Source organism: Cibotium barometz, chromosome 32 (genome assembly GCF_041138505.1).
Source record: "Cibotium barometz isolate CiBa-2024 chromosome 32, ASM4113850v1, whole genome shotgun sequence".
Lineage (NCBI taxonomy): Eukaryota > Viridiplantae > Streptophyta > Polypodiopsida > Cyatheales > Cibotiaceae > Cibotium > Cibotium barometz.
In genome coordinates this window covers 12,946,988-13,091,166 of record NC_141077.1, presented here as the reverse complement: position 1 = coordinate 13,091,166, position 144,179 = coordinate 12,946,988, and the positions used below count along the sequence as shown (strand labels likewise).

Sequence of the window (144,179 nt, the reverse complement as noted above, 5' to 3'; positions counted from 1 at the left end):
CAACACCTCAATTCTTCTAGCCCTTTCCCCCCATAGAGCCTCATCCAGGATGCTCCACCCCACCCCTCGACTTCATCACCCAACCAAGGGGTAGTGCTACAAATGGTAGAGCTTATCCAACCACTGAAAGATGCACTCAAAGGTAAGCTCCAAATCTCACCAAAAGGGCCACTCAATACAAAATCCTCTTTAGGGGCGCTCACCAATAATCACATGTATGTTCTTACCTCTTTCTCACCAATAATCACATGTATGTTCTTACCTCTTTCTCAACTAAATCCTATGGACTTGCCCATACCTAACCCATGGGCACCCAACAGCTCAATTTGTCCAGCTCTTTCCCCCCATGGAGCCTCATCCACAACGCTCCAACCTGCCCCTTGACTTCAGCACCCAACCAAGGGGCAGGGCTACAAATGGGCACCCAACCAAGGGGCAGTGCCATTTGTAGCATTGCCCCAACCAAGGGGCAGTGCTACGAATGGCATAAAGCTTATCCAACCACTCAAAGATATACTCAAAGGTAAGATCCAAATATCACCAAATGGGCAACTAAATACAAAACCCTCTTTAGGGGTGCTGACCAATAAACACATGTATGTCCTCACCTATATGAGGATCCCCAAAAAAATCGTCTATAGGTGATTAGGGATATCTAGGTGATTAGGACCACTGTCACACCTTTTGCCCTCTTCATCAATGCACACCACCTGCAATTCTCACAAGGTTCTGTACTATGCACACAAGTAGCATCACGAGTCTCTAGTCATTAGGATGCGGGATCCAAGAACAAGCAAGTTGGAAACATGACAGTTGAGGAACTCAGTATTGCCATTTCGGAAAAGTTAAAAGTTAGGGATGGGAGGGAAGCATCATGAAATGCCCATCTCTACCCCTTGAGAGAAAGGCTAACTGATGGATCAGTTATTCCATGCTTCCAAAGAGGAGTCTAAGATCATAAGCTGCATGATTATCTGGTGTTAACCTGATCGATTACTCTAGATACGTGCTATAAGTTGGTGATTAAATATAAGGATAACATACTTGAGTTTTCACAATTGGAAGACGCCTAGACAGCTTCGGTGGTAGCAGCATCACGAGTCTCTAGTTATCTCAGGATGTGAGATCCAAGAATAAGCAAGTTGGAAACATGACAGTTGAGGAACTCAGTACTGCCATTTTGGAAAAGTTAAAAGTCAAGGATGGGAGGGAAGCATCATGAAATGCCCATCTCTACCCCCTGAGAGAACTGATTTGGTACTCAATCTGTAGACAAAATCATATGAGCACCAAATGCCCTCACCTAAGGCCAAGGTAGTTTCTTTATTGTGCTCGGTGTTAGAGACTAGGGAACCATGACACTGCCATGTGCAGATATCCAAGGATCCAACCTTTAGCAATTACCAGCACCCAGAGTGCCTCTAACCTTATTAGCACCACCAATGCAAACCAATGTGGCTGTTGGCCAACCAAATACGGCCTACTTACTAAGAGGGATGTTCAAAATGTAGGACATGTCACCATTGTCGTCGCCTGTTTTACCACCACAGGCCAAGGTTAACCAGGTGTTGATTGAGGAACCCTTAGAAGAGGGAGAAGTCATGCACAAAGTAGAAGTTAATAATGACTATTATGAGATCACACTGGAGTATCATGTCTTACAAAATAGCATGCCAGTACTAGTGTTTCAAACCACAGTACAATGGAAGGGAAAAGACATTAACTTGACTATGAGAAGGGGACCCATTACAATGTTTTCATTGTAATGGACCTCATCGAGAAGCAAAGTGTCCTCTAAAAAATGTGACTAATGCTCGCCAAACTTAGCCGATAGCAGCACAAACTAACACTATGCCAACTCTTTCAGTGTGGTGTTGATCATCTACTGCCCATATTGCGCTAATGGCTCTGCTTTTACTTCCAACCATGCCACCACCATCAGGACTATAAGTGTGTAGCCTGGAAATACCTGACACGCGCATAAGCGAAACAAGTGGACAAAAAGACGAACCCTGGAGGTATAACAATCTCTAAGACTGGGAGAAAGAGAAGAGTGAAAAAGGTGGGCAAGGGTGATACCATGGTCATAATTCAGGATGGATCCGAGGAAGTGTTGAAATATACAAGTGAATAGGGTGTGTGTGGAAACAAGCTCTTGGATAGAGGCTGTAAAAGAGGAGATGTAATTGTGAAAGAACCTGTGAAAAGGTGAGAAGAATCTACTGGGAGAGAATAATGGGTAGCATGAGGGAATTTAGGAGTGTGGAGTTATTCTGGGAGATAATCAGGGAAAAGAGAAGAGGTGGAGAGAATCAGGCAAGAGGTGGAGATATTCTGGGAGTGAATCATGGAGAAATCAATGGGATTTGATGCTTGATGTAAACTCTATAAATTGAGGCATAGCCCTAATGAGAATTTGCTGGTTTTTGAGTATCCATGCCTACATTAATCTATGTGCTAATTATTCACACTAATTACGTCTTAATCACTTGCTAATCACTTTGTTAATTATGTTGATTCTAGTGTTTGATCCACCATAGCTCATCATTTTGCTCAAATTTCAACATGGTATCAGAGCCATGCCTAGAATCAACCAGATTTATGAGCCCATTAGTGAATTAATTAGGATTAGTAGGTAATTAGCAAAAAAATCAATTTTTAGTGAGTTCTTCATCTTCCCCTTCACCCCCAGCCAGTTGGAGGGTCTCTAGCATCTTGCACACAAAAAATTAGGGCACAAGCTTTATACACAAGCTAGCTAACATCATTGGCTTCAAGCCCATCCAAAGGGAGCAGCAAACCGCCGACGGATGCAGCCAATTTTTGCTAATTAGCAGGCGTCGTTTTTCTGAAGGGAACTGCAGATCTTGAGCTCATCAGCTCAAATGTTTCTAATTCCTCTTAGCCCAAGGGGTAATCAAGCATGCTCTACAAGCTGGTGAAGACAGAAATCAATTTCATCAAGTCTACAGTGAGATCCGAGCTCTTCATCAAATCTGCAGGTGACTTTGGTAAAACAGAGATTAAGCTTTCATTATTTGGTCAAATCTTGTGTTTCTTGGCTTAATCCTCTACTAGACTCATTGCTATTGATGCCTTTGAAAGCATTTGAGCTCATTTGAAGTGGAAGGCACCAGATCTGGGCTCCCCGCATACTCTGTTTTTTGCACACAAACCAGAGCATTAATTTGCTAATCAATGATTAATCAGTGCTAATCACTGTACTTTGGTGCAATTGAGGGTTCAAATTAACCATTAGGTATCTAATACAGATCCCTAAAGCTTCAGATTGCAAATCGGAGTTGGTTTGATACTCCAACCATCCCGTACAAATTGGTTACTCTCAATTTAATGTAATTTCTGGTGATTTTATGCTGATAAAATTATTGTAATCATCTATTAAACACCAGATTGAGTTGTAAAAGGGTAGACACTGCCCTTGAATCTTGAATTTGGATCAAGAGGTAAGACCCCCTTCACATCACCATGAATTCAGCACAGGAAATAGCCAAATTTAATGGGGAACAGTTTTATACATGGCAAACAAAAACCATGTATTTGCTGATGAGGAAAAATCTGTGGGGATTAGTTGAAGGGAGAGATGAATGCCCAGAGAGAGGGGAAAATGAGTGGAAGAGTAGGAATGAAAAAGCATTGGGGCTTATTGCACTCAGTTTAAATGATGAGATCATTCATCATATCACAGGGATACAGTGGGCAAAAGATGCATGGGATGAACTCAATAAATTATTTGGTACACAAGCAAAAAATTCCAAGATAAATCTATTAATGCAATTCTACAAACTAGACATGAAGGAAAGTGAACCTTTAATCACACACTTGAACAAATATAAAAGCATTAAGCAACAGCTGGCAGCTATTGGCAAAAAGGTAGAAGATGATGAAGCATTAGCTGTACTTTTGAAAAGTGTGGACAAAGGAGATTATGAAAACATTGTAGCAACACTAAAGAATGTACCTGAACTGAAGATACACGAGATAGAAGCAGCTCTACTAGAGCAAGAGAGCAGAGGCAAAGAGAAGAAAGAGCTCGACTCAACAGCAGGAGAGGAAAAAGCATTCTTCACCCGAGGAGGATTCTCTCGAGGACGAGGACGAGGAAGAGGCAGAGTAGGAGGGAGGACCTTCACTTGCCACAAATGTGGAAAGCCAGGACACATGGCGAGAGACTGCTACAGCAAACCCAGTGAAGAAGGAACGACATCGGCAAACTTCATGGAGGCTCCAAGGGAAGTGGAGTCGGATCATCTTTTCTGAGAGAGAGAGAGAGAGAGAGAGAGAGAGGACCCACAACCCAATGTAACCTGCCCCAATAAAGTAAAACCACCTCTGAGCCACCGATGATGTAGGCCAAGTGGTAGATGTATGTGTGAACACTTTAGTCAAGGTCGCGGGCACTTATAGTAGCCTTGGACACATAGAGAGAGAGAGTGTCAAGGACTATGGAGTTTAGGGACTTGAGGCACTCGTCGCGGGCTATCAAGTAAGAGGGAAACTTGATACAGGGTCCAGGTGTGTTAGGATTATTCACTTGAGGGGAGGTGTTGAAATATACAAGTGAATAGGGTGTGTGTGGGAACAAGCTCTTGGATAGAGGCTGTAAAAGAGGAGATGTAATTGTGAAAGAACCTGTGAAAAGGTGAGAAGAATCTACTGGGAGAGAATAATGGGTAGCATGAGGGAATTTAGGAGTGTGGAGTTATTCTGGGAGATAATCAGGGAAAAGAGAAGAGGTGGAGAGAATCAGGCAAGAGGTGGAGATATTCTGGGAGTGAATCATGGAGAAATCAATGGGATTTGATGCTTGATGTAAACTCTATAAATTGAGGCATAGCCCTAATGAGAATTTGCTGGTTTTTGAGTATCCATGCCTACATTAATCTATGTGCTAATTATTCACTAATTACATCTTAATCACTTGCTAATCACTTTGTTAATTATGTTGATTCTAGTGTTTGATCCACCATAGCTCATCATTTTGCTCAAATTTCAACAGGAAGATACCATTGACATCAAATCCACCCAATCAAAGGAAGGAGATAACCAAGTGTCGAAACCGGATGAGCAGGCAAAATAGAGACCAGCAACCCCCAAGGGTGCTGGAGAATATCCAAATAATGAAAAGGAAATAAGAAGGCTTGAGGAAACTCAGACCCTTGTTGAGGAGTGTCAACGCAACCATGAATCCAAATTGAGGGCTAACAAGGCGAGGGATACAATGTACCCACGAAATGAGTTGTTAAAAGAAAGGAAGTTGGATGTGCCTACTCCAATTCCAGAGGGGTCCGAAGAAGGAACTCATGCATGTAGGGAGTTACTGGCATACATTGGAGGCTACTTAGTAGGTAGCACCCAACATACATTGCGAACTCCCTGTTGAAATATACAAGTGAAAAGGGTGTGTGTGGGAACAAGCTCTTGGATAGAGGCTGTAAAAGAGGAGATGTAATTGTGAAAGAACCTGTGAAAAGGTTAGAAGAATCTACTGGGAGAGAATAATGGGTAGCATGAGGGAATCTAGGAGTGTGGAGATATTCTGGGAGATATTCAGGGAAAAGAGAAGAGGTGGAAAGAATCAGGCAAGAGGTGGAGATATTCAGGGAGTGAATCATGGAGAAATCAAGGGGATTTGATGCTTGATGTAAACACTATAAATTGAGGCATAGCCCTAATGAGAATTTGCTGGTTTTTGAGTATCCATGCCTACATTAATCTATGTGCTAATTATTCACTAATTATGTCTTAATCACTTGCTAATCACTTTGTTAATTATGTTGATTCTAGTGTTTGATCCACCATAGCTCATCATTTAGCTCAAATTTCAACATGGTATCAGAGCCATGCCTAGAATCAACCAGATTTATGAGCCCATTAGTGAATTAATCAGGATTAGTAGGTAATTAGCAAAAAAAATCAGTTTTTAGTGAGTTTTTCATCTTCCCCTTCACCTCCAGCCAGTGGAGGGTCTCTAGCATCTAGCACACTCAAAATTAGGGCAAGCCCTTCTAGCACATAATAGCCAACCCTAAGCTCTTCAAGCCTATGCAAAAAACGCAGCAAACCGCTAGCGCGTTTGGGAGAATTCGTCATTTTTGCAGGCGCCGTTTTTCTGAAGCAAAATAGAGATTTCTTCAAGCACAGTTCAAATGTTTCTAATTCCTCTTAGCCCAAGGGGTAATCAAGCATGCTCTACAAGCTGGTGAAGACAGAAATCAATTTCATCAAGTCTACAGTGAGATCCGAGCTCTTCATCAAATCTGCAGGTGACTTTGGTAAAACAGAGATTAAGCTTTCATTATTTGGTCAAATCTTGTGTTTCTTGGCTTAATCCTCTACTAGACTCATTGCTATTGATGCCTTTGAAAGCATTTGAGCTCATTTGAAGTGGAAGGCACCAGATCTGGGCTCCCCGCATACTCTGTTTTTTGCACACAAACCAGAGCATTAATTTGCTAATCAGTGATTAATCAGTGCTAAACACTGTACTTTGGTACAATTGAGGGTTCAAATTAACCATTAGGTATCTGATACAGATCCCTAAAGCTTCAGATTGCAAATCGGAGTTGGTTTGATACTCCAACCATCCCGTACAAATTGGTTACTCTCAATTTAATGTAATTTCTGGTGATTTTATGCTGATAAAATTATTGTAATCATCTATTAAACACCAGATTGAGTTGTAAAAGGGTAGACACTGCCCTTGAATCTTGAATTTGGATCAAGAGGTAAGACCCCCTTCACATCACCATGAATTCAGCACAGGAAATAGCCAAATTTAATGGAGAACAGTTTTATACATGGCAAACAAAAACCATGTATTTGCTGATGAGGAAAAATCTGTGGGGATTAGTTGAAGGGAGAGATGAATGCCCAGAGAGAGGGGAAAATGAGTGGAAGAGTAGGAATGAAAAAGCATTGGGGCTTATTGCACTCAGTTTAAATGATGAGATCATTCATCATATCACAGGGATACAGTGGGCAAAAGATGCATGGGATGAACTCAATAAATTATTTGGTACACAAGCAAAAAATTCCAAGATAAATCTATTAATGCAATTCTACAAACTAGACATGAAGGAAAGTGAACCTTTAATCACACACTTGAACAAATATAAAAGCATTAAGCAACAGCTGGCAGCTATTGGCAAAAAGGTAGAAGATGATGAAGCATTAGCTGTACTTTTGAAAAGTGTGGACAAAGGAGATTATGAAAACATTGTAGCAACACTAAAGAATGTACCTGAACTGAAGATACACGAGATAGAAGCAGCTCTACTAGAGCAATGTTACCATATTATAGTAGTGATGTGTGTGAACACACTTAGGACCGCCGGGGCACTTTTTCCCTCACTAGGAGGTTTTTTCCCCCGTGCATTGTATATACGCCCATTATCTTCTAGGGCTTGTTATCTTTCATTTTTGGCACTCATAATACACTACTGTGTTGTGCTCAAGCTTCCTCATCTTCTTGAAGTTGTGTGTGCATTCCTGCAACCCTAATTCCAACAATTGGTATCAGAGCAGGCTTCCTCCTCCCGGGCAGCATCACCGGCACCTGCCGCTTCATCTCCTCCGATTGCAACGAGGTTTCACGAGCGTCTGCAGGTTAGTATATGCCGTGGGAAAGCCCGTAGGGCTCGGTCGTTTCAGAATTTTGATCTGAAGTCATTTCGCCCTCCGTTTTTGCATTCCAAGTACTGCGCAGGCAAAATCGTCCTACTGTGCAGATTTTCTGTCAAGATTAAAATCTGCAGGACAGGTGCCCATTCGTCTGTTTTGGGCTGTGCTACATAGCACAGGTCGATTTTATACAGGTTTACCTCTTACAAACAGCATTTACATCTAGTAGTACAGTCATTGGCCATGGCTGACAACAATGATGTATTCCGCATGTTGGCTGCTGAGGATAAGTTGGATGGCACCAACTATCCATTATGGGCATATATGATGCGACATGTATTGGTAGCAAAGGGGTTATGGAACATTGTGCAGGGTATTGATGCACGTCCTATTGTGGCTGGGAATGCTGCAAACACATCAGAAACAGGTACTGTTGATGATGGTGCAGGCACAAGTGCTGTAGCAGCTGTTCGAGAACCACCACTTTCAGCAGAGCAGATTCGTTGGGATGGTAGAGATGCGCAGGCTCATGCCTTGATTGCGCTGTCTGTCAAACGTACCATTATCCCACATATTCGCTCCTGCAGGACTTCTAAGGATGCTTGGGATGTACTTGCCACATTGTATCAGGCAAGAAATGAGGCTCGTGTTGCTTATCTCCGAAAACAGTTGGAGAATGAGCATATGAACGAAGGTGATTCTATGGATAGCTTTTTGACAAAGATCAAGGATTTCAAAGAGCAGCTCATTTCTGCAGATGAAATCCTGTCAGACAGTTCACTTGTGCAGACTGTTTTGAATGGTCTACCAGATTCTTATCAGGGTTTTGCTTCCACTCTTCGCTTGATGATGAAAGGCAATCCCAATGCCTTATCATTTGAGGAGTTAGTTTCTGTTTTGCTGCAAGAAGACCAGTCAAGGCAAAACAGGAATAGTATGCGTGTCGCAGATCAAGCTTTCGGTGCTAGTCAGAGAAGCGGGAAAGGTAAAGCTGGCTTTTCTTCTAGTAAGCAGAAATCTGCAAATGCTGCGCAACCAAAGAAGGAAGACAAAGATGAGAAGAAGGGTGACAAACAGAAGACATTTTGCAAGTACTGTAAGGGAAATGATCATGTCATCAAAGCGTGTCCTAAGCTGGCTGCGAAAGAGGCTAAGAAGAAAGAGGCTGGTATGGCTGTTGCAGATGCCTCTCCTTCTAACAATGAATCTGCTAATGTTGTGCTAGATACAGAATGGGCATTCAATGCGCAGTGCAGTTATGACCCATCTTTGCATGACACATGTATGTCTGCAGTAGATTCAGATGTATGGTACTTTGACAGTGGTGCCACTAAGCATATCACCTCGCAGCGCAGTTTATTCACTTTCCTTGAGTCTGCTCCCACAGGGAATACTGTCACTTGTGCCAATAACTCCTCTTATCCCGTTAAAGGAGTTGGACAGATTGTGCTGAATGTTGCAAATGGCAACACCTTTACACTTTTTGATGCATTGTATGTGCCAGGGATCAAAAAGAATCTGCTGTCAGTCTCCGCATTTGCCAAAACAGGTTTGGTTGTAAAATTTGTGGATGACAGATGTACTGTTCATGATCTCTCTTGTGGTGACATCATTGTAGCATCTGGTTCACTATGTCGAGGGCTGTATAAGCTCAATATGGATGGCAAATGTGTAGAGGATTCAGCATGTGCTATTATGGATACGCAGGCTATTTCAAATGCAAAACTGTGGCATGCACGTTTTGGTCATCTGAATTTTGCAAGTTTGCTGCGCCTGCAGAAATCTGAAATGGTGTCTTCTTTGCCTAAGCTTGAGGCACCTGTCAAGCATGTTTGTGAGGGCTGCATATTGGGTAAAATGCAGCGTGCTTCCTTTCCCAAAGATGGATCAGTGAGAGCTGAACGCAGATTGCAGCTTGTTCACAGTGATGTTTGTGGTCCCATGCAAACTCCATCATTTGGAAACTACCTTTACTTCGTGACTTTCATTGATGATTTTACCAGGCATGCATGGGTATATCCTTTGAAGGCAAAGTCCGAAGTGTTTTTGTGCTTCAAACAGTTTTTGGTTATGGCTGAAAATGTGTCAGAAAGTAAGATGGGCACCCTCCGTTCAGATCGAGGGGGGGAGTATATGTCTTCAGAATTTAATGCATTTCTGGCTGAGCGTGGGATAAAACACCAATGTACAGTGCCGTATACACCACAGCAAAATGGTGTGGCTGAGAGAAAAAACAGGTCTCTCATGGAAATGGCAAGATGTATGGTTAAGAGTCAAAGTCTACCACATGGTTTTTGGCTTGAGGCTGTCATGTGTGCCACTTATGTACTAAACAGGTGTCCCACCAAAGCATTACAGGTTGTCACTCCATATGAGGCTTGGCATGGCCGCAAGCCATCTGTTGGCCATTTACGTGTTTTTGGTTGCCTGGCATATGCATTAGTGCCTGTGCAACATCGCAGAAAATTGGATGACAAAGCTGTCAAATGTATTTTTGTTGGATATAGTGCTGAGAGCAAAGGCTATCGTTTGTATCATCCACAGACAAAGCGCATTTTGGTTAGCCGTGATGTTGTATTTGTGGAAGATGCAGTTCAGCCCTTGGTTTCATGTACTAAGGAGACAGATATCAGCTCACGTGATGTCTATGATACATTGTTGCCTCTTTTCAGTGGTGCACAGTCAAGTGCAATACCTCATGAGGCAGTTTTTCAGCCTATGCAGGTTTTAAATGATGGCACGGATCAGCCTATATCTGATGCAGATGTGCATGATGCACTTGAGGATGAGAGACAAGAGATTGAGGGCTCTAGGAATATGCCTAGATGGCTGGTGCAGACTTTGCGTGACAGCAAGTTGGATGCCCCTTTGTCTAGTCGCACTCGTTCTGGCTCTCATGGTGCCTCTTATGCGTCAGATTGTTATGCATTGGCTGTTTCTAGTATGTGCGATGAAAGTGAGCCTGTTTCATTTGATGAGGCACAAAGTTCAGAAAATTGGATGGCTGCTATGCAAGCAGAATACGATGCTATTATGAAGAATGGTACATGGTCTTTATGTGACTTGCCCCCTGGCAAGAAGGCCATTGGCACTAAGTGGGTATACAAATTGAAGCGTAAGCCTGATGGCACAGTGGATCGCCATAAGGCTAGGCTTGTTGCAAAAGGTTATGCTCAAGAGAAGGGCATTGATTTTGATGAGACTTTTGCTCCCACATGTCGTATGACCACTGTTCGTAGCATCTGTGCATTAGCAGCTCATAATGGTTGGAATGTACATCAGCTGGACATAAAGACTGCGTTCTTAAATGGAGATTTGCATGAGGAGGTGTATGTATCGCAGCCTCGTGGTTTTGTTCAAAGAGGGCAGGAAAACAAAGTGTGCAGGTTAAAAAAGGCTTTATATGGTTTAAAGCAAGCTCCACGAGCTTGGTATGAAAAAATACATGCATATTTGACTGCACATGGGTTTCAGAATAGTCCAACAGAAAGCACTTTGTATGTTAAACGTGTGGATGGTGTACATCTAATCATTGCTCTCTATGTCGATGACATGCTGCTCACAGGACCAAATGAGAGTCATATTGCTGATTTTAAGGCTGATTTGAATGCCTCTTTTGAGATGTCAGATTTGGGGCATTTGCATCATTATTTGGGGATACAATTTAAGCAGTGTGATGGAGGTATTGCTTTGTGTCAGACAAAGTATATTGAAACATTGTTGCGGAGATTTGGCCTTGAAGACTGCAAGCCTATTGCTACTCCAATGGAGACAGGTTTGAAGTTGAGTCTTCATGATGCTGGAGATCACTTTGATGTCACACTCTATCAGACAGCTGTTGGTTGCCTCATTTATGTATGCATTACGAGGCCAGACATTCAGTTTGCAGTCTCACAGGTGAGCAGATTTATGCATAGCCCAGGCATTAAGCATTGGCAGGCAGTGAAGCGTATCTTTCGCTATTTAAGTGGTACTCGGCATCTTGGGTTGTTTTATCCCAAGGGGGGATCATTGCCGCCAGATTTACATGCTTTTTCAGATTCTGACTGGGCTGGTTGTTATGACACACGCGTGTCCACGAGTGGTTTTTGCTTCATGCTTGGAAGCTCATGCATATCATGGTTGAGCAAGAAGCAGCCTACTGTGGCCACTTCTAGTTGTGAAGCTGAGTACAGGGCAGCTTTCACAGCTACGGTTGAGTGTGTGTGGCTCAGACGCCTTATGGCTGATTTGGGTGTTGGGCAGCCATCTGCCACCACCATCTTCACTGACAGTCAGAGCGCATTGGCAGTTGCGCGGAACCCAGTGTTCCATGCTCGTACGAAGCACATTGAGGTGCACTACCATTATGTCAGGGAGAGACTCTCTGCAGGAGAGATCAGTTTGGCTTATGTGCCAACACAGGATAACCTTGCAGACCTTTTCACAAAGGCTCTGCCTCGTGAGAAGTTCGAAGCTTTTCGCAAAGCTTTGGGCTTACTCCCTTTTGTGGATTCGTCCACATAGCTAGACACTTCCCTATACATGAGTGCTAGCTCTTGTTCACCGCATCACTCCAGGGGGGATTTGTTACCATATTATAGTAGTGATGTGTGTGAACACACTTAGGACCGCCGGGGCACTTTTTCCCTCACTAGGAGGTTTTTTCCCCCGTGCATTGTATATACGCCCATTATCTTCTAGGGCTTGTTATCTTTCATTTTTGGCACTCATAATACACTACTGTGTTGTGCTCAAGCTTCCTCATCTTCTTGAAGTTGTGTGTGCATTCCTGCAACCCTAATTCCAACAAGCAAGAGAGCAGAGGCAAAGAGAAGAAAGAGCTCGACTCAACAGCAGGAGAGGAAAAAGCATTCTTCACCCGAGGAGGATTCTCTCGAGGACGAGGACGAGGAAGAGGCAGAGTAGGAGGGAGGACCTTCACTTGCCACAAATGTGGAAAGCCAGGACACATGGCGAGAGACTGCTACAGCAAACCTAGTGAAGAAGGAACGACATCGGCAAACTTCATGAGGCTCCAAGGGAAGTGGAGTCGGATCATCTTTTCTGAGAGAGAGAGAGAGAGAGAGAGAGAGAGAGAGAGAGAGAGAGAGAGAGAGAGAACCCACAACCCAATGTAACCTGCCCCAATAAAGTAAAACCACCTCTGAGCCACCGATGATGTAGGCCAAGTGGTAGATGTATGTGTGAACACTTTAGTCAAGGTCGCGGGCACTTATAGTAGCCTTGGACACATAGAGAGAGAGAGTGTCAAGGACTATGGAGTTTAGGGACTTGAGGCACTGGTCGTAGGCTATCAAGTAAGAGGGAAACTTGATACAGGGTCCAGGTGTGTTAGGATTATTCACTTGAGGGGAGGTGTTGAAATATACAAGTGAAAAGGGTGTGTGTGGGAACAAGCTCTTGGATAGAGGCTGTAAAAGAGGAGATGTAATTGTGAAAGAACGTGTGAAAAGGTTAGAAGAATCTACTGGGAGAGAATAATGGGTGAAGCCAAAGCGAGAGGCAAGGAAAGCGAGGGTTCGGACAGAAGATGATGAGGACAATAAACTAGACCTACTCTCAGTGCCCGGACCATTTCAGAACCTACACCATTGATGAACGAAAGGTGGTGGTCCAATAATTGACGACCAAAAGAGTAAAGGAAAATGGCCAATGCAAATCTTATGATGGGCCAGCAAAGGAGGTAGACATTGCAGAGCTAGAGGAGGATCCCAAACCTGTCTACATTGCTAACGACTTAACGAGACGAGTTGAAGAAGAAAAACTCATTGCTCTCCTAAAAGAATTCAAGCATTGTTTTGCTTGGAAATACATAGAAATGAAGGGTGTACCACTTGAGGTGGTTCAACACACTATTCCCCATCATGGAAGGATCAAGACCATGCAGGCAAAAATCGTACCAGATGAATCCTAAATATGTAGCTATAGTAAAGAAAAAAATTGATAAGCTCATTGCTATGGATTTCATATATGAGATCGAGCACAGAGAATGGAAAGCTAAGAGTCTATGTTGATCTCAAAAGGTTAATGCAGCTGCCAAGAAGGACCATTAGCCCTTACCATATACATAGTATGTATTAGAACATGTAGTAGGGGAGGAAGCCTATAGAATCTTAGATGGGTTTTCAGGCTACAATCAGATGTCCATTGCACCAGAAGACTAACACAATACATCCTTCAACACAATATGGGGGACCTTTGCTTATAAGGTTATGCCTTTTGGCCTCACTAATGCCCCAGCAACTTTCCAACGATTGATGTGCATGGCCTTCAAGGACTACTTGTAAAAGTGGCTCAAGGTATTCATTAACGATATGTGTGCATACTCACGATGGACTAAACGCCTAGCTTGCTTAAGAAAGGTGTTTGAGAGATGTCAATTATATTGCATATCCTTAAACCCTTTGAAGTGCCAGTCAAACACGGTGTAATCTTAGGTCACATTATGTCTAAGACTGGTATTTCCAGTGATGAGAGCAAAGTGACGTTGATATTGGAATTACCTCCACCAACAAACTACAAGGGTGTGCAACGGTTTATGGGACATGTTGGGTATTATCTACAATTATCATATTCTATGCTGAAATTTTGAGGCCACTGTATAGACTACTCATCGTCTTTGAGTGGACCGAAGAATGCTAAGAATCATATGATAAGTAGAAGAAAGCACTGGCTACTAGTGCACCAATTTTGTGACCCAAACTGGGACCTCGTATTCCATGTACACATTGATGCATCAAATTTTACTATAGGATGTGTATTGGCACAATCTCGGGAATTCAAATTAGATTACCCAGTTTGCTTTGCTACTAGCAGACAACTCAATGATGTAGAAATAAACTCCACCACAACCGAGCGTGAAGGGTTGGCCATGGTTTATGCTGTTATGAAATATAGACACTTGTTGGCCAACAAGTTTGTATTCTTTATTGATCACCATGCCTTATTATATCTAGTGAATAAGCCATGCACCACACGATGGTTGCTTTTACTCCTGGAATTCGTCTTTACAGTTACAGTGAGAAAAGGAACATAACATGTTTTGGCATACCATATGTCCAGAATTCCAAACGAAGAACCTACATTGGCATTGATGATGACCTCCCACATGCATATCTCTTTAAAATTTATATGGTGCTTGATTGGAGCGAGAAAATATCAAAGTACCTAGCTCATGGTTTTCCACAAGATCGACCCTTGAACAAAGATAAGGTGCATCGATTTATTAAGCTAGCCGCACCATATCAAATGATTACGGGGGAACTATACAAGCTGGGCAAAGACGATATCCTTAGGAAATGTGTGCAAGAAGATAAATTCGTCTCACGATATTAGAAGAAGCACACTCAAGAATAGCGGAGGACATTTTGCTAGAGAAGTTACTGCTTGCAAAGTACTCCAAGCAAGGCTATGGTGGCCTATGTTATTCGAGGACGCCATAGAATTTGTGAAAAGATGTGAGGAATGTCAATGATTTGCTATTCTACACCAAAAGGACAAAATGCCACTTACCCCTGTAATTGTGAGACAACCCTTTGAGAAGTGGGGTATTGATTTTGTTGGACCCATTAGTCTAACAATGCATTCGTCCCAAGCTCGTTATGTGATCATGGCCACGGATTATTTCACCAAGTGGGTAGAGATGAGAGCCTTTAAAAAAGTTGATGCTTGAACTACAACCAAGTTCTTGTATGAATAGATCAGTTCCATATTTAGCTACCCACTAGAATTAGTTAGTGACCGGGGTTCACATTTCATCAATGAAGTGATTGAACATTTACTCATGGGATTACTTGTAATCCATCGAAAATCATCATCTTATTATCCACAAGCAAATGATCAAGCTGAGAGCACTAACAAGATTTTATGTGCTATTTTGACCAAGACCTTAGAAGTCAGTCACACGAATTGGAAACACAAGCTCATTGTAGCACTATGGGCCTATCGTACATCATATAAGGTGGCAATGGGATACATTCCCTTTCGTCTACTTATGGCAATGGGATACATTCCCTTTCGTCTAGCTTATGGCATTGATGCGGTAATGCCTATGGAATTCTTAGTTTCGAGATTACGTTTGCGGTACAAGAAAGGCTTACAGAAAATGTGTTAGTTGAGAGGCTAATTGACGAAGAAAAATGTGATGAAACTCGGCTAATTGCATCGCATGGGCTTATGGTCGATAAATCACGAAGAAAACATTGGTTTGACCATAACCTAAAACACAAAGAACTGGAAATGAGAGACCTTGTCCTCATGTATGGTGTTGGAAGCATTAAGAAAAAGAAATTGAAATACAGAGGGTTTGGAACTTTTAGAGTGTCTGAAATCACCCCTTAAGGGTCAGTTCAAATTGAAACCATCGATGGGGTAGAAATGGAGGGATACATCAACAAAAGTAAGCTCAACCCCAGGAAATGCTTGAACAAGAGCATATTCTAAAACACAAGAAAGAGCTAGCCAAGGAAAAAATTAAACAAGATCAAGAGGAAGCCAAAGCAAAACAAAGACTCCAAGGAGAACGCTTTATGTAAACATAGCTTCACTCCCCTTGCTTGAAGAGGATGACCTGGATATTGAGCCAGCACACCTTAGTGTAAATATCGCTACAAAGGGTAGTCACACAAAGAGAATTGCATTGATTGATACGAGATCAAGTCATAACTTGATTTCCTATGAAACATGGGTAGCTCTAAACAAACCCCACCTAGAAGCAACTAGTGCACAGGTTCGCATTGTGCATTTATCAATTACGCAAACAATGGGATTTTTGAATGTTAACATCTCCATCAAAGATAATTCCTTGGTTAGAAAGGTCTTTGTTATGCCTGCAGGAACCATGGAAGAGGAGATGATTCTTGGATGTTCCTGGATTTGCGCTAGAGCAAATGTCACATCCAATGGGAAAAACGGGCAGTACGACTCAATGATGGCAATGACACCATCACCATCCCATTATGGAGTCTCTTAAATAAGGGAAAGCAGGCAATTGCATGCGACATGCAGCCGCCCATGCCAAGAGGACCACAAAAAAGACTGCGAATGTATCTAATCAGACAACAGTGGGTTCCCAAATCCTAGCTTCAAGCCCAAGGTTACTATGATAGTGACAAAGCCTCTTGGGTATCAGAGAAACAACACAAAGCTAAATGCAATAACCAAAGGGATCAAACCAGGGAGAGGAAGCTGCAACCCAAGCACGCCCAAGCACCAATTGGCATTCAATAGAGTTGGGTAAGAAAAGACTTACTAACAGTGCAGGGCTACTATCAAGGAAATGTAGAAGCATGGGTACCAAAAACCAACACAAGATCCAATGTGACATTTACCTCCAAAGTTATAAAGGAGAGTCATAAGCACAAGTAGAATCAAGGCCTAGATAAATCAAGTGTCAAGGCAGCATGAAAATGGGTCTGGAAGAAGAAAATTGATCAACCAAGTAAACAAAGGAGTATGACACCTCTAATGTCACCCACCAAAGAGATCAAGCTGAGCCAATTTGTTGTGGACCAAGGTAATGCAAATGTGCACCCACATCTACATGAAACAAAACAAGTTCACTAGGATTTGGTAAATGTCCTCCTCTACTAGATGGAAGGAAAAATCACAAGTTCTCACTCACAACTACAACGGCTACAACAACACATACCTATTAGCTCCCAAGTACAAACTTGGTTCTTGTGGCAATAAAAGGAAGGAGGATGACAAAGAGTACCTTGGTTTAAACAAAAACTCCAAATGGGTATAAGGTAAAGGGTTATGCAATTCATGTCGTGAAACATGTTCATACGTCTCACGTGTACAATTCTACTCTTCTAAATGCATATCATGTGGGCTTGGAATGTTTGAGCATATAGGACTCCATAAGGTATCAACATTTACATGCATAAGGGAACACTGATATTTCACATTGTGAACCGCCTCATAATAGTTCACGCCAAGAAAAACGGTAAAAAAAACCTTTCGCAAACCGTTTACAGACATGTGGCATGCTCAATAAAGATGGCGGCCGGTGACGATGGCTAGAACATAAATACCACGTCTTTCCTCTTTCGTGCATTTTCATTATCAATTTTCAACACGGCTTAACCCTTCATGATTTAACCCTTCATGGATTAACCTTTCACGGTTTAAACCTTTCACGCTTTAAGCTCTCACACCTTAACCATAGTTTAACCTTTCACGTGTTAAGCTTTCACATCGTGAACTACACTATGCTGCTTCATGGCACAAACTAATTACCTTGCTAATTCACCACATCACTCCAGTGTTGTTATTGCTCACTTTACTAACTCTTCCCATTATACGTCACCGATTAACTCACCACTTACACACGAGCTCCTACCAACCAACGCTGAATTGATGCTCTATTGATAATGTTACAGATGGCATCTTCAGAAAACTCTGACATGGAGTTTGAAGAAAACCCAACCGTGACTCAAGCCAACACTACAGGGTCACCAACCACACAAAGAAGAAGTGAGCACCATGAGGTACCAAGCTGACATACCTTGGACTGTATACACAAGATTTAAAGGGGACAATGCTCCACGCAAACTTCCAAATGGATCAAGGAAATATCCTCTTCCAATACCACAGCCCCGAGTGCCTCGATATTCTAGAGGACATAGACGTGCAATATAAGTTGGAAAAGGTGGTGCTAGGCAAGATGGCAAAGGTAGTACTGCGCACGTTCAACAAATCACTCTGTGCAAAATTCCTCAAGACATATGACATGAATACAAAGAGGGGAACAATAACAAAGCCAGATGCGTCTACAGAACATGTACTCATCACACTGAGGGGACAATGCTTCAGGCAAACTTCCAAATGGATCAAGGAAAGATCCTCTTCCAATACCATAGCCCCAAGTGCCTCTAGATTCTAAAGGACACAGACGTGCAATATAAGCTGGAAAAGGTGGGCTAGGCAAGATGGCAAAGGTAGTACTACGCACATTCAACAAATCACTATGTGCAAAATTCCTCAAGACATATGACATGAATACAAAGAGGGGAACAATAACAAAGCTAGATGGATCTACAGAACATGTACTCATCATCGAGGGGATGATAAGAGAGGCACTGTAATTGCCCCCCCCATCCAGTCACATGTTCATCCCATAGATTAAATGCCAATAGTGGACATGCTCAAGAAGATTGCATATAATTCAAATGGGGCTGTTAATGGCTCACCCTAATCCTCCTTGAAACACATCCAATAAGAGATTACCTAGTGAACCACAAATGTCATGAGGATCTTTCCAATGGCTGAGCTTGTAACCCTTGAGGTCTCCAAGCTCTACAACCCTTTGAGAAAGCAATTTCGCCACGTCTCCCATGAGTGTTGTCACACTGCTGCATTGCACTACGTGTACTCGTCCCTCCTCTCAGTTCACATCACTCACACATACTCACTAGCATGCATTAGATAGAGAGATTAGCAAGAGGATTAGCAAGAGCAAGACTCTATTGCATAATGGGAGAGTATCCTTGTATTATGAGAGATATTCACTTATATACATGGCCATAAGTTGTTAACGCGATCACGAGGACACGATCGCTTGTAGATGGGTTTGATGTTGAGTGACATTCAATGGTCGTTGTTCCTCCATAAGGAATAACAAAGGCTAGTTAGTAAAAAAAAAGGTTAGGAGTTTATTGGGAATTCCTAACGGGGTGGGGGTGGGGTTTTTTAACGAATGATTGCATTTTTATATTTTAGTGAGCCCTTTTTTTTTCCTTTTTTTTTCTTTTTCTTGGCTCACTTTGTTTTTTGTTAATCATAAGCAAAGTTACATGTGATTTGTGTTAGCAAGGAAGCTAAGAGATGTTAATGATGGGAGAAAAGAGAAGGAAGGGTCCAGAGGAACGTAAACAAAATCATTAGAACGAGATTGTGATTCTCAATTCCTCATTTGATTCATTGAAGTGGCATTTATCATTTAAATATGCCTTCCGTGAAGTCCCTTTTTGAGGTAGGATTCTTGTCAAATGTTGTTGTGAGGAGGATCTGTTCCTGCATACTTCTTTCCATGTGCTATTTTTATTTTATGTATATGTAAGTGCTCTAATAAAGCAGATATACATGAAGTACAAGAATTGAGTCACATAGACTCTTATGGAGCTGCTGCTTGTGTTGATTTGGCCACTTGTTGGTGAGGCATGAAAGAATTATGTCGACTTGCGAGGCTAAGATTTCTTCACTAAAGATTTGAGACCCATGTATTGTGAAGACTTGTGTTTGGAGAGGTTTTCAATTTAAAGGAAAGTTCCAGGCAATGGGTTGTACCATTGACTAGGCTTTTGCCCACCATGGCCCCCCATCCAAAGATGTACCTGAAAGTTGTCGATGGTGAGGCTTTGGTGCAAATGTCCTCCAATGTATGAGTATGGATATGTACTCATGGAGCAGCTGCTATATTAACTTAGCCAAAGGAATAGTAAGCTATAAGCTTAACAAAATTGTATTGGCTATTGAAGATCGTTGGGAGGTGCTTCTGATATTCTACCTTTTTTAGGTAGGCCATATGTGTGACTCCCTGGTGTTTGTCTTTTTTTTTTAGGCTACCACCTTGCGATCAACAATTCTTGTGTCTATTCCCTATTTTAGAGAATAGGTGCTTATGTCTACCGCATAGCTTCTACACTTATGCTTCACATCCAGAGGGGTGAAAAGAGCATTGTGAGTTTGTCTTTGATGCACTCTCATAATTATCCATTTGCAAAACGTGAGAATTTATTCTTGAATTTGTGGTTTAATTGTTGTCGAGGCGGTAGGTACAACTTCTGGTTTGTGATCATTAGAGTTGATTGAACACACAAGCTCTTGTGTATTTATTGAGTGGCTTGCTTGGTGTTGCTTGGTTTCCATTCATGTCGAAATTTAGTTGAATATGTTGGGGTTAAAGTCGATGGTGAGGCTTTCTTCACTTTGTTCGATTTTGGTGGCAACTATATGAAGGTATTACCATCATAATACCTTTATTGTTGAATCACGTTCACAAGCACCCATGATGAACATAATAAATCGGTGGGCTGATGCCTTTGGTGCTGAGGTTTCTTTCTTTGTGCAGGCTTAGGAGACTTTTTAATGCACTTGGAAATCCAAGCTTTGGTATTACCTTAGTAGTACCGTCATGCTTGCAGTAATCTTTTTGGTACCCACACTTATTGACTTGTTGGAGTTCCTTGAGGAACTCGCATATGCATTTATGGACGGTGTTGTGGAATACTTTTAGTTTTCCTTGGCCTCTGAGTGCTACGTTGAGTAAGAGACTTTGATGATCGAGGCACCCAAATTGGAATGGTGCCTACGTAGTAGCCTTAGGCTACTACGTAGCTGCTTCTCCACCCACATTTTGATACCATTAAGATCGAGGCACCCAAATTGGATTGGTGCCTACGTAGTAGCCTTAGGCTAGAAGTAGCTACTTGTCCACCCACATTTTGATAACATTAAGATACCTTGATTTGTGTTATCTCGGTGGATTTTTCTCTTTTGTTGGAAGTGGAAGATTTTGGGCCCTCCTTCACATTGGTAGGCACTGAGGTTGTAGATTTGAGACTCATGGGTGCTCTTGACGATGAGGCTCGAGTCTCTTGCAGAGTGGTGGTTGCTAATGTGGAGGCTTTTGTGCATGCAGCCCCCTCTTTTGGTGAGGTTGGTTGATGAAGAGGAGTTTGCTTCGGGGCTTTTCCCTTGAGTTCCTTCTTTGAGATAGATGGTTTCTATTGGGGATCTTCTTTAGGAATAGCAGTTGATTGCATGGTTTTGTCATTAGACTTTGTTGGTGAGGATGGAGTGGAAGGGGTGGATGCTTTGCCCGAACTGGTTATTAATGCAAATGGTAGGTCATTGTGCTTCTGTGGAAGAGGCTTGTAACTTTTTACATTCAGCATCATAGAAATCCATTAGGGTTGGATCCTCTTTCGTGCAGTATGGTATTGTCAACTCTGTGTCATTGACCGTCTCATGATTGATGACCCTATCGCTAGCAAAGTACAATAGTGCTTGGGCCAGCAATAGTCCCTTTATGCCTCAAGATCAAATCTGCTTCCAACACATAATCAACCACAAAAACTTGCAAGTAAGGGGATTAGTTTCAATTGTGTATATGGAATTCTTTTAGGATGAGCCGTGAGTGTTGGTCTGCCTAACAAATCCCATAACTCAAGGGTCATGAGATTGTGCTCTCATGTTGGATAAAGTTATGCTTGAATTGTGGTGATTTTATTGGAAAGTTCCAATCCAACCATAATTCTTGGGATATTCTCAGTAAGATATGTTGAAAGTTCTAGCTTCTCCAAGGTCTCTTCCTCCCGTAAAGCATTTGCACAATGCTTTACAGGAGTGTACCAGGTGTCTATTTGCATGGATTCATCAAGTGAATACAAGTCACGTATCCATGCTCCACCAAGGATGACATCATACTCAAGGGGATCTGGGGTAACATGAAATCTAACCATACCATAATAAAATCTTCAAAAGGAACCATGGATGTTTTAGTCTTTATTTCAGCTTTTCAGATCCCGGTTTGGTTTCATATTCCCATTCACTCTCATCCTCTTTACACCCTCAAAAAGTAGCCTAAGTATGGTCGTTTTCGCGCTGTTTTGGGTGATTTTTAGTGATTTAAGGATCGTTTTTTCCCTCGATTTTCGGGTCAAATTTTGAGGCTGTTGGTCGTCGGAGGCCAAAACAATAGATTTTTTAATCCTCGGACCAATTTTAAAAATGTAGTCTTTCCGATGAACACTAGAGCGCCTTCAACAGATTCACGGTTTAGGAGACACGAGCCTCCAAACAGGGCTATTTTCCAGAGTCTCTCTCCTTTTTTGCCGATGGATCTCCTTTCACATCGTGAAACAGCAGGGCGCAATTCACGTCGTGAAACAGACTTCACGAAAAGAGTTAAATTTGATTATTATTATTTTTTGCGCGAGGACTATTTCATGTTGTGAGATACTTAAGGATTTCACGCCGTGAACCCTTAAGGCATGAAACGAACTTCACGGGTTTTATAAAATTTTTAAAAAATATATATGAGGCCTTAAGGCGTGAAACGTCGAATTTGTTTTTTTTTTGGGCCGCGTGAGACACATAAGGCATGAAACGTCGATTTTTTTTAATGGTCGTGTGAGGTCAGACCGTCGGGTTTCACATTAAATACTGAACAAATTTTTTTGATCCAAGCATGTGTTCCATCGGGACCGATCGAAAAGGGTGCTCCAATTAATTAGCATTTTCTCCGACGCATCAATGTTGTCGTTGTGCGGCTTAAGAAAGGGTTTACACCACAAACATAAATGCCTTCGCCCAAAGTTGGAGGTTTAGTGTATCTCTGGGGAGGGTAACCAACCCGATACTTGAATGGATTGGTGTTTCGACTCTGAATTCGATTGAGAAGCTACACGTGAAGGCAGAGATCCAAAAAGGACTAAAGTGGGGTGATTCAAATTTCTTCCTTTAGAAGTGAATCTCTTAGATTCTGTAGGGGCGGCGTTCCCTTCCTCAACACGTTCAATTGCATCTTTCTGTTCTTGGCTCATTGCATAACAATCGTATTCGGGACATCGGCGTGTCGTGGCAGCCAATACAGTATCCTCTCCTTGAGTAAAGGCGTAATCAAATCTGTTGGCCCACGCCACTATGACCGAGACAAAGAGCCGCGATAAAGAATATCTCCCATTAAAAATATAGATTTCTCGATTACTATTCTGAGATAATCTTTCAGATTCTTTCGGATATGATTCTCTCTCTCCTCCAGACCGTCGGGTTTACATTAAATACTGAACAAATTTTTTCGATCCAAGAGTGTGTTTCATCGGGACCGATCGGAAAGGGTGCTCCAATTAATTGGCATTTTCTCCGACGCATCAATGTTGTCATTGTGCGGCTTAAGAAAGGTGTGAGACACTTAAGGCGTGAAACATCAATTTTTTTTACCTCTAGGGAAATTCGAGTTTCCTTATTTGGGGGGGGGGATGTTTTTTTAATTTTAAATTGGGAGATATGGGCATTTTTCCAAAAAGTCAAGTGGGAATAAAAAAAGTCAACCCTTTTTATGACACACCCTTCATAACTGACCCCCAAAATGGACAATTGGGAGATATGGGCATTTTTCCAAAAAGTCAAGTGGGAATAAAAAAAGTCAACCCTTTTTATGACACACCCTTCATAACTGACCCCCAAAATGGACAATTTGATAACTCATTGGCATCTTCTCATTTTAGACTAATCAAGGGCTCTAATTAACCACTAATCCGCTAATTAATTCACACCATTGAGCACATCATTGGATAGCGAATGAAACTGCTAAGCTATGTGCATCAATAAATGTTTAAATTAGTATATAATTAGAGATTAATTGAGCTCTTAATTAATGTCTCTTCTCTTTAAGCAAAATTAAGCAAAAGAGAGAGAAATTTATCTAATTGATGAAGAAATTGATATAATTAGGTATTTTGATGTATCTAGATGCTCTCAAAACACTAAAAAAACTAATTTCGACTTCTTACATGATCAATTTGGACCCCAAAAAATACATTTTCTAAAAATTTTACCTCTTGAATTAGATTAATCACCCTTAATGAAAAACTAGTCAATTAAGGAAGATTAGTCGATTTCAAGGGTTTTTGATGGTTTTGAGAAAAAATTTAAAGGATTAAGCTACTCTTAATACTTGCTAACACTCTAATGTATACGAATCAAACATAAAACATACAAATCAGGCAAAAATTAATAATTATAACTCTATGTTTAAACTCTAAAGAGAGCTAAAATTCACTAAAAATTGCATTATTTTATGTAATGGATGCAAACTAAGCCTAATATACTCTATTGGCAAGCCCTAGGAACATTAAAAACCACATTAACAACAATAAAAGCAAAAACAATAATAACAAATTAAGCTAAAAATTAAGCAAAAAAACGTTCTTTTCAAAACAAAAAAGAGAGCTACTTCTTAAAAAAGCGCACACAAATCTCCATCAAATCCACATCTTTTTCATGGGAAACCATTAATCAAGACAATGGGCAATGGGTAATGCGTAGATTATAGAAAAACGATGGAAAAAGCCAAGGTATGGCCCCCTAGTGGTGGCACCAAAAATGTTAATGGCTCAGCCTAACCCTCCTTGAAACACATCCAACAAGAGATTACCTGGTGAACTGCAACTGTTGTGATCATCTTTCCAATGGCCGAGCTCGTAACCCTTGACGTCTCTAAGCTCTACAACTCCTTGAGAAGTAATTCCACCATGCCTTTGCGAGCGTGGTCACACCGCCACATTGCACTACGTGTACTCATCTCTCCTCTCACCAGTTGTAGATTTGGACACCATTGCCCATCCAAGTTTTAGATTTAGACACCATTGCTTCATATCTTGAATGTATAACCTTTTGGTGTATCTACCTTGACTCCTTGATGTAAGATAATGGTGGTAGCTCTTGTTAACCCTAGGAATGGGTTAACAGGGGGCTGAATATGAGAACATTCGAGAAGAAGCAAATAAACAAGCCTGGCACGCCATGTCAATGATCCAGCAGGTAAAGCGAGTAGACAGGTAGAATATGGTACCTCTTCACAGAATTGCCAAGATACATGAGGAGAAAGAGGAGGATTGATCATGGTATATCCACAGGGAGATGGAAAACTCCCTCAAGTCCCATTAGTCAAAGGTGTGCAACCCATACATTCTCACCAAAATACTTAGCCACATAGGAAACATTCCACTACCCCAAGGAACTCAGGAACATGATGCATCCCAAGCCCACAACCACAACAAAAGGTCATGGTGGATCCAGCACACCTCACAATAGAGTTGTAGGAAGGACAAGTTGTTCTTAAAGACACAAAAGAGATGCTAAAGGAAATAACCAAAGAAACCAAGGAAGGTAAGAAGACACGAAAACCCAAGAAGATGAGAGGCAAACTCCAATAAGTGGAAGTAGAGACCAAGCACCTGCAAGAGGATGTGGCCAAAGACATAGCTTCATATCAGGCAGCGCTAGTAGAACACTAAACACTAGTGAAGGTAACCACGACCCTTGACCCCAATTGGGAATTGAAAGCATAAGCTTCACCTAGAAATTTTCCTTGGAGTCCGTGGTTCCAGAGTCAGTATTTCCAACACCAACTTCCAGCCTCGCCACCACCTTGGTTTTCAAAAACCTTTAACCTTTACATGACCAAGTACTCTCAGATCTACCATCCTCAAGTGAAACATGTGCGTCCTAAGAAAAGGAAGAACAAAAATTGCCACAAGGAACTGTAACACAGTAGGACAAAGAAGCCTCATCAAAACATCCAAAAGCTGCTCGGGAAGAATAAGTACCAGAGGCGAACAAGCGAAAAAGAATCGAAGAAGGCCCAACCCAAGTAAGAGACGAAGACTGGACTCCAAAGACATCCAAGGCACAAGATCCTTCTTCGATTACATGGAGATGCCTATGGATGCAGGTACCTTCCTCAAGGAAATCATGGAAGGATTGGATATGCTGCCAGCACCAATTTCATGACTCAGATGGCTCAACCTCATAAGTTCGAATATATGGTCACAGGAACAAAGGGTATGGCGCTGTCACATGTTGACCACTCATATGCTGTATGACAGAAACACAGTTGTGGAAGTAGATCCAAGACACAATGGACCACGTACAAGCTCTTAAAGATCAATTAGCTGTAGCCAACGCCACACACAAAGAAGTCATCATTAAAAGCTTAAAGGCAGTCGAAGAACAGGAAGCAAGGATGCAAAGCATTGAGGAGCACAATCAGCTATTAAGCAAGACCATAGTCAGAATTACCAAGGAAAATGAAGAGCTCAAAGCACAAGTTTATCAAGCAAAGGAACAGCTCCAGAAGGAGGTGGCACACACCAAAGAGACGGAGGTACATCACACACACAACAACTAAGGGATGCATACACCACGTTCCAAGCTAAAGAAGAAGGGTATACACAGAAAATCAACAAGCTCAAGGAAGCTGCCTTAGAACATAAAGTGGCTACCCTCTAGGTAAAAAGAGAACAACTAAACAAGGCACACACAGAAAAGCTTCAAAGCCTCAATGAGGTTATCAATGCCAAGACACAAGAAATGGATCAAATGTTGGTCAGACACCAACAGGTACTTGAACATATCAACCAACAACTCACCAGCAGCCAAACCAACAGCTCACCCAGCAGCCAAACCTTGGCATAGGAGCATCTAAAGCAAGTTGAGGAAGCTCATGCTTATGCCACCACACCTCCAAGATAGCTCATGAGGAAGCTAACAAAAGATATGCAAAATTAGCAGCAACTAGGAAAGTATGTGAGGCAGCCATCTCCACGATCCTCAACGAGAAGGATACAAGGATCCAAGAACTGGAGCGAAGGCTGACACTCCAGCAAAACGGCCTCAAAAGGAGGACCAATCCGATGAATTACGTCAACTCATTGAGTGTGCTTTAGAGATAGGCTCTTTTCCAGTGACTTCTCAAGTCCCTCGGGGATGGTCACTGAGAGCGAGCTTGGTGGAGGGAGATTTTCTTGGCTGCCCTCTCTCTCTCTATTTGAATAATATCTCTCTAACTATTGCTGCCACCATCATTGCCCAGCGCCCATCCCATCCCAGCCTAGCCCACACCACCCTCTCTCTCCTTCTCCCACCCTCTTCTGTCCCTCTCTCTCTTTTCCCTCCCTTTCCGTCTCTCACTCTCTCTAGGAGAGAGAGTGTGGTGTGGGCTATATCCATCTCTATATCCTCCTCTCTCCTTCTCCCACTCTCCCTCTCTCTCTCCTCTCTCTCTCCCTCCCTTTCACTCTCCCAGCCACCCTCCCTCTCTCTCCTCTCCACCCTCTTCCCTCTCTTTCTCTCCTTGTCCCACCGCCACCCAGCCCACACCACCCTCTCTCTCCTCCTCTCACCCTCTTCCCTCCCCCTCTCTCTTCCCTCCCTTTCACCCCTCTCTCTCCTTCTCTCACCCTCCTTCTTTCTCCTCTCTCTCCCTCCCTTTCACTCTCCCACCCTCTCTCTCTCTCTCTCTCTCTCTCTCTCTCTCTCTCTCTCTCTCTCTCTCTTTCCTCATTGCGCTTCTCTCTCACTCTCTCAGTCCCTTTCTTTGCTCACGCTCTTTATCCTCCCGCTCTCCCTTCCCTTCTATTTGTTAACTCTCTCTATCCTTCTCTCTTTTGTATCTCCTTCTCTCTCTCTCTCTCTCTCTCTCTCTCTCTCTCTCTCTCTCACACACACACACACTCTCTCTCTCTCTCTCTCTCTTTTCTCTTGGCTTTCCTTTTCTCTCTCTATTTCTCTCTCTCTCTCTCTCTCTCTCTCTCTCTCTCTCTCTCTCTCTATATATATATATATATATATATATATATATATATATATATCCTTCTCTTTGCTCACTCTCACTTCTCTCTCTCTCTCTCTCTCTCTCTCTCTCTCTCTCTCTCTCTCTCTTGTTTTTTTTGCTCACTCTCTCTATCTTTCCTCTCTACCCTTCTCTCTCACTCTTTCAGTCCCTTTCTTTGCTCAAGCTCTTTATCCTCCCTCTCTCTCTCCCCTTCTCTTTGCTCTCGCTTTCTCTCCCACTCACTCTTTTTGTCGTTCTCTTTGCTCACTCTCTCTATATTTCTTTCTCATTTCTCAACAAAGCTTACTTAACTCATGTTTTGCATATAGATCCTCGAGTCTACAAACGCTTCACTACCTTATTCATTCACGCAATATAAAAAATGTCGATTCTTATTGGTTTGTACATATATAAACATCGTTGCAGGGGGGAATGATGTCTTATTAAAAAACCCCAACATGTGTTGCTCTCGCCCTCTTTCTCCTTTTTTAATATGAAAAATAAGATCATGACACAATCAAAACAAATGCTACGAATAAGATCATGACCTAGTCACTTGAATATTCACAAATAAATATGTTTACTGCACTACAATGAAGTCTTCATAAAGACACCCTCCACTACATCCTCTTTGGGATCAATATAAACAATGTTCATGCCTAATTTTTGTGCTGCCATAGCACAATCTCCACATCCAGCATAAAGCTCTACTAACGCTTGCCCTTGCTTTACATGACGATGCAATAAGCTATCCCAAAAGTCATATCCACGCTGAGATCCACCTGCAAAAAGAAAACATCTCTCTTAATTCCACCAAAAAATGTAAGGCCCTTATTTAGGAGCACATGAAAAGTTAACCTATACCTCGCCATGCTATCCCATTTGGGTGTATTCCCCACTGCATCATGTTACGAGGATCAATGATATAATCAGGTGAGAAAGGTTATGTATGGTTTTGTCTAACTATGCTCATAAAGATAGCAATGATGAGGGTATGTATCTATACAAGAGTATGAGATGACTTTTTAGAAAAAAGTGATGCTCAATGGAAACCTCTATGGTTAGTGTTGCTTACCTCTTGTCCAAAGGCCCTTCCAATATGCGTTGTACATCGCACATTCACCAAGGTGTCCAAGGAGAAGCCAAAATGCTCGGCATGAGCTATAATGGTTGCCACTTGATACACAGTATTGATGACAATAATAGAGCCATTTTCGTTTAAAATGGTCTCACAAATCTGAAGCAATGCATGCTTCTCTCGATCTATGGGGCATTAATTAGAATGACATACACAAAAACGTAAGCATGACATATACACACGCAACATGTGCACAACAACACACAAGGTCTTAATGAAGGGAAAATAATCTTCATCACTCACATGTGTAGAGATTTCATGGTGGGACAATGTCATTGGAGAAACCATAAATAGAACCTCCTGTGGGCAACCTCATTATAATACAATTACACGCTGTGTTTGTATTGATACCTTTAATAGCAAAGGTCATGTCTCCCATGTTGGCCTTCAATAACATATCAAAGACATGTTCTAGTTCTGGTGGACACTGTTGGTTCAAAGTGCATGGCCTATCTTCAAAGGATCCCCAACACATGCCATCGTCTTTGTATAATGATGTCTTGCCACACCATGTTGAGAGTAGTTATACATCAATTTTTATTATAAGATATAAAAGACACACCTTTACAATCATTTCACATGTGGTCACAATTGATTATTACACATGTTAATGCCGAGGCTTCTATAACGGTAGAGGAACTAGCATTTTGATGTTCGCTGGGAGCATCGAGGACTACTATTGTAGTACGATGAGACACTCCTACAAAGCGTACATTTTATAAGTGCATGCACCACACAAATACTTTACATTATCATTACCAACAATGAGTAAAACCATACCTAGCAAATTCCTTTGGAGGATTGGAGTCATGTCACCCAAGCTAGGTGGATGAATTGGTCGCAATGATGCATTTGGCGATTCACCTCTTACCAAGCCTATCTAAATCCATAGCTTAGTCTATGTTAGTATGCAAACAATGTAACAATAATACCAATGAACCATAAGTAAAAGAGTGCCTTGCCTGTGTTGCTACTTGACTAACTTCTTCAACTTTTGAGGTTGCCTCAATCTTGCGTGTTCTATCATCAGAATCGCTTTCGTCATATTCTGATGGAGAGGTATCAAAGTCTTCCTCTTCCCCTTAGTGACCTTCCTTTTCCCTTTCCATTTGTTGCATCCTTTTTTGGCACTTTTGCCCCTTCTCATCATTATCATCCTCTTCATCATCATCATCCTCCATCTTCATCATCCCCTTTACCTTTGCCTTGAACATGTGATTTGTCACGTAGACTTCTAGGCTTCATAATAGAATTCACCATTCAAAAATATATAAGAAACAATATTTAAATTAAAGTGAAATATCTAATTGTATAGTTCATACCATGGATGATTGCTTTGCTTTACAAGCCCGAGTGTACATCTCCTTCTTTCTCTTGGGAAATTTTCCACTTAGGAAATTCAAGGAACAATGGACATCTCTTGTATATCTCTACATCGCAAAGGTCTTGAAGTTGCTGTTGTGTATGCATAGTACTTTCATGTTTTGGATTGCGCCATTCTTTTAAGATTGCAGGCACATCTGCAATAGATCTCTCCGCATGGCACTTACAAATCCATCTACACATTATTAAATCTATCCAGTTTACAAATATAAGAGTACAACCAAGTAGTAAGTACACTTTAATGTAGACAGGACAACTTCATGGCCTACGGAATTCAGATGGAACTCACTTTATGGCACATGCATATGCGGATGACTTTTTCTTCATGCCTAAAAATGATCCAACCCATCTCACATGCATCATGAGTGTTTTAGAGTTGTTTGGTAAGGTTGCCGGAATTTATATGAATTTTGAAAAGTCAAAGTTGTTCCATTGCATTGTATGGATTGGCATCAGCTTCTGTGGCCAAGACAAGTAGCTCAGCATAATCAAATTGTCAAGCATCTTGAATACCCATTGGGATGGGATATGACGGTTCAAAAGGGATGCAATGGGTATTGTAGAAGCTTAAACCAAAACTTGCTTATTAGAAGCTCTCAACATGGCCCTTGCATGTGAGATTACGCATTGTACAATCAGTGATCATTACCTATGTTCAGTTTCATTTGCCATTACTTGCTTGGAGAAAGAATGATTTGCATGCTTTCATGTCTGAAGCTTTGGAATTGTTTTGGAAGACCAAGACAAATAAAAAGGCCTTGAGACTATTGCCATGCAACCTTGGGGATTCACAAGCTGTATCTTATGATATCATGCGAGTGTAAGGGAGGGGGGTTTTTGGAAGGGAGGCTTTAGCTTATAAGTTAGGGAATTTATGGTGGGGGGGACAAGGGAGCAGGGGAGAATGAAAGTAGGGGTTTCGTTTCTTCTTATAGTTTACAATATGTGATCTAGTGGTGTAGTTTGAAAACTTGATCAGTTTACTACTCTTTTAAGCTAACCACACATGGAACAATTTTTGGAGAGTACATGCAGGTCTCAGCATGTGGACTACAGTCTCTCCACCCGGGCCTTCTCCCTCTGTACTGTCATCTTGGCCTCCTCTAACAACACAAGCCCCATGTACTATCCACATCCACATCCCAATCCCCATACTTTGCCACCATGCAACACCACATCACTTTCTTCTTGTTCATTACTTCCTCCTTATGCTTGAACCTTTCTTCTTTAACTATATTGGCCCCTAGCACCTTGACTAAGTTGACCATGTCCTTATGTAAGGCAACTATGGATTGCACCCAGAGAAGCATGCAACTTTTAAGACTCGCCTCGTCGACGGTGTTTGAGGCGAATAGCCGCCTTGCCGATGATTGAGGCAAATGATCTATTGTGTGTGAATTGAAGTATACACTCACAATTACCATCCCCCCTCCCCCCTGCTTTCCATCAACTCGAAATAAGCACTCACACGGTCACACACAACACAAGTGCTCACACATGACCACACCACCATCCCCCATGTCAAGCGCACACACCAACAGAAGTACCATGATCACGCAAACAACCCCTCGTGGTCAAGCGCGCACACACCAACACGCCCATTGGTGCACACACCAACACGCCCATTGTCTCATAACATATTCTACCCTATTCCATGAGAGAGAGAGAGAGAGAGAGAGAGAGAGAGAGAGAGAGAGAGAGAGAGAGAGAGAGAGAGAGAGAGAGAGAGAGAGAGAGAGAGAGAGAGAGAGAGATAAATGTCTCTTGAAGGCCGAAATGGCCCATGAGACCAAAACAAGGTACAACTGATGATGATGATGTCTCATCATAACAAATCTAAAAGAAAGAATGAAAATAGTAACATCCTAAGAGAGCTAAGAGCTGAAAGCTGAATTGTCACGGGGTAAACTCCTCCGGTGGCGGGCAATGATGGCTCGATTTGCCCCCGATGGTGAGGGAGTCGTGGACGCGATCCTCGTGGTCGTGGCATCTCGCTCTATAGATGGCAATGGCTCTGTCCAGGGTGAGTCCTCTGGAGGGTGGTCTGCCAGGTAGGCCTGTAGATGGGGGAGTAGAGGATGGTGGGGTTACAGTGCTGGCTATGAAAAAATCTGAGGGCTCTCTGTCTAGGCGGCTCTGGTCCCACTGTCCTCCTGTTCCTCAATAGGCTCTCTTTGTGGCGTCTAAGCTCAAGTATGAAGAGCCCTAAGCACCTTTGGTCCTCAAAGTCCATGATCCGACACAAAGGTCCAAAGCCTTCACGGAACAGGCAGTGGTACCTCCCTCGAAACTCATAGCAGATAGTACAACGACATATATAGTGTTCCTCCTACTCCACCTCCTGATGGCAAAGCTGGCATATGTCCTCTAGTGATATATCCTCATATCGACCTGTCTCTATCCTCAGCCGGTGTGAAGAGGTGCGAATCTGTCTAATAGCACTCCGAATACCATGTGAGAGGTGTGTGTCCATGTAAGCATGACGTAGAATAAACCCGTCTGAAGAGAGGTGTAGTTAATGACTATGGTAGTGTGCCATTTTCGTGCCCAATGGCTGCGGGGGCCTGACCCATGTCCTCTCTGTATCTAGTCTCACAATGTCCATCCTGATCACCTGATTCAGCTCTAAACGGCTGAGATCTAAGAACAGGCAGTCCAGGCTGTAAGCAAAAGGCGGGAGTGCATCAATACTCATGCCATGCAAGGCGGGCCATATGCGCATTTGGGCATACCAACACTAGGTGTCTCCCTCATCTTGCAAGCTGTTTGGAGGAAGTGAGTGCTAGGTGAGGGTATTTCTGCTGAGGGAGCTGCCATATTCTATGGAGAAAAGTAACTGCACGGAACAAAGCCTCAGTAACAATTGGGGCAGCCCCCATCTCTGCCATGATGATCTCATGTAGTACAGATGACTTGCTCCGAATCATGCGTGCAATCATCATCACTAATGGCCTCTCCATATGTTGCCATCCATCGTAATAGTCTCTCTCTAGTTCGTCCCGTCCTGCCAATGGCTCCCTCCTCTTATGGAAAAGGCTAGGCTCCCATATCTCCGCTCCATAGAGAAGTGTCGATGTAACCAGTGTGGTGTTGGTGACAAAGAGCCTTCACCAATGTACAAAAGAAGGGTATTTGTTGTAAGGGCGATGCTAGATTAGTCTCCATTTTTGTGTAGTTGTATTGTCTAACTTATCCACATCAAGCATGGCTCTATAAATTTGCCAACTAGGGTGACGATATTGCCGATTGATTGTGATCCTATTACTCCTCATGACATGCATTCATGATGTAGTCACCTATACAGGTTACGGGTCAATCGAAGAGCACTCAAGAGTTCTAATTTTGCCATCTCCCCAATAGTAGTCTGAGTTAAATGATAGTTGTTGCTAGCATTTTACTTATTTTTAGTTATTTTTGACATGCCACATCGTTGCTTGTGCTTTCTAAGGCTTGTTTTTTTTGTTTTTTGTTTTTTTTGGTTTTTTGGTTTTTTTGTTTGTTTTTGCCGCCTACCCCAATGAAAAAAGCTATTAGAGAACGCCAGAGCTGTATGCTTCCTCATCATCATCGTGATCAGCATTTGCTGCTGCTGAAAGATGCTTCTTCGAGCTTCGCCAAAAGCCCTATCCATCCTTCCCACCGCCAAGGTTGCTAGACCCATCACGCGCAGCTCCGCTTTAGCCAGCTTGCGGCCGAGCTCTTTTCCGCACATCTCCACAGCCAGGTCCGCCCTTGTCTGCCCCGCCGTTTGGTCTTCTTCAGCCCTCCACTCAGTTTCCATGGCGTTCGAGAGAATCAAGGTCGACAACCCCATTGTTGAAATGGACGGTAATTTCTTTTTTTTCGCTTTTTTCCTTTAAATTATGTTTCTTCCTTTAAAAAAAGGTTGAAAAATCATATTCATGTCTTAAATGATCCATTGTCAGTAGGATAAACACATACACGGCACAGTATTCATTTTTTTATCCTTAATAAATCATAAGACTATGGCTACACTAGGCTATCTTGAAAATATGCAGATTTTTGAATTAAATCATAACTGTAATAATTTAAAATTTCTTTTTGATAAATGATATAATAATTTCTATGGGTAAAAATGAGAGTTTTGCAGGGACAGTATAAATTTATGAGATTTTATGGCGGTTCAAATTTCATACAATCACGCATCGCATTTAAATTTCATGGAATTATTTCCCATACTTGGTGGGGTTCATGACTTTTTTGTTTGACATAATTAGGTGTAAGAGATGCTCATAATGCTAGGATTTTTCATTTCTTCTCTCCTCTTTTTTTTTGGGTAAGGGGCACTGGGGGAGGGGGGTGGGTGGGGGGGGCAAGGGTGTGCATGTTGGATATCGACACTCCACACTTGCCATGATTGATTGCACGGGTACCTCTGAGCTTTACATTGTAAGGCCTCATTTATGACGAGAAGCTGCCATGTCGTAGAGTAGCATGGACACCCTGTTAGAGTATGCACAGGTGGAAGCATAGTGGCACTTGGTTTGCGCACCGCCCAGGAGGTGCGATTCGGTATGGTCGGTACGGTTTAGTACGGTGGCTGTATGGTTGACTGGGATTTGCCCTTTTTTTTTGATCGTTTTTTGGGCTGTTTTTTGACCATTTTGGGCGTCATTTTTGACCATTTGGAGAGCCGTTTCTTGGGCATTTTTGGGACTGTTTTAGGCTCTAGCCTTGGCCTTTGCTTAGCCTCATTCTATTATCTATATAATATCCCCTCCCCTAACCCATCCTCACAAGTGCTCATTGCTCAACCTCCCCTCACAAGTGCTCATTGCTCAAGTCTATCCTCTCCCTTGAGCTCTCCTTCCAAGGCTCAAGCCTTCTCTCCCCTCTAGACTCTCTCAATCATCTCCTTCTTCCTCACCATATTTTTATATTTTAAAGTATTTTTAAATGGACCGTACCTCCACTATATTTTTATTTTCAAAATTTAGCGGTGTGTTCCGAGACCGTATTTGAACGTACCGTACCGAATTGAACTTTTCGTACCTGACAACAATGGGTGGAAGCAATTACAGAAGACAAAGTATAGAAAGAAAGAAAGAAAGATATATTAAGCATCTACTAAAGACCCAATGGGCCTATGAGACCAAAGTGTGATACAATAATGTCCATGGCATATCTTATCATGGAATGGAAAATAAAATAGAAAGAAAACATAAACATAGCTATCTCACTGGGGTGATACAAAATTGTCCATGAAAACTCATCATAGAATACTAAGAACATAGAAACATGAGAGCAACATCAGTTCCGAGTAGATGGTATACCACTCTCCAAAATATCAAGCATGGGGCTAATGAGTATGGCCGAGAGGTCTCCCTCAGCTATGTCACGTGGAAAGGTAGCTTGATGGCGGTGGAGCATGTCGCGGATTTGGAGTTGATAGGTGATCGTGGGGCTGACGGGGGGCGAGGGCGTCGGGCATGCTGGAGTGCAGAGGCTCGGTCCGAGGTAACTCCTCTCGGGCGAGGTAGGTCCATAGTAGCTCATGGAGGGTCCACAAGATCCACTATGTTGTTGTCCTCCACCTCCTAGGTTTGGAAGAAATTGGTGATGGTTGGCTGGTGAGGGAGGGTGCGGGGTGGTTGGGGCCGAAGCTCTCTCAAGAAGGTGTCCCTGTGTCTGCGGAGCTCAAGCAGGAAGAGGCCTAGGCAACGCTGGTCCTGGAAGTCAATGATCCTGGAGAGTGGAACAAATCCCTCATGAAATAGACAGTGAAACCTCCCGCGAATCTCATAGTATACTGGGCGGCGGCATATGTAATGCTCCTCCGTCTCAACCTCTGTGTGGCATAGTTGGTAGATCCTCTCCTCTCTTGGTCTTCGTATGAGCTTCCCAGCTCTGAAGATGCACTTAGCTCTACCTGTCTCCACTTTGAGGCGGTGGGATGAAACCCATATTTGGCCAATCGCAATCCGCATGGAGCCCGACTGTTGGATGAATCCATCCTCAGTGAGTGAGGAAGTGATCTCTGTAGAAGTGCATCTTCGTGGGGAGCTCCATAGGTGTGGTCCATGTGCAATGTGTGTAGAGGCTGAGAAGATCTAACCAAATAACCCGGTTGGTATCCTCGTGAGAGAGCCGGAGAAAGCGGGAGTCCAAACTGTACTGAAGGGGGGGTAGGTAATCCATGTGCCCATATACTGAGAACCAAGTGGAAACTAGTGCATACCATACCCCAGAGTGGCCCTCAAGTACTAGATGTCTAGAGGACTACAGGCAAGCCTCGGGTACCTATGGGGATCCATGTGACTGATGCGATGGAGGTATGTGACTATCTGGAAGAGTGCATCCATCGGGGCTGCAGCAAACTCTGCCTGGATAATCTGGTGTGGGACTGATGGTTTGCTCTAGATCATACGGGAGAACATCATGACCTGGGGTCTCTCAACTCGCTGCCAATACTCATCGGATAAGTCCGGCCCCTAGAAGGCTGCTCCATACATCAAGGCTGGTGTGACGAGGGTGTCAAAAAGCCAGTCCTTCATCCTGGGGTCTTGGAAGTGTGCTTGGAAGCACTGCCGCTCAAGTAAGCTCAAGGCTGCATATCCTCGTGTCACTCTGGCATGTGCTACGGGAAACATGGTAAAGCGTGGGCCACTGAAAGTGACACCAAGGTAGACATAGGATGAGACAATCTCCATAGGATCCCCTCTATATGTGAAGCTCAATCTGGATGTGAACGGGCGAGAGGTATTGAAGACCATTACCTTGGTTTTACCAAGGTTAACAAGAGAGGTCCCGTTGAGTGCAAAAGTCATGTAAGGCATCCAATTGTCTCTAAAGCCCCTCGGCTGAGTCTAAGAGGAAGTAGTATAAGGATCAATATGTCTGCTAGTGTGGGACCAGCCCACCTAATCTGTCAATGAAGCTCGAGATCTCATCAATGTAGAGGCCGAAAAGAGTGGGTGATAGAGGGCAGCCCTGTTTCACCCCAATAGTGCTGGAAATCTCCTGTGATGTACCTCTTGGGGCTCTCACTCGTTGGGTGACGGACTCATAGAGGGTGATGATGCTCCAAACCATGTCAGATGGGACTCCGATCTCCTGTAGACGGTGTAGGAGGCAGGCTTGGGGTACAGTATCAAAGGCTTTGCGGAAATCCACAAAACAACAGTAAATCCTCTGATGTCGTGCTGTACCCTTCTTGATGATGGCACAGAGGGTCAAGATGTGGTCAAGGGTAGAATAGCTCCTCCGTAAGCCAGCCAGCCTGTCTCGAGGCTATGCATGAAGCACATTTTCCATTAGCTAAAATCACAGATCCACAAGACAAAGTCCATGTGGCAGCGCCTAAACTACCTACGGATGCTGTTACTTGGTGGTAGCATTGGTCTCAACTTCACACAGACCCCTTAATAGGGCAATATCAGTTTGATTGGGCTACTTTTGTGGCTAGCCTCAAGGCCGGTTTTCTTCCACTGCAGTATATGACCAATCTTGAGGACGAGTTTTACAAACTCACTCAGAGTGGTTTCCTTGTTTTGACCTATTCCAACAAGGTCATTACCATGGCCCAGCAATTGGGTATATCGGGGAAGAAGACAAGCTAAAACAGTTCATTAGAGGTTTAGACACAAACATTAGGTACCTAGTCAGAATTTTGAGCCTCAGACTTATGCACGGGTAGTGACCCTCGCTCAGAATCAGGAACTGACACTGAACGGATTCAAGCTGGAGTAGGTATAGTCTTGTCCTAAGCCCCAGCAGTAGGCATCTACCCAGCAGTCATCCAACTAGGGGGAAGGGTGCTCAGAACAACAAAGACCAAAAGAACCAAAAGAAAAATTCTCAGGGTCAATCAGACAATAAGAAAGATTCCACATCCAAGAAAACACCTAAGGAAAAAGCTAAGGAGAGCATCATTGGAGGTTAACTCCAGCCGGATGAAGAGAAAGGTACAAGGCAGAGAACCGTCGTTTCTTCTGCTACACTATGGGACACGGGAAGAAGGATTGTACGAAGTGGCAAGCTGAAAAGTCTGCCAAGGCACCCACTTCCGTAGTAGCGACCGTAGCATCCACATCCACATCCACACCTCCACCATCAGCCTCAATGCCGTTCACCTATTGCCCACTTTGAATCCGATGCCTTTGATGATAAGCAAGAGGGTGAGGTTGAGGGATAGAAGAAGGCTCTCATTCGTGCCTATGGTAGTGTGAAGGGACAACAGTTCATTGTCCTCTTCGACATGGGCAGCTCTGAGGGTGTCATCTCTCTGCAGTTGGCAAACAAAATGAGTTGTACCTTGGTTCCTTATCACGGGTTTACACCTGGTCTACTATCACAAGTGGAAGCGCTCTGGGAGCCTTTTTTCAATCCTAAACACCATCCTAGAACATGCTTGATGCAAACGCATATATATATATATACACACACATATTCAGAATATTCTATATTACAAAAAGGTATACAAAATCTTGGCTAGCCATTGGCTGCCCCATCAAAAGGTGGAAACACCTAATGTACAGTCTAACCTATGACCACATTCCCCAAGGAATGAGATGCTCAACAATGAACGAGTGGGCTTTATATAGCATTTGATGCAGCTGGTTGGTCAGATAAAAATGTTGTCGGCCTGCTGTTATATCCACGACTAGCACAAAATATTACATAAAATGTTGTGGACATTAACTCTTGCTCTATATGCTCTAGATTTGCTAGTTGACTAGCTCTATGTGTTGATCTTGCCCTAATTCTGTTGCCATAGCCCTGGGAGAGTCATGTCTACGTGGCATGCACGTGACATCTCCCTCTGCTAAACTTGATGATGTGATACCAACTTTTGTTCTTGGATGACTATCATCATCCCTTTGTCTCTTCCTGGAGTCCCCTTGTCATCCTTCCCTTCCTGGCAACCTTTTCATTGAAAACCCCGTTCGGTCTCCAAATCCTCTCCAAATCTGATGAAGATCTATGCATCTGTTCCATCCTGTCCCCTTTCCCTTCATGCCCTGTCCTTGAACACTTTCTCTGGTCTTCTCTTCCTAGGTATTGAGTTTGGCACTCTCACTCCACCCATCGGAGGATGATCCTCCCTCGGAACCGCCTCTTCTCCCCCCCCCCCCCCCTCTCTCTCTCTCTCTCTCTCTCTCTCCAACCTTCATCCTGAGTATCCAGGATTTTGCAATTGGCCCCAGGCCCATCGGAGTTATGGTGGATCATGCACTTCTCTCCTTTACGGTGGATTTCCACTACAGTACCCGCCAGGTTGGGCAGTCCTCCTATCACCCGAGATATACCTTCTGTAGAGAGACTGATGGAGTATACACCACAGAGATCTACAGCTTGTTGAGTGCAGAGGATCCACACAGGCCATTAGCAGAGCTCACACAGATTCTGACAGAGGCTTTACATACAGCTGCAGCGACGGCCTTCCCACACACGCAGCCCACAGTACGACCACGTCTTGGGAGCATGCCCCAGAATAGTTGGTATGATGATGACTGTAGGGAGCTCAAAGCCCGGCTATAGAGAGAGGTGGCCACAGGTGTTACTACATATAGACAGTCACGCGTCATCTTCCGATCCCTCATTTGGCGGAAGAAGAGAGCATTCTTAGCTTGGCTGGAGAGAGACATCTATCAGTTGTTTTTGAGTCAGGGTTCTGGGGAGGCTGGAGATTGCTTAGAGTGCACCCCCCGCCTCCGGCCATTGCACAGGATCATGAGGGCATTGTAGCCGAGCATTTCATACATGCTAGAGATATGATTGGAGACTTGCTAGCTCTCATGTTTAATAGAGCCATGTGTGAGGGGTTTCCTGGGACTTGGAGTACTTCCACAATTGTGCCGGTACTCAAGTCTGGAGATTCGAGCTTGCCGACTAACTACCGCACCATTATGATTGGTCACTTGCTGGCCAAGCTATATACCTCTACTCTTGAGCATGAGTTGAGCAGATGGGCAGAGAGACAAGGGGTCCGAGCTCAGGGACAGGCCGGTTTCAGGAGGAGATTCTCTACTTTGGATCATATCTTTACCCTCAGGGCTATCATTGAGGAGGGCAAAGCACATGGGAGGAGGATCTACTGTGGCTTTGTGGATTTCCGCAAGGCCTTTGACACAATGCCCAGAGCTAGACTGATGCGCAGGCTGCAAGACTTGGGGGTTCCATGTGAGCTCATTTGGGGTATTATGGCACTTTATGAGACAGTAGTTGGGCAGGTGTGGACTTCCCAGCCAGTACAGTCCACTATAGGGGTGAAACAGGGCTGCCCGCTCTCTCCGACTCTATTTGGACTATACATTGATGAGATCTCTGATTATATTGGGACACGAGGGGACAGAGGAGCCCAGTTGGCTCGCACTTGGATACCTCTGCTCTTATATGCTGATGATTTTGTTCTTATAGCAGGCTCACCAGAGGGTATGCAGAGGCACTTGGATACTTTACATGCTTATGCACAGGACAGTGGGCTCTCAGTTAACCTTGGTAAGACCAAGGTTATGGTGTTTAACACTACAGCTCAGTGGGTCTGGAGATCAGCGCCTATTTTCACATATGGGTAGGAGACAATGGAGTATGTTGACTCATACACATATCTTGGAGTAGTGTTCACTGGGCCCACATTTTCCATGAGGGGGGCAGCAGAGGCCAGATTGACTAGAGGATATGCAGCACTAGGAGGTCTAGAGAGGATGTGCTCACAGGTACAGTTTCAGGAGCCACGCACTAAGCTGTGGCTTTTTGATACGCTGATCACATCGGCTATGCTATATGGAGTACAGATCTAGGGGCCTAGCCTAGATCGTCACAGTCGATCAGGACGCACATACGATGGATGGAGATCGATGGAGAGACCACTTGTGTCCATGATCTCCAGGATGATTCAAGCTAAGGCCTCGGTACCCCATGAGATTATCTGACCCGAGATGGGAGCACCACCGATCGTAGTAGAGGCTCTTGCCAAATCAGTGTCCGTCATTCATAGCACCTGGGAACTTCCCCGGCAGCGTTATGCACGACTTGCTTTAGAGTCCTCTCATCAGCTAGCCATGGAGGGAGACACTTCATGTTGGTATGCGCAGATAGCATCCTGGTTTGAGCTCCACGGGTTGAGCTTAGACAGACTTCCACCCTTCCAGTACTCTTTAGAGGCACCCTCTCTCACCTTGACACATTCTGAGATTAGTAGAGTCATCAGACAGGACCTCATTCAGTTGGACACTAGGAGGACATGGCTAGAGCCCTCATAGGAGTTACGGACGAAGATGGCTTTCTATAGAGACCATCTTCTCCGCACCACTGAGGATAGCTTTATACTTAGACCGAGCTACATGGATACCCATCTGTCTCATGGATTGAGGTGCGCCATTGGGCAGATCCGCACCTCTTCACATCAGTTAGAGATAGAGACAGGCAGATTTAGAGGCACACCTCTAGGGGACAGGATATGTCAGATTTGTTGGATAGAGCCAGAGACGGAGGAGCACTACATCTGTCGCTGCACAACATATTATGAGATTCGAGGGCGCTACCATTGCCTTTTCAGAGAGGGATTTGGGCCACTGGCTAGAGTCATGGACTATTGTGATCAGCGATGCCTGGGTTTTTATCTCCTGGAGATCCGCAGGCTCAGAGAGTCCATTATGAGGAGGAGACGCTTGACTGGCAGGGAGTCCACCCACAGAGAGATTACTGACTTCTTTAGAGGGACTACTCGGGAGGACACACAGCCGACAGCCCAACAGTGGGCACCCCGTGGGACTCTAGTTGAGAGAGCTATCCAGTTGGGCAGATCCAGACGCCCGAGGGTTTGCAAATCCTTACATCAGAGACGGTGCCTACACCGGAGGATTCAGAGCATCATTGCGAGGCATTGGGCTCGTCCGACCAGGCATCTCACTATGGCAGATATCCAGGCCATCCGGTAGAGACCCATGCTAGAGCTCCTAGGATGATTACCACTCCAGCCATATACTGTTGTACTCACTGTCTCTTTTGTACTCCCCCATATTCATGTACCCATGTACTCATGTACCCCATTTTGACTAGTAGCATTAGCTTCCCACTCTCCCTAGTTGCTGCTTCCGGATGCTCCCTACTAATGTATTGTAGGGCTACATACTTACCTTTAGTCCTTTCTTTTCTTTTCTAGATAGTGTATCAGATGTCATATGGTTGTAACTTTGGTCTCATAGGTCACTTTGGCCTTTTGAAGACGTTAATATAACATTTCATTTCATTTCATCTCTCTCTCTCTCTCTCTCTCTCTCTCTCTCTCTCTCTATTTTCTGCACATATATATTCAGTTTTGTGCGTTATTTTCGTCGCGAAAAGGGTGCTGATTTCTGAGCATTGAAGTTACCGATCTCCCCCGAAGCTTCCGCATGTTACATGCCTCTGCCAACTAGCAGCCCCAAGCATAATTCATATTATTCGTGCATGGTCGATGAGGCAAACGTTGGAAAAAAACACGAATGAAATAATCGTTTCATATTTGAAGTTTTTTTTATTTAAATTATTTTGTTGGAATTTGACGGGCATTGGATCATGGGTGTACTTTCTTGCGATTTGCGAACTTCGAAGCTGCACCGACTTCGAGCCCCTGCTTCGCGCTTCTGCACCCGTCAGCCAAGACCCGTCGTTGCCCTCAACCAAGCACACCTGTGACTCGTGAGCATGTACGGCTGGGCCTGTACAGCCTATACAGTTCGTACAGTCCGTACGGCCTCTACACCCTGTTTTCCTTGTTCGGTTGGTCCCATTGGCTGGGCGGCTGGTCTATATGGCTGCATTGCTTCAACTTGCCATTGGCCCAAGGTCTCGGCCCCCAATGCCATAGAGCCCTTGGCCTATTGGCCCAATGCCTAGGGCTAAGAGTCTAGGCCCTAGCCTGCAACCTGGCAGCCTACAAGAAATTTGGGACTTTTGATTTTTTTCAAAAATTAATGCTTTTACGAGCCTGCTCTCCAATGTCCACTTAGAGTCCAATTTTTAAAAATTTGTCAAAAGCCCCAATTTTCGCAAGCTCGTAAAATCATTAATTTTTGGAAAAAGTCAAAAGCCCCATATTTCTCAAATTATTAAAAGCGCAATAAGCAATTTTTGCAAATTTCCATTGGACATTGGAAAATGGGGGTTTTCTATTTTCTGAAAAATGTAGTATTTCCATTGATTTTGGTGAAATTTGGGGCTTTGCAGGACTCCAAATTCAAGATGAGGAGACCCAAAGGCCTCGAATGGGAGCACGTGACTATTGTGAGACCCGCATGCAAGGGTATGTTTACATGAGGGTGTAAATATTGTGGGCATGAGTGCCCTTTGCGCATAAGGGCCCATATTTTATGCATTATCGGCCATGGTGTGGGTAAATGCACTAGTGCCCCCCAAAATGTGAAAGATGTATGCAAAAGATTGCATGTGGGCTTGTTGCCCAAAGATGGAGCTCATGATATTGAAGCTCAAGTAGCAGATTTGGGAGAAGTAGGTGGCTCTTGCAATGTGAGTGAAGGTGCAGGACATGCATGCAAGAGACAGAAAGTCTCTAAAAGTAGTCAAATGCATGCAATTCGGCAAATGCATGGCACTTGCAAGCAAGGAAAAATGCCACAATGGCCACAAGGAGATTCTTTTATGTAGAGGATATCCCCCTCTATAAGATCAAGAGTCTCTACTTTCTTGATATGGTAAGAGCCATTGGGGAAGTGGGGCCTAGCTTCAAGCCACCTTCTTATGACGCTTTGTGTATAAAGGACCTCAAAGAGGAAGTTAAATGCGTGGAAAAAGATTTGCTTGAGGTTAGAGAAAAGTGGAAGACGTATGGTTGCTCTATTGTATGTGGTGGCTGGTCGGACACAAGAAAGAGGCCTATTATCCTCTTCTATCCATGGCACAATGTTTCTCAAGTCTGTGGATACGAGTGGCCAATACAATTCAAGAGAATATATTTTTGACATCTTGAAAGATGTTATTCTTGAAGTTGGTCCTGCAAATGTGGTTCAAGTATGCATGGACGATGCCTCAAATTGTGTGCATTCAGGAGAGCTCATAGAGAAAGAATGACCATTTATCTTCTTCACCTGTTGTACTTGCCATTGCTTGGACTTGTTGTTCAAGGATATTGGCAGGTTGGATTGGATTGCTCTAGTGTTGGAGAAAGGAAAGAAGATATCATGTTTATTACAAGGAAGCAAAAAACTTTGGCTTTGTTTAGAAAGCATAGCACAAAGGAACTTTTAAAGCCAGCTGAAACACGATTTGCATACACATTCATAGTGCTTGCAAATTTGTTGGATGACAGGGTATACAATGGCTTGAGAAGATTGGTGGTATGTGATGAGTGGTGTTCATGGAAGACTTCCCGCACAGTAGCTACAGAGGAGGTGTCAAGTATCATATTGGGAAGCTCTTTTTGGCGCTCTTTTTGGCAAGATGCCAAGCTGATTGTGAAGCTTTTTGCCCCAATCTTGAAGATTCTTCGCTTGGCTGATAGGGAGGGAGCAACAATGGGACTGATTTATGAGCTCACAAATTGCATGGTAGAGAAGATACAAAATATGGATGGTGTTGATGCTACCAAGCTTGGAGTAATAAAGGATTTGTGTGTTGAACGGTGGGACATGATGCACTCTCCCTTGCATGCTGTAGGTTTTGTATTGCATCCTATTTGGAGAGGGAGGGGGCAAGAGTCAGATGGCGAGGTTTATAATGGATAGATGACTCTCATAGAGCGCTATTGTGGATATAATGTGGATGAGCAAGGAGTGCTAACAGATGACTTGGATGTGTACAGATCAGAGGGGGGTTCCTTCTCTCGTGCACTTGCAAAAGATGAGAAGAGAATGCATCAGGTAGTCAAGTGGTGGGAGGCATTTGGTGCAAGCACTCCCAAATCGCAGCAACTTGCAATTCGTGTGCTTTCTCAAGGGAGTACATCTTCTCCATGTGAGAGAAATTGGAGCACTTTCTCTCTCATTCATACAAAAAGAAGAAACAGGTTGAAGGCCACAAACATTGAGAAGCTGGTTTATATACACACAAATATTCAACTCATATCTAAAATCAAGGCTAGAGGGTATGAGAAGATGGAGGTGACTTTGGAGATGATCAATAAAGAGAAAGATGATGAAAGGTTGATTGCCTTGCAAGAAATTCAAGAGCCTGAGGAGGATAAGGGATTGGGAGGCAGAAATGTAGAAGTGGAAGTTGCCATTGCAGAGCAAGGTGATGATGAGGATGATTCATCTCCATCTCATGTGGAGGAAGAAGATGATGATGAGGAAGCAGAATGATGACAAAGGAGTCATGACTCATGGCATGATGCATCTATGTAGTGGTGTGAAGTTTAAAGTTGCGTGATTTTTGTCTTTTGGTTTATGATGTGCAATGTTTGAAATCATTAATGAATTTTCCTCTCTTGTGTTTCAAGTATCAACTTTCAAAGTTTCAAGTTTTCAGCCTTAATGTATCTACATAGTACATACTACAAAGTCCACTGTCCCAACTCCCACAGGCATATATGGCCCCAAATTTAAGGCCATGTATGAAACTCCACCAGGGGCTGAATCATACCTTTTCATACTTCTCATTCTCCTTGAAGAATGGCAGTATGAGACGTATGATATGAACTATGGCCCCCAGTCCTATAAAAGCATGCGCATTGTTCTCAACCCAAATCATCAATCATTAGTCAGCAAATCAAGCATAAAGCCAGGATTCACTCTTCATCCTCTCCGGGCAAACCCTGAAGCTCCTCTTCAGCATTCAGCCAGCATATGTGCCGTCCTACAGCTATCTTGGACTTGCATGAGTGGCCCAAAAATGTCTTCTATAATGCCCTTGGATTGGTGGATTCTCAGTCGACGCACGGTCTTCCTCGTCCTTGTGTTGGGCAGTCATAACTCTTGTTCTTAAGCATTGTACAGAACTCCTCCAAAGAAGTAATATAAGCAAATACTTGGCCCTTCAGTGGGTATTTGGGACCCAATATTGTATTGTCTACATTCTCCTCTCTCTCTCTCTCTCTCTCTCTCTGTGCTAAATGAATGGGTGCTAAAGATCTCACCAAAATAAAGGTTTAAAGAAGGCTTTGTTGCGTGTTACCATGGTCAACCTCAGTGCACGTAACATTTCTAGATCGCCATCTAAGCTCCCTCGCTGAAGTGCACGGTTGAAAGGCAGTTGCCATCAATTGTTACTCGGTTTGTAATCAGAAATTTGAAACTATTCTTCATCTCTTCTTGTGCTATGTTTTTGTTATGTGGAGGCTTGCTTTTTGCTAACGCAGAAGTTGTATTTTCTTACAGTGCATTGCACAAGGAATTGTGAAGTTGCTGAAAATGATTTTGTCTTTTTCTGTTTTGCATGTCCAGGGGATGAGATGACTCGAGTGATTTGGGGAATGATCAAAGACAAGGTGTGTTGCTTGTCATTTATGCATTTAAGAAGTAAAGGAAAAAAATTCTCTAACACAAGTAGGTTAATATTTTTGTATGTATATAATAATAATAATAATGATGATTTTATGTGTTAGTCAGACCTCTGCCAGAAGCAGTGAAAAATTATTACAAGATAGTACATAACCTGAGGAGGGATATCAGCACCAACCTGATTGCTCACTTCTTCTTCTTTAGATCATTAAATAGCTGAAATCTCTTCAGCTTACTCTTTTCAAAGAACTGGGCTTCTATGACCGGTTGTCCGTCCTAGAACGTTGCTTCAGATTAGTTCTCAGCTCCTGCACACGTGAGAGTTGCTCCTTGGGTAGTATAACTCTTCGAGTACAATGAGATCGACTCTAGCTTCTCCAATAAGCTTGCGTATGTTTGTTTTCTGATGAGAGCTTCTGAACGCTTGAGATATGCACGTTTAACACTATTGCCCTATGAATAGAGGGCTGTGGAGCTGGTTGGTGCTACATGAGGAAGCTAGGAGGAACCTTTTACTTGATAAAGTAGAGATCTTCAAAACTGAATTTGCAAGAGAGATGGAGACGAGAGAGAGAGAGAAGTGAGGATATGGTATAAGGTCCCAATAACCCTCAGAATGGCCCCACCTGCAGGTGAACTTGCTTTCATTGCTGTATGAATGTAAAGGCTTGCTTCAGGGCTGTAAAACCCTGATTGTATAGACCATACGACTTGCAGAAAGCTGAGAGTATGGGCTGAATGCTGGCCACCTTGTATAGCTTCTGCTGGACAGCTAAGTATTTAGGTTTTTGCTTCTGCAGGCTGAGAACACCTGCGTTTTGCTGCAACACTGACTTGGGATTGCTTAATGATCTTGTATATGCTTGCATTTGGTGTTGAGGGCTGCCTTCCAACAATGGAATCACACTAGGGGTTTGCAAGAATGAAAGATGGGAAGCCTAGGGCAGATGCGCCCTTTATATAGGGGCTATGGAATTTGCGGACCCCTGTAAGGCTGGCCGATTTGCTTGTGAAGCTGGTCATGGGCTGGAAAATGCCTGCTGGAGCTTTTCCCATGGGCGCCTCTATTTGTTAGGCTTCTTGCCGGATGCACAGGCTCGAGTCTAGGTTAGGAGATGGGCTTTGTAGAAGTCCGTCTCATGGACAGCCATGTATGGCTTGTCCAAGAGCCACCAAAGAGCCCATGGCCATTGGGGCTAGCCATAGGCCAAGCCTAGGCCTTGGGACAGCCTTGCTAAGGCCCAAGGGACATTGTTGGCCAGCCTAGAACCTAGTTGGCCAGCAACAAGGTTGCCCATGCTCATACGTGTGAATTCGATAGAAAAAGCTGAATTATCCTAGTCGTGAGTAGGCCAACAGCTACACATCTTCTCGACATTGTGCTATTTTGTTGTGTATTCAGAGTCTCATGTGTGTGAAAAAACCCTTGTATGTGTGTGTGAACACTCACTTATGTGTGTCAGAGTGTGTGAACCTCCTCTTGTAGCCACTTAAGTGTGTATGTGATAAGCAATGATGTAATGGGTGCTTGCCATGTGTCATTGCCCTAGTGTGGTGTGTGTCAAAAGATAGGGTTCTAAAAGCCTATAAAGGCATTGCACTCTTTGAAGCTTCAACGGAGCCCCTCTCATTTCAATTGTCCTATCTCTCACACTCTCTTTACCACACTCATCACCATGTATCCTGTTAGGCCTCCATAGCAACTGCCATGCTAACCCTAATATAGTCTAGAAGTGTTATCAGAGCCACACTAGCCTAGAACCATTGCCGCTGCCCCCGAGCCGCCAATCTCGCCACCATTCTCGGGTGGCGCTAGTGGAGAGGGTTCCACCTCCGCCTAGCCCATTGGTGGTACCACCAATTCCGCCGCCATTTTTGGGCGGTGTGGCTGCTGAGGCAACCGCATTGCTTTGCCAGCTTTCTGCAGCCACCTGCTCCTCTGCCGACAGTGCCACCACTTCCTGTATCACCTCTAGCTCTGCCGCCTTTAGAGCTCTACCCGTCTTCAACCTGTCCTATTCTGCTCCCATGATGAGAGTGCTCCTCAGACTCAGGGATTGGAGTTGAAAACTCAGAGGCAACGCAATCAACGAGCAATTGCCATCAGCGGCCTCGGACTTGTAGACTTACTCATACATCAGGTCGACTTCAAATCGACGGCCGACCAAATCCGGGGCAAGTTAGAAGGTATCTTTGGAAACAAAATCACTAATTCCAAAGTATTTTTAGTAACTTAAATTTTATGGTCTTAAGATGGAAAATAGTGAAGAATTAAGTGACTATCTTGGGGAAGTGCTGACCTTGCTACCTCGGTTCAAAACCTTGACTTGAGAGACTCCATAACCATGACATGGGAGGTGACGCACGGTGAGTCTTGCTCTGAGAGGCAGCGTGGATGGGCTAGGAGGTAGCCTTGCGTAAGGGTCTCACCATCTTCGCTCCGAAAGGGGGATTGTTGGGTATTTGGAGTCTCATACAAGAAAAAGCCCTTGTATGTGTGTGAACACTCACTTATGTGAGTACGTGTGTAAGAGTTTGTGAACCACCTCTTGTAGCCACTTAAGTATGTATGTGATAAGTAATGGTGTCATGGGCACTTGCCATGTGTCATTGCCCCAATGTGTGGTGTGTCAAAAGATGGGCTCTAAAAGCCTATAAAAGCATTGTAGCATAAAAATACATTTGCAGTTTGCTTTAAAGCGGGACTAGAAGATGGGCTGTTAAAATACGTAGCGGAGATGATAACCAAATCTGAGACCACAAGAGCAAGTAGAGTGCAGAAAATAACAGCACAAGAGAAGGAGAGAGATAGGCGTGTAACTCTTCTCTATACACAAGATCCCGCAATGAAAAGATGATACAATGATGTGGGGGCAATAGGGCCATTTTATATGGCCCCATATATGCAGTCGGCCAGTGGAGAAACAGGCCGCCAGCCTCACGATTGGGTCCCTCCAATCGGCCAGCCAAAAAATCCTCCACGACCCCAACAGAAAAAGTCGGCCAGCTCCATACGCATATGAGTGTAGTCGGCCAGCTTCTGTGTGATCCTGCCAGCATAGGGCAGCCACCCACACCATGGAAGAATGGGAAAAATGGGGAAAAAATACAAGGAGTGAGGAAAAATGAGAAAACACCTATACAGGGCAGGCACACCCACAACAGAGGCCCTGGTGTCTGATAAAGACAGGAGATGACTTCTAACACCCCCTCTCAGCTCCTGGCTGTGAAATCAACCCTAGGGAGCTAGAGTGCCGCCTGAGCGTAGCCTGAGGTAGAGACTTCGTGAAGAGGTCCGCTGCATTGTCCTCCATCGAACAATAAAGTAGCAAGATGTCACCAGCCAAGATCTTCTCACGCACAAAGCGATACTGTATCTCTATGTGCTTGGTTCGGGCATGGAAGACTGGGTTCCGAGCAATAGCTATACAACTCTGGTTATCACACTAGATGACTGTGGGCTCCTTTTTTGGAAACCCAATCTCGCCTAGTAGCCTCCGCAGCCCCACAACCTCGCAAGCAGCACCACAAGCAGCCCGGTACTTTGTCTCTGTCGAAGATAGGGCAATATTTGGCTGCCTCTCACTGCTCCAAGAAACTGCTCCTGAGCCGAGAGTAAAACTGTAACCTGAAGTAGATCTCCTCGTGTCTGGATCTCCTCCCCAATCTGAGTCACTCCATCCTTGGAGTCTGACTCCATCCCCTCCTGTGTAAAAAAGTTCTAGATCCTTTGTACTCTGCAGATATCACAAGATCCGCAATCCTGCGTCCCAATGAGACTTCAATGGTGTCTGCATAAAAGAGCTCAACAGTCCCACGGAGAAGCTCAAGTCCAATCTGGTGTTCAGCAACCAGATCAATGAACCAACCAACTTTTGATACTGCGAGGCATCAACTGGCTCACAAGGATCATTAACAGTTAACTTTGTGTTTGGGTCCATCGGTGAAGTAATAGGCTTGCAGTTCTCCATCCCAAAGGCCTCAAGCAACTCATGAACATACCGCTGCTGAGAGACAAAAAACCCCCTCTAGGTCTGCTAGATCTCCAATCCCAAAAAGAAGTGGAGTAAGCCTAGGTAGGTCATCTCAAACTCCTTTGACAAGGCAGCCTTCGTCACGCCAATGTGCTCCACATGACCGCTGGTGAGAATGATATCATCCACATAAGGATGATAATCGTAACCATGCCGCGTTCACGAAAAAGAGATACAGGTTGGGATCTACAACCGATCTCTGAATACCAGTCCGAACAAAGAAGGAATCAATCTTCTGATTCCAAGCTCCGGGAGCCTGCTTAAGACCATACAAGGCCTTACGTAACCTGTAAACCATTCCTTCTGATCCTGGAACAACAAAGCCTGGAGGCTGCTCAACATACACCTCCTCCTGCAGGTCACCATTAAGGAACGCAGATTTTACATCCATTTGATACACTGGCCACCTCTGAGAAGAAGCGAGGGCAAGAACGGTCCGAATCGTGGTCTTCCGTGCTGTCGGTGCAAAGGTATCCTCGTAGTCGATGCCTGGCTGCTGAGCATAACCTTTAGCCACAAGTTTGGCTTTGTGTTTGTCCACCGACCCATTTGACGCATATTTGGTCTTAAAGACCCATTTGACACCAATGATTGACCGTTTCGACGGCCTCGGTACCAACTCCCATGTTTTGTTCTTCTCGATGGCATCAAGTTCCACCTACATGGCTTTCCTCCAAGTACCCTGTGAAAGGGCTTCCTTAACACAAGTGGGCTCCTTGTCCTGCATAATACGAGACATCAAAGCATAGTTTACGTGAAGAAGCTCCGCTGTATTGCTTATGTTGCAGACTCTGTGCGATCTTTGAGGGCTGTCCTCTGTGGTCCACTCGGAGGGTAACTCTGTGACACCTGACTCCTGAAGGGTGTCCAACAACCACCTGGGTACTTGAACAGATTGCGGAGCCTCCTGCCGTTGCGGGGGCTCTACTCTAGCTGCGGGCTCAACCTCCTGTATTGACTGAGGTTGATCAACTGGAACAGTGGTCTGGGAATCATCATCAGACTTTGCTAGATCTCCAAGAAGTGGCGGCTCCTCGACACAGTGGATACTAGGACATGCTCATCAAATACCACATCGCGGCTGACAACAATCTCATTCCTCTTGCTTCCCCCTCTGCTTCTTCGGAACATGTACATACGCATCACTCCAAAAAACACGGAAGTGCGATACATTAGGTTTCTTGCCAAAGTATGCTTCAAACGGAGTCATATTAGGTACTGAAGTCGTTGGAGACCGGTTGAGGGTATGGACAGCCGTTGCCACAGCCTCTCCCCAAAGTGGACGAGGAAGATCACGATGCTCCAGCATGGTCCTCGCCATCTCCACCACAGTCTTGTTTTTGCGTTCTACAACTCCATTCTCTGAAGGCGATCGTGTATTCGCCAGTTCCCTCGTGTGCACAAAATCTGAGAAATACATTCGAGGAGAATTCACCCCCTTTGTTAGCCTTGAGAGTCTTTACGTGCAATCCAGACTCTTTTTCCACCATCACGTGCCAATCCTTGAACCGTGCAAAAGCTTGGTCCTTCAAAGAAAGTAGACCCACGTGAATCTGGTAGAGTCATCAACAAGCAGCATAAAATAGAGAGATCCTCCCAATGATGGTGTCTGCTGAGGTCCACACAAGTAAGTGTGAATCAACTCCAATGGTTTTGAAGCCCTCTTGGAAGCCTGCTTTGGAAAGGATTCCCTGTGCTGCTTGCAGTGCATCCACATTTAAGTGGCCAAAACGAAAGTGCCACAGATCTCCGACCTGAGAACCTGTCAATGAGGAGAGTGCAGAGAGCTTGTAGATACCATTCTCCACACCGCCTTCCCAAACAACCTGGCCAGTCTCACAGTCCCGTAGAGCAATTGAATGCTCCTTAAATTCCACCCGAAAGCCAATCTTGCATACTTCATGCACTGACAGAAGATGAAAACCAAGAGCAGGGACGTAAAGAACACGGGAGGCATGCTTGCTCCCCTTGCTGTCGGGAATAATCTCCATCTGGCCCTCACTGTGTATCGGACTGGTGGAGTTGTCGCCAATGAAAATGCGACCTGACTGCCGTTTCAGATCCAAAAAGAAGTCACGGGACGGAGTCATGTGCCTGGAAGCACCCTGTCAAGAATCCATTCCCGGGTATCCTTCGCGATGAAGCCAACTGCCTCCTCGCTCGAAGACGATGAAGCATCAGAGTCCATCATCTCTAAGAGCACAAATACAGGAGTCTTTGCAGCTGATGTTGAAGAATCAGCACTATTGCAGGACCGCTCGGCCTTCAGTTTCTCTCGTTCTGTGTCAGGCTTCTTCTCAGAAGACTTCTCCGGTGAAGCCTTCCCTTTGCCCTTGTTGTTATTCCGGCCTTTTGGCCGTTGGCCTGTTAAGGCCTCCGAACCTCCGCTGTGAGGAGTGTTCGTGAAACGTTTCTCCCGGTCCAAGATCATGGGCACAAGCTCCTCCCAGGTAATGGTGCTGAGCTTGCCACTAGTAATCAAAGAGGAGTAGAAAGCGGAATACTGAGCAGGCAAGTGGGACAACAAAGTAATGGCCATATCTTCTGATGATATCTCCTTCCCAGCCTGGAGGACTTCTTGCTGAAGGGCCTGTAGCTTGTTAATGTGCTCCCGCATCGTCGACGACTTTGCAGGGTTCATAACCCGCATTTGCACTTCCAAGGAAATCCTCTTCATGGGCGATACCCTATTATAAAGAGAAGCCAAGTGCTGCCATATGCCCCTGGCCAGCGTCATACGCTTTACGTGATTGATTACTTTTGGTGTGCAGTTGAGGAAGATAAATGACCGGACCCTGGCGTTGACACGATTCCACATCTGTGCTTGTGCCTTGCGGTCCTTCTTCATTGACAGTATCTCCCCTTCCTCTGCTTCCGGCCAAGGAACCCCGATAACGATGAAATCAGCAAGGTCATATGACTCCAGCACAGACTCCATCATAACCTTCCAGATGCCGTAATTGTTCCCGTCCAACTGACGGTCCACTGGGAACGTGGGGAGAGTTGGGATCTTCACATGCTTCTCATCCAGCTCTAACAAATTTGCCATCGCGGGGATGTAACTGAAAAGGGTGGGTGGGTGGGTGGGGAAAAAAACTTTAAACCTGCAAGTGGCTGTCCAGCAACTTAGCCCACCTTCCCCTTGCTACTTCTCTTCCCGAACAGTCCCTAACAGTCCACCAATCAGCAACGCAACAATCCCCCTCTTGCTCAGAAAACTCCCAAGATCTTTCAAGAGGCTAGGGCTCTGATACCATGTCAAAATACGCAGCGGAGATGATAACCAAATCTGAGACCACAAGAGCAAGTAGAGTGCAGAAAATAGACAGCACAAGAGAAGGAGAGAGATAGGCGTGTAACTCTTCTCTATACACAAGATCCCGCAATGAAAAGATGATACAATGATGTGGGGGCAATGGGGCCATTTTATATGGCCCCATATATGCAGTCGGCCAGTGGAGAAACAGGCCGCCAGCCTCACGACTAGGTCCCTCCAGTCGGCCAGCCCAAAAATCCTCCACGACCCCAACAGAAAAAGTCGTCCAGCTCAATATGCATATGAGTGCAGTCGGCAGTCGGCCAGCTTCTGTGTGATCCTGCCAGCATAGGAAAAATGGGGAAAAAATACGGGGAGTGAGGAAAAATGAGAAAACACCTATACAGGGCGGGCACACCCACAACAGAGGCCCTGGTGTCTGATAAAGACAGGAGATGACTTCTAACAGCAGCCCCCCCCCCCGGCGGAAGTTGGCATTTTCATTACCAAAAAGGAGTACATTACATCAGGCATCATTAGTGGGCAGTCAAGGCCCAACCTTGTCAAACTACCACTTCTTTACAATTCAAGATGCAAACAATAGCAACCAAAAGTCTTCAATTAGATTGGCAATTTCAGCCCTTCATCATCGTGAGAGCACCCTAGGATCCCATCCCCATGTGATCACGCATGAATCAGTCAAACTAGAAAGCTCAACCAATCTCTTCTTTCGTCTTGCCCGAGGCAAAGACTCAAGTGAGGCTTCATGCAATTGCTTTGATTGGTAGTAAACAACATCGACTTTCCATCAGCTCTGATGGCTGAAATTCGCCAAAGTTTTACTTCTTTGTTGGAGTACCTGTGAAGTATAAAAGTAATTGCAAGTGTAAGGTTATGACTCTTACCAGTTTTTCTAATGCAAATCCTTCGAAAACAAGAGCTATTGCAGAATTTGTGTTGGAGAATGCACAGGCGGAAGCATAAACAAAATTAGAGAGAGAGAGTAGAGAGAGCTTGTGGACAAGATCACCTTTTATAATAGCTTGAAGCTTTACAATGGCAATAGCCAGCAAGAGAATGTTGAACTTGTGCAAGGGAATGGATGAAATATAAGGGAATAGGAGAGGGTCTTATATAGCGAGGACAGAAGCTAGCCGATTGGCCCAAGACAAATAATCCATGTGAAAATGCCCAATAAATAGGCAGAGTCCCATAACACTGAGATGCACAATTCTAACACCCCCTCTGCAGCTTAGAGTGTGCAAGAGTCCGAAGAAGAGAAGCTAATGAAGATGCAACCATGGACCCTCTAGCACCGCGAATACTGGAATCACGTTGGAGAGAGCACCCACCAACCTGTTTTCTCGAAACAAAATGCCACCACGAACAACAAGGAACTTTTCTTGGCTACAAATTCTCACACAAGTGTGCAGCGGACTCCAAGAATAGATAATGAGTTGCTGGACACACCGTGCCCATAATCCCCAATAGTGGTGACAGAAAACACATCACGTCCCATAAGCCTCGAACAATGAACTCGGAACAGATCCAGTTCATAATCGTTGCTATACAAAAGATAAACCATGTCTTGCCAGATGTCTAATGCTTGGAACTCCAAATCACGGTCCCCATGCACCAGTAAGTGGAGTTGCAATCAGCCCCCTCTCGTGCCCACAAGCCTCCTCTGGCTGGAAGCAAATGGGGGGGAACTGCATGTGTATTAGAGAAGTACACGTCCCCTTGAGCCAGAAGCGCCATGGGAGCCCTAGAAGCGGTACTAGAATCTGTATCATTGTCGTGTGTCGTGTCCTTGTCCTTTCTCTAAGATTAGGCCTTGCCTATGGTCTTGTTCTTCTTCTTGGACAAACAATCCTTGGACAGATGTCCTCTTTTCCCGCAAGAGAAGCAACGACTCCAACCTTTCTTCTGAACTAAGGAAAGTGCTTGGTCAGAACTGTTGACTGACACCTTCAACTTACCTTGTGAGACGAGGACAAACTCTTTCTCTAATAGTAGGGAGCTAAGATCATCAAAATCCAACTGAGTGGATGTGACCTGGCACTGCAAAGATCGAGAAATCACATCATAGTTTGGGGGAAGCTTGGTGAGGATAAGTGCAACCAGTTGAGCAAAGGACAAAGCAGCACCCATCGCCAGTAACTGGTCATGGATAACCTTGGCCTTCATGAGGAACGATTGCATTAAATTGCCTGCAGGGAATAACAAACCGTAGAGTTACCCTTGCAAGGTAATTGCCCTCATCGATGAATCCCGAGCAAAGAGATCCTCCAATTTAGACCATAATTGATAAGCACTGGTGAGAGTTTGCACGGCCGGTGAGACCTCCTCTGTGATGGTCCGCACAAGCATTGAATGCGCCTTCGAATCCTGATTCTCCCAGTCTTGTAATTCCGCAACAAATTCATCCTCTTGATCTCGAGTCCATTTCCTAGAGTTCTGAGGACGCTCAGGCTTCCTCTCAGTGCCCTGAACAATATCCCACAAACCCCTATGGATGAACTAGATCGGCATTTGAAGCTTCCAATGGGCATAGTTAGGTCCTTTCAACTTGTCATCCTTGTTCGGGGGAGCCATATCCATAGCAACAAAGAACACAAATCTCAGCTCTCCAAGACTCCTCTCAACTGCTTTCCAATGAAGTGAGGCTCCAAAACCAATCAGCCCCCTCTCAAACCTGAGAGAGGAGGCGGCTGGACAGCAGCAAAACAATCCAAGAAACCACAGGAACCTCCTACCGGAAGGGTAGGGACTCATGGAGGAAGAAGAAGATGTACAACCACTTATCTGGCAACACCACATGCAAAAGAACTCACCAACAATTGATGCCGGAGTAGAAAACACAGCCAAAACTCCAACGCTTGCCTCTGTAGAAGAAAACGCAGCCAAGAAGACTGGCCGACAGCAAGAAGAGGGCTGGCTGGACCAGAAAATGCAGCAAAATAGTGAAACGCAGCCACTCTTTGGGACTGATCTGCAGCCAGAAGGAGCGATGGAAGAAAACGCAAGGCACAGAGGAAGAAAACGGCGAGCTTGAACCTAAGCGAATGATACCATGTTGGAATGCACAGGCGGAAGCATAAACAAAACTAAGAGAGTAGAGAGAGCTCGTGGACAAGATCACCTTTTATAATAGCTTGAAGCTTTACAATGGCAATAGCCAGCAAGAGAATGTTGAACTTGTGCAAGGGAATGGATGAAATACAAGTGAATATGAGAGGCCCTTATATAGTGAGGACAGAAGCTGGCTGACTACATGATGAAGCTTGCCGATTGGCCAAAGACAAATAATCCATGTGAAAATAGATAAAATGCCTAATAAATAGGCAAAGTCCCATAACATTGAGATGCACAATTCTAACAATTTATAGGTTTGAAATTAGGGTTTCCAAGCCCTAATTCTTGGGCTGCTAGCAGCATGTTATGAGTCTTCTCTGCTTTGTAGCTTCCCGGGGAAATGGAAAATGTCATGACCCTGTGAAAATGGGTGCAGCATAAGTGTGAGCATGGTGGTCGGTGAGCAAGATAAAAATTTACTTGTTCATACTTGGGTGCCCGGACAAATGGTAACATGTGTGGACATCCCCAAGTGTGAAGGGGGACCAAGGGATTTAATATTTTAATGTTTATAACCTTGGGTGGCCCCTAGGAAGGGTTTAATAAACTTAAATGGGCCCTAGGATTTTTATGGGGAGAGGGGGCTACTCCACTTTTAGAGTACACGCCTCCCTCTCTCTATTCTCTGTCTTGCTTTTGGAAAAGGGGGCTGGCGGGCAGCGCAAGGGAGAGGAGAGCTTTTCTGAAAACAAAGCGCATACACGCTGCTGGCGTGGAGAGTTTTTCTGAAAACAAAGCGCATACAGGCTGCAGGCGTGGAGATCTTTCTGAAAAAGAGGCGCATGCAGGTAGGGGCTGTAGGGCTGCGTGTCTTTCAGGGGCTGCAGGACTGCGCTTCTTTTATGCTTGCCTTCTGGAGGGACTGTAGGTAGGCAGCGCAGAATTCAGGACTGGTTTCAAGAGGGAGATCATAAAGGCTGATTGCTGGCTGTGCTACAGAACAGAGATTCAAGACTCTTTTCTCATTGTGAGGCATCGGGCTCGTCCGACCAGGCAGATATCCAGGCCATCCGGCAGAGACCCATGCTAGAGCTCCTAGGATGATTACCACTCTAGCCATATACTGTTGTACTCACTGTCACTTTTGTACTCCCCCATATTCATGTATTCATGTATCCATGTACTCATGTACCCCATTTTGACTAGTAGCATTAGCTTCCCACTCTCCCTAGTTGCTGCTTCCGGATGCTCCCTACTGATGTATTGTAGGGCTAGATACTTACCTTCAGTTCTTTCTTTTCTTTTCCAGACAGTGTATCAGATGTCACATGGTTGTAACTTTGGTCTCATAGGTCACTTTGGCCTTTTGAAGACGTTAATATAACATTTCATTTCATTTCTCTCTTTAGTTCTTGAAGAGCTGGTCGGCTATTGGCTGCAGGGCAAACAGGCGCCTACACGTTCACTTCTTTCTCTCTCCTTTGCTTTTGGGAACAAGATGGTTGTCAGTTGGGAAGTTTGAATTGTGAGAAGGGAACACAAGGCTGGACAGCAGGTTCTCTGACAAGTTTTCTCCCTCTTCCGGCTGCAAGACAAGAGGACAAGACAGTTCGGGGCTTTTCCTCGAGTCTTTTCTTCCTTGTGGAAACCGACATCAAGACTGTAAGTTTCTCTTTCTTTGTGAGCAAGTGGGAGGGCAGGTGATGTCTTTTGAAGTCTCTCTTTTCACTGGCTCAAGACTGCTCTAGAGTGGTTCTCTCTAGCCCTTTGTGAGAGGAAGGGTTTGGGAGTTTAGAGGGTGGAAACATGACAAGTTTGTGGGCTGTTTTGGATGAGTTTGTGGACTGGTTTTCATGGCTGAGATTATGGCTCTGTGCATGGTTCAGTCAGATGCTTATTCAAAGCCTCATGGATGTATAGACTTAGCAGATTAGAGGTGATAACAGTGTGGTGTTCTTAGGACACAAGGCTTTGTAACCTCTATGCTAAGAGGTCCTGAGGATTGGCAGATTGGACTTGCAGACATACGAGCCATGGATGGCCATGTTGTAATCATCTAAATCTTTCCATTGAAATTGAATAAAGAAATACCGAAAGGGGCACCAAAAGCTTTGGGGCCAATAGGTGTCATTCTCCTTTTTTTTGTTTTGGAGCACTCTAGCTCCTGTTTATTTGATTAATTGTCTGGACTACAATTGGATTGGGTGACTGTTAGTCTACCGCACTTTGGTTTCTACCAGAGGCCGGTTTCAAGGTTCCCTTGCCGGGACCATCATCAACTTTCTTAAGGGGAAGAGCTCGTGGTTGTCTCGAGGAAAGCCATTTCTTAAAATTTCAGCAAGATGTCTAACACAGAAGATGACTATTTTTATGATGACGAGGAAGAGCAGGAGACCTCTCCTGAGAGAAATGAATCTGAGGATATACTTGCAGGAGAACAGGCTGCAAAAGATGCACATTATGAGGATGTAACGCAGCCAGAAGACTTGCCAAGTCAAGAGGAAATGATGCCCAGTTTAAAGCTCGTTTGGCAGGGGCAGTGAAACCGGTCTCTTGTAGAAACCAAAGTGCGGTAGACTAGCAGTCACCCTTCCAATTGCAGTCCAAATGAATAACAAATTAACAGGAGCTAGAATGCCCCAAAAGTGAAAGGAAAACGACACCTGTTGGCCCCAAAGCTTGGCGCCCCTTTCGGTATTTCTTTATTCAAATTCAATGAAATGTATAACTGAGTACAACAAAGCCAGTCCAGGAGAGTAAACCTGCATGTCCAATCTGGCAGCCCTCAAGACCTCTTAGCATAGAGGATTCACACACAGATCTATGTCCCACAAAAGCAACACACTGTGCTTCCCTCTAGTCAACCAAGACAATTCAGCAAGGCAGCCTTGAGCACACATCTGGCTGTTCCATGAACATGGTTTCAACTCAGTTCAAATACACATCCACTGTCCAATCTCTATTTCCACCCTTCAAACTGCCATACCCCTCCTCTCACAAGGGGCCAGATGACACAACTCTGCAGCAGACATAAGCCAGTGGAAAGAAAGAAAGATTGATATGTTCAGAGCTTACTAATTTTTATGCGTGGTTCTGCACCAGAGGGACTGACCGTACCAATCTGTACTTGCAACAGACTGTCTGTACTTTTCTCCCTGCAGCCGCCTAACTGATGCACCAACTATACTTTGATAAAGCGCTGCCTGGAACTGTTCAGGATTGAACAGGTCTGTAGCCGTCTGTACCTGTCCGTACAGGTCTGTAGTACCCGGTTGTACTCGTCTGTACAGTACTGTACGTGCAGCCGCCTGTGTTAGAAGAATCTGCAGTAACCGTACTCGCCTGCGTCAGATGGCTGCGACTGTACTGTTCTGTACAGTATCCGCCTGCGTCAGATGGCAGCGACCATACTGTTCTGTACAGTACCCGCCTGCAGCCCCTGTACCGTACAGGTTTGTCACATGCACTCTGCACTCAGTGCATGGTGACAAGATGGCTCATCATCAAAAGTGCAACATTTGTACAGTTTTAGAACCCAGTAGGATGATATTTGTCGTGCGCTGTGACCCCATTGTACATCCTCAGTCCAGGATAAGTCAGGCACGAGCTACGTAGGTCATTCCTCAGCCTTAGTGGGTCAGTCAGTCAGTCAAGTCCCTTAACCCACTTGGAGAGAATCATTCATGCATGTAGAGTCAGTAGAAGCCTTAGGGTTTGCATCAGAAAGCACTCTGCATCTTGCATAATATGCATACATATGCCTGTGCATCATTTAGAACATCCCCAAAGCCTTAGGGAATTTACTGGGATTTATCTGGTATTTTTTCCATATTTATTAGTATTTATTTATCATTATTTGCATTATTGGGCATTTATAAATATTAACTTTATTAAATGACCAACCTCCAGTTAGTATAAATAGGCTTGCCTAGAGCCTCTTTTGCTCATTCAGTCTTCATTGTGCTAAGAGCTCTCCTCTCTCTTGCTTTCAGCCCAAGACTAATCCAGCCCTAGTGCCCATAAGCTTTCTTCTCCAGCCCCTTGAGATCCATAGCTACAGCCCAGCCCTAGGTGCCTGTCCTCAGCCTCTTTCAGCCCTGAATTCAGCATCAGTTCATGCCCTAGATTCAGCATACATCTTCAGCTCAGTTCCACGCCTGAAAACCAGTAGCATTCAGCCTGCATATCTGCGTTTTGGTGCAGCCTTACAGCAGTCTACCTGCGTTTTGCTCCAGCCGTACAGCAGCAGCACTACAGTCATCAGTTGCTCATGCGTTTCAGTCCACAGCCCTCTCCAGACACCTGCGTTTTTGTCCACAGCAGAATCCAGCCTTGAAGCAACAGTCTACAGCAGTTTCCAGCCTTGAAACAGTTGTTTGCATCAGTGTCCAGCATTCTGTGCATCATCAACACATTCAGCAGTCATCTGGTGAAGGTAACACAGCATTCATATGTGTTTTCAGCATTCTAACAGTGTGTAGAACAGTCCACCTTCTTCTTCTTTGAGCCTCAGGTGTGCAGCCCTTCCTCATGCCCTTGGGAGGAGTGCATAGGCTCGAGATGAAGTCATTGAGGTGTTTCTACAGCAGTGTACAGATCAGCCATACTCCGATCCTCCGAGATCTTGCGTTTGGCTTATCTACAGTCCAAAGTCATTCTCTCTAAAGTAATAAAGCAAATACTATCTCGTTATCGGGATAGGCGGCCCTTCAGTGGGTAATTCGGGACCCAATCTGGTGTACAGTGTTCATATCTCTCTCTCTCATCTCTTTAAAGTTTGAAGTAAATGAAATGGATTGCTAAACTCACGAAACTCAGGATACAGAAGACGGTGTGAGCATATTGTGTGACAGGATCAACCAATACAAAGACTTCCGCTGCATATCACATTGGTATCAGATTCAGATAGTCCACACACACCGTATCCTAGCGTGGGGGCATCCTCGGATGGTTAGATTGCGTTCCGGCACGACCACCGACTTCAGCATCATGTCTACAGGAGAGAGTACTCATCAGCCGGAAGACGTCTCCCCCGAAGGAGACCTTGCTCTTCCGCCTACAGCAGACACCATAGCTCTTCTAAGAGCTCAGAACCAGCTACTCATGCAGCGTCTCCAACTCTTGGAGGCAGCAGCAGCACGTCCTTCTACACCTCCAGCAGCACCCGACTACATCTCCCTCTTCTTTCAGATGGAACAACAAAGGAGAGAGGACGAGGCCCGAAGGAGAAGAGAAAAAGAAGAAAGACGGGACTATGAGGAAGCCCAACGCAAGATCGACGAAGACCGGCGTCAGGCTGAACTCGCCGCTCGGGAACACCAACGTGAGCTTGATCGAGAACATATGTTACTTGAACACCAACGGGAAAAGGAGGCCATACACTTGAGGTACCAGCAGCTCTCCTCAGTCTCCCCAGTCATAGGTGTCACCAGCCAGCATCCCGCAGCAGCTTGAACCACCATCATTCGCAGTCAACCGAATTTCAGCAAGTATGATGGTAAGTGTGATCATTCTTCAGTTAATCAATTTGTTCATCAATTTAATGCTCATTTTCCATTAGCTAGGATCTCAGACCCACAAGACAAAGTCCACTTAGCGGCTCCCCATCTCACTGGTGAGGCAGTCACTTGGTGGCAGCATTGGTCTAGTATTCATACTGACCAGGCCACAGGTGTCACAGCCTTTGACTGGGACATCTTTGTCCATGACCTGAAGACCAGATTTCTCCCGCCCCAGTACATGACCGGTCTGAAAGACGAGTTCTATGGACTCAGACAGAACGGTTCCCCAGTGCTTCCGTTTTCCGGTAAGGTTATTACTTTAGCACAGCAGTTAGGGTTATCTGAGCAGGCCAAGATGGAGCAATTCATTCGTGGATTGGACTCCAACATTCGGTTCACAGTTCGTAACTTTGAACCAAGTACATATGACCGGGCTTTGACTCTCGCTCAGAATGAAGAAATGAAGCTCAATGGGGGCAAGCCCAAGCAGGCATCTCAGTCCAGTACCAAACCCCAGCAGCAGCAATCAGCTGCACAGTCAGGGAAAGGTAACGCATCTTCTAAAGATGCTAAGAAGGACAGCAGTAATAGCTCCAGTTCAGGGGGTAAGAAGGATAAAGAACCTAAGAAAACCCCTGATGAAAAGGCTAAAGCAGGCATTACTGGAGGTTATCTTCCTCCAGAGGAGCAAAAGAAGTATCAGTCAGAAAATAGATGTTTTTTCTGTCATATTATAGGGCATGGTAAGAAGGATTGCCACAAATGGCAAGCGGCACAAGCTGCCAAAGCTCCTTCTGCCACAGTTGCCACAGCCTCCCCAGCTCCTCCAGCCCCGCCTACTACCTCAAATGCAGTTCAACTTTTACCTTCTATGCATCCTATACCATCCGTGGTATTTGATGCTAAGCAGGAGGGTGAGAGCGATGCTGCTCAGAAGAGCCTTATTCGAGCTTATGGCTCTGCCCAGGCCCGACAGTTTGTAGACCTTTTCGATATGGGCAGTTCTGAAGACGCCATCTCTCCCCAGTTGGCTAATAAATTGAACTGCACTTTAGTCCCATATCATTTGGATGTGGACGGGTTTACACGTGGTCTTCGCACCCACATTTCCCAGAAGGCACAGCAGTTTGCCTTTGAAGTTCAGAAGGCCTCATTTCAACGAGATTTCATCGTCTCCCCTCTGTTAGGGTGTGACATGATCTTAGGAATTTAGTGGTTCCGTCAGTATGAGCCTATTCCCGATTGGGGGCAAGACACTTTTACTATTTGTAAAGGTTTTCCTGAGCCTGTCATGACTCGTGGGGATAGAAGCATTCTTGGCATCCCATTGATTTCACATCTCCAGGCCAGACGAGCTATCCGCAAGGGAGCAGAAGGAGCACTCCTTTATGTTCGTGCTCAAACAGCCCCTCCCTCATTAGTAGCATCCCTTACATCGTCAGTCCCTCAGTTAGCAGACCTCCTATCCAGACACCAGGACATTATGCTTAGGGACGATCTCCCACCCAGTCTCCCACCCTCTCGCCTTGAGGACCATCACATTGATTTGGTCCCTGGATCAGACCCTCCTAGCAGGTTTCCCTATCGTCTTTCCAAGACTTTAGAGGGCGAGTTGGAAAAGCAGTTATCTGAGCTTCTCCGAGCCGGATTCATTCGGCCTTCTTCCTCCCCATTTGCTGCACCTATCCTATTTGTCCAAAAGAAGGACAAGTCTGCACGCCTTTGTGTAGACTACAGGGCATTAAACAAACTCACTATCAAGAACAAGTTTCCTATGCCCAGGATAGAGTACATTTTGGAGCGTTTAGACGGTGCTAAGTTTTTCACTAAGATCGATCTCAAGAGTGGTTACCATCAGGTCCGCATTTTTGAAGCTGACATTCCAAAAACAGCTTTCAGGACAGAGCGTGGTCACTACGAGTTCGTAGTCATGCCTTTTGGGCTTACAAATGCACCCGCAACGTTCAATAAGATGATGTCTAGGATTTTCGCAGTCCACATTGGGAAGTGTGTTTTCATATTCCTTGATGACATACTAGTCTTCTCAGCCACTGCGGAGCAGCATGAGAAAGATGTGGAGAAAGTCTTGCAACTTTTGCGAGATAACCAGCTCTACATAAATGCCAAAAAGTCTATCTTTGGTGTTAAGGAAGTTCAGTATTTGGGCTACATCATCGGTTCCGATGGGATTAGACTGGACCCCTCAAAGGTTCAGGAGATCTTAGATTGGGATATTCCTAAGACCGCCCAAGAAATCCGTTCATTCGTAGGTCTTTGTCAGGCCTATAGCACACATGTCCATCAGTTTTCCAACCTTGCAGCACCTCTTACCGACTTGCTCAAGGGGGTGAAGACTCGCAAGCAGAAAGTCTCAGTTACAGGTAAGGCACTTGATGCATTCCGTGCACTCCAGAAAGCTGCCTCAGAAGCACCTGTATTAAAGTTAGCATCATGGGACGAACCTTTCGAGGTCATCACCGATGCCAGCAATGTAGCCATAGGTGCAGTCCTCCAGCAGGACAATAGACCCGTGGCATATTACAGCAGAAAGTTGGATGTCGCCGAAAAGAATTATTCGGTATATGACAAAGAGCTTTTGGGTGTGATCACAGCGCTCAAACATTGGAAGCCTTTTCTTTATGGACAGGCTTTCACAGTGAAAACAGACCACCAAGCACTTAAGTGGCTTCAGACTATGCCAAGTGCCCAGTGGAGTGATCGACAAGCCAGGTGGAGTCAAATCTTCCAACAGTTTGGAGGTATGATTGAATACATCCCTGGTAAGCATAACCCAGTTAGCAGATGCTCTCAGTCGAAAGTCCAGCATCCAGGCAGTCCAAGAAGCTACCATTCTCGAAATCACGGGGAAGGACTTGGATAGTATGAAAGACCAATATGTCGACTCCCCTGAGTTTGGTACTCAGTATAGTTTGGCCCTCACTTCTGAGCTTGGCCACTATTCAGTACAGAACGGTTGGTTGTTCTACAAGAACCGTCTCTGTGTTACTCGAGAAAAGCGTTCTGCTCTTCTCCATGATGCCCATGACTCCTTAGTTGGAGGACATAGAGGTATCAACAGTACCCTCGAGAAATTAGAACGGTCCTTTTATTGGCCAAAGATGAGGCGTGATGTCTATGCACATGTACAAGCCTGTAAGATTTGTCAAAAAGTCAAGGTTCCCCATACAAAGAAGGCAGGTTTACTTCAACCTTTGCCTATCCCCGACGGACCTTTTATCGACATATCTATGGACTTTGTAGGGCCTCTACCAGCATCCACTGGATCCCGTAACACTCAGTGTTTTACCATTGTGGATCGCTTTAGTAAGTTCTGCATGCTCATCCCATGCAAGCATACGGCCACAGCCGAGGACGTAGCCCGTCTGTTTCTCAAGCATTGGTATCCAATTTGTGGTTTGCCTAGCACCATAACATCAAACAGAGATTCCAAGTTTACCTCAAATTTCTGGAGGGCATTATTTGAAAACTTTGGAACTAAGTTGCAGTTGTCTAGTGCATTCCATCCCCAGACAGATGGCCAGACAGAAATTTATAATCAATTGGCCTTTGTTGTCCTCAAGTCATATTGTCATGACCAGCAGTCCAAATGGGAGCACTATCTTCCGTTGGTCCAAGCTATCTTAAACGATACGCATTCATCCAGTGTCGGACGGACTCCATATGAAGCAGCCTTTGGTCGCCGTTTTTCTTCTCTTTTGACGAGAATGGTGTCTCCATCTTTAGAGACTAATAAAACCACGGAAGCATTTTCCGAGATCATTGAGTCAGTCAAAGACGGCTTTACCAAAGCTCAGAAAGCTTATAGCAGACAGGCAAATAAATCTAGACGAGATGTCCACTTCAAGGAAGGGGATTGGGTCTATTTGCGTATCATGAAGCAGAGATTGAAACAAGTGGGCAAACGTTGTCCCAAGCTTTCTTTCCGTAGTTTTGGCCCTTTTCCAATAGTTAAGAAGATAAGTGATGTCTCAATGAAGTTAAAGTTGCCTGCCAGTTGGACAATGCATGATGTTTTCCATGTTTCTTGGCTAAAACCATATGTTGGTCCAGAAGTGTTTGATGTTTCAGATGAACAGCAACCAGACGTGGTAGACGAGGCAGAAGTTATTGAGCCTGAGCAGATCCTTCTTCATCGATGGAAGCATGGTTCCGGTCGACGGATTCGTCAGTTCTATATGAAGTTCCGAGATCGAGGCACCCACGAAGCCGTATGGCTCGACGAGGAGTTCTTCCAGGAGTACCCCCAGTTATTGGCGGACTACTTGGAAGCCATGAACCTGCCGCCAAGCTAATCAGGAGGGAATGTCACATGCACTCTGCACTCAGTGCATGGTGACAAGATGGCTCATCATCAGAAGTGCAACATTTGTACAGTTTTAGAACCCAGTAGGATGTTATTTGTCGTACGCCGTGACCCCATTGTACATCCTCAGTCCAGGATAAGTCAGGCACGAGCTACGTAGGTCATTCCTCAACCTTAGTGGGTCAGTCAGTCAGTCAAGTCCCTTAACCCACTTGGAGAGAATCATTCATGCATGTAGAGTCAGTAGAAGCCTTAGGGTTTGCATCAGAAAGCACTCTGCATCTTGCATAATATGCATACATATGCCTGTGCATCATTTAGAACATCCCCAAAGCCTTAGGGAATTTACTGGGATTTATCTGGTATTTTTTCCATATTTATTAGTATTTATTTATCATTATTTGCATTATTGGGCATTTATAAATATTAACTTTATTAAATGACCAACCTCCAGTTAGTATAAATAGGCTTGCCTAGAGCCTCTTTTGCTCATTCAGTCTTCATTGTGCTAAGAGCTCTCCTCTCTCTTGCTTTCAGCCCAAGACTAATCTAGCCCTAGTGCCCATAAGCTTTCTTCTCCAGCCCCTTGAGATCCATAGCTACAGCCCAGCCCTAGGTGCCTGTCCTCAGCCTCTTTCAGCCCTGAATTCAGCATCAGTTCATGCCCTAGATTCAGCATACATCTTCAGCTCAGTTCCACGCCTGAAAACCAGTAGCATTCAGCCTGCATATCTGCGTTTTGGTGCAGCCTTACAGCAGTCTACCTGCGTTTTGCTCCAGCCGTACAGCAGCAGCACTACAGTCATCAGTTGCTCATGCGTTTCAGTCCACAGCCCTCTCCAGACACCTGCGTTTTTGTCCACAGCAGAATCCAGCCTTGAAGCAACAGTCTACAGCAGTTTCCAGCCTTGAAACAGTTGTTTGCATCAGTGTCCAGCATTCTGTGCATCATCAACACATTCAGTAGTCATCTGGTGAAGGTAACACAGCATTCATATGTGTTTTCAGCATTTTAACAGTGTGTAGAACAGTCCACCTTCTTCTTCTTTGAGCCTCAGGTGTGCAGCCCTTCCTCATGCCCTTGGGAGGAGTGCATAGGCTCGAGATGAAGTCATTGAGGTGTTTCTACAGCAGTGTACAGATCAGCCATACTCCGATCCTCCGAGATCTTGCGTTTGGCTTATCTACAGTCCAAAGTCATTCTCTCTAAAGTAATAAAGCAAATACTATCTCGTTATCGGGATAGGGGGCCCTTCAGTGGGTAATTCGGGACCCAATCTGGTGTACAGTGTTCATATCTCTCTCTCTCATCTCTTTAAAGTTTGAAGTAAATGAAATGGATTGCTAAACTCACGAAACTCAGGATACAGAAGACGGTGTGAGCATATTGTGTGACAGGATCAACCAATACAAAGACTTCCGCTGCATGCCACGTTCCCGAAAGAGATACAGGTTCGGATCTGCAACCGATCTCTGGAATCCAGTCCGAATGAAGAAGGAATCAATCTTCTGATTCCAAGCCCTCGGAGCCTGCTTAAGACCATACAAGGCCTTACGTAACCTGTAAACCATCCCTTCCGATCCTGGAACAATAAAGCCTGGAGGCTGCTCAACGTACACCTCCTCCTGCAGGTCACCATTAAGGAACGCAGATTTTGCATCCATCTGGTATACGGGCCACCTCTGAGAAGAAGCAAGGGCAAGAACGGTCCGAATCGTGGTCATCCGTGCTGTCGGTGCAAAGGTATCCTCGTAGTCGATGCCTGGCCGTTGAGCATAACCTTTAGCCACGAGCCTGGCTTTGTGTTTGTCCATCGACCCATCAGACGCGTACTTGGTCTTAAAGACCCATTTGACACCAATGACTGACCGCTTCGACGGCCTCGGTACCAACTCCCAAGTGTTGTTCTTCTCGATGGCGTCAAGTTCCACCTGCATGGCTTCCCTCCAAGTATCCTGTGAAAGGGCTTCCTTTACGGAAGTGGGCTCTTTATCCCGCATGATACGAGACATCAGAGCATAGTTCACCTGAAGAGGCTCCGCCGTGTTGCTTTTATCTCGGACTCGATGTGATCTTCGAGGGCCGTCCTCTGTGGTCCACTCGGAGGGTAACTCCGTGACACCTGACTCCCGAAGGGTGTCTAACAACCACCTAGGTACTCGAACAGATCGTGGAGCCTCCTGTGGTCGCGGGGGCTCGCCTCCAGCTGCGGGCTCAACCTCCTGTGATGACTGAGGTGGATCAACTGGAGTGGTAGACTGGGAATCATCATCAGACTCCTCTGGATCTCCAAGAAGTGGCGGCTCCTCGACAGTGGATGCTGGAACATGCTCGTCAAAGACCACATCCCGGCTGACAACAATCTCGTTCCTCTCTGGATCATACAACCTGTATCCCTTGGAAAGAGAGTTATACCCCACAAATACCAGCTTGCGGGACTTGGAGTCAAGCTTCCCACTCTACTTCTTCGGAATATGTACATACGCGTCACTCCCAAAGACATGGAAGTGCGAGACATCGGGTTTCCGGCCAAAATATGCCTCAAATGGAGTCATATGGGGTACAGAAGTCGTTGGAGAGCGGTTAATGGTATGGACAGCTGTTGCCACAGCCTCACCCCAAAGTGGACGAGGAAGATCACGATGCTCCAGCATGGTCCTCGCCATCTCTACCACAGTCCTGTTCTTATGTTCAACAACTCCATTCTCCGAAGGCGATCCAGTATTGGCCAATTTTGTCTTGATGCCATGATCTGCACAAAACCGGAAAAATACAGTCGAGCAGAATTCACCTTCTTTGTCAGCCCTGAGAGTCTTGACCTGAAATCCAGACTCTTTCTCCACCATCACGTGCCAATCCTTGAACCGAGCAAAAGCCTGGTCCTTCTGTGAAAGAAAGTAGACCCACGTGAATCTGGTACAATCATCAAGCAGCAGCATGAAGTAGAGAGATCCTCCCAAGGATGGTATCTGCTGTGGTCCACACAAGTCAGTGTGAATCAACTCCAATGGTTTCGAAGCCCGCCTGGAAGCCTGCTTCGGAAAGGATTCCCTGTGCTGCTTACCACGTATGCAAGAACTGCAGCGTCGTTGTCTACTACCAACATCTGGCAAGCCAACCATCATCTAGTCCCGGAAGGCGCGCCGCAAAGCATCCACATTTAAGTGGCCAAAACGAAAGTGCCACAAATCTCCGACCTGAGAGCCTGTCAATGAGGAGAGTGCAGAGAGCTTGTAGATGCCATTCTCCACACCGCCTTCCCAAACAACTTTGCCTGTCTCACGGTCCCTTAGAGCAACTGAATGCTCCTCAAATTCCACCCGAAAGCCAGTCTTGCATACCTCATGCACTGACAAAAGATGAAAGCCCAGAGTAGGGACATAAAGAACACGGGAAGCATGCTTGCTCCCCTTGCCGTCGGGAATAATCTCCATCCGGCCCTCGCTATGTATCGGAATAGTGGAGTTATCGCCAATAAAGATACGACCTGACTGCTGTTTCAGATCCAGGAAGAAGTCACGGGATGGAGTCATGTGCCTGGAAGCACCATTGTCGAGAATCCATTCCCGGGTATCCTTTGCGGTGAAGCCAACTGCCTCCTCGCTCGAAGATGATGAAACATCGGAGTCCACCATCTCCAAGTGCACAAATGCCGGAGTCTTCGCAGCTGAGGCTGAGGAATCAGCACTCTTCCCTGTCCGCTTAGGGCACTTCCTCCAGTAGTGGCCTTTCTCGCCACAATCATTACACGATCTTTCGGCCTTCAGCTTCTCTCGTTCTGGATCAGGCTTCTTTTAGGAAGACTTCTCCGGTGAAGCCTTCCCTTTGCCCTTGTTGGTATTACGGCCTTTCGACCGTTGGCCAGTTAAGGCCTCCGAACCTCCGCCATGAGAAGGGTTCGTGAAACGTTCCTCTTGGTCCAAGACCATTGGCACAAGCTCCTCCCAAGTAATGGTGCTGAGCCTGCCACTCGTGAGTGATCAACGAGGAATAGAAAGCGGAATACTGACCAGGCAAGTGGGAAAGTAACGTGATGGCCATATCTTCGGATGATATCTTTTTCCCAGCTTGAAGGACTTCCTGCTGAAGGGCCTGCAGCTTGTTAATGTGTTCCCGCATCGTCGAGGACTTTGCAGGGTTCATAACCCGCATCTGCACTTCCAAGGATATCCGCTTCATGGGTGACACCCTGTTGTACAAAGAAGCCAAGTGCTCCCATATGCCTCTCGCCACCAGCGTCATGTGCTTCACATGGTTGATCACCTGTGGTGTGCAATTGAGGAAAATAAACGATCGGACCCTGGCGTTGACACGGTCCCACATGTGTGCCTGTGCCTCTCGGTCCTTCCTCGTCGATAATAACTCCCCTTCCTCAGCTTCCGGCCGTGGCACCCCTATGATAATAAAATCAGCAAGGTCATATGACTCCAGAACTGACTCCATCATGACCTTCCAGATGCCGTAATTGGACCCGTCCAACTGCCGATCCACTGGGAACATGGGGAGAGTCGGAATCTTCACGTGCTTCTCAGCCATCTCTAGCAAATCTGCCATCTCGGAGAGTAACCTGAAAGGGTGGGTGGCTGGGAAAAATCTGAAAATCTGAAAATATGCAAGTGGCTGTCCAGCCCCTTTGCCCGCCTTCCTCTTGCACCTTCTCTTCCCGTTCAGCCCGAAACAGTCCACCGATCAGCAACCTGTTGCTCCCCCTCTTGCTCAGAAAAACGCCCAAGATCTCCTAGAGCCTAGGGCTCTGATACCATGTTAGAATATGCAGCGGAAATGATAACCAAACTTGGGTAGACAAGAGCAAGTAGACTGCAGAAAATAATCAGCATAAGAAACACAGAGAGATAGGTGTGTAAACTCTTCTCTATACACAAGATCCCAAAAATTTGAATGAGGAAGTGGTGGGGGCTGAGGGGCAATATATACAACTCCATGAGGGCAGTCGGCCAGCACAGCAGATAGTGCCCACGACTGGAGAAAATCCCACGACTGCATAAAATGCAGTCGGCCAGCAATCCTGATGCCCACGCTTGATCAAAACAAGTCGGCCAGCAACCCTGAAGCCCACGACTGATGTAGATCCAGTCGGCCAGCAATAGGGTGCTCCTGGCATCACCTGGCAGCCCTCCAACCACTAGGAAAAAATGGAAAAAATAGGGAAAAAATACGGGGAGTGTGGAGAAATGATATACGGGCGGGCACACCCACAACAGAGGCCCTGGTGTATACAAATAGACAGGAGATGACTTCTAACAGTACCTTCTTCCCTCCTTCCACAATCTCAAAAGGCGCCTTGCCCGTCGAGGTATGGACAGTGTTATTATATGCAAACTCCACCAAAGGGATACTTTTCCCATTGTTGCTTGTGCTCTGACACATAACACTTAAGAAGATCTAACACTGTAGAATTAGCCTCTTCCGATTGACCATGTGTTTGTGGATGAAATGAAGATGAAAACTTGAGAGTTGTACCCATGTTGTCAAACAACCCTCTCCAGAATAAACTCGTCATCCGTGGATCACGGTCACTAATGATAGATGAAGGCAAGCCATGATACTTGAAGATGTTCGCCATGAACAACTTCACCATATGATCAACTTTGATCGTCTTACGCACGGGAATGAAATGAGCCTGCTTACTGAATCTGCATATGATAGTCCAAATGCCATCGTTCCCCGTTTGTGTACGTGGAAGATCAAATATAAAATCCATGGCAATGCTCTCCCATGGTGTATCTGGAATAGGTAAAGGCTGAAGTAACCCTGGTGTCTTTTGACGGTCAAACTTCACCTTTTGACATACGATGCATTGCGTAACAAAAGCATCAATATCTCTTCTCAAGGTTGGCGAATAAAAGAAAGTCTCAATTGCTTTTACCGTGGCGTCAATACCTCTATGACCTGCATACGGTGGAGCATGACTTTCAATCATAACCTTGAGTCGTAATTGCCTGGTAACACACAATCTACCATGCATGACAAAAACCCATCTCTGAGAGTATAATGATCATGCTGCTGATCGTCAGACATCTGATCATACAACCTTCCAAAGTCCTCATCATGGGCATACTGCTCTTTCATCTCATCAAGTTCATGATGATAAGCAAGTGAAACTGCTGAGACCTGTGGCTTGCGTGACAAAGCATCTGCCACAACATTCTTTTTGTCTTCCACATGCACAATCTGGAAGTGGAACATAGACAAAAAGTTGGCCCATCGCATATGCTTCTCAGAAAGCTTAGTTTGCGTGAGAAAATAACGCAAGCTCTGATGATCTGTCTGCACAGTGAAATCAGCCCCAAGCAAATAGTGTTTCCATGTAGAAAGAGCATGAATTACAGCCAACATCTCTTTCTCATAAACCTGTAAATGCTTCTCGGCATTCTGCAATATTCGACTCTCATAGGCTATCACATGTCCTCCTTGCATGAGAACTGTCCCAATGCTGTTTCCACATGCATCACACTGGACAAAAAAAGCCTTTCGGAGATCCGGTAATACCAATACTGGATCCGAAGTAAAGCTTTCTTTAAGCTTTTTAAAGGCTGTAATTTGTTGATCATCCCATCTAAACGGAGTTGCCTTCTTTGTTAAGGCATGAAGGGGCGAAGCAATCTCAGCAAAATACCGTATGTACCGCCTGTAATAGGAACACAATCCAAAAAAGCTGTGTACATCATGCACGGTCCTCAAATCTGGCCAATTAAGAATTGCTTCCACCTTCGATGGATCCATATGGACTCCATGCTTAGACACAATATGTCCCAAGAAGTGTATCTCTTGCAAGAAGAACTCACTCTTCTTGCCATTAATGACCAGCCTATGCTTCCGGAGTTCTTCAAACACAATGGCCAAATGCCTTTTATGCTCCTCCTCAGTGTGTGAATGCACAATCATATCATCAAAGAATGTGCCCACAAACGCTCTATGAGGCCGGGAAATCCTATCCATCATTCTGTTAAATGTGGCAGGTGCATTTGTCAAACCAAAGGGCATAACCAAGAACTCATATAACCCAAAAGTGGTTCGAAATGCTGTCTTATACACATCCTCGGTCTAATACGTATCTGATGATACCCGCTTTTCAAGTCTATCCGACTAAAGATTGTTGAGCCCTGTAATAAGCGGTCCAAAATTTCATCGATCGTCAGAATAGGGAATCGATTCTTGATGGTATTCTTGTTTAGCGCCCTGTAATCAATACACATGCGCCAAGAACCATCTTTCTTTTGCACTAAGAGCACAGGTGAGCAAAAGGGTGATGAGCTAGGCTGAATCAAGCCTTTACTCAACAGCTCCTGTACCTGACTCATAATTTCTTCTTGTTGGGCTGCACTAACACGGTACGGCGGTCTATTTGGTGGAGTACTTCCCGGAATTAGATCAATAGCATGATCTTCTGGCCTTTCCGGAGGAAGTTCCCCTAGCAATGACTCAGAAAAACAATCTTGGAACCCACATAAGAAATCAGTCCTGTCCTTATCTAACGTAGACAAATTAGATTTAGACTCATCATCTTTTGCATCCTTTACATAAATCAAGTACGCGGAAAGATGCTTTTTCATTACTGATGAAATTGTCGAAGCTGATACAATAGGAACAGATTCCTCTTTAAGCTTTACATCCAGAACATGTTCTTTCCCTCTATGAGTCAAAGTAATCTTCCTATTGTATGTATCCACCACCGCATATACTCTATGGCACCATGGCATACCCAACAAAACATCACATCCATCAAGTGGCATGATGAAAAACTCCTCGCTGTCCACATAACCTTGCACATGAAGCCTGAGCTTCCCAATAATAGGAGTGACGGGTTCTGCATACCCAAGACAAGCCATATTAGCCTCATACAAAGGCCCCATCTCCTCTGCACGGATCCCCAATCGGCCAGCCAAATCCGGTGAAATAAAGTTGGCTCTAGCACCTGTGTCAAAGAAAATCAAGGCATTTTGATCTCTCACTTTGCCCCATGCCGTGCACAACTTAGTCTCTTCACCACCTGGCTGTTCCCGAACAAGATCAGGAACTAACCCTTCAGAAGGTTTTGGTTTCTTTGACTTGGGCTCCCCTTTAGTGTCAGAGTCCTTTTGCGACTTACGCTTGGGACAATTAAAAGACATATGTCTCTCCTCTGTACAGTAAAAACATTTCCGAGCATCTATCAAAGCCTGTCTCTCCTCAGGAGTTCTCTTGGGCATTGGTAACTTGTTATACCGCTTCTCTGTAGACCCTTTTGCATCACGCGAAGCATGCCCTGACTTTTCAGATTTCTTGCTTGAACTTTTACTTCCTTTAAATCCAGATGAGACCCCAGTGAGTAACGCATTTGCTGTCATAGCATTCTCTATCATCTGTGACATATTTGTTACTCAAGTCTTTATGCAATAGTCACGCACTTCCTTAGGCAGCCCACAACAATACTTCTCCACGTGCTTAGACAAAGGCACTGCACGATAAGAAGTAACTGGGAGTAAAGCTTCCCAAAACTTCTTATTATAATCCTCAAGATTTTCACACTTTGATGCATCCAACTTGTGCCATGCTGTCATTACATCCACCTCAAAAGTAGATGTGAGTCATACGGAAGAGAACACCTGCTTAAACTGTACCCAAGTAGATGGTGCTATTCCCTGTAAAAGAAGAGTGGACCACCACTGCAATGCATTGCCCTTGAGAAAAGTCGCAGCTTTTCTTACCTTAGAGGACTCCGTGTAATTTCCACCAGAAAAAGCAGCATCAAACTGCTGTAAAAAGGTAAGTGCCTTAGCTTATCTTTGGCCCCACTGAATGTGTCAAATTTCACAGCAGCTCCCCCTTCCTTATAATCCTTCGCCTTACCCATAGGCGTTAGATTATCGTAAGGAAGTGGCTTCACAAGATTGCTACCCCCGGCATTCATGCCCATGATAGGGTCAACATTACCAATTCCCACACCTGGCATTCCATACATTCCAGCCATGTTTCCAAACATACCACTATGCATACCGGGCTGCATGCCCCCATACATGTTGGCTTGCATCCCGGGCTGCATGCCCCCAAACATGTTTCCTTGCATTCCGGACTGCATACCACCATACATATTCCCTTGCATACTAGGCTGAAAACTAGCTCCAAAATTCCCTAGAATACCCATGCCTCCCTGAGGATAATCCCTAGTCATGGATTGGAACACAGAGCCACCACCAAAATAACCTAGATGCATAGACTGCTGAGGAATAGATTGGCTCTGAAAAAGGAACTCTGTGAGTTGGCACCAAAAGTATGTTGCATGTTCGGAAACTGTCCAAAAGAAGGATCCTGTGGGAAGGCACCACTGTTGCCCTGAGGTGGGTTCTTAGAACGCACTTTCTTCTTCTTCTTTTCAGGCTCAGATCGGGATCTCATAAATTCAGGAAACTTCTCACTTTGAGTGAGCTGCATAAACACATCCATTACTCTTGCCTTACGATTTTTAAACTGAGCATCATCTTCCTCTTTACTAGGCATGTCTTCTGGCTGTGTTACATCCTCATATTGTGCATCATCTGCAGCCTGTTCTCCTGCAAGAATATCCTCAGATTCATTTCTCTCAAGAGAGGTCTCTTGCTCTTCCTCTTCATCATAAAAATATTCGTCTTCTGTGTCTGACATGTTGCTGAATTTTTCAGCAATGACTTTCCTTGAGACAACCACGAGCTCACCCCCTTAAGAAAGTTGATGATGGGTCCCGGCAACGGAACCTTGAAACTGGCCTCTGGTAGAAACCAAAGTGCGGTAGACTAGCAGTCATTTGTAGTCCAAATGAATAACAAATTAACAGGAGCTAGAATGCCCCAAAACTGAAAGGAAATCGACACCTGTTGGCCCCAAAGCTTGGCGCCTCTTTCGGTATTTCTTTATTCAAATTCAATGAAATGTATAACTGAGTATAACAAAGCCAGTCCAGGAGAGTAAACTTGCATGTCCAATCTGGCAGCCCTCAAGACCTCTTAGCACAGAGGATTCACACACAGATCTGTGTCCCACAAAAGCAACACACTGTGCTTCCCTCTAGTCAACCAAGACAATTCAGCAAGGCAGCCTTGAGCACACATCTGGCTGTTCCATGAACATGGTTTCAACTCAGTTCAAATACACATCCACTGTCCAATCTCTGTTTCCACCCTTCAAATTGCCATACCCCTCCTCTCACAAGGGGCCAGATGACACAACTCTGTAGCAGACATAAGCCAGTGGAAAGAAAGAAAGATTGATATGTTCAGAGCTTACCAATTTTTATGCGTGGTTCTGTACCAGAGGGACTGACTGTACCAGTTTGTACTTGCAACAGACTGTCTGTACTTTTCTCCCTGCAGCTGCCTGACTGATGCACCAACTATACTCTGATAAAGCGCCGCCTGCAATTGTTCAGGACTGAACAGGTCTGTAGTCGTATGTACTTGTCCGTACAGGTCTGTAGTACCTGGATGTACTCGTCCGTACAGTACTGTACGTGCAGCCGCCTGTGTTAGAAGAATCTGCAGTAATCGTACCCGCCTGCGTCAGATGGCTGCGACTGTACTGTTCTGTACAATATCCGCGTGCGTTAGATGGCAGCGACCGTACTGTTCTGTACAGTATCCGCTTGCAGCCCCTGTACCGTACAGGTCAGCACCTGCACAGCAGCCGCCTGAACCAGCAGCCGCCTGCTGTCCGTATCCTGGTCGCCAGCGCCACCTGAACCAGCTGCCACCAGGTCTGTACGGCGTGCAGTCACCAGGTCTGTACGGCCTGCAGCCACGTGGTCTGTACGTCATGTTCTGTACGCAGCAAAAACCAGCAAAAATACACTCTCTGCAACTAGCTTCCACGACTCCTCCAAAAGCAAGAGAGGGAGAGAGAAGAGAGGTGTGTAACTCCCAAAGTGGAGTTGCTCCTTTTTCCCAAAAATATCCTAGTGGCCCCTTTCTAAAGTTTATCAAACTTCCTAAGGGTCACTTATGCCTAGGGGCCACCCAAGGTTAAAACATTAAAAATATTAATGTCCTTGGTCCCCCTTCACACTTGAGGATGTCCACCATATTTCTATTTGTCCAGGAACCCAAATGTGAATCATTAAATATTTATCTTGCTCACTAACCACCATGCCCACACTTGTGCTGTTCCACTGTCACAGGGTCATGACAGGCAGTGGATGTGTTTATGCAGCTCACACAAAGTGAGAAGTTTGCTGAATTCATGAGAGCCCCTTCTGATCCTAAGAAGAAGAAGAAGAAAGAGCGTTCTAGGAACCCACCTCAGGGCAATAGTGGTGCCTTCCCACAGGATCTTGCTTTTGGACCGTTTCCTAACATGCAGAACACTTATGGTGCAAACCCACAGAGTTTCTTTTTTGGACAGCCACCTATGCATCCAAGCTGTTTTGGCGGTGGTTCCGTGTTCCAATCTATGACTGGGAGTTACCCTCAAGGAGGCATGGGAATGCAAGGGAATTTTGGAGCTAATTTTCAGCTTGGTATGCAGGGGAATATGTATGGGGGCATGCAGCCTGGAATGCAAGGAAACATGTATGGGGGCATGCAGCCGAGTATGCATAGTGGTATGTTTGGAAACATGGGGGGATTAACAGGAATACATGGTATGCCAGGTGTGGGAATTGGCAATGTTGAGCCTATGATGGGCATGAATGCAGGGGCTAGCAATCTTGTGAGGCCACTTCCTTACGATAATTTAACGCCTATGGGTAAGGCGAAGGATTATAAGGAAGGGGGAGCTGCAGTGAAATTTGACACATTCAGCGGGGCCAAAGACAAGCTAAAGGCACTTACCTTTTTATAGCAGTTTGATGCTGCTTTTTCTGGTGGAAATTACACGGAATCCTCTAAGGTGAGAAAAGCTACTACTTTTCTCAAGGGCAATGCATTGCAGTGGTGGTCCACTCTTCTTTTGCAGGGCATAGCACCATCTACTTGGATACAGTTTAAATAGGTGTTCTCTTCCGTGTGGCTCACATCTCACATCTATTTTTGAGGTGGATGTAATGACAGCATGGCACAAGTTGGATGCATCGAAGTGTGAAAATCTTGAGGATTATAATAAGAAGTTTTGGAAAGCTTTACTCCTAGTTACTTCTTATCGTGCAGTGCCTTTGTCTGAGTAGGTTGAGAAGTATTGTTGTGGGCTGCCCAAGGAAGTGCGTGACTATTGCATAAAGACTCGAGTAACGAATATGTCGCAGATGATAGAGAATGCTATGACGGTAAATGCGTTACTTACTGGAGTCTCATCTGGATTTAAAGGAAGTAAAAGCACAAGCAAGAAATCTGAAAAGTCAGGGCATGCTTTGTGTGATGCAAAAGGGTCTATAGAGAAGCGGTATAAGAAGTTACCAATGCCCAAGCGAACTCCTGAGGAGAGACAGGCTTTGATTGATGCTAGGAAGTGCTTTTTCTGTACTGAGGAGGACATATGTCTTTTAATTGTCCCAAGCGTAAGTCCCAAAAGGACTCTGACACTAAAGGGGAGCCCAAGTCTAAGAAACCAAAGCCTTCTGCAGGGTTAGTTCCTGATCTTGTTGGGGAACAGCGAGGTGGTGAAGAGACTGAGTTGTGCAGGGCATGGGGCAAAGTGAGAGATCAGAATGCCTTGATTTTCTTTGACACAGGTGCTAGAGCCAACTTTATCTCACCACATTTGGCAAGCAGATTGGGGTTCCGCGCAGAGGAGATGGGGCCTTTGTATGAGGCTAATATGGCTTTTGTCCTGGGCATGCAGAACCCATTACCTCTATTATTGGGAAGCTGAGGCCTCATGTGTAGGGTTATGTGGACAGTGAGGAGTTCTTTATCATGCCACTTGATGGGGGTGATGTTTTGTTGGGTATGCCATGGTGCCATAGAGTACATGCGGTGGTGGATACGTACATCATAGAGGGAAAGAGCATATTTTGGATGAAGGCTTAAAGGGGAATATGTTCCTATTGTATCGGCTTCGGCCATTTTATCAGTAATGAAAAAGCATCTTCCCGCGTACTTAGTTTCTGTAAAGGATGCAAAAGATGATGAGTCTAAATCTAATTTGTCTATGTTAGATAAAGACAGGACTGATTTCTTACGGGAGTTCCAGGATTGTTTTTCCGAGTCATTGCTAGGAGAACTTCTTCTGGAAAGGCCAAAAGATCATGCTATTTATCTAATTCCGGGGAGTATCCCACCAAATAGACCGCCGTACCGTGTTAGTGCAGCCCAACAAGAGGAAATTATGAGCCAGGTACATGAGTTGTTGAAAAAGGGGTTGATTCAGCCTAGCTCATCACCCTTTTGATGGGGGTATCCTCACGGGCGGGCGAGGGGGCTGCGGAAGAGTCCCTTTGAGGTGGGGCGGGAGGAACCTCCATCAGAGTCTGAAGCTGAGTCGAGGGCGAAGCGAAAAACAGAGGGTCCTGCAAGAACTGAGAGAACCGAGCTGCACAAAAAAGGCGGAGCGGGGAGGGGAAAGAGGGGGAGGGGCGGAAGACAGAGGGGAAGGGGCGGAAGACAAAGGGGAAGGGGAAAAAATAGAGGGGGGGGGACGGAAGGCAGAGGCGGAGAAAAAAAAAAGAAAAAAAAAGAGAAAAAAAAGGGGGGGGGGGCAGCGGGGAACGAAAGGGGGAGGCGGGGAAAGCTCGAAAAGGGGGGGGGGGCAGGGAAAGCGGGGAACGAGGGGGGGGGGGGGGGGGGGGGGGGGGGGGGGGGCAGCGGGGAATGAAGGGGTGGGGGGGCGGGGGAAGCGCAAAAGGGGGGGGAGGGCGGGGGCAGGCGGGGGGGGGGGGGGGGACGTGGAGGAAGGGGGGGAAGCGGGAGGCACGAAGGAAACGGGGCAGGTGGGCAGAAGGCGACGGGCGTGGAAGGGAGGGCGGGGGGCGCGAGAAATACAGGGGCGCGGAGGGGGGGGTGCGAGCAGGCGGGGAGAGGCAGTCACGAGAGCGGGGAGGGGGTGGGGGCGAAAGCTTCAACGAGCACTTGAGCATGAAATTCTATCAGAGATCTTATCCATAAATAGGGTGTGCACTTGAATGAGCTAAAACAAGATTGTGGGAGTATTGCACAGGAACAAGAGTGCCTATGGATGCTTCCACCTTAGAAAACCTCCCCTTACGAATAAGAATCTCCAAATATGCAGCATAGAGGTCTTGAACTTGACAAATAATGTATGAAAAAGAAAGTCCCAAAAAATTGCTTGTACCTCTGTGAACAAGATGCTGGTGTGAGCTGATTTGTGTCTCCCTCTTTCCCTTAAACACACACAAGGGACGCGAGGCCAGGCTGGAATTGAGCAGAGGAGACGCACGCAGGTGACAACTGGGCCGCAGTGGATTGCTTGGCAGAAGCTCCACCTGATGCGGGCAGATGCGGGTTGACCAGCAGGCAGCGGGCTTTGGAACAGTGAGACGACTGGTGGCGGGTGGCTCTGAGACGGTGGCAGAGGGTGTTGGGATGGCGGTGGGCAGCTTTGAGATGGCGATAGCTGGCTTTGGAGTGGTGGCAGCTGGGCAGGGCGGCGGCAGCCCTGAGAGACGGCGGCAGAGGGCGGTGACTGGCGTTGGGATGGCAGCGGGCGGCTCTGAGACGACGGCAGTTGGCTCTGGAGTGGTGGCGGCACATGGCGACAACAACTGGGTAGGATGGCGGCAACGCGCGGTAGAGAGTCAGCTGCGAGTGCAGGCGCAAGGTGGCGGTGGTGCTGGCTGCACAGCTTTGGCTCTGATACCAAATGTTGACTAGTGCCTTGAGTGCAACCACACTAGTGGGGAGAAGAGGGGTAGAGATGATAAGCAACAAGATAATCAGCACAATATTAAAGGGATTGAGGAAGTACAAGATGTAGTGGAAAGCATGAATTCATTATAGAAGTAGGTCCTTTTTATAGGAGAGACCTCATTACATATTCTAAAGCATATGCTAGATGTGATGCCACCACATATGCTAAATATGATTCCACAGTATGATGCCACCACCTATGCCTTTTAAGAGGCCGTTCCCATACAAGAGACTTATACATAGTCGCGGTTGTTCACACACATTTGAAGATCTACATTCAGTGCTAGTTTACTCAACCACCTAGCACTTGTTTATTCCCACATTAATCTGTCACATGCACTCTGCACTGTAGTGCATGGTGACAAGCTGGCTCATCATCATCAGTGCAACATTGTACAGTATTAGCTCCTTTTAGGATGATATTTGTCGTACGCCGTGACCCCATTGTAATCCTCAGTCCAGGATAAGTCAGGCACGAGCTACGTAGGTCATTCTCAGCCGTAGACAGTTAGTCAGTCTGTCCAAGTCCCTTAACCCACTTGAAGAGACGCATTCATGCATGTAGAGTGAGTAGAAACCTTAGGGTTTGCATTAGAAAGCACTCTGCATATTGCATATCTTTCATCCATTGCATATAGATCATTGTAGAAGCCTTGAAATAGCATATGGTAGCCTTAGAATATTTATTAGGATTTATCTGGCAATTTTTCCACAATTTTCAGCATTTAACACCATTTATCAGTCGTGTAGCATTTTATATCCAGTCGGCCAGCATTTAGTGCCAACCGACTAGCCCTCAGTATAAGTATAAATAGGCTTGCTTTGCTTATTCATATCATATCATCTTAGCCATCAGCATCAAGCGCTTCAGTGTTTCAGTCTTCAGCCTTCACCTCAGCATCCAGCGTTTTGGAGAAGCCTTTCATTCTACAGCCATAGGAGCATCAACGCATGTGCATCCAGCCCTCCATCAGCAAAACGCAGTAGTCTACAGCATTCAACCATCAATAAACCTTGCATTTTTTGCATTCAACCAGTTTTCAGCATTCATTTCTTCATCGTTTTGCTACAGCCAATTGGTGAAGGTAAAACTCAGCATAGAACAGTCCCAAACAGCCCCTACCTCAACCTCAGATTTGTAGCCTTCCCTCATTCCATTGGAAAGAGTGCATAGGCTGGAGATTGGACATCATTGGTGCTTCTACTGCCGTGTACAGTTCAGCCTGACTCTTGGTCTTTAGAGATCTTGCGTTTGGCTTATGGTCAGTCTACCGTCAGTCTCTTCAAAGTAATAAAGCAAATACTATTCCGGTAACAGGATAGGGGGCTAGTCAGTGGGAATTCGGGACCCCATACGGTGTACAATTTCCATCTCTCTCTCTCTCTCTCTCAATCTCTTAAAGTTTGAAGTCTTAAAGTGGATTGCTAAACTCGTGAAACTCAGGATACAGAAGACGGTGCGAACATTTGTGTGACAGGATCCTCAATTACGAATACTTCCACTGCATGTTACATAATCACTATTATTTAACAATTTTGAGGTTCGCATTGATCATCAAACATTGCGTGGCTTCAAACAATGCCAAGTGTGCAGTGGAGTGTTTGGGAGCACCTCTGGAGCCATATTTTCCAGCAACTCGGTGGCATGATTGAGTATCTTCCAGGGAAGGCCAATCCATTCCTACGTCCAATCCACATGGATGCATCTTGCTAGTACAAGACTAGAAGAGATAAAGCACAAGTACGCGGATTCTTGAGTGGGACGCCATAGGACCATGCCATTTGCCACAAGCATTAGATGCCATAGGCGTAGTAGCAACGAAACGGGAACAAGAATGGAACAAAAGCCCCAATAGGGGAATGGGAACGGACCAAAGGGGGACAGAAAGGGGGAACGACCTAGATAATTCCTAGAAATGATAGTAAATCTGAACATACATTGCTCATTTTAGAAACCCGTATTATGCAACCTTAAAACAAAAAGACATATCTATAGAATTTGCAGAAGTTTAGATATAACCAAATCAGAGAGACACTAAAACATAGTGCACCACACAATTTGCGAATAGATACTAATAGATCTCAGAGTTCAAAATAAATTAGTCCACATCATACATGACATAAATGACAAAAGACACAAAATGTGACGCACGGCCTAGATAGAAGAAACAACCTAAGTCCAAAGTCCAAGCCTCAAAGTGACATGCAAATAGTAAGGAGATAGATCATGCATGGCTACTGCCAGTGATGCCTTCAAGGAGACTATTATCTATGTCATTCAAGAAAGCCATATGATCGAGACCAACATTTGCACCATCCAAAGCTTCAACCCCATCTTGACTAGGATCTGCAAGTCCATGTGTCTCCTCATCATCCGAGGACTCCTCATCAAGAAATATAAACTTCTCTGGTTTGGGAGAAGCCATATCACCAAGCTAGCGCAAATTAGCACTTGCAAAAATCAAGTCGTTGACTTGTTTTGTCCCAAATTGGTTCCTCTTCTTGGATGCAACATGGCCAAACACACTCCATAGTTGCTTAATCGGAGAGGAGCTTGCACCTTGAGACAAGATCCTTACTGCCAATGATTGAAGCTCTGGTTTACGAGCCCCATAATCCTTCCACCATAAAGCAACCCCAATCTTAAACTTGTCTCTCTTTGCATCGGCTGATCCAAACCTTCCCAACTTGTTGCGATAAAATCCAAGTTGGTCTTTCACTAACCTTCGTTTATCGTCATCACGAACTTGCCTAGAAAGCACTGTCGCGCGCAACTCCATCACCTCATTATTGGCCTCTTGTCCACATCCTTGGAACCTCGGGATCCAAGACATACGCAGCAACATGCATGGGAGAATGATAATCATTCCATCGTGCTTTACATAATTCTCGAACCTCTGCATATTTCTTATCAGACAAGCCCATTTCCCCTATTTTCTCGATCATTCGGTCATCCCCCTCATAAACCTTGCCAATGCATGGCTCTCGTCCATCTGCAATCCGCATCAAGCGCATGATCGGCTTCATCATCACAGTATTGATAGTGCTGACTTCATCCCAAAATGTGAAGTCTTGTATGGTTCTCGCAACCTCTATGCTGGCTCTTGACCGAGAAAGAGTCCATCCCATCCACTCATTGCATACAACTGCTTCAAAGACAAGTTCACTTTGGATAACCTCTTTATCATGAGAAAGTTATATCCAAAGTGTGTCTCCGAGTTCTTCAAGAGATCCTTTTTGGGCGATCTCTTGCGGAATTCATTCAAAATAAACTGATGGTTTTGAACCCATGGCAAGTTGCCAATATCCTTCAGTAAGTTGCTCAAACAATGAGCAAACCATGGACTAAATGTGATATGCAGATACCTGTCTTCAAGCTTTAGACCAATTGCTCTTTTGTTGCCTCACCATCAGCTAAGAACTGAATAACATTTTGTGGGCCAACTTTCTCAATACCTTGGGCCTCCTCTTCCACAAGATGATCTGCAGTTTTTCCAGTCCCAGAGGCATCATGTGAGGAAATGAATTGCATTCTTCCTCGAGAATAAGCAACCATGCCATGAATGGACCTTTTTCGAGTGTCACTCCAACCATCTGTAATAAGTGACACACCATTCTTTGCCCAACTTTCATGCACAGATTCTAAATCACATTCAATTGCAACTTTTTCCTTTTGCAACAAGGTGGTGCGTAGTGTCATAGGAAGGAGGCTTGTATGTTGGGCCATACTCTGCAATCTCGTGGACCATTTCAATAAAATATGGGGACCTGGCAACATTGAATGCTACATGATCATGATAAAAGAACCTTGCAACAGCTGCATCTAACCTCTCTTTCCTGCGGGAATCCCAAGCTTTGCTTCTTGCCAGAGCTTGCACCCATAGGTTGCAAATCCTGGGAAAATACAAAGCTCCCAAGTCTTCCATACTGCTGTCCATCTCCCATGCTTACATCTTCCCCATGTCTAGTGAAGTAAGATGCATTAATTGTCCTCTATACCGAAGTGAGAGGGAAGCATGCACGATGAGTGGCTTGCTCGGTGATCACGTTTGCACAATGGCAAGATGGAGCAGCATGCTGTATAACGAAAGTAGGAGGAAGAAGGAAAGGGAAGTTAAGGCACACTAAATTCTTTTTGTATTCGTAAGGATTGTGATAGAATGTATGATAAGGGATGAATTATTTATAAGTACTGCATGCAACTATGGGGCAATTTTGCTTAGTACGTGAAGAGTTATGTTGTTACCTTCGATAAATTTGGAATTTTTAACGTCAAATAAAATCACTTTTAAGGGAACCTGACAACCATGTTTATGTTAGTTAGAATCACTATCAAGTGTTAGGCACAATACATTTTTAAAGGTATTGATAGTCTGTAATTCTTTTCTTTTGGACAGTTGATACTTCCTTTCGTGGACCTTGATCTGAAATATTTTGATCTTGGGATTCTCAATCGTGATGCCACAAATGATTCAGTAACTGTTGAAAGTGCAGAGGCCACCCTTAAGTAAGTACCTGGTGATAATGTTACATGTGTTAACTTGGACTTTGTGGGCTGCATTTGATGAACTCATTCTTTTTTTATACATCTTTTTCTGGGAGATATTTGAAGAAACTCAGTGCATTGGCTGTGCATGCCTTGAAGCATTAAAACAGGAAACTTTTGATAAAGAGTCGACATCTACGTCTGTTGCCTTTTAACTTCTGAGCATTTTAAGTGCTGCCACGGTCAAGTCTATCTGTCTTTTGAGAGTTACAGAAACTCAGTGCATTGGTTCTGTATGATGATGTGATTTGAACAACAAATTTGAACATGATCTGAGCCATTAACTTTCAAACTGTGGGAAGCGTTAAGAGATTTAGGTAGTTAGTTAAATAGCAGGAAGATAACTGAAATGAAAGGGAATAAGGTAAGAAGGACACACACTGAAAAACATGTCTGTTATGTTTTAATGGCCAGCAGAATCATTGCCCCCCCGCCCCGCCGCCCCCCTTCCCCCCACCCGGCCATTCGTCTCTTCCCTTTTTTCCTTCTTCCCTCTTCCTCCAATGCACGCATGCACACTCACAAACTTTTGATTGGACTTTTTTGTGATTAAAGGTTGACTTTTTTCTCTGAATGTTGACTTGTGCTACAGGTATAATGTAGCTGTAAAATGTGCAACAATCACACCTGGTGAGCTGTTTGATAGTTTGCAGTTGTTAATGTCACAAAATTGACTATCTATTTTTACAATGAGCTACCTTTCTGCAGACGAGGGTCGTGTCAAAGAATTTAGTCTCAAAGCAATGTGGAAGAGTCCAAATGGGACTATTCGTAACATCTTGAATGGTATCAATTTTTAGATATGCAATTTTGTTGTAGTGTGTTTAAGTAGTTTAAGTAGGAGTTTTGGTGTCAACGAGCAGCGAGGAGGGGAATTTGGAGTAAAAGATAGTTCAACAGTGTCTCTTTGAATGCCAAATCTATGGAGTTACCTTTTACAGGGACTGTGTTCCGTGAGCCCATTATTTGCAAAAATGTCCCCAGGCTGATTCCAGGCAAGTTTATTTTACATGATTCTGGCATCAAGAAGAGTTCTTTTTCCACCAAGACATGGTGATTTTTTGTTTCACCAGGATGGACAAAGCCTATTTGTATCGGGAGACATGCTTATGGAGACCAGTATCGTGCTACTGATACTGTTATCAAAGGCCCGGGAAAGCTGAAACTTGTTTTTGGTGAGTAGGGATTGAAAACCTTCTTGGCTGCTTTCACTACCCTTTGGTTGAATTTTATCATGTATTCAATCAGAATCCTTTAGTTAGGGACACAAAGTTATCGGACTTTTTATCATCTAAAGGTCTGTGTTTGTGAAATGTATTTATTCTTGATGGCAACACAAAATCATCTACAGTGCATGTTGAATTATATTCACAATTTCTCTCATGTGGATGCTGTGCTGTGAGAAGTATACTGCCATAGGGACCAAAGATGGGCCAGGGTATGTTGGAAGTACAAGATATTCCTTTTGTGCGTTCTGGTCAGACATAGCTGACCTAATTAATGTTACACTCAGTGTCAAGCAGCAGCAACTTCAGGCAAACAGGGTTCAGCTCAAGAAAACAGCTGGTACAAGTGCCTGACAATTTCTGTCCCAGCGTTAGCAGGCCATATGGCATCTACACAGCCAAATGAACCCCGATGCTTAATTCATCTGGGCTTGCTGTGTGTATAGGTGGCTGATCTAATATGCATGGGGCTGCAGATGCCAGTTTTTCCTCCTTGGCAGATGCTAACCTTTCCTTGTTGCTGTTTGTATAGGTGGCTGATTTTGCATGTGTGGATGGCATCCATCATTGTAAGCCACCTTGGAATAAAGAAATGCCTTGTTTTAACATGCAACTGTATGATTGTGTAATTGTAACTATTTGGTCCTCCAAGCTCTTTTCACATGATAGAACTCATGCCCGGCCACATGGATAGGATGATGGACACATGGAAACAGGGTTCCTAATGTTGGCATTGGAAAAAGCATCAATCTTGGTCAAAAAGCAAGAAAAAGCAAAAGTCAAACTTTGTTGACCAAAAAGCTGAGTGCACCATTGGAAAGAGGACATCAAATTGGATCAAAAAGCTAAAAGCCGCTTTTTCAAAAAGCAACTCCAGGGCCAAAAAGCAAGGCTCTGAAGATTGTAAAAACACAAATCAAGAACTTTGACTATTATTAATATTTAATAAAACAAAAGCAAAGACGCAAAGCAAAAGCAAAAGCAAGAAAAATAAAACAAAAGCCAAGAGGTAAAGCAAAAGCAAGTAAAACAAAAGCGAACTCGTTGAAGAAGCATTGTTGTCATCCTCCCTCTCTACTTCTTCACGCCACCCGTCTCCACCTCCGCCTGCGGCAACCGCCCTTGTAGCGCCAACTTCCGCCACTATTCCACCCTCTGTGCGCTGCCTTTGCCTGTGTCGCTTCTGCCATCTGCGCCGCCTGTCTCCACCTGTGTATCACTTGAGCATCGCCAGCCTTTCTAAACCCCTAAGGATGGGAATTACCTTGTGGAGATACTTACTCATTATTTTGGGTGTGACCACTCCAGGGATTGTCTTTGTCTGGATTGAGTATAGAGAGCCTTGTGGATATTTGGGAATGTTAGTTTGATTCATTGGATTTCATGACTAGCCCGGTGTAAAACTCTTGTGGGTCATCTTCGTGGTCAGCTCGACATTAGTTATATCCAGATCCATTAGTACAAGGTGAGAGTAGCCCCTCTCAGTCAAAGTAGACCAAGATATCGAGCCATCCCAACTACAATCAATTTCTGATGAGCTATTTATAAAAAGTAACACCCTGTAGAGTTCATAAAGATGTGTGTGCTCTAAATATACAACAAGTCATACTACTAAACACAGCAAATGGGACCAGTCCAATTAGCCTTGACATCGACCTCAGCCCGACCTTGAAGAGTTGCTAGCTTGGAGAGCCAAGAAGGAACAAGACTACAGAAGAGCTCAGATGTTCGAAGACTTTATCAAAGACTAGGCCGTTGAAGCTGAAGGTGTGGAAGCTGCCAAAGCTTATTTACGAGGTAAAGGGGTTACCATTGGAGAAGAATCCAAAGCCACCCGATTCATCGCTCATGGAGGACAGAGAGAAGTTACCCCTAGACCCGCTCTATCAGATGCAGCTTTCTCGGGCCTAGCAAAAGAGAAGAAGCAAAGGAGCCTTCAACCAGCAAAGTGGACTTCAAGCCGGGAGAGAAAAGTGTAAAATTTGATACCTTCTATGGAAAGTGGGACACCCAGAAAGCCCTATCCTTCATCAAACAGTTTGACGCTGCCTTTGGAGGAGAGGACTTCTCCGAAAAGTCCAAACTCCGCATGGTCCAAATGCATTTGAAGGATGCCGCCTTGAATTGGTGGCTAAAAGTGGTACAAGATGGAACTGAGCCTACTTCATGGACCGACTTCAAAACCATGTTCAACAAGAAATCCCTTCTCTCAAATTTCGAGGCAGATGTGCAAAAGGAATGGGATGAGGTAAAGCAAAAGGTTGGAGAAAGCGTGGCAACATAGCTTAATAATTTTTCAGCCGTCTCATTGAAGTATACTCCCATCCCATCATTGATGGAAATGTGTAAGTTTGTCAATGGATTGCAACCAAAGCTTATGCAAGTAGTTTATATGGCAGGACCTAAAACCTTGGAAGAAGCCCAAGACAGCCTTGCAAGCTGAATCTCTACATATGCATTAGATGGTGGGCAAATCAAAGAATGAGAATCGAGACTCGTCTCAAAAGAAGAGGTTCAAAGGAGGATCTCAAGCAAGGAACGAGCCACGAGAAAAGAAGAACAAGAATGAGGATAAACCCCCATTGTACCAAAAGAAGCTATCCCGCAAGCGACTCGAAGAATATCTCAAAGAAGGCAAATGTTTCCAATGTGGAAAGAAAGGACACATGGCTGCAAAATGTCTTGATAGACAAAATCAAGAAGCCAAACTGTCCCAAAGTAATGCATTACCTAAAGAACTCTAACATCAAGATGACACACCACCAGAGAAGAGGCAACTTTTCGAAGCTTGGGACAAAGTGGCAAACCATCCACTTCGATAGTGGTGCAATCCACCACTGCATTCATCCATGAGTGGTTGACGCCATGAACCTCCCTCTGGATAGGTTCGGAACTCCTATGACAGCAGGTGCCGGTTTTGAAGGAATGTCATCCGAGGTGACTCCTATTTTAGGAAAGCTTCACTTACAGATTGGAGACTAGGTGGATCATGAGAACTTTGTTGTTGGCAAAGTTGGCCATTGTGATGTGATTTTGGGTATGCCCTGGCATAGAAGATAGACCCGACCATTCATTGGGCTGGAAACAAGATTAGGTTTCCTTTTAAAGGCAAAAATGTAACTTTTAATGTAGGAGTTGAGGGGAATTCCATTCCACTCATTAGTCATGTACAAGTTCCTAAAGCAATCTATTTCCTGGTACTTGATATATATAAGAGATCCTAAGGAATCTGAGGGTGATGAGTCACTCTTAACTCTTGATTATGAAAGGAAAGATTTCCTTAAGAAGTATGGAGATTGTTTTGCAGATACTCTTCCAGGAGAGCTACCTCGAGAGAGACCGGAAGATCATCAGATTGACATCATGCCAGGAAGCTCACCTCCTAGTAGACCTCCTTATCGAGTGAGTCAGGCTCAACAGAGATTATGAAGCAAGTGACCGAGCTTTTGGAAAAGGATTTAATTCGACGTAGCTCATCACCTTTTTGCTCCCTAGTCTTTTTGGTTCAGAAAAAGGATGGTTCTTGGCATATGTGTATTGATTACAGGGCTCTTAACAGGATCATTGTAAAGAACATGTTTCCTATTCCCAAGATCGATGACATCCTAGATAGATTGGATGGAGCCACTATCTTTAGCAGGATCGACTTGGAGAGTCGTTACCATTAAGTTAGGATTGTTCCAGAGGACATTCACAAGACTGCATTCAGGACAACCTTTGGACTCTATGAGTATTTGGTGATGCCTATTGGTATTACCAATGCCCCGGCTACTTTCAACGGAATGATGGAAAGAATATTTCGAGCACATAGAAAGTTTGCAGCTACTTTTTTTTTTCTTGATATTATTGTGCATTCAAAGAACAAAGGAGATCATTGAAAGCACTTGGACATAGTATTTCAAGAATTGTGCAAGTACAAATTGTATGTGAATGGCAAGAAGAGTGAGTTCTTTTTGTCAAAGATTCACTACTTGGGCCATATAGTGTCCAAGGAAGGGGTCACGATGGATCCAGATAAAGGCAAGGCTATTATGGAATGGCCAGAGTTGACAAGTGTGCATGCAGTTCAAAGTTTCCTTGGCTTATGCTCTTATTACAGGAAGTTCATCAAGTGGTTTGCCGTGGTAGCAAGTCCACTACATGATTTGACAAAGAAAGCCATGGGATTCCGATGGGCCAAAGCTGAAAAAGAATCCTTTGAAGCACTAAAGTTTTATGCTAGCAAAGGACTGGTTTTGATTGTTCTAGATTTATCAAAGCCATTCGTGGTAGAATGCGATGTTTCAGGAGATTGCATTAGAGCAGTCTTGAACCAAGAGGGCCATGCTATGGCCTATGGGAGTCCAAGACTTCAAGGAGGTGAAAGACTGCACCTACTTACGAGAAAGAATTGATGGCTATCATTCATGCTTTAAAGATTTGTAAGCACTATCTTATGGGTGTTGAGTTTGTTATCAAGACAAATCATCAAAGCCTTAGATATTTTATGTTCCAACCTAAGATATTAGGAAAACATATAAGATGGGCTAGTTATTTAGCCCAATTTCATTTTCAGATTATGCATACCCATGGGAAAGACAACAAGGTAGCAGATGCTCTATCTCGAAGACCCATGACCCATGCAGTTTCTATGGGATATCATTTGGACTTCACTATGATGAAAGATCTTTATGCAACAGGTGACGATTTCAAGGACATTTGGGATAGATTGCAGAATGGAGACTTGGTGATCTCTTATGTCATCGAGGAACGGTTTCTTATGATGCAAACTTGTTTATGTGTGACCAAGGATTTGAGACCAAAGTTAATGGAAGAATGCCATGTCCCACCTTATATGGGACATAGGGGTATCATGACAACAACTTAGGCTTTGGAGAGTTATTTCTTTTTCAGAACATGAACTAGGGCGAGAAAGTTGAGTGAGTGAAGTACCTGTTAAAGACAACTGGTTAGCTGCCTTCGGCTTGGGTCTTGCGTTGGTCTTTGCACCCTTCTTTTTCGGGCACTCGTTATGTATATGTCCTTTTTCTTCGCAGATGTAACAACGTCCCTCCTTCTTGAGCTTCAAAGCCTTGAGTAGACGGTTTTTCTTTACTGGTGTCGAAGTAGAATTCTTTGAAGGTTGGTCCGAAGACTTTCCTTCTGTCGTGCTAGCCATCGTTGCGGAGAACTTTCTTTTATGCTTGTTTCCCTACTTGGTCACGGGTTTAGATTTGGAAGAGACCATTGTATCGTCATAAATACGAGCGGAATGAATGGCCTCGTCCAAAGTTTTGCCTTTGTTGTTTTTAACCTGTAAACGGTACGAGTCGGGTAAACCGGCTACGAAGAAACCCAAAAGAGTAGTGGAAACCATCTTCGTAGCTTTCATCTATAAGTCTCTAAATTTCTGGAGGTAGACCTCATAAGTGAGATTCTGCAAGGTCATGGTCAAACTGGCAAACTGAGCAACGATATCATAGTCAACGATATCATAGTCATCCTCTTTCTTGAGGAATTCTTTCTTAAAGATTGCTTGGAACTGTGCCTTAGATTTGAGTTCTTTCCACCAAAGCAAATTGCTTGAGAGGAAATCTGTTGCTAACTGAATCTTTTTTCCATCATCATATGGATGAAATTGGAAATGGACTTGCCACTTATGTAGCCAAGTGTCCACAATCTCCTTGGTACGCTGCTTTTGCTCGCCCCCAAACTGTTTCGGAGTAATGTTGGGGCCTAAAGCAGATGCCAAGGTATCCATACCGGAAAGAGTAGATAGGGTAGTGGTCAATAAAGAGATGGAGTTCTGTAAAGCCTGCATCTGCGTGGCGACTTGTGCTTGACGTTGCGAGAAAGAAGCTTCGAAAGCAACTTTAAACTCTTGAAAATCAGATTTTGAAACAAAATCGTCGAAAAGATCGCCATCGATGGCTTCTGTAGTCAGCAAGTCTTCACGTTCGGGAATGGGCTCCATCTAGGATTCTTGGGTCGACATCTTGAAGAGGGCAAGACGAGAGAAAAGCTTGGCCTTGTACAAGGAAGAGTGCTAGAGAGCTTGAGGAGATGTGTGGCAAGAAGCCTTCTCTAGGGGGAATTTTATAGGCTTCCCCAAAAGCATGTGTAGCTGTAAAACTTTGCTTTTGTGTGTTTTTTTTTCTATATATATATATATATATATATATATATAAACACCCACAAAGCAAAGAAGTAAAAAGAACATATGCTTTCTCTTGTTAAAAAAAAAAACACGCTTGTGAATAGATGGTTTTTTAAACCCGTAGGTCAAAAAAAACAAAAGCAACGTGTGTGAAAAAAAAAAAGCGAAGTCTAAAAGAGAGAGAGAGAGAGAGGAAGTTTTATGGCTGTGACTGGATTTGTGGTGCTTGAGTGGCTGTGCAGCCCTTACGAGGGAAGAAGCCAGCCGAAAGCGCCTTGGCCCAGTCATTCGCAGGTATGCGCAGGCAAGTATACGTGGGTGTACGCAGGTATATGCACGTATACGCAAACAGCAACTTCAATCGCGTTACACACAGACAGGTGGACTGGTACACGCAAGGAGGCGGGTTGGTACGCCAGGCAGGTAGGTGTACGCTTGCAAGCGGGCACGTACAGCAACGCTGAAGTCGGCGCTAAGGATTGTTGTAGAAAAAACTCGAAAAGCATTCGACGAGTGGCAGGTTTTTTTTATATTTGTAGCTTTTGTAAAAATAAAAAAAAAACCCATGCCTTGCTTTTGGTGTTTTGAACCTAGGCTAAAAGGTTTAAAAAACCTGCTTCATGAGTGTTTTAAAAAAAAAAGTATATATATATAAACACAAAAGCAAAGTTTTAAAGCTACACATGCTTTTGGGAAAGCCTATAAAATTCCCCTCAAGAAGGCTTCTTGCCACACATCTCCTCAAGCTCTCTAGTACTCTTCCGTATACAAGGCCAAGCTTTTCTCTCATCTTGCCCTCTTCAAGATGTCAACCCAAGAATCGGAGACGAAACCCATTCCCGAACGTGAAGACCTGCCGTCTACAGAAACCACCGATGGCAATCTTTTCGAGGATTTTGTTTCAAAATCTGATTTTCAAGAGTTTAAAGTTGCTTTCGAAGCTTCTTTCTCGGAACGTCAAGCACAAGTCGCCACGCAGATGCAGGCTTTATAGAACTCCATCTCTTTATTGACCACTATCCTATCTACTCTTTCGGGTATGGATATCTTGGCCTCTGCTTTAGGCCCCAACATTACTCTGGAACAGTTTGGGGGCGAGCAAAAGCAGCGTACCAAGGAGATTGTGGACACTTGGCTACATAAGTGGCAAGTCCATTTCCAATTTCATCCATATGACGATGGAAAAAAGATTGAGTTAGCAGCAGGTTTCCTCTCAAGCAATTTGCTTTGGTGGAAAGAACTCAAACCTAAACCAACAACGTGGGCACAGTTCGAAGCAGTCTTTAAGAAAGAATTCCTCAAGAAAGAGGATGACTATGATATCGTTGCTCAGTTTGCCAGTTTGACCATGACCTCGTAGAACCTCACTTATGAGGTCTACCTCCAGAAATTTAGAGACCTACAGATGAAAGCTATGAAGATGGTTTCCACTACTCTTTTGGGTTTCTTCGTAGCCGGTTTACCCGACTCATACCGTTTACAAGTTAAAAACAACAAATGCAAAACTTTGGACGAGGCCATTCATTCTGCTCGTATTTATGACGATACAATGGTCTCTTCCAAATCTAAACCCGTGACCGAGTAGGGGAACAAGCACAAAAGGAAGTTCTCCGCGATGGCTAACACGACAGACGGAAAGTCTTCGGACCGACCTTCAAAGAATTCTACTTCGACACCAGTAAAGAAAAACCGTCTCCTCACGGCTTTGAAGCTCAAGGAGGAGGGACGTTGTTTCATCTACAAAGAAAAAGGACAAATGCGTAACGAGTGCCCGAAGAAGAAGGGTGCAAAGACCAACGCAGGACCCAAGCCAAAGGCAGCCAACCAGTTGTCTTTGACAGGTACTTCAGTTACTGTACTTTCTCGCCCTAGTTTATGTTCTGATTGTCTGTTCAACTCTAAAGTTTTTGGCTTGCATGATCTTCTCTGAGTTTATGGAGAAGTGAATGGCCATAGAATCCACATTCTTCTGGACCCTGGCAGCTTACACAACTTTGTCAATTACAAACTTGTGCAGAAATTGGGTCTTGACACAACACCTAGCGATCATACCTATGAGGTACGCCTACTTGCGGGTCGGCAAGTATGGGATTTAAAGGTGGAGAAGCTACAGATCCAGATTCAGGACTACGAAGATACTCTGGAGTGCTATATTATGCATCTAGAGCATGTAGAGTTATTATTAGGGATCCATCCAAGTAAATCACCTTGGGGTGCGCCTGTGTTACTTAGGAGAAAGAAGGACAACACCTGGAGAATGTGTATAGATTACAAGAGATTGAACAAGCTGCCAATCAAGAACCGTTATCCTCTCCCTAGATGAGGTGACCTGATTGACCGGTTAGCCGGAGCGAAGTATTTCACAAAGATAGATTTACGTATTGGCTATCACCAGATATGTATTCATGAAAGGCATGTCGAAAGAACCGCCTTTCAGACTAGGTATGGCCATTACGAGTTTCTCGTATTACCTTTTGGGTTAACCAATGCTCTAGCTACTTTCCAGCAAATGATGAATGATCTTCTTCGTGAACATTTGGAAAAATTTGTGGTTGTGTTCTTGGATGATATTTTAATATATAGTCGTACTCTTGAGGATCACGTTAGACACCCCACAGTTATGTTAACTATTTTAAGACAGATCGACTATATGCTAAATTAAGTAAATGTGAGTTTTTTATGATAGAAAGCATTTACTTGGGACACAAGATCACTAGAGACGGGTTGAACATTGACTATGACCGAGTTCAAAAGGTTCTCGCTTGGCCTATACCGCAGACTGTGAAACAACTTCGTTCTTTTCTTGGTTTTGTTGTTTTTCTTCGGAAATCTGTGCTGTCACAGGGGACAGAAGGGACGGACTGTTGGAATGGAGGGACGCCGAGTCGGGACGGTTCAGGAACGGGGACGGCAGGGGACGGTTGGACGTCCCCTGGAGGCGTCCCTCACAAGGGACGATGAAGGGACGGCAGTAGGAACGGGGATGACTGTGGGGCACGACAGGGAGCCATTCTGTGCAGTTAGATTGGTTTCTTTTGCCCGTTTCTAGCCGTTTGTGGGGCCGTTTCTAGCCGTTTGCCTTGGCTGTTTCTAGCCGTTTGGGGCCGCCTTGAGCCTTTGAGGCTTGGGTCTTGGGCCTTGCCTCTCTCTTGCCTTGAGGTTTGGCCTTTAGGCTTGAGCCTTGGGGCCTTGGGTCTTGGCCCTTGAGGCTTGGCCCTTGCCTCTCTCTCTTGCCTATCTAATATCTATATAAGAACAAGGCTACAAGGCTACAAGCACACACACACCCCTTCAAGTTTTCAAAGTTCAAGTAACTCTCTCTCTCTAGTCTCTCTCCCTCAAGCTTCTTCTAACTTAGTAACTTCCAACTTCCAAGCCTCTCACACAAGGCCCTACTCTCTACTATCTAGACTCTCTCTCTCTCTCTCTCTCTCTCTCTCTCCCCCTCAAGTCTCTTGAGTCTTCCAACTTCCAAGCCTCTAGGCCTCTAGGCTCTCTCTCTCTCTCTCTCTCTCTCTCTCTCTCCCCTTCATTGATGTATACCATTTTATACCCCCAGTATGGTACAGGATGGAGCTAGCTAGGTTGCATATCATAATTGTATACTCCATGCATATAGCTTTGCATTCTCCTAGTAGTAGAGCTCCATCCCCTCCCCCACTCATTGTACTTATTGCACACCCAGATTCAGCTTTTTTAGTTCAGTACTTTTTCATTTTATTGGGATGACAGAGGATACTCCATACAGGTACACCGATTTGGCTCATAGGCCGAGTTCGGTCTTTTGGAAGACGTTAATAAAATCTTTCTTTCTTTCTTTCTTTCTCTCTGGTAGACGTTAATACAACTTTCTTTCTTTCTTTCTTTCTCTCTAGTAGACGTTAATACAACTTTCTTTCTTTCTTTCTCTCATTTTGTATCTACTTAATTATTAATACAATTAACCGTCAACGCCTTCACTCTTTGATTGGCGTATTTTGTTAATATGACTCAAAAGCTTACCATTTTATGTAAATTTGTGCTCATTTTGATGTACTTCCAAAGTAGAATAAGTGTAGAGTAGAAAAACTTAAAAAAAAAGTATTTTTTGAGTGCCATTTCCTCCCCTGTGCCCGTTTCCTACTTATGGCCGTCCCTCGTCCCGTCCCCGTCCCCCGTTCCTTGTGACTATGCTCTCAGCTCACACTACCGATGACCGACTTGTTGAAGATGTAAGTCGAATCAGCCTATCACTTGGAATAATGATCTGGATATGGCCTTGAGACTTTTGAAAGATAAAGTCAAGGAAGCACCTATCTTAGCATTACCCGATCCTAGTCGGTCTTATATTCTTGAAATTGATGCCAGTGATTATGCAATCGGGGGGCTGCTCTATTCCAAGATGATAGACCTATTGCTTTCGAGAGTAAAAAGCTAGAGGACACTCAATCTCGTTGGCCAACCCTTGAGAAGGAGCTTTATGCTGTCATTCACGCTCTCAAGGTTTGGAGACATTATTTATATGGCTCCAAGTTTGTGGTATTGACTGATCATCAGTCAATCAAGTATGTGTGTGATGCAGATGATTTGAGAGGAAGGAAAGCCCGATGGGTTGAGTTAATGCAAGATTTTGATTTCTTGATTCTTTATTGAAAGGGGTCCATGAATAGTATCGTAGATGCGCTTAGTCGAATTAGAGAGGTGAATACTTTGTCGTTCATGAAAGGGATCCATGAATAGTGTCGTAGATACGCTTAGTCGAATTAGAGAGGTGAATACTTTGTCGTTCATTGAGATTTCTACTGACTTATTTCAGTCATTGAGAGGGCTTTGCAAGACTGATAGTTATTTTGGTCCATATTGGCAGAAGATCCAGGATGGGAGCTCATTGATTGAACAACACTCGGTGACTGAGCAGCCTACCATTCAGGCTGCACGAGGTCAGTGGATGATTCAGAATGGTTTACTATTCCGTAATGACAAAATTTGTGTACCACAAATCCCGAACATTAGGTCCAAGGTTCTTAAGGAGTGTCATGATGCTCCTTCTGCTGGATAGCCTGGGATACACAAGACATTAGCTTTAGTGAAACACACTTTTTATTAGCGAAAGATGAAAGGGTATGTAGAAGATTACGTCCGCAAGTGTCAGGTTTGTCAAGCAAATAAAGTTGAATGCTTTAGACAGGTTGGGATGTTGCATCCTTTGTAAATTCCAGGTAATAAATGGGAAAGTATTTCCATGGATTTTATTACTGGATTGCCAAGAACACGTCAAGGCCATGATTCTATTTGGGTTGTGGTGGATCGCTTAACAAAAATGGCTAGATTTTTACCGACACGGAAGACCATTATAGCTATGCAATTAGCAAGGCAATTTATCGAGCAATTGTTTAGACTGAAACGGGTTACCGTAGGACATAGTCAGTGATAGGGACTCTAAGTTTACAAGTGACTTTTGGAGGCTTGTTTTTGAAAAGTTGGAAACAACTTTGAATTTGAGTTCCTCAGATCATCCTCAATTTGATGGCCAGGCTAAAAGAGTTAATCAGATTTTGGAGAATATGTTTCGTGCTGCATATGTCTCCAAAAGACAGAGTTCATGGGAGGAAGATAAAGGATTATCTTCCTATGTTAGAATTTGCATATAATAGTACTAAGCATACGAGTACAGGTTTTAGTCCTTTCATGCTTATGTATGGTTTTTAACCTAGATCACTTGTTACAGTGGGATTTTCAAAACTTAAGCATGATGCAGGGCGTAATTTTTTGCAAGATATGCAAGAAATGTTACAAGTTGCAAAGGAATCTATTAGAAGTACTCAAGACAGAGACATATTTTATTCTAATAGACATCGTTCACCCAGAGAGTTCTCTGAAGGAACGATGGTGTATTTGCGAGTTCCGAAAGATTTCGAGACTTTACGGACAGGTCGATCAAAGAAATTATCCCCTAGATACTGTGGACCATTTCGTATTACACGACGGATTGGTTTAGTCGCATATCAACTGGATTTGCCTTCTCATGAGAAAGTTCATCCCGTATTTCATGTCAGTAGACTTAAGGAAGTACTGGGTGGAACAAACCAGTTAGTTACTCCTCAAGAAATCATAGATGTCGAGGACATGACATTTGTTCCACACGAACCGGAAAAGATTCTTGGTTTTCGTGCAAGACGATTGCGTAATACACTTATCACGGAATACAAGATCAAGTGGAAGGATCGTTTTGAGGAGGACACTACATGGGAGACATTGACTACTCTTCAGAGGGATTACCCTGGCTTTTTAGTGAGCTCAGGAGTCAGCTCTTAGAGGAAGGGGAGTATGTCATGTGCACAGTGTGTATCTACCGTGTGCTACACGCACACAAGACTAGCTTCGAGGCTTGGGGAAGCTTGGAGCTAGGTAGGCTAATTGGCGAGTTGGGCTAGGGATAGACTAATGAGCGGGCACCCAAGTATGGACGGAAGGGCGCCCAAGTATGGACGCTCAATGACCGGCCAAGAGCCTATAAAAGGGTGGCCAAGGTTAGTCAATGGTTCATAGAGTTTCGTGTGTCTTTGTGAGAGCTCCATGGTCAGGAGCCTAGATCTAGTGCAGATGTGCACCTCCTTTATGCAGCCAAGGCCGACGAGGGTAGCTTCGTGGTGGTATGGGACGTCACGAGGTAGAGATTGGTCGGCGTGTCCAACTAGATAGCTCAGCTCGTGGCTCGGTGGGGACAGCCAAGACATGTGGGCTTGCCCACGGTTGTCAAGGTTGGGAGGTGAGTCAAGCCTGCAACCCCTTCACGTTGCTTGGTTTTTTTTTGCAGGTTTCGAGTCTTGTACTAGGAGCGTTCTACGAGGCGATCCTATGGGGATTTGACACAATTGCATGAGGGATCTTTGATGCCTTCATTTTTACAAATTCATCATCAATCATCACCTTGCGCACACCCTGCATACATCTCTCATCTAAGAGAGTAACCAGCATAATAAAAAAGTATGCAAACCGAGTTGCAGAAGGCTTCACCAAGTCGTCCTTGCTGAGTTTTCTAAACAATGCCAACACTGTGGACTTTCTTGTGACAAATATGACAGCTTGAGTTGCTTGGTTTAGCACTTTCGCAACCCAAGAAATTTTGCCAATGTCCTCAAACAAGAGGTCCAAGCAATGGCATGCACATGTAGTGTAGAAAGTGGTCGGCCACTCTTGTTCAACTAATTGCCCAGCCCGAACGCAATTCAATGCGTTATCCATGCATACCTGCACAACATTTGCTGGGCCAACCTCAATGATAATCTGCTTTAAATGCTGGAAAATAAACTCCCCAGACTTGAACTCCCTAGATGTGTCCAGATTTTAGGAATACAAATGAATGGAGCATGCAAGAAAATTTATGATAGGCTTGCGCCTAGTGTGTGACCATCCATCAGAAACAATGGTGCATCCATATTGTTTCCATTTCTCGCACACACCCATGATCTCATGATCAATGCATTTGACCTCATCCACTAACTCAATGGTGCGTAAGCAATGGTAAGATGGAGGCACATACGAAGGATCGGCATGTGCAATTGCCTTCACCATCTCCAAAAAATAAGGACTCCTCACTTTCCAATGGGAAATGTCCTCTGCATAAAAGAATCTGCGCACTGCAATGGTTGCTTGCTTTCGTGCTTGTACATTCCATGCATTTGCCGAATCGCCCTTCCCTTTAGACAACTTTCTCTTCTTACATGATGACCCAATATTTGCATTGTCGCTAACTTGTGTACTTCCCTGTGTGTCCCATAGTTGCGTGCACTTTTGATTTTATAGGTTAAAAAAACGGACGCAAGTCAATGTCGGTTTTTTTTTCGCTTTTCCTTACGTGCGTGTGGCGTCTCTGTGCAGCGCTCAAGTCCTCTCCTGCGGGCGTCTCTATGTGGCGCTTAATTCTCTCTCTCTCTCTCTCTCTCTCTCTCTCTCCCGCACATGCTCAAGTCTCTCACTGTACTCCACTCACCTCCATAACGTACCCCCCCCCCCCCCCCCCCCTCACTATATTCACACCCTATAAGGGTTTCTATTTACCTTCCAGTTCCAGTTTCATTTTCTAGGTGCCAGTAGTATCATCTTTATTTTTCATTTTCTGGTTTTTTTATCCAGACATTGTATCAGATCCACCATGATGTAACTTTTTGGTCTCATAGGTCATTATGGCCTTTTGAAGACGTTAATATAACATTTCATTTCATTTTCATTTCTCCCTCCCACAAAATTGAGACTAAAGGTTGTATAGTATTAGTAAGTGTTTTAATATTCATTATGAATCTTCAAACTTCATATTTTAAAATTTTATAAGTTAACTATAAATTTTGTATACATATATATGTATATATCGGGGGCAGCGTTCACTACGTTTGGAATCTTTTCAGCATGTTTTCCAAACGTACTAAACGTATCGTTCACTACGTTTGGAACCACCTTGGTGTGCCCATTGATGCGGACTCTGCACCCTGAGATACATCTCCACCCAAATCATCCACCAAAGCATCCACAAAAGCCTCTCGGCCATGAACATTGCTACGACTGTCTGCATGCAACCTCCTACAAACATCTTTAACCTATTCTGATACATTTGCGCAAGGTTCCACACCATGGCCAACCAAGCCCAACATGTGTGCCCGAATGCGTAAGCAACTTTGAGTGTAGTCCCATAGGTCTCGCGCCGTCATGAAGAGCGCCTCTCCATAATCACCACTCTACCATCTCTATAGAAGGGCGGGCCTCCATCCCATTGATGAGGGCAATAATTGCATTTATAGGTGAATTGCTCTTTCCCAAGGGCCTTCACTTGGGTCACATATTGCCACTCCGGACACTTGTTTCGGCCCATTTGTAAAAAGGGCGATTTAGACAGAACTTCGTTAGAGGTTGAAGAGGCCGACATTGGACAGAAAATTGAACATTCGACAAACGTCAGTGACAAGTCTTGACTCTTGAAGTATGTACTATGATAGTATGAAGAGGGCTCATAGCCTATGACACTCAGTTGGAACAATTATAATTTATAACTTATAAGCACAGTTTGTTAGTCATCGAGATTCGACATACAGAAGGCCAAAGTCATTCTGGTCAAGAACAAAAAAGGAACCATTTCCCAGCGCCCAGTGCTCACTATATTTTGCCTACCTAAGGAGGTAGTGGATGCATTCGAGAATCAAGACTAAGTACCTAAAGGCTAAGATTTTCGACTTGCGGGGGGGGGGGGGGGGGGGGGGGGGGGGGCAGGGCCGAGGGAGTAAATGCAGGGGGCGCACTCGCAGGCTGGCCGTTGTAAAGGGGGGCGTAGGCAAAAAAAGGCAGTGGCCCATGGGCACGCTGCACAGTAGTAAGTACATAGGGCCTAGTACATAGTGATAAGCATATTGTATACACTATACAGTATACTGGTAAGTTGTAACTGTATGATAGTACAGTGAGTCGTGAGTCGTGAAACAGCTGTGGCCCGTGGGGAAAATCAAAAAAGGCTCAAGCTTGTACTGTGTACTATGTACATTTTTTTACCCGGCTCAAGTCTCAGCTTCGAACTTCGAGACTCGAGTTTGCTTTGCTTGGAAGTTGGGGGCCTCAACACAGTCGCGTACATCCGCTCAGCGCAACAGCACGCCAGCATGGAAAGCCACGAACGTCAAATCGGCAAGGCACCCAAAATTTTTGGAAACCCCCAATTTTTAGGGCAAAGTACGAAAAACCATTCTGTACGATGAGGGACGTGGGTGTGGGTGGACGTCTAGAATTCCTGGTGGACGCGTGGATCAAAAACTATGCTTTTATCTTTATTCACAGGAGATAGAGCTGAAGGAAGAGAGAGTGCAGAGATGACACTAGATTGGGTCCCAATCTACCCACCTAAGGGCCCCCTCCCACAAGCAGGAGTATTTGCTTTATTACTATTGTTACATTGCAGAAAACTTACTGAGAATGATGACAGAAAATGCCAAACGTAAGGACGATGTAGACCTGCTGAACCATTAAACGGGTTGAAGACAACTTTGAAGCACTTCGGAGAGCCTTATGCATACCTAGATCTGTTGAGGGAGATGCACTACTGAAGGCTGAATGCTGAAGCAAACTTCGGGCTTCCTTGGGACTGAAGCACTAAGGAGCTTGGGCTGAGACTGCTGGTATGCAAAAGACGGAGGTCTTAAGCACACATATTCTGCCCTTTTCTATGCTGAATAGAATGAAGAATGAGATGATTCTTGCTATGGACCGAGGGCTTGCTTATGTATGGGTTTTGCTACTGGTCAGTGGATTCATAGTGTTGTTGGCCAGCTAATTAATGCCACGATTGCTGAATGTTAAGTATTAAATGCTATTTATCCTATCCTGACTTCATACGTGTGGCACATCTTATTATGCTACTAGCCGACAGCTATAAAGACCTCTCGACTGTTGTCTTAAGCCGAGCAGGGTTGCCGACTGGTTGCTAGACCCCCTGTATGCCTTGTAAGTGTGGCCCATGGTACCCACAAGCACTTTGGCTCATAGGTTGGCCCCCAAGGGCTGGCCTAGAGCTCTGTTAATCTAAGTGCCTTTTAAATGCTTGCTAATGCTAGGCTGACTTAAATGCTTGGTTGTTCTCTAAGTGGGTTAAGTGATAGATTGTGACACCTATGGCTTGGAATGACCTATGTAGCTCGTGCTTGACTTGTCCTTGGACTAGGGATGGTGTACTACAAATGTTTCTAAAAAGATACTATTTTTGTATATGGATAGCATTGATGATGAGCCAGTGTGTCACATTGCACCTCAATGCATGGGTGCATGTGACATTACCTCCTGCATAGCTTGGCGATAGTTGCATAGCATCCAAGTAGTCTGCCACTAACTGGGGGTACTCCTGGAAGAATTCCTTGTCAAGCTAAACAGCTTCGTGAGTGCCTGGATCTCTGAATTTTGTGTAGAACTGCCTGATTCTTCGACCGGAATCATGCTTCCACTTATGGAAGAGAGTCTGCTCGGACTCGATGATTTTTGATTCGTCGACCACTTCAGGATGTTGCTTATTTGGAACCTCTTGTGGGGATGATCCAACATACAGCAATAACCATGAGACATGGAAGACATCATGCATAGTCCAAATGTCTGGCAACTTCAACTTCATGGAGACATCACTGAACTTCTTTACAATAGAAAATGGGTTGAAGCTTTGGATAGAGAGCTTGGGACAATGCTTGCCCACTTGCTTTAATGGTTGCTTCATGATGGAGAGAAATACCCAATCTCTCTCCTTGTAGTTGACATCTCGTCTAGAGTTGCTGGCTTTCCTGGTCCGAAAGAGTTTTTCTCCTTAAAATTGAATTTATGCATGAATAGATGCATAATTTTTTAAAAATAAATGCGTTACTTTCATCAAATTTTGATTTTATGCATAGAAAGATGCATAAAGAAATTTCTTTTATTTCAAAAGAGTTATTCTCATTATTTTTGATTTTATGCATAGAAAGATGCATAAAAGATTTATTTTTATTTTGAAAGTGTTATTCTCCTTAAAATTGAATTTATGCATAAATAGATGCATAATTTTTTTTAAATTATATAAAAGCGTTATTTTTATCAAATTTTGATTTTATGCATAGAAAGATGCATAAAAAAATTTATTTTTATTTCAAAAGAGTTATCCTCATTAAAATTGAATTTATGCATAAATAGATGCATAAACGGATTTTTATAAAAGTTCTGTGCTTTGGTTAGGTGCTCCTTTATGGACTCAATAATCTCTGAGAATGTATGTGTGGTCTTGTTGGCCTCCAATAATGGCGACACCATGCTCGTAAGTGCATAAACCGGTATAACAGCCTGTATGTCGCATCCATGAGCGCCAAAACCTGTAAAACAGCCTGTATATTGCATAAAACCAGAAATTTTAGCGAGCTTTAGGACTGTTTTGCTGAAATTCAGCCATCCGTGGTGTGCAAGATGGTGTAGAGTAGTGAAAATCATTTTCCCCAAGCTGGATATGGATATGGTGATCTTAGAAATGAAGAGAAATGGTGAAAAATCAGAGTTTTCAGCCTCCAAAAACTACTCGAAGCTCAAACTCGCCCAAGAGATAACTCTCTCATGTTCAAATAAACAAGAAAATGCTACAATGCCATGTGTAGAGCTGAATTGACAAGTGTAAGAACACTTGTCTCACTTTTATTCTCTTATGTGCCACATGTCCCAAATCCAAAGGCCAAAAATTCCACAATCTTCAGCTCTAAACATAGCCCAAATGATAGCTAATTTCAAGAGAAGAGCTTTTATTATTAAAAAGATACTTTTTGGGCTATAAGTGACTTTTAAATCGCTTTTCTGAAGTGTTTTTGGGCAAGAACTATTTAAGAACTTGTACTCAAGACTTCTCCAAGGAGTCTTATCGAATATAATCCGGAGGGAGAGGGTCGGGCCAAGGCTATTCTGAACCCTAGTGTGGTGTCTTCTCACTCTACTCTCTTTCTTTTATTTTCAGATTTTCTCAAGGTTTTATGCGTGAAGAAGTTGTTTTCTTGAAGATAAGCTAAGTACCCATGCCACAGCCCTTACGAAGGTCTGTTATAGTGGTATCACAACCTGAAGCATCAAAATAGAGGTTGCTGATATAAAAAAATGTAACACGCAAAAAAAAAGTTGTTTAAAAAAAGTGACGTGGCGTTGATGTCGATGGTTGTGGGTGTTGTAGGCTTGGACAATGGTTGATGGCGTGGTTGAGGAAGTGCCAAGTTGGGAAGAATTGCCATAAGACTAGCTTGTAGGGTTGTTAGCAAGTGTTGATATTGGAGTTACATGGCTTCCCGATCGAGCTTATGTTGATACTCCAACGTTCCTTGTTTGCTTGGCGTCGCTTGGCGTCGATCTTTAGTCTCCTTGTGTTTGGCTTATCAACTACCTTTTTTTGTAATAATTCTTTCTATTTGATCCTTAGTGCTAGGCTTCATTATGGCTAAGTATTCCTTGCATCTTCGGAGCTCTGATAGAAACTCAGTACACAGTCCTTTGTATGAATGTATACTCTTAAGTGTATGTGAGCTGAAGAAAGAGAGAATGTAGTGGGGCATAAACTGGCAGCCCGTAGCTCGCTGAAGCTCCCGCCTCCACCCTGCATTGTGCGCCCGCCTGCACGCCCCCCCTCTCTCTATCGCCTGTGCGCCTCCCACCTCTCCGCCTGTTCGCTTTTTCACCCCCCGCCTGCCTTCGCTCCCCTCTGCTCGCCTTTTGCGCCCCCCCCTCCTGCCTCCCCCGCCTCTTCGTATTTTCGCCCCCAACCCCCTCTTCGCCTGTTCGCCCCCCCATCCCCTCTGTCGCCTGTTCGCCCCCCTCCTGTCCGCCTGTTCGCGCCCGCCCCCCCCCCCCCCTCAGCAGCGCCCTGCCTCCCCTCCCTTTCGTTTTGTTGCCGCCGCCCCCTCCCTCCCCCCCCCCCCCCCCCCCCCCGAGGGCTTCTCCTTCGTTTTCCCCCTCTCCCTCCTCTTGCGTGTTGTTCACCCCCAGGGGGTTTTGTTTTTCTTCATTTTCATCCGGTCTTCCGCCTCTTTGGGTGCAGCCCGTTTCTTGCAGGTTTTCCGCATTCGCCTCGCCTTCGCCTGAGCTTCAGACTCTGATGGAGACTCCTCCCGCCTCGCCAGGGACTCACCCGCAGCCCCCTCGCCCGCCCCCGAGGTCATCCCCATCAGGCTTTCTCTTTCGCCGAAAGAGGAAGCGAGCCTCACTGCAGAGGTGGAACACCTCCAGGCTCATTCCACCATCTGCCGTATAGTCGGCACTCGCCCCAGCAGAGGGGAGATCAGGGATCTTCTTCAGGCTCGCCTTCTTGCAGATGTGGGCAAGATCCTGAATGTACAGCTCCTGGGCCGAGGCCATTATCAAATCGAGTTCGAGGCCGCCCAGAGCGTTGCCAAGGTCCTTGCCATGAGTCCTCTGGACATCAGGGGTGCTCGGGCTTTCTTCAGACCTTGGCAGCATGGATTTGACCCAGCAGCGGCGGAGCAGGGAGAGCGCCTCTTCCATATTACAGTTTGTTTCCCTGGTCTCCGCCGGGAGTATCTTCCGCTCCTCCCCAGGCTCGGAGCATTGGTGGGCTCGGTACTAGAGACGGGCCCCTCAGCAGCTTCAGTGGTGGCCAGAGCAGCGGGGCTACCTTCGGTTAGAGTGTTGGTGTCTGACATCTCCTCCCTTCCTAAGGTCATTCAGCTACCTAGGATAGGGGGGGGTGGATAGATCAGAGAGTGGAGTTCTCGGGGCTCCCGAACCAGTGCTTCATTTGCAGGCAGGTCGGTCATCTGGCCAAGGCCTGCCCTCGCAGGAGACCTCGACCCTCACCACAGCAGCAGGCTACTGATGGCCCGCCCACAGATTCGGCTCGGCAGGCTGCCTCAGGGACACCTGCTCAGGCCACAGAGACCTCGGAGTGGCAGCATGGACAGGGGCGCCGCCGAGGGAGACAGCCACAGCAGCACGCACAGAGACCGCTGCAGCAGCAGCCACAGTCTCAGCCTCACTGGGTTCCCGTGAGGAACAGCTTTGCTCCCCTTCAAGAGGAGACCCCTGCAGCGACTGAGGACCAGGAGATGCCAGCTCCCCCTTCTTCACCCCCCCCACCCCCGTCCCCTCCCACCGCCTCGTCTTCACCTTCGCCTCCTCCCGCCTCCGCTCCGGTTTCGACAGCGGCTCCCTCTCCACCTCCCTCGCCTCCCCCTCCCCCTCCGCCCGCCTCACCTTCCCGGGAGACCCTGGCAGTTCCCTAGCGCTCACCTGCAGTCCGGAGAGCGCTGAGCACTGACCTCGCTCGAGCATCACAGAGGAGACCTATGCCGATTAGGGCCTCACGGATTTCATCTATCCGCAGTCGGCTGAGTCGCCTTGGCATTAGACAGCGCTCGGAGGCCTTTGATTATACCTTTACACGGCTTTTTGGAGCAGAGGGCCCCCATGAGCCAGCACCCATTCGAGTTCATGTAGTGATACCTTCGGCCCGCGGGGAGGAGGCACTAGACTCAGCGGTGGCCTTCTCGTTCCCTCTATGTGGACCTTGTGATCGGGAGTGGACTCTAGAGCTCGCTCTCAGCACTTTGAAGACTCAAGCAGTTGAGTTTTCTCACCACATGAGCGATCTGGAGGTGACTGATGTGATAGGCCGACTTTGGGAGTTGGCTCATTTTTTCTTGGATCCCGGGAGTGTGGATACCTCAGTGATTCGGCATTTGGTCGTGCGTATAGTGGCAGACTTGGCGCGCGACCCTGGATATGTGAGTATACACGAGGTTTCTCTGTCAGAGCAGGAGGCAGTCGCCATGGGCCACAGCCACTGGCGCCTGATCCGGGATTCTTGCAGTACACCGGGTGGGCAGATTCGCAGCCGTTCGGATGGGGACTACTCTCCATCCAAGCCGCTTGCGAAGGCCCGCCGTACGGCTGAGACAGCATCCACCTCAGCAGGGCATCCATGAGGATCATCTCATGGAATGTACAGGGCCTTGGCGGAGCACACTTTATACGCTATCGAGGTTGCTTGAGGCAGGAGCTTCAGAGATACCTGGTTGGTGGCAGCATTGACATTTTGATGATGCAGGAGCACCACTTGGGTGAGAGCAGGATCCGGAGATATGGTTCGGTGATGCCTGGTAGATGGGACACTTTTTGGTCTGCAGGGTTTGGTCCTTTGGGTGGACAGGGAGTAGTATGCATGGTTATTGCAGATGTATGGCGGCAGGCCATTGTGGATCGAGGGATCATTGTGCTTGGTAGAGCACAGTATGTCATTCTGAGGATGCATGATGAGCTATTGGGTGTGCTCAACATCTATGCGCCCAATCATGCTAGTGCCAGAGCAGAGTTTTGGACTCAGGTTACAGATGCATTGCCAGAGGCCGCACATTGGTGTGTTGGGGGAGACTTCAACATGCTTGAGGACCCGGCAGATAGGGTGGGAGGCAGTCATGTTACAGTGCACGGCACGGAGCTTGCAGCTTGGGACCGGTTTTGCATGTCACTGAGGATCACTGATGCATGGCACCATGGGGCTTTCTCCCGATCTCAGGACAGTCTTAGTTTCTCTCGGTCGGATCGCCGGCAGGGAGGGACTAATCTATCTCGGATTGATCGCTTTTATGTGGGCGATTGGTTAGGGGAGCGAGGGGGCTCCGTCGGCATTCTCGCTGGCACCTCATTTTCAGATCATGCGCCAGTTATATTGACATTGGAGGAGGGGACACGGGAGCCCAGCTTGCAGTTGAGGATCCCAGAGAGGGTACTTGCAGATCCCAGTCTCGCTGAGGACATTGAGAGGATCTGGCATGATAGTCAGTGCTCTGACCAGGATGCAGCGGGCCAGTGTGCCCAGGGACTCATTGATCTTAGCTCTTTTCTACATGCTGCAGCTTTGACACGACTGGGAGAGATTCGCGAGCGGGAGCAACGGCTGAGACGCAGCCTTGCTTCGCTACAGCGCCTTCAGGAGCAGCAGCCTGCATGTGAGTGGGTGGCGTCCCAGCTGAGCCAGGCACGCCAGGAGGTTAGAGAGGTGGAGGAGCAGAGACATGAGTTTTACTATCGTCGTCAGGCCTCTCAGTGGACGCAGCTTGGTGATAGAGTGACTGGGGAGTTTTTTGAGATCACTGGACCCCGTCATGCGCGAGCAAGAGTTCGACAGCTTGGTAGACCGGATGGATCGATAGCTACTGAGCTCGGGGAGATCAGAGCCATTGCCACTGCTTTTTATAGTGACCTGCTTTCAGCGGAGCCAGCCACTGAGGATCGAGATGTGTGCAGACAGACTGTGTGGGCCCATGTGCAGAGGAGGGTCAAAGACCATATGCGCACAGTTCTAGGTGCGCCTCTGTCAGAGATTGAGCTTGCCGAGGCCTTGAGGGTCCTGCCACGACATAGTTGCCCAGGGGAGGACGGACTGACGCCGGCCTTTTTTATGCGCTATTGGGACCTTTTGGGGCCAGGCCTCCGCAGGGGCTTTCAGCATGTTTTGGACACTGGGGTGATGCCGCAGAGCTTTTCAGAGGGCTTGATCTATCTTATCCCCAAGGGGGAGGGAGTATCGGATGACATTCGGCATTGGAGGCCTATTACGATCCTCAATACTGTCTACAAGGTCTTAGCAAAGGCCTTGAGTTTGAGGATCCAGCCCTTCCTGGGGGAGTTGATTCATGCTACTCAGACAGGATTTGTCAAGGGGCGCAGTATCCTTGACAACATCTTTACTTTCTGGGAGGCGACAGCCCGAGCTAGGTTTCTTGGCGAGGACTTGGTCGTGATGCTTCTCGATTTTGAGAAGGCATACGATAGAGTTGATTGGGGATTCTTAGAGGGCACTATGCTACGCCTGGGCTTTGAGCCAGGATGGATCAGAGGGGTGGCAGCTTTGTATTCCACAGCTCGCAGCCAGGTGCTGATTGCAGGAGGTCGGGGGCCGAGTTTTGAGCTGACCAGATCAGTCCGTCAGGGGTGTCCTCTCGCCCCTTTCCTTTTTCTCTTCTCTGCGGAGGCTATGAGTATGTATTTGACGGCAGAGGACGTTGGTTTGAGAGGACTTCAGCTCCCAGTCCGGGGGGAGGATTTGCTTGATGCTGAGTTTGCAGACGACACGGGCTTATTTTTGCATGGCCAAGAGGCCAATCTTTCGGGCAGAGCAGTCGCTCCAGGTTTTTAGTGCAGCTTCGGGAGCATTGATCAATTGGCGCAAGACAGTGGCCTTCTGGATCAGTAGTGCTCCCACTCCGGCATGGAGCCCGGACCCCGGTTTTAGATGGATTCCTCCAGGCACAGCGGTGCGGTATTTGGGATGCCAGATTGGCCTCGATTTGTCACCTGAGCAGCAGATTGCCCCGCTTCTTCTGAGCATTCGGAAGAAGCTATTGTATTGGAGTACAGCTCGACTATCCTTGGCTGGGAGGGTGGTGGTGGCAAATCAGGTGCTGTTAGCGACTATGTGGTACATTACGTCTTGCTGGATTTTCTCGAGCTCTTGCATCGGCCAGGTACAGAGGCTGATCAGGAACTTTCTGTGGTCTGGGCGGGACGGTCAGCCAGCTCGGGCGAAGGTTGCATGGGCAGTTATTACACTTCCGCTGGCTCAGGGCGGTTTGGGCATTATAGATCCAGTCGATCAGAGTAGAGCCTTATTGGGGAAGCTTATTGTTCGGGGGTTGCTTCCAGGCGCTGAGCCTTGGAAAGAGCTCCTCTTGCAGCGACTGCAGGCCCGGGCGCCTCCTGCAGGGGGTACTTGGGCACCAGAGATTCGCTGGATCTTCATAGAGATGAGGAGGACAGGCCTCAGTAGAGGATGGGAGGACAGATTTGCTTTGAGTATCCTAAGAGCTTGGGAGCTGCTGAGACCGGGGCTCTCTCAGCGGCCTCCTTCTTGTGTTGAGGAGCGGGCCAGGCAGCCGCTCATCTGGAGCCCAGCGGTTCGTACTGAGCAGGGTCATATGCTGGGTTCTCGGCCTTGTCTAGCCTGGGGACCTTTAGCGGTAGGCCCAGCTCATAGTTTTGGAGACTGGCAGGCTTTCTGCAGTCTACCAGAGGAGACCCAGGTGGAGAGGCTGAGTCACTTCAGAGGGGGGTTGATTATGAGGGATGATATTCAGGAGGCACTTACAGAGGAGTGGTTCACACCTCTCAAGCCAGTGGCCCCACGGTGGATGGGAGCCTTTACACAGTTGAAGATCCTGATTGCTGTCAGAGCTAGCACTGAGGATGGCAGATGCCTCTATTATGAGATTCAGGATGAGGGCAGACTCCAGAGAGTGGAGGTGGAGTCGCCTTTGGTTGCAGAGTGCACCTTTCAGAGGATTCGGGTAGTGGCTGCCGCTTCTCGGAAGTGGCATATTGACCCCGACCCTGCTGACGTGCTCCCGGATTGGCGCATATGGGCATATGCAGCGCGTCCCTTGGCCCGGTTACAGTGGGACCCCGGGGAGTACGAGTGGCATGATCCTTATGCATCCCTTGAGGCCACAGAGATCACTTTTTTCCAGTATACTGTTCGGCTGGGACGGCATATTTTGACGGCGAGGAGGACGGTTTCTCCAGCGGCAGCGGGGCATTGGCGATTGCAGGGACTATCACAGGAGTTCCTGGAGGATTTCTGGGCTCGGCTCTGGGCTAGTCGACAGGCCCGCAGGATCTCGGCTTTTCAGTGGCTGGTCGCCCACAGGGGCTCAGCAGTTGGCACTTGGCTTGTTTACAGCGGTCTTCCGGCGGCCTGCGTCCGATGCGGCCACCCTATGGAGACACAGAGACATTGCCTTTGGGACTGCCCTCAGGCACAGCAGATTTGGCTGCGGATGCTGCGTATTCTGGCCCCCCTCTCTCCGGAGGGTATGTTTACGTGGGGTGCCGCTGCTTGGTCGACTTCGTCAGGGCCTGCTATGGGCTATGAGATGGAGCAGGGCAGTCAGGCCATCAGATTTACCAGCCTCGCCTGGTTCCGGCACCGGATTTCTCGTCCGCCAGCTAGACACAGGAGAGGGATTTACGATGGGAGCTCCTCAGCAGCCTCACCATCTGGTTCACCTGGAGGGCCCGGTGCTTTACGGCCTTTGAGGGGAGATTAGAGCCACCAGCAGAGACTGTTCGGGGGATTTGGCAGGAGTTGATCCACACCCTGCGAGGACAGTACGACCGCATCCGGGGAGACTCGGATGAGGCGATCTTACGGCGCCAGGCCTTTCACACCACTTGGCGCTGCGGCCCGTTCTACACCATACACACAGGATCCCCCCGTTGGCACTACAGGCCACCTGTTTGGCTCTTCCCCCCCCCCCTATTGTATGATTTAGCCGCTCAGTTCTTTAGACTGATGCTTGTATTTTGCAGCACCTAGGGAGAGTCTCCCGGGCTGCCATGATGTATTCACTGCTCTTCTCTCTGTTAGGAGCAGGAGAGATCTCTTTTGTAGCCCTACGGGCGTTTTTTTTACATAACTAATGAAAGGATCTTTTCTCGGAAAAAAAAAAAGAGAGAATGTAGTGACGACACCAGATTGGGTCCCAGTCTACCCACTTAAGGGCCCCCTTTTGCAAGCAGGAGTGTTTGCTTTATTAGTTTGGAGAACTTCTGTTACAATACAGAAAACTTACTGAGAATGATGATGGAGAGTGCGAAACGCAAGGACGATGTAGACCAAACGTCTGCTGAGCCATCAAATGGGTTGAAGACAATTTTGAAGCCACCTTATGCACATCTAGATCTGTAGAGTGAGATGCACTACTGGAGGACAACTGAAGGCTGAATGCTGAAGTAAACTTCGGGCTGCCTTGGGAGTGAAGCACTAAGGTGCTTGGGCTGAGAATGTTGTATGCAAAAGACAGAGGCTTAAGCACACATATTGCACTTTTCTACTGCTGAATAGAATGAAGAATGAGATTGATTTTTGCTATGGACTGAGGGCCTGCTTATATATGGGTTTTGCTGGTCGGTGGATTCATACTGCTGTCGGCCAGCTAATTAATGGCACGACTGCTGAATATTAAGCATTAAATGCTATTTGTCATATCCTGGCTTCCCACTGATGGTGCGCCTAATTATGCTACTGGCCAACTACTCAAGGACCTGGCGACTGCTGCCTTATGCGTGGTAGGGCTGCCGACTTGTTGCTAGACCCCCTTTATGCCCATGGTGCCCACAAGCCCTTTGGTTCATAGGCTGGCCCCCAAGGCTGGCCTAGAGCCTACATAATTCTGCTAACCTGAATGCCTTGCTCAGCTGTTCTCCAAGTGGGTAAAATGACAGACTTTGACACCTACGTCTTGGAATGACCTACGTAGCTTGTGCTTGACATGTCCCTAGACAAGGGCTCACAATGGGGTCACGGCGTACGACAAATGTTCCTAAAAAGGTACTATTTCTGTACAGTATAGCACTGATGATAAGCCAGTGTGTCACACTGCACCTCAGTGCATGGGTGTGTGTGACACTTGTAGGTACAAGGTTTATTTGGCACTTCTTAAGAAGCCTCACTTGTAGGAGGCATCCCTCATTGTATGGAACGTGTCATGTGTAGTGGCAGGGATTTATTTGGCACTTGTAGGAGGCATCCCTCATTGTATGGAATGTGTCATTTGTAGGTGCAGGGATTTATTTGGCACTTCTTAAGCCAGAAGGTGGTTTTTTTAGATTTATTCTTTGTTTTTTTTTTAACTTAATGGAAGTCTGTTTCTAAAATAACAAAATAATGTATGGAGCATGGTATAATGCTATGCTCGTGTCATCACATTTGAATATGAAACATGCGCATGTTTTCCACTTCTTATATATCTTTGAAGAAGATGTCATTTGGACAATGATTTTGTGGGGTTCGATTACTGACAGCTGACCTAGAGCCAACCTCAAGTGTCACTCTGTGAAGTTCTCAATGATCGGTTTTTGATTTTTGGGAGGGGGAATATAAGTTTGTGTGTGTATATATATTTATATATATATGTGTGTGTGTGTGTGTGTGTGTGTGTGTGTATGTATGTATGTATGTATATTCATATAAAAGTGCAACAGTACAGAGGGGAAACAAAATACCAGCTAACATCCCCAGCTGAAGAGGGTAAACCAACACACAAGCTAGTCATGACCTTTCAAGCTTAAGTCTAAACCCAGATGATAACAGACTGACTGAAGGGATGAGAAAGAAACTTTTTTTTCATTTCTCCATTCTGACTGGATATACTACCTGTCCTTGGAGGAGCGTGTAGGCTGTACAGACAGCCCTTCCATAAGGACTCAGTTATCTTTCCCTGCAGTGCTCATCCCACCAGAGGTTTTCCATTTTTCAATGATAAGCAGAAACTTCACACAGTGAAAGTTCTACCCAACAAAACATCTATGAATGCCCAAACAGCCGTCCACTTGTTTAGTCAGCAGGTCGACAACTCCTGCCTGTTCATTTGTACAAATAGCCATATTTGCAGGCCATATGGTGTCTACATGGAGCCCTGACCTAACTGAGGTCAGCTCCTGCTGCTATTTGTATAGGTGGTCTTAGCTTACAGGTGCGGTGCTGTAGTAGACAACGACCTTTCATTGTCATTCTGATATGTGCTCAGCAGAATTGCTCAAAAGTAGGCTTTTAGCATCTGCAAGGCTAACATAAAAAGCTCCTGCTTTATTTTGTACTTTTTATTATTCTGGCTCTTCAAGCTGTGTGTTCTTGGACTTGAGTAAAACTGGGTCTCACTTTGCCCTGCGAAAATAATAAAACATATCTTTTTAGCTTATATAAAGTAAACACTCAGCCTAGTTACAGAATGGTCCCCACCATGGGATGGAGGTAGGGAGTGGACAGCCTTGAATGCCTGTCCCAGTGTTCACGGGTAGCCTGGATGTGCCTCCACTGATGGCAGGCAGTTGTGGGTCTCTATCTGGCCTCAGATGGCCTGCTGTCTAATGTGCCTAAAAAGTAGCATAGGCAATGTCCAAGCAAACAAATGTGATTCACATGCCATAGTCAACATTGAGTTTCACACAGAAGACTTGACTCTACATGTGGGAAGATCTCTTCACTCACTCGCACATGCACACTTAATCTGACATTGTAAGGAAGAGCATCGTAGAGGATGTAGTCAAGTAATAAGTGTCATAAATTTGTGGGTCCATATTATCTGCCTTGTGTCACAGTCATAATTTGCTTGTATTTTTTGTATGTCTGCTACGTTAAGTGTTTGCCAATGGAACAAGGAACTACTCAAGCTTTTTTAAAGCTGTATGAGATCAGTTTCACTTTTCTTTTCTTTTTTTGAGAGCAGTTACACTGTTTTTTTTTTTTTTTTGATAGAGCAGTTTCTACTGTTATTTGTTTCTGAGAAGACTAATTTAACTTGTGTCATATCTTTTGAGCAGTGCCAGAAAAAGGTGGTGAACCAGTTGAGCAAGAAGTTTTTAAGTTTGAAGGTGCCGGTGGTGTGGGATTGGCAATGTATAACACAGATGAGGTGCAAACTGTCTATCAGAATCTGTGTTTGTAAAATATCTGATATTTTTTTTCAAATACTTGTCGTAAAGTGTATCTTCTGAAGTTGTATGAAATATATTTAGTCAGAGGTGATACACTCCATATTATGCATGACAAATTTCATGTCATGAATGCCTAGAGGCTAAGAAACACTAGTAATTTTTCTGTACACCCTTAATGCTGATAGAGTTCTGTATCACATCTACACCTTGGAGAAACATTGACTCCCCAAGATTGCATTAAAGTCATCAAGGCAACTAACAGAGTAAGGACATCAACAGGCCAATTTGGAGCTGCCTTAGAGAGCTAAGTGTACAATCCACAGTTGTAGTAGTGTGTACTGTGAGACATGGACTACCGATTTACTGACTTCATATTAGGAGTGTCTCTTAGAAAGCTGCTCGAATCTTGGCTAAATCTGAATTCTTTTGCTTGAGTGCATTGGGTCGATTCCTTTGCAATCCATATCTTCGTGTCTTTAAGTTTATTTTTTTTTTCCCAGAAGAAAGATCCGTCTATTAGTTATATGAAAAACCAGCCAACAGGCTGAATTACATGTTAGAGACTCCAAACGAGGAAAAAACACTGGGGAGGGGTAGTCCCCTCCATGGCCGGCCCCGCTCGGAGGGAACTACCTCATACAAGGGGGGGAAGGGGGGCAGGGGGCAGGTAGTGCCAAGTGAGGTCACCGGCCCTGTTGTTGCTAGGTGCGGCCTCTTGACATTTCCACTGTTGAGTAGGAGGGAAGCTAGCCTGCACACACACACATAAGTGTGTTCACACGGGGAAAAAGCCTGTGTCGAGTCACAGGGAAAAAGTGTCCGTGAGTAAGCTGGGTTCACACCTGAACTAGCCGGGAGTGGACATGACCAACAAACCCCCCTCAAGTGAATGGTGTGAACGGGTAGCAGCAGGGTGATAAAGCTGTGAATGTTGCCGTATATTGTGCTCCACAGTAAGAGTGAACTGCAGTGCCAATGGAAAAAGCAAGCACTATATGACGGGGAAAAGGAGAATCCCCAATGTCATAGTGCTAATGCTAGAGCATAGTAGTACATAAATGCATCACCAAAAATGCATGGCAAAGATCATGTGGACATCAACTGCATCAAATCAAGAGGCATCGCATAATACCCCCCCTGAAGCCAAGCATCCAAATGCCAAGCTGAACTCATGTAATCCACATCAATGCTCTGTAACTGCACTAGTGATAAGCATAAGAAGAGGTAGCAGATATGCACGTGTAAATGTACGCTGCAAAAGTGAAACTCATCGATGGAGGATCCGATGAGAAAAATCAGTAATGGTAAGGCTGATAAAAGTAAAAATTCAGCAATGGGAAAAGCTGAAAATGGGAAGAAAAAGTGGGGGCTCGAGGCGGGCATCAGCCAATGCTATGAGAGGATAGATAAACTCTCAGCGATGCCATGATCAGTGGCATGTATGGCAAGTGTAAAGATGCATAATCCCACAATGAATAATATACATGTGACATGTCAAAACCATGAGAGCAAGCCAACACTGGCCAAGTGTGTAAAAGGCACTCCCAGTAAACATTACATGTGAGAAAGTGACAATGTCAACACTGTAGAAACAATCCCGCTGCAAGGGAAAACAACATAAAAGGCATCTCCAGAAGACATCACACGAGAGAAAGCGTCTAGCATAGACCTGCGTAAGGGTCAACAAGCACAAGTGACCATGAGGCATCACCGACTGCATGTGGACAAGTAGAATCCCCCCCTAAAATGCATCAGCCAGACAATGCATATCATGGAGTACAAACTATAAAGCATAGTCATCAAAAGCAATGGCATCAGAAGACATCTCTGTAGGCAATGAAGATGTAAGTGTCAAGGCTGACACATGTGTAGCCAAATTGGCCTGATCTGCACCTGTGGAAGAAGATGCCAGCTTCTTCTTTTTTTCACTCTCAATACGCTTCCTACATTACTCTATGGTGTGCCCTGTTTTCCTGCAATAGTTATAGTGCTTTTTCTTTTCAGGCTTGTCCTCTGTCTTGGGAGGATTCGATGGGCTAGGTTTAGGCCCAGATCTATTCCCACGAAAAGGAGCAGCCATTGCTGACTCAGCAGACATCATGTTGTTCCTGTTGGAACAGGATTGCGCTTCACTGAGCAAGAGAGTCACAAGGTTGTCAAAAGTGACCGCATTAGGTGCATTGCCAGCCAACAACCGCAAAGTGGAGCCAAATGTCTGATAAGAGTTAGGCAAGTTGCGCAAAACTGTCTGAACAAGATAGCTATTTGTCAAGACCTCATCAATGTTAATGAGCTGCTCTCGTAGGTCCTTCACATGCGTAAGGTACTGATCGATAGAGTCACCTTCAAGCATGCGGTCAGTCTCAAGCTTACCCCGAAGGTAAGCTACACGAGCCTCATTGCGACCTGAATACAACGCCACCAAGGTATCCCAAGCACCCTTTGCAGTGGTGCAAGAACGAATGTGCGGAATGATATGCCTGCGGCACGAGAGAGCAATCAATGCATGGGTCCGAGCATCCCTAGCATCCCAAGTACATTGCTGCTGTGAGTAAGAGGAAGACGAGGAAGTGGACCCGCAGGAGGATGAGCGGGAATCACTTCACCTTCCGTTGGAGCAAGTGCAAGAGGACGCTCCTCAGTGCCATCCACATACAGCCATACATTTTTGGCGACCAAAACATGACACATCATATAAGCCCACATAGGGTAGTTGTCCCCATTGAGCTTGTCCTCTTGAGATAGCATTCCAAAGAGGTCATTATTATTGTTGGGGCCATGATAGCACATCAAATCTGTCACAAGTCACCATGAGTATGCAATGCCCAACAAAACCGTAAGAATGCGGGAGATAAATAGCAGGATAACCAATGGACTGAAAGGGAACTCCTTCACCATGAGAAATACATATGCATGTCCCAAATCTGCAAGTGTACTGCACGATGATGCAAATCTGTCAAAGTGTTCACAATGGCATACATATACTGCAGCAAACCACAACTGTATACATGTGCCATGAAAAACACAATTAGCTCACACATGTAAGAGCTACAAGTGCACAAATCCTTTAAATCTGCTAATGTGATTGTCACCTGTACCAAATGCTGTAATGCCCAAAAATTGGGGGAAATGCCCCAATGCCAACCAAATGTGCCGGTAATATCCAAAACATTGGGGGAAATGCTCCCAATGCCAACCAAATGTGCCTGTAATACCCAAAAAATTGGGGGAAATGCCCCAATGCCAACCAAATGTGCCTGTAATACCCAAATTTGCTTGCAAATAGTGCCAATTTCTGCAAAATCAAGTCAATTTTTGCAAAATCGAGTCGATTTCTGCAAAATCCCCAAATTTCTAGTGCAATTATGCACCAAATCTGCTGAAATCAATGCCAATGTGTGCCAATGTTGCAATTGCAGGCTTAATGGTGAAAAACCCCAAAATTAATGCAACATATTTGCTAATTTTAGCAATTTTTGAATTTTTGAAAAGTTGCAGAAAAAATTAGTAAGAAAGTTATTGAGCTTTCAGTGGCTTCAACAAGGCAGGCAGCAGTACAGGCATGAGGCGGCGCAGATCTGGGCGATGACAGTAGCTTCGACGGGCGGCACGGCAGCGGCGGCGGTGCAGGTACAGGTCGGCGTTGTAGATCTGACAAGCGGCGAACAGGGCAGCGACGGCGGCGCACACAGAAATGCCCGGCGACGGCGGCGGCCCTGGTACAGGGCGGTGCACAGCAGCAGGTCGTGAGCAGCATACAAAAGCGTGCACAGTACAATAATGTAACAGAAAGAGTACTTGTAGATCTAGAGAGAGAGTGTGGCGTGTATGATGTGTGCAATAGGCTGAAGCAAAATCTTGAAGGGCAGTAGGGGGCAAACCCTAACCCTAATGTTGGGGGGCAGCAGGGTGTAACCCTAACCAAGCTCTGATACCAATGTTGGGTAGGAGGGAAGCTAGCCTGCGCACACACACACACACACACACAACCTCAAGCACAAAGAAACGTGAGTGCTGGAAAAGATGTACTCAATAATGATATGAAATGAAAGTACAAGTGAGTACTAAAAGGCCTAGGGCAAAGTGCCCAACACACATAAGTGTGTTCACACGAGGAAAAAACTTGTGTCCAATCACAGGGAAAAAGTGCTTGTGAGTAAGCTGGGTTCACACCTGAACTAGCCGGGAGTGGACATGACCAACATCCACATGCGGTCCAAAGCTCGTTGTAGCTTGTGCCACTGGCCATGGAGAGTATGAATGATATTTGTCCATATGGCATGGATGGACTCTGCTTTTTTGGGGGGGGGGGGGTGTGCGGGGGGTTGAGGGCGCCCTCAATGGTCTCACAGCATTGTGCCCGCCAAATGTGCCATGCCGCTATGCTGCCAATGATCTCCTACCTCGAATAGGTGTCGGGGGACCAAGCCTTTGGTCGAGAGTTGGGGGTTGGGGATAGACTCTATCCTACAATGTGTGAGCGTGAGGGCATGGCCATCAGCTGCCTCTTCATATTGGTGGGCGGCGGGACCCTACTCTGTCACCCAGGCAACTGCCCCCTGCCCCCCAAGTAATGACGCTGGAGGAACCCTGAGATGTGGTGAATAGTCGAAGAATCCTTAACCAAACCTACTGCGCTTTGGGATAGTCCCAAAGGCAACTTGTGCGGGTGGCTACACCTCATACAGCCATCGATGGCCAGCCACGTGCCAACTCTAAACTCCATTGAGCTACTTGCCAAAGGAACAGAGTGACCTTTTGAGGTTGGAAGCTGTCCCATAGTCACTTCACTCTGAGGAAGCTAGGTGAGATGTCCTGGGAGGATGAGAAGCAAGAGTACTGTCAATCTCATGCATCCGTATCCGGCGGCCTAGCCTCACCGAGTAGTGAAAAAAGAGGGCAGTGGGGCTCTCAGGGCTAAAGGGGTCTGTCCATCGCACTCGCCAGGGTTCCACTTGTAATGAAGAGATCTAACCAAGCTGAGATTTGGGAATGGATCTAAGCCATATCCATGAAAAGCCATGTGTTAATCCACACATGAGGGATCATGAGCCAGCTCCCATGAAAGCCAAGGTCCACTCATCATAGGGAGTAGTCACCTAAACATGGAAAGACTGCCGTGATTCAGCCATAGAAGCATGAGCTCCAAGAAAGTATATGTTAAATGATCAAAAAGATATCAAGAAGGTAATCAAAAGGTACAATAGTCCTAGGGTTGGTGCCTTCAATAATCCCAAGGCTCCATAGTTGTCACGGTACTTAAATACGATACCGTACAAGAAGTTTTGGTACGATATGAAATTTTGGGATACCGTACGATAAAATACGTTTAAAAAAAACACTTACAAACATAGACATTTTCGATTTGGAAGGGTAGACTCTAGAGAAGTTGTTTCAAACCAAAATTTCATTAAAAACAAGTTTGAAGTGACAAACAAAAGTACATAAGCATAGAGGTGCAATGCGCGCTAGGCACGAGTACAAAAAAGTCAATACGAAAAGAGGGCCAAGGCCCAAGGAGAGACTAGACAAAGGTATCACTATTAGAGCTCTTGTTGAAATCAGCCTCATTAGAAGAGGACACATCGGTGGCCTCGCCATAGTCGTCATCACTAAGGAGGTTGCTCTCATCATCGAACTCAGGCTCTCTAAGCTCATGTGAGAAGCCAAAGGGAGCATCCTCATCTACAAGAGCGGGAGCCGACGAATCGTGCATCCACGGCTTCCTACTTGTACTTCTTTGCCTTTACCTCCACGCCCACGACGAGTGAGAGTAGGTCGTCGATCAAACAACTCAAACTCTCGATAGATCTCTGCATAGATCCTCTCCTCTTCCTCATCTTGCTCAACACTCTCAAGAGTGCCCCCTGTGAGCTTGAATGTATCCACATTCACCTACATTGTACAATGATCAAGTGACAAGCAGTGTATTAGAATTTAGTTTCAATAAACATTGAAGTTTGAATGCTTATAACTTATAAGTTATACTTGTCTCGCCGATTTCATCTTTTGTATCACGTGTACCATGCGCAAGTTAGCGCGGCAATACACTAGCCGCTCTAACTGTTCCGTGCTTGAAGCGATTGCGTAACTTCATGTGTACAAGTGAGTAGGAACTCCAGTTCCTCTCACATGCACCTGAAGAGCAATCTTGAGCTAGGATTCTCAAAGCCGCATTTTGGAGGCTTGAGAGCGCATACCCAAATGTCTCCCACCAAAAGAGGGGCTTCACAAGGGATTCCCTCTTCCAGCAGGTGCTCCCTCCCTTTGGTCGTCGTAGCTAATGAGCTCCTCAAGGAACTTCCCATGGCGATCCTCCGGCAATGCTTTGGGCAAGAAAGCATCTCGGTCTTCAAGTAACTCCACTCGGTGAAGAGGGCGGGTGATTTGTATGCGGGATGCAATAATGCGGCAAGATCATGGATAGGTCTTTGCATCCACTGCCATCTCTTCTCCACAATGGCCAACATACCATCACGCTTCTCCTTGTCGATGGAAGGAGAAGTACGCAACTCCGCTATGACCTCTCTCATGAAGTGAACGAGAAGGCCCATGGTGGCCGTCTCCATGTCGATCATTTATAGTACCCTATAGAAGGGCGTGACCACAATGACAATAGTGTGGACCGACTGCCAAAACTCATGGCTTTGACCAAAGCTGTTGCATGGCTTTGGCCTTCGTTGATTCTTGCTCATCCCACTCAGTCCACATTGTTGAGACCACTGTTTGGCGAAGGGGGGATTTCACATCGTGGAGTCGCTCCAAGAGGAGCCTCGTGTAGGCGAAGCATGTGGATGAAGGCTTCTTCAACTCCAGCTTTCTATGTTCGCGGAACATGGCAAGCACTTGATCTTTGTGGTGAAGAAGGTGACAATTGAGGTAGCTTCGGCTATTACTTCCTTAATCCACACTAACTTGCCCATATCCTCCATGAACAAGTCAATGCAATGGGAGACATAAGGCGTCTATACTATGGAGGGATAGTCCTCCTCGAGCAATTTTCCCATCCAATGGCAATTTGAAGTGTTGTCAGTGATGACTTGCACCACGTTCTCCAGCCCGACCTACATGTTACAATGCACATGAATGGATGCTTTGGCCTCCGCTGATTCTTGCACATCCCACTTATTCCACATTGTTGAGACCGGTGTTTGGCGAAGGGGGGATTTCAAGAGTCGCTCCAAGAGGAGCCACATACTTGCCCATATCCTCCATGAGCAAGTCAATGCAATGGGAGGCATAAGGTGTTCACACTATGGAGGGATAGTCCTCCTCCAGCAACTTTCCCTTTCGATGACAATTTGAAGCGTTGTTGGTGATGACTTGCACCATGTTCTCCGGCCCAACCTACATGTCACAATCCACATGAATGGATGCAAGGAGCGTATCAGTCATGACATAGCCACATATGACATATGCTAAACTTTAAACTTTAAAGACTTACCTCCATGATGGCTTGCTTAATATGGCGATATATGAATGCACCTGAGGTTTTCCTCCCTGCCTTTTTGGAATCCGTGCCCCACACAAAGTATGTGCTAAGAGGGCAAGAGACAAGTATGTTGATGATGCCTCTCTTCTTCCGGTCACTCCATCCATCGGAAAGGATGCTACACCCATACTTGGACCATGCCGCTCGCACCGGATTGAGAGATCTATTGATTCTCTCCTTCTCATCAACAAGCCTCTTTGTGCGCATGTCATGATAGGAGATGCCGGTCCATCCTTCACATGGGTCCACATTCGCGATGGCTTTCACCATTGTCTTCCATTGATATACCTTGAGCACATGGAATGAGAGATTGCACTCTATAATGGTGCGTGCAATCTCTATATCCACTAACCGTTACCGTTCTCGGAGATGTGATAGAGAAGAAGAGACCCTCGGTGGCTTGGGCACGAGTGGCTTGCCTCATGGGAGACTCAAACCTTTGCCTCTTTGAGAAGGCGGCGGGGGAGGATGTATCACAAGGAGGGGAGACGACCTCATTATCTGCCCTTAAGCTTCTACCACTGTCACGGTGAGCACCCAATCCACCCCTAATATTGTTGAAGATATCATCGGATATAGCTAGGGGGACTTCCTTGCATGGCGCAACTTGCCCCTTGCCCCCCCCCACCTTTCCAAGATGTTGGAGAAGCCTAGTAACTCTGCTTGTATATTGTTTGCCACAATACTTACAAGTCCACCTATATGACTTGGACTTTCCATCGGCATTCTTCTCCCTCATCATTGTAATAGAGAGACAAGGAGAACATAAAACTTAGAACAAATGGATAGGCTTGAGAGAGAAAGAAAGAAAGAAAGAAAGATTTTATTAACGTCTTCCAAAAGACCGAACTCGGCCTATGAGACAAATCGGAGTACCTGTATGGGGTATCCTCTGTCATCCCAACAAAATGAAAAAGTACTGAACAAAAAAAAGCTGAATCTGAGAGAGAGAGAGAGAGAGAGAGAGATCGGCCTATGAGACAAATCATTGTACATGTGTGGGGTATCCTCTGTCATTCCAACAAAATGAAAAAGTACTGAACTAAAAAGCTGAATCTGGGTGTGCAATAACTTATAAGTACAATGAGTGGGGGAGGGGATGGAGCTCTACTACTAGGAGAATGCAAAGCTATATGCATGGAGTATACAATCATGATATGCAACCTAGCTAGCTCCATCCTGTACCATACTTGGGGTATAAAATGGTATACATCAGTGAAGGGGGTGTCCACAGCTCCCTGAAGAACATGCCTGGGTGTGCTCTGAAGCGAGCCAGTCGCTCCGCACCCTCTCTGTGAAACAGAGCTCTGATCTCTGTCATCTCTCTCTGGTATAGACGTGGTGTCCGAAAGCTAGGTGTCCTCTGTCTCCTGCGGGCTCTGAGTGTCTCTGCTCTCTGGAGAGTAATTCCTTGCTGTGTAGGGGTTGGGAGTGGGATGGATCTCTGAAAAAAATGTAGTAATCTGTGTCTGTTGTCCCCCCTCTGGAGCTGTCTAAGCCTGTAATGATGTCTCTCTGTGACGCTGTATGTCTAGAATGAATCTCCCCACTATGCGCTGGTCTACTGCCTCAAAGATCTGGCGTAGGGATCCGTGCTATTATGCCAGTCTCGATCTCCAATCGCGGTGGCTGCTGTGGGGCGTGGTATAGGCCCTCTGCATATGTGTGCCATGTCTGTGGGTCTGCAATGGGTGTCGGTGTCCGGGTCTCTCTGAAGTGCTGCCATGAGATAGGGCTATCTCTACTCATGAAGAAATGGAAGATCTCAAGCTCCTGTATCTTTGCAAAGGCCCGCCTTTTGTAGCGAGTAAGTCTCCTCATCTCTCTCCTCGACTCCTGCTCTGTGATGGCTCCCAAGGCTCTCCGTATGCGGAGCCGTGAGTATAGGGTTCTGCACTCATCATCATACCATCTGTTCTGGGGCATAGTCCCAGATCTCGTAGGCTCTCCTGAGTGGACACGATGTGGGAAGCTCTGTAATGCAGCTGTGTGTAGGAGTGATGCCAGCTAGGCTGTAATGGTATCCATAGGTGCCAGGGGATCCATGAGTAGGAGCCCATCCTCTACTCTGCCAGTGTATATGTCTGCCATGTCATGTGTGAAGTAGATGGTAGTGTGTGGCGTCAGTATGTGGGGGGCTGGTGATACGGCTAGTGAAAATGCCAAGTATAGGTGGGGTGGAGAATGAGGTGACAAGCTGTGATGCCTCCAAAGACCCCGTAATGTAGTCTACCACCGTGCCTCCGGTCCGTGTATGACCCCCATGTGGGAAGCATGTCAGCCCTCTCCCGTTATAAATAACGAGACGATGCCTGGCTCCCAACTCTAGTAAGTGGTCCCCATAATGTCCTCTGTCTGGTTGTTACAAACCATCCCCTCCTGATTTTGTCCTGGAAATTGAAGGGTGGTTGTGTAGAAGCAAAACACATATAAAAGGCTATATACAAAAGCCAAAATCACCCATAACGAGGCATTGATGCTGAGGGCAAATTGATGCCAAAACATGAGTTGTGTCGAAGTCGCATTACCCTCGGAATTAAATGGAAGGGAAAAATGAGATGCCGTTGAAGACAAGGCTAAGGATACGACCACCTAGAAGCCAAGCAAAATCCAAGGTAATAGCTCTCCAACCGCTTGGGTGAATTGGGAAATGTTATCGATGATGCCACATGTGGAAGCTCTGGGAGTCTTCATTCAGCCCTAAACACCATCCTGGAACAACGTGATGCAAAAATGGAAGCAAGAGAGATGGAGAGAAGAGAGAGAGAGATAGCCGAGTGTTAGTGTATTCATATCGTACAAAAAGGTGTACATCTAGGCAATCCCTTGGTTTCCCCTCAAAAGGTGGTAAACACCTAAGCTAGTGACTCAACAATTAACTTGGTATAGCCTTTTATAGGCTCTTTTGGTGCAAGAGACCTGGCCAACCTGCTGTCGGCCAGCAGAATACTCTACCTGGCCTGAACACTGTCGGCCAGCATTGTAGCTACAACCGACAAGCTCTTGTTCCATTCCAAGGTTCTCTTGCATACCATTGAGCTTGGCTGTAACATGCAACGGAAGTATTCGTAATTAAGGATCCTGTCACACAAATGCTCACACTGTCTTCTGTATCCTGAGTTTCGCGAGTTTAGCAATCCACTTCATGACTTCAAACTTTAAGAGATTTGAGGGGGGGGGGGGAGAGAGAGAGAGAGAGAGAGAGAGAGAGAGAAACGGTACACCGTATGGGGTCCCGAATTACCCGTTGAAGGGCCCTCTATCCCGATACCGGAATGGTATTTGCTTTATTTCTTTGGAGAGACTGACTACAGACTGACGATAAGCCAAACACAAGATCTTTGAGGACCAAGAGTCGGGCTGAGCTGTACACGGCTGTAGACGCACCAATGATGTCCAATCTCGAGCCTATGCACTCTTCCCAATGGATGTAGGAAGGCTGCGAATCTGAGGCTGAGAGAAGGGGCTAATTGGGACTGTTTTAGGCTATGTATGAATGCTGAGTTTTACCTTCACCAAGTGGCTGTAGCAAAACGATGCAAACAAGGATGCTGAAAATTGTATGAATGCTGAAAATGCAAGGTGCTCTGTAGGGTTGAATGCTGTAGATGATTGAATGCTCAAGTGTTGATGCTCCTATATGCTGATGGATGAAACGCTGATGGCTGATGTGCTGAATTCTCCAATCGCTTATGCTCCTGGTGCCGAATTTCAAGCGTTGAGGTCCTCTACGCTGAATATGATATGAATGAATGAATGAATGATATGCTCAACTATTTATATGGACGCTTGATGCTGGTTGGTTGGTTGAAGGGCTGGCCGACTGCATCTTGTCTTGGATAAACCAATAAATAATGCAAAAATGCCCATTAAATGCTTTAAATGATGGAAAAAATACTGGATAAATCCTAATAAATGCTAGATGTTATCTGAAGACTTCTGCAATGGTTTTGCAATGGATGAATGCTATGCATTATGCAGAGTGCTTTCTAATGCAAACCCTAAGGCTTCTATTGACTCTACATGCATGAATGCATCTCTTCAAGTGGGTTAAGGGACTTAGACTGACTGAGTGACTGTCTAAGGCTGAGAGTGAGCCTGACCTATCCTGGACTGAGGATTACAATGGGGTCACGGCATACGACAATTATCATCCTAAAGGGTACTAATAATGTACAATGTTGCACTGATGATGATGAGCCAAATGGCTTCGTGGGTATCTCGATCTCGAAACTTCGTATAGAACTAACGTATCCGTCGACCAGAACCATGCTTCCAACGATGAAAAAGGATATGCTCAGGCTCGATGACTTCTGCTTCATCTATCACATCTGGCTGTTGTTCATCTGAAACATCAAAAAACTTCTAGTCCAACATATCGAACTGTTAGGCAACTTCGACTTCATGGAGACATCACTTATCTTTTTAACTATCGGGAAAGATCCAAAACTACAACATGAAAGCTTGGGACAATGTTTGTCCACTTGTTTCAATCTCTGTTTCATGATGCGTAGATAGACCCAATCCCCTTCCTCGAAGTGGACATCTCATCTAGACTTATTTGCCTGTCTGCTATAAGCTTCTTGTGCTTTGGTCAAGCGGCCCTTAACTGACTCAATGATTTCGGAAAATGCTTCTGTCGTTTTATTAGCCTCAAGAGATGAAAACACCAATCTCGTCAAAAGAGAAGAGACACGGCGACCAAAGGCTGCTTCATACGGAGTCCGTCCGACACTGGATGATGAATGAGTATCGTTCAAGATGGCTTGGACCAATGGAAGATAATGTTTCCATTTGGACTGCTGGTCATGGCAATATGACTTGAGAACATCAAAGGCCAACTGGTTATAGATTTCTGGTTGGCTGTTTGTCCGTGGATGGAATGCACTACTGTAACTTAGTTCCAAAGTTTTCGAATAATTCCCTCAAAAAATGCGAGGTAAACTTGGAATCTTTGTCTAAGGTGATGGTGCTAGGCAAACCACAAATGGGATACCAATGTTTGAGAAAAAGACGGGCTATGTCCTCAGTTGTGGTTATATGCTTGCATGGGATGTGCATGCAGAATTTACTGAAGCGATCCACAATGGTAAAACACTGAGTGTTATGGGATCCAATGGATGTTGGTAGAGGTCCTACAAAGTCCATAGATATGTCGATGAAAGGTCCGTCGGGGATAGGCAAAGGTTGAAGTAACCCAACCTTCTTTGTATGTGAAACCTTGACTTTTTGACAAATCTTACAGGCTTGAATATGTGAATATACATCACCCCTCATTTTTGGCCAATAAAAGGACCGTTCTAATTTCTCAAGGGTACTGTTGATACCTCTATGTCCTCCAACTAAGGAGTCATGGGCATCATGGAGAAGAGCTGAACGCTTGTCCCGAATGACACAGAGGCGGTTCTTGAAGAACAACCAACCGTTTTGCACTGAATAATGGCCAGGCTCAGAAGTGAGGGACAAATTGTATTGAGTACCAAACTCAGGGGAGTCGACATACTGGTCTTTCATGCTATCTAAGTCCTTCCTCGTGATTTCGAGAATGGTAAGACTCATGCATTGCTTGGATGCTGGCCTTTCGACTAAGAGCATCTGCGATTGGGTTATGCTTACCATGGATGCACTCAATCATTCCTCCAAATTGTTGGAAGAGCTGATACCATTTGGCTTGCCGATCACTCCACTGGGCACTTGGCATGGTTTGAAGCCACTTAGGTGCTTGGTGGTCTGTTTTGACTGTGAAGACCTGTCCATAAAGGAAAGGCTTCCAATGTTTGAACGTTGTGATCACACCCAAAAGCTCTTTGTCATAAACCGAATAATTCTTTTCAGCGACATCCAACTTTCGACTATGGCGTGGTCTATTGTACTGCTGAAGAACTGCACCAATGGCTACATTGCTTGCATCGGTAATGACCTCAAAAGGTTCATCCCAAGATGCTAACTTCAAAACAGGCGCTTCTAAGACAGCTTTCTGGAGTGCATGAAATGCATCAAGCGCCTTGCGTGTGACTGCGACTTTTTGTCTACGAGTCTTTACCCCCTTGAGCAAGGCGGTGAGAGGTGTTGCAAGGTTGGAAAACTGGTGAACATGGGTGCTGTAGGCTTGACGAAGACCTACAAAAGAACGGATCTCTTGGGCGGTCTTAGGGATGTCCTAATCCAAGATCTCTTGAACCTTTGAGGGGTCCGATCGAATCCTATCGGAACCGATAATATAGCCCAAGTATTGAACCTCTTTAACGCCGAAGATAAGACTTTTTGGCGTTTATGTAGAGCCCATTATCTCGCAAAAGTCCCAAGACTTTCTCCACATCTTTCTCATGCTGCTCCGCAGTGGTTGAGAATACATGTTTGTCATCAAGAAAGATGAAGACACTCACCAATGAGGACTGTGAAAAACCTGGACATCATTTTATTGAAGCATTGGTAAGCCCAAAAGGCATGACTACGAACTCATAGTGACCACGCTTTGTTCCAAAGCTGTTTTTGGAATGTCAGCTTCAAAAATGCGGACATGATGGTAACCACTCTTGAGGTCGATCTTAGTGAAAAATTTTGCACCGTCTAAATGCTCCAAAATGTACTCAATCCTTGGCATAGGAAACTTATTCTTAATGGTGAGTTTATTCAATGCCCTGTAGTCTATACAAAGACATGCAGACTTGTCCTTCTTTTGGACGAATAGGATGGGTGCAGCAAATGGTGAGGAAGAAGGCCGAACGAATCCGGCTCGGAGGAGCTCAGATAATTGTCTTTCTACCTCGCCCTCTAAAGTCTTGGAAAGACGATAGGGGAACCTGCTAGGATGTTCTGATCCATGGACCAAATCGATATGATGGTCCTCAGGACGTGATGGAGGGAGATTGGGCAGAAGATCGTCCCTGAGCATAATGTCCAGATGTCTGGATAGGAGGTCTGCTAACTGTGGGAGTGAAGATGAGATAGGTGCTACCGATGAGGTAGAGGTTGTCTGAGCACGAACATAAAGTAGTGCCCCTTTCCACTCCCTTGCAGATAGCTCGTCGGGCTTGGAGGTGTGAAATCAATGGGATGCCAAGAATGCTTCTATCCCCACGAATCATGACGGGCTTAGGAAAACCTTTACAGATAGTAAAAGTGTCTTGCCCCCAATCGGGAATAGGCTCATATTGATGAAACCACTAGATTCCTAAGATCATGTCACATCCCAAAAGAGGCGAGACAATGAAATCTCGTTGGAATGAGGCCTTTTGAACTTCAAAGGCAAACTGTTGTGCCTTCTAAGATATGTGAGTGCGGAGACCAAGTGTGAACTCGTCCACATCCAAATGATATGGCACTAATGTGCAGCTCATCTTGTTAGCCAATTGGGGAGAGATGGCGTCCTCAGAAATGCCCATGTCAAACAGGACTACAAACTGCCGGCCCTTGGCAGAGCAATAAGCTTGGATGAGACTTTTTCTGTGCAGCATCGCTCTCACCCTCCTGCTTAGCATCAAATACCAGAGATGGCATAGGATGCATAGAAGATAAAAGTTGAACTGCATTTGTGGTAGTAGGCAGGGCTGGAGGAGCTGGAGATGCTATGGCAACTGTGGCAGAAGGAGCTTTGGAGGCTTGCTCTGCTTGCCATTTGTGGCAATCCTTCTTACCATGCCCTATGGTATGAGAGAAAAAGCATCTGTTTTCTGACTAGTATTTCCTTTGCTCCTTTGGAGGAAGATAACCTCCAGTGATGCCTGCTTTAGCCTTTTCCTTAGCGGTTTTCTTAGGCTTAGATTCTTTATCCTTCCTAGCTCCTGAACTAGAGCTAGTATTGTCGTCCTTCTTAGCATCTTTAGAAGATACATTACCTTTCCCTAGTTGTGCAACAGATTGTTGCTGCTGGGGTTTGGTACTAGATTGTCACCATGCACTACAGTGCAGAGTGCATGTGACATTGGCTTATGCACGAAACCTTTGTCTTTTCCTGTTGCCTATCAGAAATTAGCTCTTGGAATGAGCAGGCACATGTCTTGCACATGACATTCCCCTTTGCTAAACTTGATGACGGGATTCCAACCTTTGACCTTGGATGACTTGTCATCCTTCTCTTCTTGGCAACCTTTTCAATGAAAACCCTACCCGATCTCCAAATCCACTCCAAATCTAATGAAGATCTATGCATCTGTTCCACCTTGTCTCCTTTTCTTCTTGCCATGTCCCTGAACACTTTCTTTGGTCTTTTTTTCTTGAGTATTGAGTCTTGGCACTCTCTCCACCCCCTTGGAGGATCATCCTCCCTTGGAACCGTTGCCTGAAAGCCTTTGCTAGTATGCCCCAAGTGGCATCCGCCGACTCACAGGACTGCCATTCCCCTTGGTTCTTGTGGAACACCACCAACCAACCTCCTGGGAACTTCATCCACGTCTTGTGTTACTCTCCTTGGACTCCGCACCTTCATCCAGGACACCATCAATGTTTACCCTTCCTTAGCCTGATGTTGATACAATGTTGCCAGGTCACCACACCACCAAAAGATCAAGACACGGGCGATGGTTTCATCCATGCACAATGCAGTAAGTGTGGGTGGGCCATGGGCAGCAACAATATCTCAAAATCAGCCTGAAGCTTTGATACCAATGTCACGTGCAGAAGCTCTGGGAGTCTTCATTTAGCCCTAAACACGATCCTGAAACAACCTGATGCAAAAACGCAAGCAAGAGATGGAGAGAAGAGAGAGAGAGATAGTTGCCCCTAAAAAGGTGGTAAACACATAATCTCAACCTAATCTAATGTCTCAACAATTAACTTGGCATAGCCTTTCATAGGCTTTTTTGGTGCAAGAGACTTGGCCGACCTGCTGTCGGCCAGCAGAATACTCTACCCGACTTGAACATTGTGTCGGCCAGCACTGTAGCTGTAGCTGACAGGCTCCTATTCCATTCTAGGGTTCTCCTCCACACCACTTAGGCTGGCTCATGCCCAAAACCGTTGTCTTTTCCTGCTGCCTATTAGAAATTAGCTTTTGGAATGAGCATGCACGTCTTGCACATAACAGATGAGATGGCTAACTATGCCCCCTCTTGGATCAAAAGGAAATCCGGGGCATGTGAACTCCAAAACAATGGCTCTGTGGCATTTTGAATCAGATGGAAAAGATAAGGAACCATCGTCGATGACGAAGCTAGCCGTGTATCCTCTAGGATTAAATGGATAGGCTTGGTACACATCACAGACTCCCGAAGCCAATGTAGTGGTAGCTCCCGAGTTGAAAGGAAAGCTACAATCCGAGGGAAACTCACTAGTCCATCCTCGTGATCGTAGTGGAAATCCAGAATCCCAAGTATCCACTGTGAGAGCTCAAAATCCCTGGCCGGAATATCAAGAGATCCTGACTCAAAAGAATCACTGTGTAGGCCAAGACTAGGGTGTCTCACAAGTGCATCTAAATGTCGTGCCACATAATCGTCTACCATATATCTCAAATGGATGTCCCGGCTCCAAAGAAATAGGATTGTTTTGATAGTCATGGAAGACAAAGTAACGTATCTCATGGTCGGCATCATGCAAGAATAAATGTGAACTAATACCATCGTCCACTGTATCAATATGTGTATGGGCATGATCCAAACCATGCACCAAATCCTCATGTACAAATCTGTGTGTGTGTGTGTGTGTGATCCTCCAAAGTAAAAACATGATCAACAAGATCACCATAAGCGTCACTGTCACGGAAGACGGACAATGTATCCACACTTGAGATATAAGTGGAATCACCCATGAAATCACTAACCATGGAATCCCCAAGGTCACTGAAGTTATCCTCATAAGTATGGTCTATCTCCATCAACACTGGATCAAGAAAATGTCTAAGTCAAATGCAAAACTCTCTAGATCCATATGCATAATCCTGCCTCCTCTAGGTCTCCCATAGTAAAGTCGTCACTAACCTCATGCCCAATGCCTGACATCTCAAATACATGCATTATACCCACATTAACGTTGCAAGATAAGCTATGAGAGCTAGTAGTAGTGATATCGTGAATGTCCCCACGTGTGAAAGTGCTTAATGAACCATTGGTAATACGAGCATAATCCCATAAAACTTCAAACTTCATGTACCATCCGCAACTCTGGCCAGTCCTTGATTGCTTGCAATTTGGCCGGAACCATGCGTACGCCTTCCTTTGATACAATGTGGCCAAGATAGTGGATTTCTGATAAAAAGAATTCACTCTTCTTACCATTAATGTAGAGCTTGTGACTACGAAGCTCTTTGAACACAGTAGCCAAGTGCTCTCGGTGTTGTTCCTCATCTTTGGAAAACACAATGATATCATCAAAGAAGGTTCCAATAAATTGTCTGTGTTTTTTGAAAATCATGTCTGTCATCCGATTGAATGTGGCCAATGCGTTGGCATGAAACTAATCTTCTTTGTTTTGTACGATTTATTTGGCTCCATACGAGCATGCCAAGGCATTCCCAACAAAACATCACAGCCAGTGAGAGGAGCAACCATAAAGGTCTCATGATCAAGATAGCCTTGTATGTGAATGCATTGGTGTTATACATCCAACCCTATGGCGGCAGCCATCTGCACGAAAATAAACTTGTCCATGGATGCATCATCAAAAAGAAATAGTGTAAGTTGATCTTTCAATTGTCCCCATTTGGGACTCATATGGTTTCCTTATGTGTTTTGCAGGTGGTAAGTGTGCACACTTAACCCAATTTATTCATTATTTCATGTTACTAATAAGGTTTATTGGGTGCAGGGTTCACATTCACTTAAAGTGTGGGCGGACACACTTATAATTTTATAAGTGAGTTCACATCAGGGTGGACTATTTTTAATGAACCAAGACCAAATATGAGAGATGGGCACCCGGGCACTCCCAAAAAGCTCCATGAGTTGCTATTCTGGGTGTGGGAGGGCCAAAGTGGGCAAGCCCTGACTTGTAAAGCACTCATCTGGAAATCGTGGGCTGTTAGGAGCTGTTTGGACAGGAAAAATAGCAAGTTTACTCATACGCATGAGCTACAAGTGGAATACATCTGAAGCACAAGGGTCCCAGGGCTGGCTGGTTGCTATTTCTCTCTCTACAGGGCAGGTCGACTGCATCTACAGGGGCTGCAGGCTGATTGATTTGGCTTCAAGAGCTTGCGCATGGCTGTTGGGACTGTTTTTGGGCTTCTTTGCTGAGAATAGGGCTTGGACGGAGTGAATAGAGTCTCTACAGGAGCTGGCCGACTGTTATAAGGGCCATTATTGGCTGTTTTTACAGGTTTGCAGGGGTTTCTCCAACTTGAGCAAACATGTCTCTAGACAAGTACCAGGCCTTGATCAGTTGCAACAAATCCCTCGGCATGTGCCCTCTCGAGCTCAAGAGGCTCAGCTTGAGTGCTCATGTTATCTCTTATGTATGTTTAGCCAAAATTCTGTATGCTCAAAAATCGTCCTTTCTCAAGCAAAGAAAGAAGCCTTTGCTCTGATACCAATGTCACACATGGGCGCACGAATACAGAAAACCAGTGGCCCCAAATCACAGCATACATTCAACATCCATCACAACATGAGCATGAATCAATACATCTGTCTCATAGGCATCATAAACATATACATCCTAAAAGAAGGACTCCCATCCTCAAGAAGCCGGTTGAAGAAACCTCGCCATTGCAAACACCTAGTAGCACACACCAATTGCTCTTCAAAGAAAGCAATCCGTCGGTCACCAACCAGGGCCAAAGTAGTCACCAACTGCTCTTCAAATAAAGCAAACCCTAGGTCACCAACCAGGGCCAAAGCAGTCACCAATTGTTCTCGAATAAAGCAAACCCTCGGTCACCAACCAAGGCCAAAGCAGTCAACCAACTGCTTTCCAGTGAAACTAAGCCTTCGGTCACCAACCATGGCCAAACAGTCGCGAACTGTTTCCTTGATTTCTCGGCTGTCCACACTATTGTGTAATACATCAGCTCCAAACAAGCCCAAAACAGCACTTAGGCCAAATTTTTTTGCAACGAGTGAGTAGGATTGAAGCCAGGCACAAAGTGCATCGGCTCTGTTCCAAGAAAAACCTTGGTATCTTGCTGAATTTTGCTGTAAATCAGCACAGCCAGCTGGTAGGGGAGCAAGAGAAGCGGTCGACCAGCCCTAGAGAGCCTGTATGCAACTCGACTGGCTCTCTATAGCATGTATGCAACTCGGCCAGCACAAGAAAGAGAGAAAATCCCCGTTGGCCAGCCCTGCAACATGTGTTTTAGCAGTTTAGCAGCCACACAGCTAAGTTGACTTGCCACACAACACGTGTTTGCAGTCGACCAACCATCTGGCATCAACAGGAGCAGTTCGCCAGCCTCAAAGCTCTTCTTCCTGCTGTCCAACAGCCTTGAGCTCCTCTAGAAGAACATGACTCACTCTCTTTTGGCTGCCCTGACTTGTTCAACACACCATGCTCCTAGAAAAGCAACTTATGTCCCATAAAAATACCTCCTCAGCCACTTTTAGCAACTCGTGGTGGGCTTTTGGTCTAGTGCCCAGGTGCCCAACACTCATAATTGGTTCCGGTTCATTAATAAAGTCTTATAATTTACAAGTTTATCTGCCCAAACTTTAATGAGTATGAACCTGCAACCATAAGACTTTAATAGAAAAAGGAAATAATAATTAAATAGGGTTGAATGTGCACACTTACCAACTGCAAAACACAAAAAAATCACCGCCTTAGTCCCAAACAGGTGTTCACACACGTGTCCACAGGGTGTTCAGGCGTCCCCGATTTCAAAACACAGCACCGGCAACAAGAAAGAAATGGGCTTAAGACTCGTGGTTATCATCAACCTTAGAATATAAGGTTATTAAAACCTTCAACGGGGCTGACGTGAGTGACCATATGGTGCGCCCGAGAGCGCGAACAATGAGCGGTGACGGGCTGCGCAGTTGGGTTAAAGGAGTGATGGTGGATTGCACTGTGGACGACAAAAGGGAGAGGTGGAGGTGTTGATGGATGGGGCCCCAGATACCAATTGTTGGAAATCAGTGCTTACACAGGTAAGCAAGACAGGCTGTGGAGGCTTGAACTGAAACATGGCTAAAGCATGTATGCAGAGAGAGTATAAGTAACGACTCAAAGTAGTAGTACAAATGTATGAAAATGCTCCCCTTAAAAAGAGTGTGTTCACATGCACAAATACAAGCGCCCTTTGTAAGAGGCCTGTTCACACACAAACCTATTGTACTATGATAAGGCTTGTATTTCAACAAAACATAATATCAAAAACCATTCCAAATGCTTTAATATTGTGCCCAAAGGGTATCCCTTCCATGGATCCCTTACCGGGGCACTTCTCGGCACCCATAGGGCTGCTAAATCGCCCCCAAATAAGCCCTAAACCTGGCTGCCCAAACACAATCCAGGTATGTCACATTGGGCATTAGGGCTGTGCTTAGGGGGGAGAAGCTCGAACAGAAACTGAGGAGACGAGTGGAATGGAGGCAGAGAGGAGAACTGGAAGAGAAGAAAGAAATATATATTAACGTCTTCAAAAGACCCAGAGGGTCTTATGAGACCAAAAACGTCAGTACAGTGTATCCATGAGAGAGAGAGAGAGAGAGAGAGAGAGAGATTAAATGTCCACAAAAGACCCAAAGGGTCTATGAGACCAAAAAGCATACAATGAATCCATGGGTTTAACCGAAAAAAAGAATCTAGCTACCTACAATGAATCCATGGGTTTAACCGAAAAAAGAATCTAGCTACCTACAATGTGTACATGTGAGAATGAAAACTAATACACGATAGCCATGTTGCTGAAGCCTCTGATGTGGTATGAATACATGATAGCAGCATACAATTGAGCAACGGGGGCCCTATGTGGGGAGACTGTATCAATGACCTCGTGGTGATCCTCCAAATTTGCAGCTCATGGTGGGTCGTCTCTGTATTTCCGGAGGATATTTCGGATCTGAAGTTGGCGTGCAAATGCCTGTCGGGCTGAGTGCGTCGAGTGCGCTGTATATATATATATATATGAGAGAGAGAGAGAGAGAGAGAGAGAGAGAGGTTCATCCTAATTCTAATGGATAATTATCTACCATTGCAGTCGATCAGTGCTTTTGCCCAGTCCTCTATGAGCATGGCCTGCCAAAAAAAATGGCCACTTTACTTGAGCACAAAGAATACCATTTTGAAGAAATATGATGGCAGGCATGCATTTTTTCTTTTGTTTTGACTCTTGGAAAATCCTGATTCGACACTCTTAAGCATTCTGAGTAAAGGCAGACTGGAGTGTATGATTTTTTTGTATTTATCTTCTTGCAGGTTCAAAGATATATTTCAAGAAGTCTACGAGAAAGGCTGGAAGTCAAAATTTGAAGAAGCAGGGATATGGTGCTTTTTATCAAGCTTTGATCAAGTTTATATTTTTGTTGCTCCCTGATGGACTACTCTTCAATGCATTTGACTATTGAATGGAAAACGATGCAGGTATGAACATAGGCTTATTGATGATATGGTTGCTTATGCTCTCAAGAGTGAAGGAGGTTATGTTTGGGCTTGTAAGAACTATGATGGTGATGTCCAAAGTGATTTTCTGGCGCAAGGTTATATTCTTACCTTCTCTTTGACCACAAAAAAACCTAATAAAGCAAGGCCTTTCTTCTATTTATTTCTACATTATATCAAATCGGGTAATTTGTGCTGCCCTCTTTTGATTTGTGCAGGTTTTGGTTCCCTGGGTTTGATGACATCTGTTCTAGTAAGTCTCTCTCACCCCAAAAAAAAAAAAGTTTTCCTAGAACGTTTTTAGAGATGTGTTAAGCATCTTAGTATTTATCATGTACTTCTGGCCTCATCCGTGTGCATGTGCATGTCATACGGTGTGTAATATGTGTCATGGTTGGTTGTAGATGTGTCCTGATGGCAAAACAATTGAAGCTGAAGCTGCTCATGGTACGGTCACTCGGCATTTCCGTGTACATCAGAAGGGAGGAGAGACTAGTACCAACAGTATCGCGTCGATCTTTGCTTGGACACGTGGTCTTGGCCATAGGTACAGAAAAGTGTTCTTTATCTTATTATGGTTGATAATTATGCATCTAGCAAAGATCTCAAGATAAGCAAATGCTTTTTGTTGTGTTTGTGAGGATTAGATGAGTCACACTCGTCTATGTTTTGAGGAGTGTGCAGGGCAAAGCTAGATGGCAATGACAAGCTTCTTGATTTTGCACTCAAGCTTGAGGCCGCTTGTATAGAGACAGTTGAGTTGGGAAAAATGACAAAAGACTTGGCAATACTGAGTCATGGTCCTAAGTATGTTCCCTTTTATCTCAAGCCATTAAGACTTTGCATAGGCTTTCTTTCATGATGGTGTTACTCCGATGTCGGGTTGTGGTTTCAGGGTAACAAGGGACCAGTACCTCAGCACAGAAGAGTTTCTAGATGCTGTTGCAGAGGCGCTTCAAGCACGATTAAATGTTTTCTCTAAACTTTGAGAACAAAACTTATGTTTTTCATGATTTGTTTTTTGGGTGTCTAGATAGATTGCGGCATAATGTGCATAGTGAGGGATCTCTCTCTCTCCTTCTTCCTTTCTCAAAGTCCAAAGGAATGGATGCCATATGTAAATGAGACCCAGGATACATAGGTTTGAAAAGCTGCAGTGATGCCAAGATGCATCTGAAAGTGTCAGCAATAAGAATGACTCATCAGTCACATCATGGTCTTAGTGGTCCTGGAGAGCAGGATCTCCATGGATGAGGGTTTCTCAATGTAATAAAGAATCAGTGTTAGGTCACCACAGTCAACATGATTACAGTTGTGTTTGTGATAGGGAGATCGTGAATGACATTAGATATGAGTGTGTGAATTCCCTTTTCAAAATTTGTACGGCTTGCAATAAACACACTTGTAAAGTTTGAAGTTTTTGGGAGGCGGGTATCGTGTTACGAGGAAGAGGTTTGCATGAGAGTTAAAGTACGAAGGAGGGTGTAAATAATACAATTCATGAAACAAATATAGTCACAAATAGTCTGTTTATATGATCTATGATATTGGGCGGAATAAGAGTTAAATACTAAAAAAATTGCTCAACAAAGACATCAAAGCCTTGCCTTCTGTTGAAGACACCAAAATTTTGTGTTCCTCATGTACAAAAAATGACATGTATTACTCCTAACAAATTAATGTGAAGGAAGCTCTTAGTTCTTTTGTCACTTTGCCTTGTGCTTATGGACATTGCTATTTTCTGGTAGACGGTTTCCTCGTGAAGTTTTTGGGACTTGTACAAGTGTATTGGTGGTTGAAACGATAGTTTGGCAATCCTACAAAATATTTGTTAATACTTTTGTATTAATTAATCCAACATGGATTTTTTGGGAGATTGATCAAACCTTATGGTCAATCATTCACTTATAAAGCATAAAATTGAGAGCATGGGGATTCGAGGTGTAATCATCACAAGCTCTACCATTGGCACTACACTAGCTTTGATGCCTTATGTGGTGCCTATTTAACATTTAGATTGCTTTTCACATCATCCAAGGATATTCTCTCCTTGTTAATGGATTAAACCATTAAATTCATTATACAAGACATGATGCAAGCTTGTCCATATGTGTTTTTCACAAACTGCCTTTGAAACTTTGTAGAAGGAAATTTTTTATTGAGAAAATTTAAAGAAAAATCTCTCTTCAAGCTCAATCTCTCTCACGTGCACATGCATGCACACATGCACACATACTCTCTTGCATGCACACATTGAGAACATGAAGTCAATAGACAAGGCTTCATGCATTACATCAAGACCTACTAGAATAATGTAGTTTGGGTGATGACTAGGAGCCACTTGGCATCCACCTACAGGCTACTCCTAGGTCAAAGACAAGAGGTGCCATGAATTGATTATGTTATGCTATTTTATATGGTTCATATTCTAGTTATGTATTTCGTCTCCACACATAATAGGCAATTACATGAATAGATAGGATTTAAGGCATGGCGTCCAAGGCTTTTGGTTTGGGTGATGGCTAGATGTCTTGGACCCAAAACTTGGTATACATATATTTTAAGGCAAATATAAAGGGAGTCATTTACCAAGTATACAATGAGACACATGTTGCCTTCCTGCATCTGGCAACTTCATATAAATGACAGAGATTCAATGGATGGTTTTCTTAGTGAAGATCAAAGATTTTAAGGAGCAACTTGCAAGTGTGAATAAAGACGATCTTGACAATTCATTGATGCACATCGTTCTTCAATGCATTGCTTGACTTGTACAATAGTTTTTCTTCTACCATTAGACTCGTAATGAAGGGTGAACCAAATCCCTGACACGTGATTAGTTGGTTTTAGTTCTCTTGCAAGAAGAGCACTTAAGGCAAAACATGTCTGTTATGTGTATTGGGGATTTGGCCTTTGTAGCTAATTAGCATGGTTAAGACAAAGCATTCTCATAGGGAGTAATAAGTCTCAGGTAGAGTCGCCATCGTAAGGCTTGTGGTAGATTTGGTTATAGGTAGGCTTACTCATGTATATACTCTAGAGGTCAGTTTGTCTCCACACACTTGCCAGATAATTTGTGTTGCTTTATTTTTTGCCTACAATATAGTATGGAATGTTAGCTTGTTTTGTGGTTTTTCGTTTCTCTCCTTTTTTGTGAGATGAACATGGTGGTGTGCATAAATGATGTACATCTATAAACTACCATTCTCTCATAATCCTCACCCACAAACACTCACTCTCTCTCTCTCTCTCTCTCTCTCTCTCTCTCATATTATAGTGAAGCAAATCATTTAGTTTATATGGACCATGACCCAATGTAGATATGCCATTTTCACACTATGTTTTATTAATTAGGAGGAACGTATTGTTGTTGAGCTAATAACAAGAGTGTATAGCTATATCTAGGCTTAATCATGTACTTTTGTTTAGGCCTCTATTGGTGTTATGTATGTCTAGGCTTAATCATGTACTTTTGTTTAGGCCTCTTTCAAAAAATTTCTTAAAACCATCAAAAAATCCTTGAATTTGACTAAATTCTCTTAATGGACTAGTTTTTATCATTAAGGGTGATTAATCTTGCTCAAGAGGTTAAAAATTTAAAAAATATGTTAATTGGGGTCTAAATTGATCATATGAGTAGTCGAAATTGGTGTTTTTGAGTGTTTTGTGAGAGCATCGTTGATGCACAAAGATTAGCATTCTCTTGCTCTATCCAATGATGTGTGTGAATTAATTTGAGATTAGTGGTTAATTAGAGTCTTTGATTAGTATAAAAGAGAAAGATTAATGAAAAGATTAATCTTGGATTAATTTTTAATCACTTTTTTACATAACTCATTAAGACTAATGAGAGTAAATACTCATGAGTTATCAATTTGTCCATTTTGGGGGTCATTTATGAAGAGTATAAGGGGTTTCATTAAAAGGTTGACTTTTTTTATTCTCACTTACCTTTTTTCAAAATTGTCCATATCCCTTTCATTTTAAATTCAAAAAATATCCCCTCCTCCCAAAAAAGAAAAATTCGTATTTCCCACTAGACTAAAAAAAAAACAACACAGTGAATCATTTTCTGTAACTTCACGGAACCTGAGTACACGCCCAAAAGGTTCACGTCTTTGGGAACCGTGCGTAATTTTTCAGTTCACAGCATGAACCATTTTCTACAACTTCACGGAACTAAAGTCAACGGAATCTTTAAAAAAATCAAATTTAATATTCCGTGAAGTCTAGTTTATGCATAAACCATTTTCTATAATTTCACGAAACTAGAGTTCATGTCTCAAAAATAATAATAATAAATTTATAAAATAAAAAAATCAAAATTTATAAAACTCGTGGTCCGTCGGTTTTTTTTTTTAAAAAACACCCCTGTTTAGAGGCCCATATCTCCTAAACTGTATATCTGATGAAGACACTCTAGGGCTCATTGGAAAGCTGACATTGAGCTCTTCGACTTTGGATCCGGTCGTTCGAAGTCAAAATCGACCATTTTGGCCTCCGATCAACAGTCTCAAAATTTGACTCAAAAATCGAGGTAAAAACAATCCAAAAACCACGAAAACTCGTTTAAAAAAAACATGAAAACGACGAGCCATATTCGGGCTACTTTTTGAAGGTCTAAACGATAAAATCACGGACGACTCAGGGAAACAAAGTTGTAGTACTCCAAAAATACTACAACTTCCTCATACAAAGTTTTTCAAAATTCCTTTTGGAACATCCAAAAAAACGTGCAATGAAATAGGGAAAAAAATCTCAAATTTTTTTATTATCTTGAGACAGTGATGAAAAATAGGTTTTAGGACCTCCTTTTCCATATGGGAAGTTGCTAGCATACACTTTTTCCAGAAAATTATCTCTAAGGTTTAGGTGTATAGTGCCTAAGCTATTTAGGGCGAACAAACATCCGTTTGATCCAACGAAGAGTATGCCAAGCCTCTTGAGGCTGTAATAACGGGCTGTGGGAGAGTATAAAAAGCCAAAACAAAAAACTGTGTTTGCTCATTAAGGAGCATTTAGGCGCTTTGACATGGCCATGATAGAGGGAGTGCCAAGGATCACACGACTAAACCCAATGGCTAACATCTTCAATCCATTGAGATCTATGCCACAAATTCACCTCTCTATGCCGTTGGTCATTCCTATAACAAGTGTGTCATCAAGTTTTACATCCCCTATCACTTCGATCCCACCGGGCTTTGGTCCCTTACCTAACATTCCCGCAAATCCTATAAGTACAAACCTTTTCCTGGATGCCCACACCCTAGACATATTGACTAGTCTAGGAAGGGGGGTAGCCCAAGGACTCAATGAGTCTCTTCCAACAAGAGCACTCACATACGGCCTCAATGACATACAAAAATATGGCCGTTTTGTAAATTTTTAAAACTATGGGTAAATATAACGGAACAACAGACCTTGTTCAATTCATTCAAATGTTTGAACAGAGATGTGAAGCCTTTGGACATCCCAACTATCCCACCAAGGTA

General features: G+C 44.9%; 1 protein-coding gene and 1 pseudogene across 1 annotated transcript; one reads left to right on the top strand and one right to left on the bottom strand.

Annotated features, from left to right (window-relative positions):
• The first annotated feature begins 33,978 nt into the window (after positions 1-33,978).
• LOC147619841 (isocitrate dehydrogenase [NADP]-like) lies at positions 33,979-140,225 on the top strand. The gene is made up of 15 exons (XM_086825687.1): positions 33,979-34,337; positions 46,853-46,896; positions 86,266-86,375; positions 87,007-87,044; positions 87,123-87,200; positions 87,356-87,409; positions 87,488-87,589; positions 116,610-116,701; positions 138,287-138,390; positions 138,505-138,573; positions 138,670-138,785; positions 138,906-138,940; positions 139,092-139,234; positions 139,372-139,494; positions 139,583-140,225. The coding sequence occupies exons 1-15, from the start codon at positions 34,106-34,108 to the stop codon at positions 139,674-139,676; spliced, it is 1,434 nt and encodes a 477-aa protein (XP_086681813.1). The 5' UTR covers positions 33,979-34,105; the 3' UTR covers positions 139,677-140,225.
• LOC147619842 (uncharacterized) lies at positions 98,780-102,621 on the bottom strand (annotated as a pseudogene).
• Positions 140,226-144,179: the final 3,954 nt, after the last annotated feature.

Coding starts and splice junctions, on each gene's coding strand:
- LOC147619841 (XM_086825687.1), top strand. CDS start 34,106: ATGCTTCTTCGAGCTTCGCCAAAAGCCCTATCCATCCTTCCCACCGCC. Junction 46,897..86,265: donor GGGGAATGATCAAAGACAAG/GTGTGTTGCTTG, acceptor TCTTTTGGACAG/TTGATACTTCCTTTCGTGGA. Junction 116,702..138,286: donor CAATGTATAACACAGATGAG/GTGCAAACTGTC, acceptor CTACCATTGCAG/TCGATCAGTGCTTTTGCCCA.